Source organism: Lygodium microphyllum, chromosome 22, assembly GCF_053477565.2.
Source record: "Lygodium microphyllum isolate KBCC chromosome 22, Lygodium_microphyllum_v1.1.10, whole genome shotgun sequence".
NCBI classification, from domain to species: Eukaryota; Viridiplantae; Streptophyta; class Polypodiopsida; order Schizaeales; family Lygodiaceae; genus Lygodium; species Lygodium microphyllum.
Genome location: NC_141156.1, coordinates 63,878,593 through 64,022,771, shown reverse-complemented (window position 1 = coordinate 64,022,771; position 144,179 = coordinate 63,878,593). Strand labels below are relative to the sequence as shown.

General features: G+C 42.4%; 1 protein-coding gene and 1 pseudogene across 3 annotated transcripts; both read right to left on the bottom strand.

Annotated features, from left to right (window-relative positions):
* Window positions 1-84,058: 84,058 nt before the first annotated feature.
* Window positions 84,059-140,729, bottom strand: EMB1030 (Alanyl-tRNA synthetase, class IIc). Of its 3 annotated transcripts, none has more exons than XM_087663406.1 (15): window positions 140,605-140,729; window positions 140,321-140,451; window positions 140,035-140,231; window positions 119,473-119,595; window positions 119,157-119,368; window positions 118,760-118,938; window positions 118,573-118,651; window positions 88,954-89,088; window positions 88,702-88,851; window positions 88,387-88,497; window positions 86,708-87,631; window positions 86,267-86,539; window positions 85,961-86,170; window positions 85,611-85,765; window positions 84,059-85,446 (listed from the first exon to the last, which is right to left on the bottom strand). In XM_087663406.1, exons 3-15 carry the CDS (start codon window positions 140,216-140,218, stop codon window positions 85,113-85,115), a joined length of 3,069 nt encoding a protein of 1,022 aa, XP_087519532.1. In that variant the 5' UTR covers window positions 140,219-140,231; window positions 140,321-140,451; window positions 140,605-140,729; the 3' UTR covers window positions 84,059-85,112. The 3 variants fall into 3 exon arrangements, with proteins under 3 accessions (XP_087519532.1, XP_087519530.1, XP_087519531.1); XM_087663404.1 differs by having other exon boundaries at window positions 140,333-140,451; XM_087663405.1 differs by having other exon boundaries at window positions 140,333-140,451; window positions 140,582-140,685.
* LOC148017232 (uncharacterized) lies at window positions 103,357-110,280 on the bottom strand (annotated as a pseudogene).
* Window positions 140,730-144,179: the final 3,450 nt, after the last annotated feature.

The following is a 144,179-nucleotide window of genomic DNA, read 5'->3' as shown; positions in this document are numbered from 1 at the left end:
TACTTTGCCTTAGTAGTAGATAAGGTTGTGCATTTTTGCACCCTAGACATTCAAGAAACAACAACTCTAGTAAAAGTGAAGGCATATCCAGAGGTGGACTTTCTATCATGTGCATATTCTACATAGTTGAAGTTAGCGTAACTCATAACTGTAGCACCCTAGCTACTATAGAAAATGTATATATCTGCAGTGCCTTTTAGGTGCCTCATGATGCCCTTTACACATCCCAATGGATGTTGTGATGCTTGGAACATGTCTTGAGGTGCTCTTTGGATTGGATTGAGCTTGTTTAGCTCAATTTTAAGTAGGGTTCATTGTTGTATACATTATGGGTAGCAAGCTATTAATAGTAAGATTTATGCATTTGAAGTCTACATGCTCTATAGGTATACCACTTGAATGTATTGGTACTTAGCATCAATATCTAGACCCGTTTATGCTTATGACATGTGGTAGCACTTGGATCTACACTACATTTGATGTACCTAGGCTTTAATCAATTGCTTTGAGGTTACTCACATACAAGTATTGAAGACATATTGGATTACATTGCTCTCAGATGTCTTCTTGATGCACTTGGCCTTCCCCAATATTATGTCCTTGATGTATTGAGCTTGGCTTGCTCACTTGATACTTGGGATATGATTTAATAGATGTGCTTTGGATATGCAGTTGATCTTGGTTTACTTAGACAGTGTGACTCTTGACTTATGTATATGCTCTTGGATGCAGTTACATTTACTAGTGGGATGATTTAATTTTACATGCTTTGGACATTGGCACTTACCTCTGCCAACAATATGCCAGTGATGTATAGATGCTTGTTGGTTATCTATTGAGCCTCATTACTCTTTGATCAGTCACTTGTAGATTTGAGTGATCTCTACACTTGAGCTTGAGATATCTCACATATATTATGTTTATGCCTATGGGATGTATTGGTTGTCGACTCCCTTAAGTTTATGACAGACTTTAGTACTAGTTGTATATCTATTCACTACTAGTTGCTATTACATATCCCTATTGTTACCCAGATGTTCCTATCAGTGGGAGTTTGGTATTTCCAAATTATTTTCCCACAATGGTCTTGATCATACTACTGCATTTATTACAAGAGTGCTATATTTATAGTTTTCTTCATTATCTTGGAGAGCATACATTTTACTTTGGCAATGTAAATTTGGATTTTGTAATGGTGTATTGTCATTATGGTTGGTTCTTCGAATGATAGTGCTATATTTAATATTGATAAACTTGATGGGACAAATTTAGCCTATTGGAAGATGCGAATATTACATATATTGGTACAAAAGCATCAGATTAAGCCATTGAAAACCAAGATTGTCAAGCTCAAAGGCATAGATCAAGATGATTGGAATCAGCTAGATGAGCTTTGTAAATCCACCCTTATATTGTCATTGTCCAAACAAGTTTATTTTAATGTTATGGTATCTAAGGATAATGTCTAACAGTTATGGGAAAAGATATGCAATCTTTATTATATAAGAAAAGTCACGTGTCAAAAATGTATTAGTTGAAATAACTTTGCATGAAGGAAGGAACTTCTATATTTGCTCACTTGAATGAGTTTAATTTGATTTTAGCCTATTGACTTCATAAGGCATTGAGTTCAAAGATAACCTACCTCCCTTGTTCTTGCTTGTTACACTTCCCAAGTCATGGGATACTTTCTGTATAGCCATGTGTGTCAATACTCCTAAAGATGGCTTGCAACTCTAGGATCATGTAAGCACAAAGAGAAAGGCAAGGGCAAAGTCAAAGAAAAGTCTAATGATCGCAACATTGTCCCTAGTAAGTCCAATGTAAAGATTAAAGAGAAATGTAGTGCAAATAATGAGTACATTTTAGTAGCTTCCTGTCTTGATGCTTTTTAGCTGACTAATGCTTTGTCCACATATTCTTAGTGTTGGCTACTTGATTCAAAGGGCTTCCTTTCATGTTATCCTGCGCATAGGGATTGGTTTTAGTCCTATCGTAGCATAACAATTTTCTGTGACTAGGAAATGACTTGGCATTGGATATTATTGGAATTGGGGATATAAAGCTATAGTTTCCCTTAAGCGACTCTTTTACTCTGCATTATGCACATCCATGTACTAGTGTTGGCTACTTGATTCAAGCGGCTTCTTTTCATGTTATCCTCCTACATAAGGATTGGTTTTAGTCCTATCGTAGCACATCAATTTTTGTGTGACTAGGAAAGGACCATTGGATATTATTGGAATTGGGAATGTAAGGCTACAGTTTCCCTTAAGTGGCTCTTTTACTCTGCAAAATGTACATCATGTACTGACTTTGACCAAAATCCTTCTATCTGCTAGACAATTGGATGATATAGGCTAGTATGCATCTTTTGATGATTTTGCATGGAAGATTACCCATGGGAATCATGTCTTTGATTTGAGGTGCCAAGGCTAGCAACCTCTATCCTTTATTTGTATCTGGGTCTCTTGACCATGTTTTGGCTATGGCCCAACATACCACATGTATCTTCATGGCATCGTTGCCTTAGGCACATGTCCTTTTAAAAGGAGTGAAAATTCTTACTTGTTTGTAGAATATTTTTCCTCTTGATTACAAATGTTTTGATTCTTGTGACCATTTTTTTATGGCAAGCAAACATGTGGTTCTCATAAGAAGTTTGGCATTATGCATATAAATGAGCCTGTAGCTCTTGTGCATTCTAATGTATGTGGTCCCATGCCTTGTGGGTGGCATGAAGAAGTACTTTGTTACATTCATTGATAATTATTCACATAATTGAATGCCTTATCTACCTTTTAGAGTTAGCTTTCTCTTGTTGAGAACCAATTCAGGTATGGGTTGAAATGCCTAAGGTCTAAAAATGGGGGTGTGTATGCTTCTAAAGCATTTGAGTAGCTTTGTGATGAGATGGGTATTAAGTGTCACTTGACTGCATTGTACATCCCACCCTAGAATGGATTACTGAGTGTATGAACATGACCATTCAAGAAAAAGTCAAAAGTATTCTTGGTTAGAAAGACTTACCGTAACATTTTTGGGCTAAGGTAGTTACAACTACATTTGATAAATAGATCCTAGTGCACTACTCTTGGCTGTCAAGTTATAGAGGAGGAATGGTCTACAAAACCTCTATCATATGCTCATTTGTATTTTTTGCTATGTTCCCAAGGACAAGTGAAACAAGTTGGATCTAAAGTCTATCAAATACATATTTCTTAGATATGGTGATGTAGGTAAGATGGGCTATCGCCTTTGGGATCTACAAGCTTGGAAGATTATCCACATCCACGATGTTGTTTTCCATGAAGAGAAGATACACAAGTAGCATGAGTAGGTGATTGAGATATGCAGGGTGATATTTTAAGAGGAACCTTCTACTATATTACAACTAGCTAGATAGCCTGTAGAGATGATGTTTCGATGGCCCATAATCACGATGTTGGATAGGATGCATAGGCTCCATAGCTTGTTTTGAGATGGTCTACTAGAGATAAATGTCCCCCTTCTTGATTTGATATCTCCATGGACTATGTTATAGTAATAGATTATTCTGGTGAGCCCCTTACTTGTGTGAGAAGACCATGCACAGAGGTGATAGTCACTCTTGGGAGAGGGCCATATAGTCTCATTTTAACGTGCATTGATAATGCAAGTGGGTGTATAAGCTGAAGAGTATCCCTAGATAACCCAAGCAAACATATGAGGCTAGATTGCTTGCTAAGGGTTTTAAGCAAGAGTATAATATTGACTTTAATGAAGGTTTTTTTGATGTAGTCAAGATGATTTCTCTATACTTGGCATTGGCCTTGGTTGTGCAATTATATTTGGACCTTTATCATATGGATGCTAAGACATCTTTTTTATATGGGGACTTGCATAATGAGATTTATTTGCAACAGCCTAAGGGCTTTGTAAAGAAAGGAAGGGAACACCTAGTGTGCAAATTGAAGAAGAGTCTTTATGGACTTAGTGGACATGGGGAGTGGTACCACATGTTCGATATTTTATGCATTCACAGGGGTATTCCCATAGTGATATGGATCTATGTCTATACACAAAGAAGGCTCATGATGATGGTTCCATTATCTTGATGCTTTATCTTAATGATATACTTATAGCTAGGAGTACTCATATTGAACTAAATTCTTTAAAGACTAAGTTCAAGAAGAGCTTTGAGATGAAGGATATGGGATATGCCTCACACATACTTAGTGTGTGCTTTATACATAATTGCTCCAAGGGACTTCTCTACTTATCCTAGAAGGAGTACATACGCAAAGTACTTGCCTAGTTTCATATGCATGATGATAATCCTATTGACTATACTATAAATTCTCATGTGAAGGTTAGTTAAGTCGATTATCCACAGTCCTATCCACAGTCCAACAATGAGAGGGCCAAGATGGCCAAGGCTTCATGTGTATCCATAGTGGGCAATTTGATCATGATAACTACTCGACTTGACATAGCATTTGTAGTGGGGGTTGTGGCATATCATATGGTTATACTGCAAAGTGATATTGAGAAGCCATGAAGGGTATCATGAGATATCTAAAAGGCACAACAGATATGTGCATTTACTATGGTGGCCAGGATGATACAAGAATCATGGGTTACATTGACTCAAATTATGCAAGTCATGTAAACAATAGAAAGTCCACCTCTGGTATGTCTCTATCTATGCTAGAGGTGCTATCTCTTGGATTTCTAGGATGCAAAAATGCATGGCCTTATCTATTACTAAGGTTGAGTACATTGCAGCCTCCATTAAGGCTTGCAAAGGAGGCCTATGGTTAAGCAGTTTGGTTACAAATCTTGGTTTGCCTATGACCCCCACACTGCATTTGGATTCTATGAGTGTTATTTAGTTGGCCAAGAACCCAATATTTCATGCAAAGAAAAAGCACATTGAGGTGTGCTATCACTTCCTCAGGGAAAAAATAGAGGAGGACAAGTCTGTTGAGCTTTTGTCAAGAACTCGACTAATACAATAATCCTATAGATCTACTCACTGGAAGTCTCTCAGCAGAATGTTTTGTCATCCTTAGGAAGATGATGGGCATAGGATGAGATGATGTCTATCCCTCATCCTGTTGTACTTTATGTACATTTGTACTTTTTCTCTTTCTCTTTCACTCCTCACTCAAGGCACACTAAGTGGGAGATTTTTGGGGGTAAATATACATGTGCCTTAACTGCTCAAGAGGGTGGTTGACAAAGAGTTCTACAGTTTTCTGGACAGGTTCTTTGGATACAATCAGGTGCAAGTGCATCATAATGATAGGCATAAGACTGCTTTCGCTACTTTCCTACATAGTCATGCCTTTTGGGTTGACTAACATGCTAGCTACTTTCCAGTGACTTATGTGCACTATATTCAAAGGCATACTTAGGAAGAAGTTAGAGGTCTTCGTAGATGACGTGTGTGTTCACTCTACTTGGACGGAACACTTAGATAAACTCCGAGCGGTCTTTGAATAGTGTTGACTATATCATCTCTCTTTGAACCCTTTGAAGTGCCAGTTTTGGGTAAAGCTGATAATAGGTCAACTCTACAAGTTGGGGCAAGACAAATTGCTGCACAGATGCGTGCGTGAGCACGAAATGCATAACACACTCATAGAGGCACACGGTGGAATCGCAGGAGGACACTTCAGTGGAGATACGATGGCCTGTAAGGTGCTGCAGTCCCAGCTCTAGTGGCCTACTCTTTTTCAAGATGTAGCACAATTTGTAAAGCATTGTGATGAGTGCCAACGGACTAAGGTCCCTATTCGTAAGGATCACATGGAGCTAACCCCAATCATTGCACGACAATCCTTTGAGAAATGGGAGATTGACTTCATCAGACCCATTAGTCTTGCAGCATAGTATTTACAAGCCAAGTATATCATTGTCGCCACTGATTATCTAATGAAATGGGCAAAAGCACTAGCTACGAGAAAAAATGATGCAAGGACCACTGCCAAGTTCTTATGGGAGCAAGTGATCTCACGATTTGGCTGCCCCATTGAACTTGTTAGTGACCAAGACACACACTTCATCAACAAAGTGATAGCTCCATTGAACTTGTTAGTGACCAAGACACACACTTCATCAACAAAGTGATAGCTCATCTCCTATCCCATTGAACTTGTTAGTGACCAAGACACACACTTCATCAATAAAGTGATAGCTCATCTCCTATCCACCTTCCTAATCATTTATAAAAAATCTTTGCCTTATTACCCTGAGGCAAACGGCCAAGCTGAATCCACAAATGAAATCTTGGTGAATGTCTTGACCAAGGTAGTCTCTGCTTCGCGTAGTGACTAGGATAACAAGCTAATGGTAGCCTTGTGGGCCTACTGCACGGCTTATAAAATGACTGTGGGTCAAACTCCCTTTAGGTTGACCTATGGAAATGAGGCACTTATACCCTTATATTTCTTAGTTTCTAGCTTGCAGATAGCCCTTTGTACGAGTAGCCACCATCATTGACATGGAGGACGCCAAGACCCACGGACCGCTTATTGCTTCAAGTGTTTCATGCAAGCTCTAATGGCTATCTCTCACCTAGTTGACGCACCATCGATCCTATGAGTGTAGTGAGCTTACCTTGAAGCCGATACAAGTTGCCTCCTCTCTCGCACACCCCGGTAGCTCCACGATCCTAGATGCGAGCTCAAGCATCCTCAAGCCTCCTCCATCTCCAAGCTCCATCCTCCATAGCCGCGCGCGCAAGAAGAGAAGAAAAGAGAAGAGAAGGAGAGAGGAGATGGAGAGCTTCACCCTCTTGATCCCTCACTCTCACACACTCACTCCCTCACTCCCTCACTCCCTCACACTCTCATACTCCCTCTCTCAAGAGCACACACAAGCAAGAAGAGAAGAAGAAGAGAGCTCTTGTTGGCCACACACCCAAGAATGAGCTCTCATTCACTTTTTGAACTTTATATATACAAACCCTAAAATCCCATGGGCACCCATCTCTTTTTTACATGACCGGCCCTTGTGGCAAGGTCTTTTTTCCATTTCCCTCTTCTAGCTTTATGCCTCTAGCCTACACCCGTCCGGTATTTTACAATTGGCACAGGAGGGAGCCTGACACTCTTTTACAAGAGTTTTCCAAGTTTTTTGAGGCGCCCTTCATTTAAAATTGCGCTTTTTGCCATGGCTTAGCTTTGGAGGTCGCCTGCGTATCTTTGCTCTTTTTCCATGCTTTTTCTGATTTTTCCTTCCTTTTTCCACCATCTCGACTTGGGGTTAACATTACCCCCTCCTAGACGGGTGCCAATCACATGGCACTTTTGTGTTGCTGTAGATTGGCAGGAAATTGGCCAAGTGGTGCAATGGTGAGGCCACTTGGAGACTTAGGTGCTTGTGGAAGCTGTGAAATTTTTTTATCGGAGGAGCCAAATGGGTATTGCGTGGTTGACGGGGCCTTTGAAGTCGATGGTTTGTTGCTTTTTGTGATGTTTGAAAGGAGAAGGTGCGGTGCTATTCCTAAGGGGAGTGCTTACCTCATTGTGTTAGTACATTGTGCTCGTGCTAGTGGAATGGGGAGGTGAGTCTAACCGCGAGCCTGGGTGATGTCCCACACTTGAGGACCCCATTTGTGCTAAGGGAGGTGCAGTGCAAGTGGCTTAGGGTAATAGGTGTAACCACAGGCCTAACCAGAGGCGAGTGTTACCTCCCTAGGTATGTCCTGCCCTTGATGTGCCCTAAGCGTGAAGTGGGTGAGCAAAAGGGCTAGGGGGTTGGGAGTGGAGCCGGCCGACCGAAGCCACCGGGCACGCCTAACTTGAGAACCCCTAGGTGCAGTGATCGTGCTTTATGTGGTGATAAGTGCTTTTGCAAGTGGGCTATGTTGTCCAGTCAGTGGAGAGTGTTTTTCATGCTGTCCTTTTCTCCGCTTTTACTTCTCCTTAAAAAAAAAAGGTTACAGTAGTGGAATGACAGCCAGGGCCTAGTTCTCTTCATTTGAATGAGGAGGGGAAGGGGGTCGGATGGATTTGCTCAAAAATTGGTAGCTTTGCATGTATCCTTTCAGATTCATGCGGACGTGGAGAGAGGTGGTGGAGAGGAAAGGGTGATTGCACCTAGTAAACTGGCTGTCATTCATGTCTTCTAGGAGGGCTAGGCAAAAGGAGGGGAGTATGCTAGCTCTCATCATTAGGCGTGCCATAGCGCAGCTATCAATAGCATTGGGGTCAAAAAAGAGGGGGGGCAAGCCATTCTCTTATGGTGTCGGATCTTGCTTGAGTAATAGCTTAAGAAGCCTAAGGTAATTACATGTAGTTATAAAGGCGGGATCTGGACAGGAGGAGAAGTCTGCGAGAAAGCGCGTCATGGAGTCACTTAGGCTTTCTAAATAAAAAAGGAGGGCATGCTCGAAGGAGGTGGCTTTTGAGTTGTAGATGATGGGTAAGTGATGCCAACCGTGGAGGGTAGTAACAAAATCCACGCCTACCCTGCGAGGATACGCCATGAATGTGGGGTCGTTCCTCTCGTAGGGTAGGGTGTTGCAAAATGCCATCCAGGCGAGCATGTTAATATCGCATACTCGTCTTGTCCAGAGAGGTTGGCAGTTGTAGCCCCTTACAGTGTGTGGTACCTCGAACACCTTGTCTTGCCAAAACTCTGATTTCTCTGTACCCTATAGAGTGGGGGACTTTGCCCTGTCTTCTATCCATTTTTGGCCCAGTCGGCTACCAGCTGCGATCACCTCCTCCATTACCTTAATTGGCAGGACCCTTCTTAGGATGTTAGGCATGAGAAAACTGAAAGTAAAAGGGTCCTTTTCGTTTTCCTGCTGTTTCCAAATTACCAGCTCCGCGTGGAATTGCGTTGGGAGGTCATCGGGGCATGGTGGGAGGGATGCGGATGGCCGCATGACTGGTTTGGCTTGCAACTACCTTCTGGTTTCTTCCACTAATTTTCTCCGTCGCTCCTTGAGCGTGGTTTGTCTGTCCGAGGGCGGGTCGAGTTGTTGCTGTTCCTGATCTTGCGGCGAGGGGGGTTGTGGGATTATTTCTTCGCTGGTTCTTCTTATGACAAATTCAATGCCAGTGTCCTCCCCCTGTCGGTCGTCTAGCTATGCTTCTTCAAAGCCGAGTGTATCCATCTCTTGGGGGGTTAGGCCGGCCAATAGCAGGTACTTTCGTTGTTCTTCTAAGCCCAGCCTAACCTCCGCAAGTTGGGGTGGCATCTGTAGCCCCGCATGCAGGGCTCTATGTGCGATGCTCAGTTTCTTTTGCACCACCTCCAACGACTCCTTTCCCTCCGGCCGCGTTGTGTCTAGTAATATGCTGATGAAGGCGTGTTGCTGGGTAGTGAAGGCTATCTGGGTGGCGTCCGCTTTGCTTTCTACCAAGATTTTTTCTTTTTCCACCAAAGCGAGGCGCCGCGCCAGTGCCTTCACCCGTATCTCGTTTTGTGTGGCCCATTCCTCGGCCCTTTTGTTCATTCCTTCCATGCTCTCCCCCTGCTTTTGTGCTAGGGTTACGAGCTTTTGCTCCTGGGATCTGAGTTCTTTGCTCATATTCTCGTGCTCTTTTCTTTCGAGACGTAGTTGATCGATCTCTTTTCGCTATTGCTCCCTCTCTTGTCTTCTCTCCTCTTCTTTGGCATTTAGTTCCTCCATCATTTGCTTAATGGTGGCGGTTTTTGCCTCTAGTTTTCCATGTTGCATCAGGAGGAGCTTGTATTCCCATTGCATTTGCACAAGTTCTTGATTTTCGTCCTCAAGCCGTTGTTTGTAGCTTTCTTCCATGTCTTCTTTTGCTTTCGATTCTTGCTTGAGGTCAAATATTTGACGTTGTTGCATGGCTATGATGCGGGTTTTCTCCAGTTGCAAGGCGGCCACTGACTCTTTCTTTGCCACCAACTTAGCCACCGCCATTCTCTTTTTCTCCTTCGCCCTCTCCAATTGGGACAGCAGCTCGGCGACATATTCATTGTAACTCGCTGGTGGCGTCATTGTTGCGTGGGTGGGGGTGGTTGAGGCCTCCACACGCAGACGCTTCTGTTCCTGCCTCGATTCTGCATCCGCGGCTGGCCTTTTTGACCCCGTGGTCATGGTTTCTGTGCACTTCCCTTGGGCCATTTCTTTACTGATGAAGTATTGCATCCAGACCACAAAGTTGGAAACTTCCATGCTGGTGGGGATGCTAGGGGTGAGCATAGTGGGTTGAGTGGAGGGTGCCATGAGGGTGGGGATAGGATGGAGGGGTGCTTTGCCTTTTCCTTCCAGGACTGCGGGCGGTGCGGCTTCTGGTGCCTGCACGCTAGAGCTAGCCCCTTCTTCCCTCCTTCCCTCAACTGGTTCCAGGCTCCTGGATCATCCACCCTGCATTGTTGCTCAATGGACTGGCACGTGGCCTCAGCCAAGTCCTCCTCTTCCTTTCTTCTTAATTCCTCTTCTTCCTCTGCAGCTCTTCTTTGCCTTTCTTTTTCAGCCTTTTTGTATTCTTCCTCTAGTTTCTCTTTTTCTTCTTGCTCCTTTCTTCTTCTCCTTTTAGCCTCCTCCTTTGACGCCTTTTTAGCCCGCTTGAGTTGTTTGTTGTTTCTTCTTCTTCCTGCGTCCTCTTCCTCTCTCTCTCCTCGGCCTCCCTGAGGGATTGTCTTTTTACTTTTTTCAAATCTTCCTTCTCCTTCCTACGGCCTTCATCCGGTTTCTTTTTCTTCTGCGCTGCCTTCTTTGGTTTCCTTGACCTGCTTTTTGCTTGATTGCTCTTCTTGCCCCTATCCTTCCTTATCGGCCTCAGTCCTGTTGCTGGATCTCTCCTGGTACTGATGAGGGGGTGACCTGTCAAGCGTCCAGGTCTAAATAGCCGAGAAACGGGGCAAAAGAGGGCACCATGCAGCCGACTGGCTGCTGCAGGTCGGACTGCCACATGGTAGTCCGACTGTGCAGTCTGACTGCATGCAATCCGACTGCACCAGGCCACCTGTTGCCCTGTGCTGATCTGATCTCTAACATGTGGACCTTGGCCTTTTCATTTTTATACATACACTTTGTTGCATGGTTGGCTATATATTTCTCACCACATTTGAAACACAAGTATTTTTCCTTCCTTTCTTTGTATAGGTTCATGAGACTAGACTTTGGATAACCATTGATTGAAATATTTTCAAACTTGTCGTCCCCTTGTTTATATTCCATTCTTGGACTATTTGCTATCGGAAAATTACCTTGAGGCCTTGATTCTTGAAGCATTAAATGATGGATAAGTTGCTACTCTAGATCCCCCACTTGGTACATGATTGGTGCTATAAACATTGCCAACATGTCCCTATTTTAAGACATTCCTTGGCTGTCCAAAAGTAGGTTGAAATGTAGATTCTCTTTTATACTTTCTTCCTTACCGTTCCGTAAGCTCAATGGCCTTGCAGGGTATGAGCCACCACATTCTCTAGTACCATCACACTGATTCGGTGCATCAATGCGTTGTAGCACTGGCGGGAAATGAGTGTGTGTATCAGTTTTGCCTGCAATCTGGTTTCTACATTAGGGATATCTTGGATGCTGATGCGGTCGTTTGTCAGCACGTCCTCCTTTCTCATCCCTAGCATGGCATACACATCTCTCTTCTGCTTCTTTTCCATTTTCGGTTCTAGTCCCAGTGCCTTTTCCACCAAGGCAGGGGTTAAGTGAACCAACACTTGCTTGGCATTCTATCCCCTTCCTATTGTGACGGTGTCACATTCGTTGTCGGGGTCGTAAGACCTGAGAAATTCCACGCAGCTTGTGTGGTCAGGTTCTTGTGCAAATCTTTCCAGGTACTTGGTGAAGTTGCAGTTTTCAATGACTCTCCTAGCCACCTCTTCCTTGGCCACTAATCCTTCTATATTATGAATAGTTCGGAATTTTAGTTGGTTGTAGGCGCGGCTCTCCAGGGTGATGCTGTACTGCGCTCTCTCCTCTTCCGTGAATGGAAGCCGGTCGACACAGTCTTGTTGCGACATTTTGCGTTCCTGTCATAAACCGAAATTTTCATTAGTGCTTTCCACATGGTAATTTGCTGATTGCTGAAAAAGAGAAACTCTATGCTTTTTGAATGAATTCATTAAGAACCACTATAGATTTTCCTTTTCAGCCTTTGACTTTTTGCCCTTTACTTCAAAGTTTCCATGCCCTTTTTCTTACCCCATCTGTTTTTCATAATATATGTTTATGTGTTTCATTAATTTTGATTTGATTGGCCTGATTTGATTCACCTCATCCCCTCCCCTTCCAGCTTGAGAAGAATGCTTCCTAGCATTTAGGGTTAGAAGGGCAAGGGCATTTGACATGGTGGCGTAGGAGTTACTTGTGAAGGAGCCAATCATAGAACTGGGGGTTGTATTCTAAGTGAGCTTTGTGGTCCAGATCAGAGGGTTGAATCCCCACTTGCGTGATGTATGTGAGAACATCTGTTAGGAAGTCACCAGAGTTGACATGGCTAGCAATGTGTAACTCTTCCTCAGTCAACAAGCGGTCAAGGTAGGGGTGTCCTTTGATGCGTTCTTCCATGGGGCGGCCCCGAAGAGTGGTTAACACTCTATACGAGGTTGGTGCGACATATGTGGGGTCGTATTCTGCTGTTTTGATAGCGTGGCGCTGCTCAGCTTTGGTCATTATGCGGCACCCTTTGACTTCCCATTGCAGCCTAATAGTGTACCAATGCCTCAAGAAATGGGAGTGAGTATCAGTGAGCTTTGATAACACTGTGATTTCTTGATCAGTGATAGCAGAAGCGGTTCGCTGATTGTATGACGTGATGAGGCGCTGTTTCATGGCTTGGTCCTTGGAGATCTCGCTGTTGAGCAATTCAACAGCAGAGCGAGAAGCATTTGCGAATGCGACTTCAAAGGTCTCCTAGGAGCATGGCATGGCTTGAATTTCAGTTGCAAAGGGTTTCTCCAATAGTCCTAAGTCCAAGCGGTTGTAGCTTAGTGCTAGTGATATGAAGGTGGTGTCTAGTCATTTAATGCATTCCACCACGTCATCCCGAGTGTCCTCAGCGAGAGGTCAGTGGCCAGCGCTAAAAAGGATTTGTGTTCATAGGAGGGCACTAGAGCCGGTGACAATGAAGAGTTTCGGTTGGGAGTGTGCTTGAGTCCACAATTGGGCTGCTGGGATTATGGGTGGATTAGGAGCAGCCATGATGGATGGACTGCTGCATTCAGGGTGGATTTGGGGAGTCAGGTCGACTTGGTCGGGTGATAACTCATGTGATGGAGTTTGTTGTTTGGGCTGATAGGCTTGTGTGACTTTCTTGGGTTTAGGCGTGGATGAGTCGGATGGCCGTGGTTTTGGAGAGCACTGTGGTGAATGGTTTGGAGGTTTTATGGGACTTGGGTTGATCAAGCTTGAGGGCGGCGTATGAGTAGTGCCTTTGGCCATGTAGGGCTTAGGGATCCACAGCCAGGTGTTGCCCACGTAGTAGCCTTGCCCATGCAAGAGGTTTTTAGGGACCCATCTTTGCTTGAGCATGCGGCGCTTGCTGTGACTGCATCCTGGCCGCCTAGATTTAGGGTTTTTGGTTTTATGAGGATAGGAGCGTCGATTCCTAGGTGGCAGTTGCGGCTGCTTACGCTGCCATTGAAATCTAGGTTGTTGGGCCTTAGGTTTTGCTGTTGTGGACTGTGATTCATGAAATCTGGGAGATGGCAGTCGCGCACTACCCCCCTCCTTTGAGTTGGTTACAGATATTTCTACCAGTGGCGTTGTGGATAGTGATGAGGTTGCGTAGCCCTTGCTGAAGGCTGTGACAATGCGAACGTTGCCTATTGGGAGATGGATGCACTGCGACTCATAATCAACATTGAAGTGAGTCTGCTTTTTGAAAGTTTGCCCCAACAGCGACTCCGTGATTGCATTTTTAGCATTTGGAAACATGTAAAAAATCATTGGGACAGTCTCAGACTCGACAGAAACGGCGGCTCTACATTTGTCGAGAAGTGCGTAGGAATGGGCCCCATATGGGCTTAATTTTGCATTAGTGGGTTGAAGCGGTGGTCTGCCAAGTTGAGTCCAATGATCATGAGTTAAGACATTGAAATCTGCTCCCTCGTCGATCAAAGCATTGAAAGCGCATGTTTGTTTTGCAGTGACTGTGATATGGAGGTATGCGGGCTCTATGGCTTCCTCATCCTCATCATCAATATCTGTGATTGTGGCCACTCAAATCTTGATAGGCGATTCTAACATCGGGGGCTCATGCAAAGGATGGGTGGGAGGGTAGTACTTCTTGACACGACTGCCATTGAAGAAGCCTATGCCCTCATCATCTAAGGTCTCGAGCTCAACATTGCCTGTGCGGTTGATCGCACGAACTTTGAAAGGTCTAAGACCTCTAAATTTCATTTTCTACTTATGCCCCTTAACTGAGTAGAGGAGCACTACGTCGACCATCTAGGGTTGGCCTAATAGGATATCGTAGTCCAGTCCCTTCATGACTAGAAAGTCCATAGAGAATTGGACACCTGCGATCTTCACGGGCCAATTCTTAAGCACCCCGAATGTCCTGACTCTCATACCGTTTGCTAATGTGACATTAAACCTAGCAATTTCGACAGGCGGGTTTCCCCAAGTTTGAAGCACCGCGTGGCTAAGCACACTAACCCCAACTCCCATGTCCACGATGCCCTTTCTTGTTGTATCGCCTAGGGCTAGAACTGGTAAGATCGCATGCATCTCGGAACCTTCCTAGAAGGCATTGACGTGTAAGGATTTAGGCATAGAGTGCAGCATCAAACATGTATTTGTGTCTCTGCATCATGGTCCTGAGGGTCTGCCGTGACCTGCTCTCTTGACCCTTCAACCCACTGCTTAAGATCTTGCAATAGGGTGGGATGCTGCTTAAGCAGATCTCCCAGGCTAAGTGTTACAGGGGTAGTCACCAACGTGGTCAGGAGATCATTGGGTGCTCATCTGTCTCCTAACCTGGATCGTCCTGACCAATGGTCATGATTGATCTGTGACCCTATAGCATCAAGGCTTAGCCCTAGCGGCACTGCTTGTGGTGCAGTTGCTTCCCCCGACCGTGGTTGAGGAGGTGAGGTTGGCGTGCTTATGCTGGAGAGGTCATCGATTTTGTCCTCTATGATGGGCTCAGCGACTTTTAGATGCTCTTGAGCCTCCTTCACCCATTCCTTCACTTTTTCTATGGCCTCTAAGTGTCGCTTTGGATGCGGGTATTCCCCTACCTGAGCTCTTTCCTTTTCGACCATATTAGGGACTGAAGTCTCTGCCTCTGCATCAGAGACCTTGTTTCCAGCAGGCAGAGTTGTAGCACTCTCTGTTTTTAGTGCGATTTTAGCTTCCGACCTCTTCTTCTTCCGCCTGTGACTTTTCTTCCCTATCGAAGCTGCGTCAAGGTTGCTAGGTCCTGGCAGTGATATGCCGGCCTGCTTTGTCTAGGCACAGGTCATGACCCGTAATGGAATAGGTGTCGCCTCCCCATCGAGGTTCTTGACTCCAAACAACCCCAATGGGACAGATGGTACGTTGGCTGAGCTAGAAGACGGCTTTCGCTTTGGGCAATTGACAAAGAGATGAGTGATTCCGCACTCAGCACACCTTTGGTCAGCCTTGTCTTTGTTTTGCTGCTCCCTTTTAGGGCAGCGTGATGAGACATGACCTGGGTGACCACAAGTCCAACATGTGATTGGATCCTGCATTTGCCCTCCTAGGCCTCTACCTCGTCCTCTTCCTAACGCCATCACCGGCACGGGGTGATAATCCATGAGGACAACATTGCTCTCATCATCATGCGAGACGTAAGGGCATATGTAAGTTTCTTCCTCATTTGGTTTTTCCACGTAGTGGACTGGAGCATCACTCGGTGGATGGGTCACGTAAGGACCAGGTGGTCTGGATATGCAAGTAGGGTTTATGTCCATCCTAGGAACAGCTGGCTTAATGTCGTTAGGCATAGGGAGGGCCAATGGGGTTCCCCTTCCAAAGAATGGCTGTGGCCTGTTCACTAGGTAAGGTTGGCCATAGGGTTGCGAGTATGGAAATCTTCTTGGTAATCTACAATGCGGGACGTCATGACCGAACCTACCGCAGTTAGCACAAGGTCTTGACCTATGGTCTTGACCTACGGTCTTGACCTACGATCTTGACACTCGGCTGGCAAGTGGTTTCCGCGAGAGTACACGCATTGGACGTGTGGGCGCGTTGGTCATCTCAACATGTCTTGCAACCTGGCTAACTCCATCTTTACATCAGCTAATGTCTCGGTGGCCTTCCCCTTATCTTGGGATGATGGGGCTGATCGCTCACTAGAGGCTGATGCTCTCTTTGAGCTTCGCGAGTTGGTCTCTTCTAGGTTGGAGCTCGTTGAGCTCCGCTCCTTCAGCTGATCATCGACTTTGATGGCTTCCTCAAACACTCTAGCTAGCGCATCTCGCTGCAAGCTCGAATTGCCTGCCAAAGCCTTATATAACTCCTCGTCTCGAATTCCACTGATGAATATAGTCAAAACTGCTCTTTCAGTCGGTCGCTCGCCCATAGGGATTCTATTGAAGAGACTCCTCACGTGGGTTACGTAGTCGCGAATGTCCTCCTTCTCTTTCTGCTTGACGTTGATCAAGCGTACTAGCAGATTGTCGGAGTATCCAGGCTTGGAAAATCTCTTAATGAAGAGATCCTTGAGGCCACTGAAGTTGGCTCGTTCTGCGGCATCTAGGCTTGTATACCAAGTCCTTCCCTTGTCACCTAAGCAGAGCCCGAACAGTTGAGAGCATTGAGTTAAGTTGTTGAGGCGGTTGGCTTTGTAGACTTGCTCAAACTGCTCTGCAAAGCTATATGGATCGTCGTGGGGTTGGTATTTGTCGAGTTGCTTGGCAACGATAGGGATTTTAGATTGGCTCTTTGAGCCTTGGTTCGCTCCTACTGCGAGCAATGATGTCGCTAGTGCCGCAGCACTTTGCTCTGCTACCGTGTTATCTAGCAGCTGCTTCATGAGAAGCTCACTCAACATCAAGTCTCCTTCTAGGCTCTTGTGATCTGTTCGGTTTCTTCCTGCTAACTTCAGCACTCGCTATAATTCACGCAACTTCGTGCTTTGCCTTTGGCTCCTAGCCTGCTGGTCCCTATTGTATTCCACTATGCTTTGCAAAGCCTTGCAGGCTAGTTTCCTCTGTTTTTCTAGGTCTACGATGATAGCATCTGCCGTCCTGCCGTGGTGCTCGTACCGAGCGTGTGCATCATAGCTACTGACCAGCTCTGCTGAATAGCCTCCAGGAAGACGTTTAAGTCGAGTTCCTCATTAGACCTATGGTCTGAGCCTTCTTCTGCTATAGTCATGTTATCGTGCTCCACCAAGCTGTCGATCAGGTTGAGTAGATTTGTCAAATCCACGTGGTTGACGCCACCTGCTTAGTCCTACTTCGTGCGTTGATGGTTTGTCTACGCCTTGGGTCCTCTCTTACTGGTGGGTTCTTTGATTGGTTTATCTGAGTGAGTTTCTTCAGTTATTGAATACAATCCTCAATTTATGGTCACTCAGTGTGCGTGTCGCTCCTCGTGCACTTGTGCTCAATCAGGCTTTCAATTTCTTTAAGTGCATTCAAGTGTGGAAATTCAAGGTGAGTGCAGCAAAGAATCTTGAAGCATCTTATGCACTCTCACTTTGTTTCGGACCTGATAGGCTTGTCAGTCAATTTTCTGGCTGCCATGATAGGGTTCGAGGTCTTTCTAGTGTGTTGCCTTGTTTGTTCTTGGCCAATTGGGTTTTAACTGCTCAGCGCTTTGCGTCTAGGTCTCTGGGTCTCGCTGCTGCCTACTTCAAGCTGCCAAGCGGCTGTTCCCTACGATTTCGTCTATTCCATGTGCCAGAATCAAGTTTTGAGCGTCAGAAGGACTTTCGATAGTTTGCGTTGCTGAGCTCCAGTCGGGTTAGGTCAAATTTCTGAGAATTTGATAAAAATTTTCACTCGGCCCAGCTGGTTCGAATTGTAGGGTTCGAGTGGGTCAGTTGCATGGGCCGAGGTACATGGGACGAGGGCCAAATTCATGACTCGGACAAGGTAGATTCAGATAGGCCGAATGGTCAATTCGTACGAGGTCACTCAGACAAGCTGAGGCACTTGGGCCAAGGGCCAAATATGACATGTGGCCGAGGGCCGAATTGGTTGATGGTCCAAATGGTCGACTCGGATGGGCTGAGTAGGTTTGGGCCGAGGGCCGATTGGGGTTTCGGGCTGAGTGGGCCAAGCAAAAGAGGGACGAGGGCCGATTCTGGGACTCAGCCCAAAAGCGGCCGCTCGGACGGGCCGAATATGGCGTGAGACAATAACGAGATGTCGATCTTGCTCGATTCGTGCGATTTACCCAATCTAGCAAGCATGAACCTCCAGATCCTATCTACGGGGATAGGGGAAGGGATTCATATACTTGAATAGAGCAGTAGGCTCGTCGATGGCGAGATCGGAGCGAATCGTGTGATGGCTCTCTCTCTCTCTCTCTCTCTCACTGAAATGGTCACAAATGAGCTCTCCCTTGGCCTCTTGGCTCTTATGCCCCTTCCTGGGTATGGTGTTGATGCCTCAATCACTCACTTGCTGATCTTAGGCATTACAAACGAGCCTTTTACCATTTTTTGCACGATTTTTGCCCTGTTTTGCCTTGCTTTGCAACAGTAAACCCTACCCTTCTCCGGTGCGATTTCCTAATCCTGTTTTGCCCTGCTTTGCAACAGTAAACCCTACCCTTCTCCGGTGCGATTTCCTAATCCTAACCTATGCTAAATGCAACAAGAATCGAAAGCAAAAAACTGAAATAATTTCTCCATGTTTCCCAATCATCAAACAAACAAAATGTCCCAAAATACTTACTTGTTTTGAAGATAAAAAACACCAAAACTTCCTACCTATCTCAAGCTCCCTTTCGGGGATGAATCCCTTACTTCGATGCGCTCGATATGAGGCGTGCAAGTGCTCAAGCTTGAATCTGTTGGTGCTGGAAATGGAAAAAAAATGTGGAAGCTTTCGCTCAATTGCCAAGACCTACGGACCACTTATTGCTTCAAGCATTTCAAGCGAGCTCTAATGGCTATCTCTCACCTAGCCGACGCACCAAGATGGCCAAGGTTTCATGTGTATTCATACTGGGTAGTTTGATCATGATAACTACTCGACTTGACATAGCATTTGTAGTGGGGGTTGTGGCATATCATATGGTTATACCGCAAAGTGATATTGAGAAGCCGTGAAGGGTATCATGAGATATCTAAAAGGCACAACAGATATGTGCATTTACTATGGTGGCCAAGATGATACAAGAATCATGGGTTACAGTGACTCAAATTATGCAAGTCATGTAAACAATAGAAAGTCCACCTCTGGTATGTCTTTACCTATGCTAGAGGTGCTATCTCTTGGATTTCTAGGATGCAAAAATGCATGGCCTTATCTATTACTAAGGTTGAGTATATTGCAGCCTCCATTAAGGCTTGCAAAGGAGGCCTATGGTTAAGCAGTTTGGTTACAAGTCTTGGTATGCTTATGATCCCCACACTACATTTGGATTCTATGAGTGTTATTTAGTTGGCCAAGAACCCAATATTTCATGCAAAGAAAAAGCACATTGAGTTGTGCTATCACTTTCTCAGGGAAGAAATAGAGGAGGACAAGTCTGTTGAGCTTTTGTCAAGAACTCGACTAATACAATAATCCTATAGATCTACTCACTGAAAGTCTCTCAGCAGAATGTTTTGTCATCCTTAGGAAGATGATGGGCATAGGATGAGATGATGTCTATCCCTCATCCTGTTGTACTTTATGTACATTTGTACTTTTTCTCTTTCTCTTTCACTCCTCACTCAAGGCACACTAAGTGGGAGGTTTTTGGGGGTAAATATACATGTGCCTTAACTGCTCAAGAGGGTGGTTGACAAAGAGTTCTACAGTTTTCTGGACAGCTTCTCTGGATACAATCAGGTGCAAGTGCATCCTAATGATAGGCATAAGACTGCTTTCGCTACTTTCCTACATAGTCATGCCTTTTGGGTTGACTAACATGCTAGCTACTTTCCAGTTACTTATGTGCACTATATTCAAAGGCATACTTAGGAAGGAGTTAGAGGTCTTCGTAGATGACATGTGTGTTCACTCTACTTGGATGGAACACTTAGACAAACTCCAAGCGGTCTTTGAATGGTGTTGACTATATCATCTCTCTTTGAACCCTTTGAAGTGCCAGTTTTGGGTAAAGCATAGATGCATCTTAGGGCATGTAGTGTTGAAGAACGACATTGCCGCATACTTCTCGAAGGTCAGGGTCATTGTTGATCTTCCACCCCCAACTGATTACAAGGGCGTTCAGTGGTTCTTAGGCCATACATGGTATTATCGGTGGTTTGTGTTGAACTACACATTGATTGCTAGACCTCTATACAAGATATTCATCATATTCGAATGGGTCAAGGAATGCCAACACACATATGAGGAATTGAAAAAGGCTCTGACCATGACACCAATTCTACGAGCCCCAGATTAGACACTCACGTTCCATGTGCACATTGACACTTTGGAATTTACCATAGGAGTTGTTTTGTGCTAGCTTGGTGAACACAACCTAGATTACCCACCAGTGAGCTTTGCTAGCAAACAACTTATTGAGACAAAAATCAATTACTCAACAACAGAGAGAGATGGTTTGGCCATGGTATTTGCTGTAAAGAAATTTTGGCATTATCTTTTGGCTACGCCTTTTATCTTCTTTGTTGACCATCAAGCCTTGTTATATCTCGTTAATAAATCTTGGGCTATAGGACATATCGCTTGATGGCTACTTCTACTTTTGGATTTTGACTTCCCTGTGGTGGTATGTAAAGGGAAGTAGCACTACGTGGTTGACCATATGTCTTGCATCCCCACAGGAGAATCCGTTGGGGGCAAGGCATTGTAAACGAATTGCTAGACGCACACCTGTTCAGCTTGTCTCAACGAAAGGGAATTGTTTAGAGCTGGCATGATGCCATATTGGGGAGATGAGATAGTTCAAGTGCTTGAGCACGGACTACCTGAATGACCAATAGAAAAGGCTCAACTTGGGCAGCTCATCCTAAAGATCCAACCTTATCAGCTGATAGTAGGTCAACTCTATAAGTTGGGGGCAAGACAAATTGCTACACAGATGCGTGCGTGAGCATGAAATGTATAATACACTCATAGAGGCACACGGTGGAATCGCAGGAGGACACTTCAGTGGAGATACGATGGCGTGCAAGGTACTGCAGTCCTAGCTCTAGTGGCATACTCTTTTTCAAGATGTAGCACAATTTGTAAAGCATTGTGATGAGTGCCAACGGATTAAGGTCCCTATTCATAAGGATCACATGGAGCTAACCCCAACCGTTGCATGGCAACCCTTTGAGAAATGGGGGATTGACTTCATCAGACCCATTAGTCCTGCAGCATAGTATTTACAAGCCAATTATATCATTGTCACCACAGATTATCTAATGAAATGGGCAAAAACACTAGCTACGAGAAAAAATGATGCAAGGACCACTGCCAAGTTCTTATGGGAGCAAGTGATCTCACGATTCGGCTGTCCCATTGAACTTGTTAGTGACCAAGACACACACTTCATCAACAAAGTGATAGCTCCATTGAACTTGTTAGTGACCAAGACACACACTTCATCAACAAAGTGATAGCTCATCTCCTATCCACCTTCCTAATCATTTATAAAAAATCTTTGCCTTATTACCCTGAGGCAAACGGCCAAGCTGAATCTACAAATGAAATCTTGGTGAATGTCTTGACCAAGGTAGTCTTTGCTTCGCGTAGTGACTAGGATAACAAGCTAATGGTAGCCTTGTGGGCCTACTGTACGGCTTATAAACTATGGGTCAGACTCCCTTTAGGTTGACCTATGGAAATGAGGCACTTATACCCTTATATTTCTTAGTTTCTAGCTTGCAGATAGCCCTTTGTATGAGTAGCCACCATCATTGACATGGATGATGCCAAGACCCACGGACCGCTTATTGCTTCAAGCGTTTCATGCAAGCTCTAATGGCTATCTCTCACCTAGTTGATGCACCATCGATCCTATGAGTGTAGTGAGCTTACCTTGAAGCTGATACAAGTTGCCTCCTCTCTCGCACACCCCGGTAGCTCCACGATCCTAGATGCGAGCTCAAGCATCCTCAAGCCTCCTCCATCTCCAAGCTCCATCCTCCATAGCCGCGCGCGCGAGAAGAGAAGAAAAGAGAAGAGAAGGAGAGAGGAGATGGAGAGCTTCACCCTCTTGATCCCTCACTCTCACACACTCACTCCCTCACACTCTCCCACTCCCTCTCTCAAGAGCACACACAAGCAAGAAGATGAGGAGAAGAGAAGAAGAAGAGAGCTCTTGTTGGCCACACACCTAAGAATGAGCTCTCATTTACTTTTTGAACTTTATATATACAAACCCTAAAATCCCATGGGCACCCATCCATTTTTTATATGCCCGGCCCTTGTGGCAAGGTCTTTTTTCCATTTCCCTCTTCTAGCTTTATGCCTCTAGCCTACACCCGTCTGGTATTTTACAATTGGCACAGGAGGGAGCTTGGCACTCTTTTACAAGAGTTTTCCAAGTTTTTTAAGGTGCCCTTCATTTAAAATTGCGCTTTTTGCCCCGGCTTAGCTTTGGAGGTCGCCTGCGTGTCTTTGCTCTTTTTCCATGTTTTTTTTTCTTTTTCCTTCCTTTTTCCACCATCTCGACTTGGGGTTAACATTGCCCCCTCCTAGACGGGTGCCAGTCCCATGGCACTTCTGTGTTGTTGTAGATTGGCAAGCAATTGGCCAAGTGGTGCAATGGTGAGGGCGACTTGGAGACTTAGGTGCTTGTGGAAGCTGTGAAATTTTTTTGTCGGAGGAGCCAAATGGGTATTGCGTGGTTGACGGGGCCTCTGAAGTTGGTGGTTTGTTGCCTTTTGTGACATTTGAAAGGAGAAGGTGCGGTGCTGTTCCTAAGGGGAGTGCTTACCTCATTGTGTTAGTGCATTGTGCTCATGCTAGTGGAATGGGGAGGTGAGTCTAACCGCAGGCGAGCATGGGTGATGTCCCACACTTGAGGACCCCATTTGTGCCAAGGGAGGTGCGGTGCAAGTAGCTTAGGGTGACAGGTCTAACCATAGGCAAGTGTTACCTCCCTAGGTATGTCATGCCCATGATGTGCCCTAAGCGTGAAGTGGGGGAGCAAAAGGGCTAGGGGTTTGGGAGTGGAGCCGGCCGACCGAAGCCACCGGGCATGCCTAACTTGAGAACCCCTAGGTGCAGTGATCGTGCTTTATGTGGTGGTAAGTGCTTTTGCAAGTGGGCTATGTTGTCCAGTCAACAGTGGAGAGTGTTTTTCATGCTGTTCTTTTCTCCGCTTTTACTTCTCCTTTAAAAAAAAAAGGTTACAGTAGTGGAATGACAGCCAGGGCCTAATTCTTTTCATCTGAATGAGGAGGGGAAGGGGGTCGGATGGATTTGCTCAAAAATTGGTAGCTTTACATGTATCCTTTCAGATTCATGTGGACGTGGAGAGAGGCGGTGGAGAGAAAAGGGTGATTGCACCTAGTAAACTGGCTATCATTCATGTCTTCTAGGAGGGCTAGGCAAAAGGAGGGGAGTATGTTAGCTCTCATCATTAGGCGTGCCATAGCATAGCTATCAATAGCATTGGGGTCAAAAAAGAGGGGGGGCAAGCCATTCTCTTGTGGTGTTGGATCTTGCTTGAGTAATAGCTTAAGAAGCCTAAGGTAATACATGTAGTTATAAAGGCGGGATCTAGATAGGAGGAGAAGTCTGCGAGAAAGCACGTCATGGAGTCACTTAGGCTTTCTAAATAAAAAAGGAGGGCATGCTCGAAGGAGGTGGCATTGGAGTTGTAGATGATGGGGAAGTCATGCCGGCCGTGGAGGGTAGAAAACAAAATCCGTGCCTACCCTACGAGGATATGCCATGAATGTGGGGTTGTTCCTCTCGTAGGGTAGGGTGTTGCAAAACGCCATCCAGGCAAGCATGTTAATATCGCATACTCGCCTTGTCCAGAGAGGTTGGCAGTTGTAGCCCCTTACAGTGTGTGGTACCTCGAACACCTTGTCTTGCCAAAACTCTGATTCCTCTGTGCCCCATAGAGTGGGGGTCTTTGCCCTGTCTTCTAGCCATTTTTGTCCTAGCCGGCTACCAGCTGGGATCACCTCCTCCATTACCTTAATTGGCAGGACCCTTCTTAGGATGTTAGGCATGAGGAAATTGAAAGTAAAAGGGTCCTTTTCGTTTTTCTGTTGTTCCCAAATTACCAGCTCCACGTGGAATTGCGTTGGGAGGTCATTGTGGCATGGTGGGAGGGATGCGGATGGTTGCACGACTGGTTTGGCTTGCAACTGCCTTCTGGTTTCTTCCACTAATTTTCTCCGTCGCTCCTTGAGCATGGTTTGTCTGTCCAAGGGCGGGTCGAGTTGTTGCTGTTCCTGATCTTGCGGCGAGGGGGGTTGTGGGATTATTTCTTCGCTGGTTCTTCTTATGACAAATTCAATGTCAGTGTCCTTCTCCTACTGGTCATCTAGCTGCACTCCTCCAAAGCCGAGTGCATCCGCCTCCTAAGGGGTTAGGTCGGCCAATAGCAGGTACTTTTGTTGTTCTTCTAAGCCCAGCCTTAGCTTCGCAAGTTGGAGTGGCATCTGTAGCCCCGCATGCAGGGCTCTGCGTGCAATGCTCAGTTTCTTCTACACCATCTCCAACTACTCCTTTCCCTCTGGCCGCATTGTGTTCAGTAATGTGTTGAGAAAGCGTGTTGCTGGGTAGTGAAGGCTATCTGGGCGGCATCCGCTTTGCTTTCTGCCAAGATTTTTTCTTTTTCCACCAAAGTGAGGCGCCGCACCAGTGCCTTCACCCGTTTCTTGTTCTGTGTGGCCCATTGCTCGGCCCTTTTGTTCATTCCTTCCATGCTCTCCCCCTGCTTTTGTGCTAGGGTTACGAGCTTCTGCTCCTGGGATCTGAGTTCTTTGCTCATATTCTCGTGCTCTTTTCTTTCGAGGCGTAGTTGATCGATCTCTTTTCGCTGTTGCTCCCTCTCTTATCTTCTCTCCTCTTCTTTGCCGTTTAGTTCCTCCATCATTTGCTCAATGGTGGCGGTTTTTGCCTCCAGTTTTCCATGTTGCATCAGGAGGAGCTTGTATTCCTGCTGCATTTGCACAAGTTCTTGATTTTTGTCCTCAAGCCGTTGTTTGTAGCTTTCTTCCATGTCTTCTTTTGCTTTCGATTCTTGCTTGAGGTCAAATATTTGACGTTGTTGCATGGCTATGATGCGGGTTTTCTCCAGTTGGAAGGTGGCCACTGACTCTTTCTCTACCACCAACTCAGCCACCGCCATTCTCTTTTCCTCCTTCGCCCTCTCCAATTGGGAGAGCAGCTCGGCGACGTATTCATCGTAACTCGCTGATGGTGTCATTGTAGCGTGGGTGGGGGTGGTTGAGGCCTCCACACGCAGACGCTTCTGGTCCTACCTCGATTCTGCATCCGCGGCTGGCCTTTTTGGCCCCGTGGTCATGGTTTTTGTGCACTTCCCTTGGGCCATTTCTTTATTGATGAAGTATTGCATCTAGGCCACAAAGTTGGAAACTTCCATGCTGGTGGGGATGCTAGGGATAAGCATAGTGGGTCCAGTGGAGGGTGCCATGAGGGTGGGGATAGGATGGAGGGGTGCTTTGCCTTTGCCTTCCAGGACTGCGGGGGCGGCGCGGCTTCTGGTGCCTGCACGCTAGAGCTAGGCCCTTCTTCCCTCAGCTGGTTCCAGGCTCCTGGATCATCCGCACTGCATTGTTGCTCAATGGACCAGCACGTGGCCTCAGCCAAGTCCTCCTTTTCCTTTCTTCTTAATTCCTCTTCTTCCTTTGCAGCTCTTCTTTGCCTTTCTTTTTCGGCCTTTTTGTATTCTTCCTCTAGTTTCTCTTTTTCTTCCTGCTCCTCTCTTCTTCTCCTTTCAGCCTTCTTCTTTGACGCCTTTTTAGCCCGCTTGACTTGTTTGTTGTTTCTTCTTCTTCCTGCTTTCTCTTCCTCTCTCTCCTCGGCCTCCCTGAGGAATTGTCTTTTTACTATTTTCAAATCTTCCTTCTCCTTCCTACGGCCTTCATCCGGTTTCTTTTTCTTTTGTGCTACCTTCTTTGGTTTCCTTGACCTGCTTTTTGCTTGGTTGCTCTTCTTGCCCATGTCCTTCCTTATCGGCCTGAGTCCTATCGCTGGACCTCTCCTGGTAGTACTGACGAGGGGGTAACCTGTCAGGCGTTTCCCCTTCCCCCTCTTCTGCATCCTGCATCTCTTTCATGGCCTCCTAGTTGAGCGCTGTTAAGATGCTTCCATAGGCAATGAACGAGGCCTTGGAGGAGGCCTTCTTTCTTTCTGTGGCCTTAGACATTGGAGACTCTCCTCCTGCAGGCATGCTTCCTCAAGCCAACGCTTTAGCCGCCTGGTCGATGGTTTTGCGCACATAGCCGTTCCAATCGACTTCATGCAGGGTATGAGCCACCACATTCTCCAGTACTAGCACACTGATTCGGTGCATCAATGCATTGTAGCGCTGGCTGGAAAAGAGCGCGTGTATTTTGCCTGCAATCTGGTTTCTGCATCGGGGATATCTTGGATGCTGATGCGGTTGTTTGTCAGCACATCCTCCTTTCTCATCCCCAACATGGCGTACACATCTCTCTTTTGCTTCTTTTTCATTTTCGATTCTAGTCCCAGCACCTTTTCCACCAAGGCGGGAGTTAAGCGAACCAACACTTGCTTGGCATTCTATCCCTTCCTATTGTGACAGTGCTGCATTCATTGTCGAGGTCATAAGACCTAAGAAATTCCATGCAGCTTGTGTGGTCAGGTTCTTGTGCAAATATTTCCAGGTACTTGGTAAAGTTGCAGTTTTCAACGACTCTCCTGGCCACCTCTTCCTTGGCCACTAATCCTTCTATATTATGAATAGTTTGGAATTTTAGTTGGTTGTAGGCGCGGCTCTCCAGGGTGATGCTATACTGTGCTCTCTCCTCTTCCGTGAATGGAAGCCGGTGGACACAGTCTTGTTGCGACATTTTTCGTTCATGTCATAAACCAAAATTTTCATTAGTGCTTTCCACATGGTAATTTGCTGATTGCTGAAAAAGAGAAACTCTATGCTTTTTGAATGAATTCATTAAGAACCACTGTAGATTTTCCTTTTCAGCCTTTGGCTTTTTGCCCTTTACTTCAAAGTTTCCATGCCCTTTTTCCTACCCCATCCGTTTTTCATAATATATATTTATGTGTTTCACTAATTTTGATTTGATTGGCCTAATTTGATTCATCTCATCCCCTCCCCTTTCAGCTTGAGAAGAATCCTTCCTAGGATTTAGGGTCAAAAGGGCAAGGGCATTTGGCATGGTGCCGTAGGAGTTACTTGTGAAGGAGCCAATCATAGAACTGGGGATTGTATTCTAAGTGAGCTTCGCAGTCCAAATCAGAGGGTTGAATCCCCACTTGCGTGATGCATGTGAGAACATCTGTTAGGAAGTCACCAGAGTTGACATGGCTAGCAATGTGTAACTCTTCCTCAGTCAACAAGCGGTCGAGGTAGGGGTGTCCTTTGATGCGTTCTTCCATGGGTCAGCCCCGAAGAGTGGTTAACACTCTACACCAGGTTGGTGCGACATATGTGGGGTCATATTCCACTGTTTTGATAGCGTGGCGCTGCTCAGCATTGGTCATTATGCGGCACCCTTCGACTTCCCATTACAACCTAATAGTGTACCAATGCCTCAAGAAATGGGAGTCAGTATCAGCAAGCTTTGATAACACTGTGATTTCTTGATCAGTGATAGCAGAAGTGGTTTGGTGATCGTATGACACGATGAGGCGCTGTTTAATGGCTTGGTCCTTAGAGATCTTGCTGTTGAGAAATTCAGAAGCGGAGCGAGAAGCGTTTGCGAATGCGAATTCAAAGGTCTCCCAAGAGCATGGCATGGCTTGAACTTCAGTTGCAAAGGGTTCCTCCAATAGTCCTAAGTCCAAGCGATCGTAGCTTAGTGCTAGCGATATGAAGGTGGTGTCTAGTCGTTTAATGCATTCCACCACATCATCCCCAGTGTCCTCAGCAAGGTCGATGGCCAGCGCTAAAAAAGATTTGCATTCATAGGAGGGCATAAGGCCGACAGGTGGTCGAGGTTTGCTAGAACTAGAGCGGGTGACAATGAAGAGTTTCGGTTGGGAGTGTGCTTGAGTCTGCAGTTGGGCTACTGGGATTATGGGTGGATTAGGAGCAGCCATGATGGACGGAGTGCTACATTCAGGGTGGATTTGGGGAGTCGGGTCGACTTGGTCGGGTGATGACTCATGTGACGGAGTCTGTTGTTTGGGCCGATAGGCTTGTGTGACTTTCTTGGGTTTAGACATGGATGAGTCGGATGGCTGTGGTTTTGGAGAGCACTATGGTGAATGGTTTGGAGGGTTTATGGAACTTGGGTTGATCAAGCTTGAGGGCGGCGTATGAGTAGTGCCTTTGGCCGTGTAGGCCTTAGGGATCCACAGCCAGGTGTTGCCCACATAGTAGCCTTGCCCATGCAAGAGGGTTTTAGGGACCCATCTTTGCTTGAGCATGCGACGCTTGTTGTGACTGCGTCTTGGCCGCCTAGATTTAGGGTTTTTGGTTTTATGAGGATAGGAGCGTCGATTCCTAGGCGGCAGTTGCGGCTGCTTACGCTGCCATTGAAATCTAGGCTGTTGGGCCTTAGGTTTTGCTGTTGTGGGCTGTGATTCATGAATTCTAGGAGGTGGCGGTCGCGCGCTACCCCCCTCCTTGGAGTTGGTTACAGATATTTCTACCGATGGCATTGTGGATAGTGATGAGGTCGCGGAGCCCTTGCTGAAGGCTGTGACAATGCGAACGTTGCCTATTGCGAGGTGGATGCACTACGACTCATAATCAACATTGAAGTGAGTCTGCTTTTTGAAAGTTCACCCCAACAGCGACTCCGTGCTTGCGTTTTTAGCATTTGGAAACATGTAAAAAATCATTGGGACAGTCTCAGACTCGATAGAAACGACGGCTCTGCATTTGCCGAGAAGTGCGTAGGAATGGGCCCCATATGGGCTTAATTTCGCATTAGTGGGTTGAAGTGGTGGTCTGCCAAGTTGAGTCCAATGATCCTGAGTTAAGACATTGAAGTCTGCTTCGTTGTCGATCAAAGCATTGAAAGCGCATGTTTGTTTTGCAGTGATTGTGATATGGAGGTATGCGGGCTCTATGGCTTCCTCATCCTCATCATCAATATCTGTGATTGTGGCCACTCGTATCTTGATAGGCAGTTCTAACATCGGGGGCTCATGCAAAGGATGGGTGGGAGGGTAGTACTTCTTGACACGACTGCCACCATTGAAGAAGCCTATGCCCTCACTGTCTAAGGTCTCGAGCTCGACATTGCCTGTGTGGCTGATCGCACGAACTTTGAAAGGTCCAAGATCTCTAAATTTCATTTTCTGCTTATGCCCTTAACTGAGTAGAGGAGCACTAAGTCTCCCTGTTCAAAGTCGCGCTGCTTGACATGCTTGTCAAACCAACTCTTACGTCGGGCCTTCTCACATATAAGTGCATGGGTGGCTAGAAGGCGAGTCTCTGAGAGGCGCTTTAGTTTGACCAAGCATTGTGTCCATGCCTCCTTCCCTTCCCATCGTTCTTGAAGTGCTATTCTTAGGCTAGGAATGAAGAATTCTGATGGTAGAACTGCTTCAGTTCCATAGGTCAGCCCGAAGGGGGTTCGACTACTACAGCCGTTTTATAAGCTGTGCGGTAAGCCCACAGAGCTGCCAACCATCAGCTTGTTGTCCCAGTCGCTGCGTGAGGCTGAGACCACCTTGGTCTGAACATTGATAAGAATCTTATTCGTGGATTCTTTTTGACTGTTTGCCTGAGGGTAGTATGGCGAGGATTTGTGATGGATGATGAGAAAGTGGACAGGAGATGCGCTATCACTTCCTTGATGAAGTGCGTGCCTTGGTCATTGACCAGTTCGATGGGGCAGCCGAATAGGGAGATTACCTGCCCCCATAAGAACTTGGTAGTCGTCCTAGCATCATTTTTTCGTGTCACTCTTGCCTCTGCCCATTTCGTGAGGTAGTCCGTGGTCACAATGATGTACTTGGCCTGTGAATACTAGGCCGCAAGACTGATGGGTCCTATGCTGATCTTTGCGAATCGGGACTTTTGTCCGTTGGCACTCATCATAATGCTTGACAAATTGCGCATCATGGAAAAGCGTGGGCCACAATAGTTGAGATTGTAATACTTTTCGTGCTGTTGTGTCTCTGCTAAAGTGCCCTCCAGCAATGCCGATGTGCGCCTTTGAGAGCACACCGTGCATCTCACGTTCGCATACGCATCTACGCAGCAATCCGTCTTGCCCCAGCCTATAGAGTTGGCATGCGATTAGCTGATAGGGCTGGATCTTAAGGATTAATTGCCTAAGTCGGGCTTTTTCTAAGGGTCGATTAGGCAGTCCATGTTCAAGCACTTGGACTATGTCATCCGCCCAATATGGCATTAGATTAGCCTTGAATAAATCTCTCTCGTTGGACAGGTTAAAGAGACGGGCGTCATGTAATTCGTCAACAATGCCTTGTCCAACGGCTTCTCCCATGGGAATGCGTGACATATGGTCAGCCATGTAGTACTGTTTTCCTTTTCGTACAACCACGAAGAAGTCGAATTCCAAGAGCAGAAGGAGCCACTGAGCTATGCATCCTGTAGCGCAAGGTTTGTTTACTAGATAGAGCAGGGCTTGATGGTCTACAAAAAAGGTAAAAGGTGTGGCCAATAGATAGTGCCGGAATTTCTTCACAGTAAATACCATGGCTAATCCTTCTCTTTCTATCGTCGAGTAGTTCATTTGCATCTCGGTGAGTTGTCTACTAGCAAAGCTCACTGGATAGTCTAAGTTGTGTTCACCAGGTTGGCACAACACTACCCCCATGGCAAACTTAGAAGCATCAATATGCACGTGGAAAGTAACGGTCCAATCTCGGGCTCGTAGAATTGGTGCTGTGGTTAGAGCCTTTTTCAACTCTTCATATGCTCGTTGGCATGCCTCGGTCCATTCGAACACGATCAATAGCTTGTACAAAGGTTTGGCGATCAATGCATAGTTCAGTACAAACCGCCGATAGTACCCCGTAGTATGGCCTAGGAAGCATTGAACTCCCTTGTAGTTGATTGGGGGTGGAAGGTCAACAATAACCCTGACTTTCGAAAAGTCAGTGGCAATACCATTCTACGACACCACGTGCCCTAAGATGCATCCATGCTTTACACAAAACTGGCACTTTAAGGGGTTCAAGGAGAGACAATATAAGCGACACCGCTCGTAGACCGCGCGGAGTTTGTCTAAGTGTCTGATCCAGGTCGAGTGAACATAGAGGTCATCGACAAAGACTTCCAACTCCTTGCGAAGCATGTCTTTAAAGATGGTGCACATGAGGCGTTGGAAGGTGGCAGGGGCATTAGTCAACCCGAAGGGCATGACTATGTAAGCAAAGATGCCCCACTCAGTGGCGAAGGAAGTCTTGTGCCTGTCCGCAGGATGCACTTGCACCTGGTTGTACCCTGAGAAGCCGTCCAGAAAACTATAGGCTTCCATGCCTGCCACTCTCTCAAGCATATGCTCGGTGTACGGAAATGGATAGTTGTCTCTCTTAGTAGGAGCGTTCAACTTCTTGTAATTGATGCACACTCGGATTTTTCCATTCTTCTTCATCACGATGACTATGGGTGATACCCAGTTTGTGTGTTCAATCTCGTAAATGAATCTTGCTCTCATCAGCTTATCAATCTCCTCTTTGACAGCATGAGCGTATTTTGGATTCATAGGGCACGATTGCTGCTTGATTGGCATTGCGTTTGGTGTCATGGGTATATTGTGAGTCATGACACTCGGATCTACCCCCTTAAGCTCTTCTAAGGACCAGGCGAGCAGTCTATGTACTCTCGCAAGAGAGCAACAAGACTCGTTTCTTCTTCCTCAGTCAAGTCATCGGCAATGAAGAATGGTCGGGGTGTTTCCCCTTCCTGGGCTAGGTTCATCTCCTTGACCTTGGCTGGTCCCTCAATTGGTTCGCTCATTTGCCCTTGACACTTGGCACCTAACAGAACTACTACCCTATCCCCTTTTTTGAATTCCGTAAATCGTTTAGGGAGGTTTTGCGGTTTTCGCTGTTCTTCCGTTTGTGTATCCCTGGGTTGTTTTGCCTTTTTTTGCCTTAATCGTCTGTGCCTCAGGTGAACGGGTAGGTCCCCCTTGGTGCGTCTGGCTGTGGGCGGCCTAGGGATTTCTGGATCACTATCTGAACTAATCTCCAACTTAGAGTTGAACTCCCCTGTCGCTAAAAGAGGTGGTCTCCCCTGGTGAGTGCAGTTCGGACGGCGACTCTGTCCTAAGCACTGATGTTGTTCCTGGATGGGCTAGGCCTGCTTGCTCAAGATCTATGGCCCCTACATGTTCCAACCAGGCACGATCACATTCCATGCGCATGACTCCTCGCTCTATCCTGAAGATACTCTTTTTCTACGGCTTGGAGTCTACTCGTATTTGCTCTATTTCTTGCCCTTCAGTGTCGTACTCCACGGTGTCTACCTCACCCTCACTTTCATCCACTGAAGGATTGGCAGTCTTCGTATTCGTCGTTAGAGTCCTCTTTGTCAGACTGCTTGTCGTCTCCTAGGGCTTGGTATATCTCTTGTCATTGGTCAGGAACTAGGGCCTAGTTATACATGAGGTTTAAGTCATGCACTCAGGTCCATTGCCACTTGGATTAATCTAAGAGATCCTGGAGTGGTTTGAAGTTTGTAGCTCGATTGCCAGCTAGCTTGTCCGTTAAGTATTCCAGTATCTCCTGGAGTTCCCTTTTGTTGGTTGGGACTTGGAAGTTGATAGGTTTAGGTTTCCCACGAAGGGTTCCTGCCATCATGCAAACTGGTGCGGAGGGTGTGTCGTTAGACTTCCCGATTATTTTGATGGCTTGCTCATACGCCTCGTGATCAGAGAACGACAAGTCGATTGTAGCGAGAATGTGCATCCAATCCCGCTCGTCCTCCGAGCATGGGATATACTTGGTCAAGGGCCCATAGGACTTCTTGACCTGGGCGTTACCCTTGAGCATAGCAGAGATGGCATCTATGTCGACTGGTGAGGTCTTCCAAGTGTCCATCTCTATTCTCATGGCATCCATTCTATTGCTAAGGAAGATCAAGCCGTTACCCCAATCTTCGATGACTCTAGTGTTGCACATCCAGGGTCGGCCTAATAGGATATCGTAGTCCACTCCCTTCATGACTATAAAGTCCATAGAGAATTGGACACCTGCGATCTTCACTGGCCAATTCTTAAGCACCCCGAATGGCTTGACTCTCATACCATTTGCTAATGTGACATTAAACCTAGCAATTTCGACAGGCGGGTTTTCCCAAGTCTGAAGTACTGCGTGGCTAAGCACACTAACCCGAGCTCCTGTGTCCACGATTCCCTTTCTCGATGTATCACCTAGGGCTAGAACCGATAAGACCGTATGCATCTCGGAACCTTCCTAGAAGGCATTGACGTGTAAGGATTTAGGCATAGAGTGCATCGTCAAACACAGTATTTGTGTCTTTGCATCATGGTCCTGAGGGTCTGCCGTGACCTGCTCTCTTGACCCTTCAACCCACTGCTTAAGATCTTGCCATAGGGTGGGATGCTACCTAAGCAGATCTCCCAGGCTAAGTATTACAGGGGTAGTCACCAACGTGGTTAGGAGATCATTGGGTGCTCATCCTTCTCCTAACCTGGATCGTCTTGACCAATGGTCATGACTGATCTACGGCCCTATAGCATCAAGGCTTAGCCCTAGCGGCACTACTTGTGGTGCAGTTGCTTCCCCCGACCGTGGTTGCGGAGGTGAGGTTGGCGTGCTTATGCTGGAGAGGTCATCGATTTTGTCCTCTATGATGGGCTGAACGCCTTTTAGATGCTCTTGAGCCTCCTTCATCCATTCCTTCCCTTTTTCTATGGCCTCTAATTGTCGCTTCGGATGCGGGTATTCCCCTAGCTTAGCACTTCCCTTTTCAGCCGTATTAGGGGGGGCTGAAGTCTCTGCCTCTACGTCAGAGACCTTCTTTCCAGCAGGCAGAGTTGTAGCACTCTCCGTTTTAGTGCGATTTTAGCTTCCGACCTCTTCTTCTTCTGCCTGCGACTTTTCTTTCCTATCGAATCTGCGTCAAGGTTGCTAGGTCCTGGCAGTGATATGCCAGCCTGCTTTGTCTGGGCACCGGTCATGACCCGTAATGGAATAGGTGTCGCCTCCCCATCGAGGTTCTCGACTCCAAATAGCCCCAATGGGACAGATGGTACGTTGGCTGAGCTAGAAGATAGCTTTTTCTTTGGGCAATCAACGAAGAGATGAGTGATTCCGCACTCAGCACACCTTTGGTCAGCCTTGTCTCTGTTTTGCTGCTCCCTTTCAGGGCAGCGTGATGAGACATGACCTGGGTGACCACAAGTCCAATAGGTGATTGGATCCTGCGTTTGCCCTCCTAGGCCTCTACCTCGTCCTCTTCCTAACGCCATCACCGGCATGGGGCGATAATCCATGAGGACAGCGTTGCCCTCATCGTCATGTGAGACGTAAGGGCATATGTAAGTTTCTTCCTCATTTGGTTCTTCTACGTAGTAGACTGGAGCATCACTCGGTGGATGGGTCACGTAAGGACCAGGTGGTCTGGATATGCAAGTAGGGTTTATGTCCATCCTAGGAACAACTGGCTTAATGTCGTTAGGCATAGGGAGGGCCAATGGGGTTCCCCTTCCAAAGAATGGCTGTGGCCTGTTCGCTAGGTAAGGCTGGCTGTAGGGTTGCGAGTACGGAAGTCTTCTTGGTAATCTACAATGCCGGACGTCATGACCGAACCTACCGCAGTTAGGACAAGGTCTTGACCTAGGGTCTTGACACTCGGATGGCAAGTGGTTTCCGCCACAGTACACGCATTGGACGTGTGGGCGCGTTGGTCGTCTCAACATATCTTGCAACCTGGCTAACTCCATCTTTACATCAGCTAATGTCTCAGTGGCCTTCCCCTTATCTTGGGATGATGGGACTGATCGCTCACTAGAGGCTGATGCTCTCTTTGAGCTTCGCGAGTTGGTCTCTTCTAGGTTGGAGCTCGTTGAGCTCCGCTCCTTCAGCTGATCATCGACTCTGATGGCTTCCTCAAACACTCTAGCTAGCGCGTCTCGCTGCAAGCTCGAATTGCCTGCCAAAGCCTTATATAACTCCTCGTCTCGAATTCCACTGATGAATATAGTCGAAACTTCTCTTTCAGTCGGTCGCTCGCCCATAGGGATTCTATTGAAGAGACTCCTCACGTGGGTTACGTAGTCGCGAATGTCCTCCTTCTCTTTCTGCTTGACGTTGATCAAGCGTACTAGCAGATTGTCGGAGTATCCAGGCTTGGAAAATCTCTTAATGAAGAGATCCTTGAGGCCACTGAAGTTGGCTCGTTCTGCGGCATCTAGGCTTGTATACCAAGTCCTTCCCTTGTCACCTAAGCAGAGCCCGAACAGTTGAGAGCATTGAGTTAAGTTGTTGAGGCGGTTGGCTTTGCAGACTTGCTCAAACTGCTCTGCAAAGCTGTATGGATCGTCGTGGGGTTGGTATTTGTCGAGTTGCTTGGCAACGATAGGGATTTTAGACTGGCTCTTTGAGCCTTGGTTCGCTCCTAATCCTGCGAGCAACGATGTCGCTAGGGCCGCAGCACTTTGCTCTGCTACTGTGTTATCTAGCAGCTGCTTCATGAGAAGCTCACTCAACGTCAAGTCTCCTTCTAGGGCTCTCTTGTGATCTGTTCGGTTTCTTCCTGCTAACTTCAGCACTCGCTGTACCTCACGCAACTTCGTGCTTTGCCTTTGGCTCCCAGCCTGCTGGTCCCTATTGTATTCGACTATGCTTTGCAAAGCCTTGCAGGCTAGTTTCCTCTCTTTTTCTAGGTCTGCGATGATAGCGTCTGCCGTCTTGCGCTGCGGTGCTCGTACCAGGCGTGTGCATCGTAGGTGCTGACCAGCTCTGCTGAATAGCCTCCGAGAAGACGTTTAAGTCGAGTTCCTCATTAGAACTATGGTCTGAGCCTTCTTCTGCCATAGTCGTGTTATCGTGCTCCACCAAGCTGTCGATCAGGTTGAGTAGATTTGTCAAATCCACGTGGTTGACATCACCTTCTTGGTCCTACTTCGCGCATTGATGGTTTGTCTACGTCTTGGGTCCTCTCTTACTGGTGGGTTCCTTGATTGGTTTATCTGAGTGAGTTCCTTCAGTTATTATTGAATACAATCCTCAATTTATGGTCACTTAGTGTGCGTGTCGCTCCTCATGCACTTGTGCTCAATCAGGCTTTCAATTTCTTTAAGTGCATTCAAGTGCGAAAATTCAAGGTGAGTGCAGCAAACAATCTCGAAGCGTCTTATGCACTCTCACTCTATTTCGGACTTGATAGGCTTGTTGGTCAATTTTCTGGCCGCCATGACAGGGTTCAGGGTCTTTCTAGTGTGTTGCCTCGTTTGTTTTTGGCCAATTGGGCTTTAACTGCTCAGCGCTTTGCGTCTAGGTCTCTGGGTCTCGGTGCTGCCTACTTCAAGCTGCCAAGCGGTTGCTCCCTACGATTTCGTCTATTCCATGTGCCAGAATCAAGTTCTGAGCGTGAGAAGGACTTTCGACAGTTTGCCCTGCTGAGCTCCAGCCGGACCAGGTCAAATTTCTGAGAATTTGATAAAAATTTTCACTCGGCCCAGCTGTTCGAATTGTAGGGTCCGAGTGGGTCACTTGCACGGTCCGAGGTACATGGGCCGAGGGCCAAATTCATGACTCGAACAGGGTAGACTCAGAGGGCCGAATGGTCAATTTGGACGAGGTCACTCGGACGGGCTGAGGCACTTGGGCCGAGGGCCGAATATGACACGTGGCCGAGGGCTGAATTGGTTGATGGTCCGAATGGTCGACTCGGATGGACCGAGGCCGATTAGGGTTTCGGGCCGAGTGGGCCGAGCGAAAGAGGGCCGAGGGTCGATTCTGGGACTCGGCCTAGAAGCGGCCGCTCGGACGGGCCGAACATGGTGTGACGACAACAACAAGATGTTGATCTTGCTCAATTCATGCAATTTACCCAATCATAGCAAGCATAAACCTCCAGATCCTATCTACGGGGATAGGGGAAGGGATTCATATACTTGAATAGAGCAATAGGCTTGCGTTGATGGCGAGATCGGAGCGAATCGTGCGATGGCTCTCTCTCTCTCTCTCTCTCTCTCTCTCGCTGAAATGGTCACAAATGAGCTCTCCCTTGGCCTCTTGGCTCTTATGCCCCTTCCAGGGTATGGTGTTGATGCCCCCAATCATCACTTGCTGATCTTAGGCATCACAAGCGAGCCTTTTACCATTTTTTGCACGATTTTTGCCCTGTTTTGCCCTGCTTTGCAACAGTAAACCCTACCCTTCTCCGGTGGGATTTCCTAATCCTAACCTATGCTAAATGCAACAAGAATCGAAAGCAAAAAATTGAAATAATTTCTCCATGTTTCCCAATCATCAAACAAACAAAATATCCCAAAATACTTACTTGTTTTGAAGATCAAAAACACCCAAACTTCCTACCTATCTCAAGCTCCCTTTCGGGGATGAATCCCTTACTTCGATGCGTTCGATATGAGGTGCGCAAGTGCTCAAGCTTGAATCCGTTGGTGCTGGCAATGGAACCAAAATGTGGGAGCTTTCACTCAACCACCAAGACCTATGGACCGCTTATTTCTTCAAACATTTCAAGTGAGCTCTAATGGCTATCTCTCACCTAGCCGACGCGCCGTCGATCCTATGAGTGTAGTGAGCTTACCTTGATGCCGATACGAGTTGCCTCCTCTCTCACACACCCCGGTAGCTCCACGATCCTAGATGCGAGCTCAAGCATCCTCAAGCCTCCTCCATCTCCAAGCTCCATCCTCCATAGCCGTGTGTGTGAGAAGGGAAGAGAAGGAGAGAGGAGAAGATGTAGAGCTTCATCCTCTTGATCCCTCACTCTCACACACTCACTCCCTCACACTCTCACACTCCCTCTCTCAAGAGCACACACAAGCAAGAAGATGAGGAGAAGAGAAGAAGAAGAGAGCTCTTGTTGGCCACACACCCAAGAATGAGCTCTCATTCACTTTTTGAACTTTATACATACAAACCCTAAAATCCCATGGGCACCCATTCGTTTTTTACATGACCGGCCCTTGTGGCAAGGTCTTTTTTCCATTTTCCTCTTCTAGCCTTATACCTCTAGCCTACACCCGTCTGGTATTTTACAATTGGCACAAGAGGGAGCCTGGCGCTCTTTTACAAGAGTTTTCCAAGTTTTTTGAGGTGCCCTTCATTTAAAATTGCGCTTTTTGCCCCGGCTTAGCTTTGGAGGTCGCCTGCGTGTCTTTGCTCTTTTTCCATGTTTTTTCTGCTTTTTCCTTCCTTTTTCCGCCATCTCGACTTGGGGTTAACAATGAGGATATTGTAGAACCAGCCTACCTAAGTATAATGGTCACTACCAGCACACATGCACTCTCAATGCATTGATCAATGAGGGTGTTGACTTTAATATCTTAACTCATGATCATTGGACCTGAATTGGCAAACTGCAATTACATCCCACTAACACTAAACTCAGCCTATATGGGGGCTGATTATACATACTCTTAGGAAAGTGAAAGGCTGCAATTTCTATCAAGTCTGAAAGCATGTTGATAATCTTCAATGTGTTTTCCAACACTAAAGATGCAGGCATGGAGTCAGTGTTAGGATGAACCTTTAAGAAGCAAGCTCGTTGTAATGTCGATTATGAGTTGCAACATATCCACCTAGCCATGGGCAACGTCCGCATAGTTATAGCTTTCAGCAAGGGCTGTGTGGCTCCTTCCAAGTCTACAAAGCCATTGATGGAGAAACTTGCCACCAAGTCTAAGGAGGGGAGTGGTGCTTCATCACAACCCACCAAGCCTCAAGACTAGCAAATCATTGAAGTCAAAGCGAAAGCCCATGAGTCAAAGCTTCAATGAATGCCTAAATGACAACAACCGCTACCTAGGGGTAGACACCCACAACCCCACAAGGCTAAGAACCCCACCTCGCCCCCTAAGAGGCCAAGACACAACTACAAACATTGACCCACAGTCAAGTCGCGTTGGGTCCCCAAGACCTTATTGGAAGCGCAAGGGTACTATGCGTGTAACACCTGGATTTGGCTACCTAAAACCAAAACAACCAAAGGCCCTACTCAAATGCCACCCTCAAGCTTGACCACACAAAAAATCAAGCCAAAGGCACTCATGACCCCAAGAAACTCAGGCTACTAGATCCATAGAAAATCCAAGGTCTAAGCCTGTAAAATTCAAAACAATCTATAGGCCAAAACCACAGCCTGCTACTAACAACCTGTCTCAACCTTTGCCTACTAGTCCCCCTCAGGCCTCGGAAGCACCCTTAGCCATTATCATAGCCCAACCTATTGAACAAGAGGCCAAGCCACAACCTGAGAAGCACCTCAAGTCACAACAATTAGCTGTTGAACTCTCTAGTTTAGTTAAACTCCAACCACCTGCTGGCTGGCCTTAGACCCTCTTACGAGCGACCATCAATTCTTACCTTGGCTATGGCCTTAGCCGAAAATAAGAGGGAAGACTTGGTTTCTTGCCTACGACACTTATATGTTGCTTTCATGACCTTGAATAAAAGCTACGATCGACTAGACTTAGGTCTCTTGGAGGAACCTATAGCAAAAACGGATGTACAAAACACTCCCTTGCTCCTGGGAAGAGTCAAAATTTGTATTCGTTAAGGCTTTTGAAGTAGCTGAGGAGTTAATTTCAATTGAGATATCCAGGGAACATGCAATCAAATAGCATCTCATTATGTCGTATAACAAGAACACGGTCATGACCACAGACCAAGAAATCAAGAAGTTGAAATAGCTTGTTGACAACGACTCCTCTTTCTTGTGGAAATGGTACGCTCTTTGATTGTAATGGGAGCTAAAGAGATGCCAAATAATGACCGACACTGAGCAGTGGCATGTAATCAAGGCATCGGAATACGACCCAACCTATGTAGCTCCAACTTCCTATAGGGTGTTGACTACCATCCGTAATCGACCCCTGGAAGAACACATTAAGGGACATCCTTATTTAGATCGCATCCTCACCGAGGAGGAGCTACACATTGCCATCCAGCTGAGTGGACTCCGACAACTTCTTGCTTGATGTCCTAACTTACATTATGCATGTAGGCATGTACATCTATGCTAATTTAGAATATAACTCAAATTTCTACTCTTGGCTCATGCAAAAGTAAAACACTAAGACTATGTGCTAAAGGCCCTTCATCCTCTAACCCTTTAATCCTTGGAAGGATTCTTCTCATTTCAAAAGGGGGAGGGGGCAAGGTGACTCAAAATCAAATCAAACACCTGAGGAAACAATAAAAGGAAAAACACATCTTAAAAGCCTCAATCCACATCTAAGAATAGAAAAGGAAGGAAAACATTAAATAGCGATTGAGGAAAATGTCACAAACTTTGAAATAAAGCTTGGAAGGAAATTCTATTTCTATACTAAAAACATTTCAATTCAGAAAGCATGAAGTTTTTTCTTCCGGCAAGTGACTATTTTGAAAAGCACTAAATGACAAACCATGGCTTATGACAGAAGCTGAAGATGTCGCAGCAAAACCGAGCCCATTTCTTTCCCTTCAAGAAGAGGAAAGAGCAAAGTACGGTCTCTCCCTAGAAAATCGGGTGTACAACTAGCTCAAATTCAAGAGCATTCACAACATTGAAGAGGTGGCGGCCAGTGAGGAGGCTGTCAGGAGAATTGTAGACCAGTGCAACCTTGCCAAGTATATCGAAAAGTTCAGACAAGAGCCTTGACCACACTAAGTGTGTGGAATTCTTGAGGACATATAACCCCGACAAGGAGTGTGGACAGTAACCGTGGAAAGAATAGAAGGAATTAGGCAGGTGCAGATCCCACTCAGTAAGGCCTTGGTGGAGAAGACACTGGGATTGGAACCAAAAGTGGAAAATAGGCAGATGAAAAAGAGACGTTTATGCCATGTTGAGGATGAGAAAGAGAGCATCTTGATGAACGATGGCATAAGCATCTAGGACATCCCCAGTACGAAAGTCAAATTGCATGCCAAGGTGATCCACTCCCTCTTCTCCAGCCAAAGGTACAACTCGCTCATGCACAGGATCAACGTGCTCGTGTTGGAGAGCATTGCGGCTCACTCGCTGGATGAGGTGGATTGGAATGGCTATGTGTGGAAGACCATAGATCAATTCGCTAAAGCACTAGCCCTTGGAAGTAGACCGATGGTTGGAGAGTCCCCAGTGTTGAAAGGAGACCGAAAAGTGGAGAGTCCCCAACGTCAAAAGGAGACCGACAGGTGGAGAGTCCCCAGCGTTGAAAGGAATCGAGAGGAAGAAGCCTTCAGCCAAAGCCTCGTTTATTGGGTATGGAGAAACCTTGACCACCCTCATCTAAGAGGAGATAAAAGAGGCACAGGATGGAGAAGAGGAAGTGGATGAAACACCTGATAGGTCATTGCTTCATCATACCAAAGGACAATCGAGTGAGAGGATGGTTAGCTAAGAGAAGGGAGAGCAAGAAGCTCAATCTAGCAAAAGGAGAGTGAAGACACCTAAGAAGAGGACAACATAGAAAAAGTAGGAGGAAGAAAGGAAGAAAAAGGAGGAAGCGGACATGTAGAAAGTCAAAAAAGAGTCAAAAAGAGCCGAGGAAGAGAGGAGGAGAAAGGTCACTGAACAAGAGGAGGAGTTGAGGAAGAAGGAAGAAGAAGACATTGAACCGGCCAAATGCAGGTCAATGGAGAAACAAGGTAGCGAACAAGGCAAGATTGACACCTTGAGCCCAAGAAGAGAGGAGGGCCAGGGTTCAAGCACTCAGGTACTTAAAGGCACACCAACCACAGCGCAAGAGGGCAAGGGAAAAGCCCCTGTCCACCCCATTTCACCCCTCATGGTGCCTACCCTCGCGACAACAACGCCCACCCAAAGCACCCCGACCACGGTTGATGCCACTAACCTTATGGCCTGGGCACAATATTTTGTTAACAAGGAACTAGCTTAGGCAAAGAGCATGGAAACCTCGACTGTAGGGCAAAAAAGACTGGCAGTAGTAGCAGATGCCGAGTCAAGGTAGGACCCTAAGCGGCAAAAGGTGGGAGCCTCCACAACTCATTTCTTTCGTGTGTGGCAACAAGAGACTCTTCTTCTTTTCTTTTTCTCTTCTCTTGCTTGCTTGTGTGTGCTTGAGAGAGGGAGTGTGAGAGTGTAAGGGAGAGAGTGTGTGAAGGTGAGGGATCAAGAAGGTGAAGCTCTCCACCATCTCCTCTATTCTTCTTCTCTTCTCTTCTCTTCTCTTGTCTCATGTGCAGCTATGGAGGATGGAGCTTGGAGGTGCAGGCTTGAGGATGTTTGAGCTTGCATCAAGAATCATGGAGCTATCGGTGTGCTTGAGGGAGGAGGCAACTCATTCGGGCATTGAGGTAAGCTTACTACACCCCGGTAGGATCAACGGTGCATCGGCTAGGTGAGAGATAGCCATAGGTGCTTGCTTAAAACGCTTGAACGAATAAGCACTCTGTGGGTCTTACCGGTTAAGCGTGAGCTCCCTATCTGACCTAAAGTTAGAGTTGACCAAGCTACAAGAGATGCTACAAAGGCCAGTGCGACTCTATGTGTACTGTGTGCATTATGATGGAAATCATCTTCCAGTTGAATGCCTCGACCCTAGATCATGGCCTTGAGCTAACTGTGATAGGTTTGGACATGACACATCGCACTATTGATTGCCAAGAAGGCTCCCATATCCACAACCCTATACTCAACCCTACTATCTAGGGAATAAGTAGCCCAACTTTGGAAGAGGAGCTCCATTAGCTCTACTAGCACCAATGACTCGAAGTTAGCTGCCCCTAGGAACCCTACAAAAATCCCAAGGCCACCTGGACCCATAGTGACCCATCCATCGAGCAATGCTCTGATACACTTTGTAGAGGAGTCACTGGAGAATGAAACATATGTGAATCCTCATGTCTCCTATGACAAGGAGAGTAATCCTATATTGATGAACTTTAGACCATCACCAGTATTGCTTATGGCTTCAGGCAAGGGAAGAGGTAGAGGTCTAAGAGGGGGCCAAACAAGAGCCACTAGCATGTTGGACTTGTAGATATCCAAGGGACATTTCATCTTATTGCCCTGAAAAGGAGCAAGTAAACAGGGAAAAGGCCGACCTAAGACATCCAGATTGTAGAGTTGTGCATTTATACGTTGATTGCCCTAGACAGAAACCCTCCACTAGTACAACAATTATACCATCAATTCCACTTGGACTCTTTAGTGCTGTAACACCTAATGATGAAGCCACACCAATCCCACTCAATGCCATGATTTGAGCTCAAACAAAGAGGCGTGGTATCTCATTATCTGAACCTAGCAAATTAGATGCAACATTTGAGGGAAAGAGAGCCAAAGAAGGAGAAGGAAGAGAGCAAACGCCAAGATAATACTTAAAACGCATAGTGGCACCACACTAACCAAAGGGAAATAGGTTACGAATATAGAGGCGGAAACATTTGCTCCTAAGAAATGAAAATGGACTTAAAGGATGCCAAAGGGTATTCCTTTTGGGGGCTCCCTTTAGGGGCCCCTTTAAAAAAATGAATTTGAGGGGAGGGGAGGTGTTTTTTTAGCGTGAGCACGGAGAGAAGGCACCATTTTCTCAACGCTTGATGGAGATGGGTTATGGGGGCTGTAAGCAACCCCCCCAACTTATTACATGCCTGATCTACACTTGATCTTCGCTCCCCATCGCCGGTCTCCGCTCCTTAAATGGCTAACCGGTTGTGGAGATCAGATTTCAGTCTTTCTCTCTCCTCCCTCTCTCTCCTGCAAGGGGCAGTTCTTGCGTGTGAAGAAGAATGAAGCCCGGTTAGTGAAGGGAAGTGCCTATTGGGGATAAAGGTGCCTCCGCCTAGCCGCTCATGTATTACTACACTGACAGTACCTGCGCTTGCACACTACAGGTGGTGGGTGCCCGTCATCATCGCTTTATTCTTTATTCTTTTAGTGAAAATTGAATAAAGGGAAGGCCGATCACACATTGTGATTGTTGGAGTTCCCACATTATGAGTCTCTCTCTCTCTCTCTCTCTCTCTCTCTTTCTTGCTCTTGCTCTCCCGTGCAAGCTTCGATCCTTCTCACCTTTTAACTGGTATCAGAGCTTGGTCTGTGACTCCTTCAACATTCATTCAAATCCCTACACCATTGGTTCTCACTCTTGGTAGCCATATTCGACTCCTTTGAGCTTCGATCACTCCCTAGCTTCGTGCACCTACCCGACCCATTTGGGCACCCTCAAGGCATTCCTTCAGAGGTATTGAAGCATTCTTTTTAGTGTTTATTTCAATTTGCACGGCAGAATAGGAAGGGACAGCCATAGCTCCAACCATTGGAGCTCCCCCATTTCATATCTTGGCTCCTACTTGATTAGGCTTGACAAGGCTTTGTGTAGGTCTTCTTTAGGCCCTACTTGAGCCCCCCTTTCACCCCATTATTTCCACATGGACCAGCAGCATACCCAGTAACATCAACCCTATTTGCACCAACTTAAAAACTTGCAAAAATTCATTTTTTTACTTCAGCCCTCCCTTGGCACTCATTTTGGCAGCTTGAAAACACTTCATTTAGCACTTGTGAGAACACCCCCTTGATGCTCGGTATTGGTGGTTTATCATTGGTATTGATTTGTGTACTGATTTACCTCAGTCCAGGACTGTTTCCCACAATCCACAGGCAACCACAAACAATGTTGCATTAGCACTTTATGTTTATGCTTGGATAGCATTGACATTTGATGCCCAGTTGTCCTGATGAATGGTCCCCGAATGTTAGGGGAATGTATGCCTATTGATTGGCCATCATTTGGAGCTAATTTAGTGGCTGGAAATACCCAATTTTAGTCCAGGGTTGAAGCTTATTTAGTCACTTTATGCTTTGCCTATTGGTCATGGGTGCTTCCCGGGTGTTTCATATGACTATTGGGATGCAAATGAAGGTTGGAAAATGCTTTGGATGGTTTCGGAATGTATTTTGAGCCTTGTTTGAGATCCATAATGGTTGGCATTTACTTGACATTGGTCTACACTAGCATGTTTTGTGATAGAGGTTATACCTATGGTCTATCTATGACATGTTGGTACATGTTTGATGCTTATGTTATCTACACATGCTAGTTACATTGCTTAGAATTGAATGCTACTAGAGCTTTGTTTGGGCTTGACTTTGGATATTTTGGAGCTTATTTTGGCTCGTCAGAGATTGATTGGGATTGTCTTCATGACATTGGATGCTATCATTGGATACTTTACCGCTCATATGATCTGGATGTCTTACTAATGTATGATTTTGGATACTCCATCATTGGTGCTCTTACATGTTTTGTTTGAGCTTATTTTCTTGACACTTACGGCCTTTGTGCCAATGGGAGCGTCTTTGTACGCTTAACAGACATTGAGCAGTGTGGGTTGTTATGCATATTGAGCTTTTGGATCTTTGAGACCGGGATCTCCTCATGGATGATGTATGGTTGATATACCTTGGTTTGTGTAGATGTACTTGGGATGATTCTTCGGCTTAGTATTCACTGAGAAAACACCAATTTGTGTCAGGTTTTGGCAATGGTATGTACATTTTGCCCTGTTGATTGGGGGATATATCGACTTTACTGACAGATTTTGTCTCACATGCTTGGGTGTTGGCTCATGTCAGCTTGACTATTACATGCTTGTTTATGCCCTTTTGATGTCGGTTTTGCATTGACAATTAGTGATTGACTTTGAATATTGGGTTTTGCCTACTGTCAACTCTCATTGTACACTACTGTCATAAATTACAACAAGCATATATCTCCAGATTGCCATGTATTTTTCATGCTGAATCATCCTGGTTTGATGCACTTTTGATGGTACTTGGTGGGCAACATCATTAAATACTCATTTCTCACCATTTTGCCTTGGTTTTGGTGGTTCTTTGGTCATTTTCTGTAGTTTACAACAAGCAGTTTTGAATTGTCAGCACTATTTCAACCTGCAGTATAGCATCTTCTTCCATTGACAGTGCTATCTTCAACATTACTAAGCTTGATGGCACGAATTATGCCTATTGGAAGAGCCAAGTTTGGCAGGTATTGGTACAGAATTCATAGATAAAGCCACTAAGGTTGAGTGGAGAGCAACCTGAAACTATGACTAATGACAAATCGATGGAGCTTGATGAGTTATGCAAGTCCAGCCTCATCTTGTCTCTCATAGAACAAGTGCATTACAATGTGGTTGAGGAAGCACAGAGTGCTTGGTAGCTTTGGGATAAGATCAAGGACCTCTATGATAAGCAAAGTCCTGCAGGTCAAATGTATTGGCTGAAACAACTTATGGATATTCGCATGAAAGAGAATGTGACCATGTCAGCCACTGAGCCAGTTTCATGCTATTTTTAAGAACTTGGTTTCGCAGGGCATTGATTTCAAAGAGGATGTCACTCTGTTTTTCTTGCTTGGAAATCTTAATGAGTCTTGGAATGTATTCTGCACTGCCTTCTATGCTTCTGACATTACTCTGAAGCTATTTGATGTTGAGAGCTCTCTTTTGTAGGAAGAGATAAACCGTAAGAATTTGGATGCCTCTCATGTGTCTCATGCTTTGAAAGTTAGAGGCTGACATGATGGAAATGCAAAGAATGATCATGGTAATGGCTGTGGGCAGGATTCACAGAAATCTTGATCCAAGTCGCGTGGCGCTAAGTCACACAATAAGTCTCATGGGAGAAATGCCAATCTGATTTGTCATCATTGTGGGAAGAAAGGCCATAGTGTCATGAATTGTGTAGTGAAAGGCACAAAGACAAGGGGAAAGAGAAAGTGCAGGAAAAGTCTTTTGATTATAGCATAGTACCTGCTAAATCAAGTGTTAAAATTGAAGAGATCAATGTTATGCAACCTAAGGATAGTGATGGGGATTACATCATTGCACCAGCTTCATCTAGTGCTTCACAGATGACAAAGATACACTCTATGTATGCACAATATTGGCTCTTAGACTCATGTGCGTCCTTTCATGTGACATCTTGCTGAGAGTGGTTCCATTCATATTGCTTTGTTTCAGGTTCTGTGCACTTGGGTGATGACAGGTCTCTTGAGATTATTGATATTGGTGATGTTAGGCTGTTTTTTTCTTCTGGCAGCAATTTTGTTATGCACGATGTATGTCATTGTACCTACATTGATACGCAATCTCATGTCCGCTAGATAGCTTGATGACACAGGATATCATACTCTGCATGGAAGATTTCTCGTGGTAGACTTGTGCTTGCAAGAGGTGCCAAGGCTTGCAGCATCTAACCCTTAGTTGTTTCTGGATCTACAGTTGATCATGCTTTGTATGCAGGGTCTTTACCTCATGTATCTCTTTGGCATGCACGTTTGGGGCACATGTCTATTAAGGGAATGAAAATGCTTTTTGGTTTGCATTACTTACTGCCCCTTGACTATTCTCATTTTGATTCTTGTGATCATTGTCTTTATGGCAGACAGACGGTCTATGCATAAGAATTCTAGTATGTCACGCATGAGTGAGCCCTTGGCTTTGGTTCATTTTGATGTATGTGGGCCCATGCCTGTCAATCTATGGGTGATGTGAAGTATTTTGTTACTTTCATATATGATTTTTCCCATAAAGTATGGGCTTATCCCATAAAGCAGAAGTCCGATGTATTGGCAGTTTTTCAAAGATGGCTTGGTTTAGCAGAAAACCAATCTGGGCATAGGCTGAAATACCTTAGGATAGATAATGGGGGTGAGTATGTCTCACATGTGTTTGAGCAATTATGTGATGAGAGGGGTATTAAGCGTTAGTTGACCGCCCCCTACACCCCTCCCCAAAATGATAGGACTAAGCGAAAACAAGAGTGAATGCCTTTTGGGAGGACATGGAAATGCACACAGTCTTACCTATTGGTGCATTAGGTGGATGCCACATGGAAAGGAATTGTGGATATAGGAGCAGGAGTTAGTGTGCTTAGCCATTCAGTTGTACAAGCATAGTTTAATGTTATGCTAGCAAATTGAACAGACCATTCAAAGTGCTAAAAGATTGGCCTCTGAAAATAGCAAGAGTCCAATTCAAGGTCAACTTCATAGTTATGAAGGGATTGGACTACATTATTCTGTTAGTAGGAAGGCCATGGATGAGAAATGCTTGAGTGATAGAGGATTAGGGTAATGGTCTAATATTCTTGGGCAATAGAATAAAAGCTATTCAACTAGAGATGGATACTTGGAAAACCTCACCAAAATTGACATTGATGCTATCTTTGTGATGCTAAAGGGTGACTCACAAGGAAAGCATGAACATGGACCCTTAACTAGTATATCCCTTGCCCAAAGGATGAGTGTGATTGGATGCATGTATTAGCAATCACCATTGACTTGTTATTCTCAGATGATGAGGATGACTATAGGCAACAAGCTATAGAAGTAGCTGGTAAACCCAACAAAGTCACAGCTTCTAAGTTACCCAAGAATGATACCACACCATCACTGCCTCTCTGCATGATGGCCAAGAGTTTCCTATTACCTACCATGTGCCAACTAATAAACTTGAGCTCCATGGAATTCTTAAGTACTTGATGAGAGAGCTAGTTGGTAACTCAGGTACAAACTTTAAACATCTTAAGGATCTCATGGTGGAGAACCGGAGTGACAATGGACTAAGATACATGACCTGAATCTATTGTACAAATGGACCCTCATTGCACTGAGAAAAGTCTTACAAATGGAACCTAGGGGAACAATGAACAGTTTGAGTACAAGAACTCGAAATATGATGACTATTATTCCAATGGTGAGGAAAGTGAGGAACAAGCTGAAACCATAGAATATGACACAAAGGGACAAGTGATTGTGCAGATAAGACTAGACTCCAAACCCCAAAAGGCCTGTGCTTTTAGAGTGGAAAGAGGAGTTATCAAGGTCAATTGTGATTGTTCCTGGTTAGAGCAACTGGATGTGGTGGACTATGAGCAAGCTGGATCAAGCGCTACACCACTGCTTAGAGTAGAAATAGTCTCGAAGCTATGACCACCAAGGGAAACTTAGTCGCCATAGTCTTAGCCCAAAGTCCTTGAGTAGAACTAGCATTAAATAGCATACACAGTGTATTTTCATTCATCATCCTATTCATACATTTTGCAACACCATTTTGAGTCAGATAACTAGGTTTAGTAAGTTTCCTTTTTATCCCATGTGTTTCACAGAAATTTCTAAACTCGTGAGACATCTTCTCCACCATTATCAATTTTGAGACAATTCTCTTGCCAAATTGATTTTCTATAAGTGCCAAAAAAATTTGAATATAAAACAAAGACTCATCTTTTCTACCCATAGTGGAAGCCCACACTTTCCTAGTTGCATAATCAATAAATGAGATGAAATAGGATGCCTCCCCTACAAACTTTGTAGGCACGGCTCCACATATATAACTGTGCATTAAGTTAAACAGGTTACTTCTTTTTCTATTTAAGTTTTTCTTATGTGGTAAATGTAAATGCTTTTCATATATACAATGCTCACAAATAGAAAGATTAGAAAAATTAAGAGAATGCAAGTAAACCAAATGAGATAGCATTTCCATTCCTTTTTTGGACATATATCCCAACCACGATGCTAGAAGATACATTTGGCTAGTTGCAGTAATAATTACATGATTTTTGACAAAAGATGCATGAAGGTAGGTGATTAGTAGATATCAAGATCTTAGTAAACTTGGATACATTATCTATATTTTGAAGATTAAAGGTAGGTAGATTTTGAAAGGCAAACTACACATCACCTGCACCAACTATATCACATACATAGTCATTATCAAGATACACTGATCCATACCTAATGTTATCATGTCAAAAGAACCACTCCTTATGAGGGGTAATATGAAAAGATGCACCATAATCAAGTATCTCATCTGAAGCCAATTTTCGATCTATTGCAACTAGCATATATGCAATAGTAAGGGTAAAAGTAAATAATGCTTCACTATAATCATTATGTATAGTCATTGCATTTATTTATTGTGGGAGCTTTCGCTCAACCGCCAAGACCCTCGGACCGCTTATTGTTTCAAGCATTCCAAGCCGAGCACTAATGGCTACCTCTCACATAGCCGACACGCCATCCATATCTACGGGTGTAGTGAGCTTACCTTGATGCCGTTCGAGTTACCTCCTCTCCCGCACACTCTGGTAGCTCCATGATCCAAGTGCAAGCTTCAAGTAAGCTCCATCCTCAAGCTCCACACTCCAAGCTCCATTGCCGCGAGCAAGGCAAGAGAAGAGAAGAGAAGAGAAGAAGAGAGGAGAAGATGGAGAGCTTCTCCTCCTCGGTCCTCACCTCACACACTCACTCCCTCACACTCTCACACTCCCTCTCTCAAGCACAAGCTCAAGCAAGCAAGAACAAGAAGAACAAGAAGAAGAAGAAGAAGAAGAAGAGAGCTACTTTTGGCCACACACAAGAATGAGCTTCTCATTCACTTTTCAACTTTATATACAAAACCCTAAATCCCTTTTGGGCGGTCATCCCCTTTTCCCCTTTTTACATGGCCGGCCATAGCCTAGGCCCTTTTTCCCATTGTCCTTCTATCTTCCTAGCTTCCTTTTCACCGCCCATCTACATTCACAAATTGCACAGGTGAGAGCCCGGCGCTCCTTGAATTAAACCATGATGCGCTTGCGCTCTTTTACAAAAGTTTTGACTTGCGCTTTTCCTTGTGCGCCTTTCTCCCTTATTTAGGACTCTTCTCCTTGTGCATCTTTGTTTTCCGTTTCTCTTTGCCTTGGCCTTTTTCTTTGCCTTCTGCTTTCTCTTTTCCGGATTTTCCACCTTCGTTCGTTTGAGAGTTAGCATTACCCCCTCCTAGACGAGTGCCAGTCCCATGGCACTCACCGTCATAGGTAGCAAGCGTTTAGCATGCACCGAAGACGTGGGTGACAAGGACGCCTGTGGTTTCCGTGGAGGAGTGTTGGTGGTAGTGTGGCAGAAGGTTCTGGGGGACTTGTTGGTGGCCAAGGTGGCTGGTGGAAGGTTGTTGGAGTTGGCGGTAGGGCTATTTTGTGTTGGGGATTGCATTGATGGCCAGCACAAGTGTTGGTTTGTTGGGGATTATTCACATGATGATCCTTTGTGGGCTTGTCGGATGGTAAGGGATAAGCATTCAGAGTTGGGTGTTGATGAAGATCGAACGACACTTTTGTTGGAGTCTTCAACACCTGCAATTTGAAAACCTCTCGTGTGGTCTCTCCCTAAGGGGTAGTGCTAGTCTTCTTATCGTGCACAAGACATATTTGATTAGTTTGGGAGACAGGTCGAACTCTAAGCAAGCTGAGAGTATTGTCCTACACTTGAAGACCCAAACTGTGTATATACTTTGGTGCAGATATGAGGTGAGTACTCGTGCATACTTAGATATTACGTAGTTAGAAGACCATGGGCTAGTTTCTCGTAACAATGTGTGGATGAAGCAAAGTTGTCCATATTGAGAATAAGTACACGTGAATGTATATGAGACATCTTTTGCATTGTGACTACACGATGTAGCATAATTGAATACAAGGACACCGCACTTTCAGTAGCTGGAAACTATTGGACTTGCTTGATGAGTATGGTGGGCTTTTCATGGCCAATCGTGCGGTACTTATCACCACTGATTGCAATGGTACTAAGGCCTCTGAGTGCAAAAGAAAATTGTGCAAGTGGGTCAGGGTGACAGGTCTAACACTAGGCGAGACAAGCTCCCCAGGTATGTCCTGCCCTTGATGTGCCCTGAACAATTGTGGGTGATTGTAAGGGGCTAGGGGACTAGGGACGAAGCTGATCAACCAAGGTCACCAGACGTACCTAATTTGAGGACCCCTAGGTGCTGTGCTGTGATCGTGGGTGCTTCTTATCTTTCCATTCATTTCTTTTTCTTTTCTTTTCTTCTTTTCTTTCTTTTTTTTTTGATTTGCATGAGTACAACCATTACAATATGTTGAGGCTATCAGCCTTTCAATGTGTTGGAAAATGTCAAGCTTCGAAGGCTCAGAAAATGGATAGTACAATGATGATCATGCCCTAGCCTCGTTGTTAGAGAAGCAGTTGGCGAAAGGGGGAGATACACTTGAGATATTGCAACTCTCCTTGCGGCACATGCGATGTGGGTACAATTGAGGTAACGACTGCCGTGAGCCAACTATAGAGCTTGACCCAGAAAGGGGGCGTGGCCCAGGAATGTGTTTTGGGCCATGCAATGTGGGCGGTTGGCAAGGGTGCTTTCGGCAGCGTGGCTTTGCCGTGGCTCGTCGTGGGGTTGTTGGTGTTGCGGTGATTAGGCATTGAACATTTCGCACAAGGACCTGTATTATCCTGCATCCACTTGTCGCTTCATGAGAGTACATGCATTGTGTATGCCGCAACTATAATAAACCAGTGCAATGCAAGGAGACATCACTTATCGAAAATCTATGGTGTTGACTTAGATATTTATCACCTGCGCTTGATTAGCTTTTTCTTTTGCTAAAGACATGAAATATATTAAACGCAGATATGAAAAGTTCGTACAATTCGGGAACATGTCAACACTTAACAAGTCGGGAACACTTAACCATTTAAAAACAAAAAGTTATGGCCAGTTATCATTTGTTAAGCCCTTTATCCATCATGGGCTACTCGATTTGTACGAGGCGGGGCGAGTCTAGGTGGCCGGGTGATTGGGGCTCTGTTGATGTGGGGCTCCCGTGGGGGTGAGCAGGGAACATGTCGGCCGGGACATGAATGGTGTAATCCCGGCCCGCTACCGTCTCCAAAATGTCTTTAAATAATTCATTAAATTCTTCTCTTTCCCGAGCTGCCCTTTCTGCCTTTGAGCATCTGGGGCTCGAGTGGGAGCTGGGAGTTCGTACCACTAGTGCTGCCACCTGTTGTGCGTTTCGAGTCTCGACTTTCATGACTCGAGGATTCTTCGGCCTTCGCCCTGGGCAGTGTCGCTTAGGGCCTCGCTTCTTGGCATACCTTTTGATGGTGGGCACATAGCGCTCCGGTGGAGGGGCGCGTGCCACATGCTCCCGCCTTCTGCGAAGAGCGTCTTTGCATGCTAGATCTCCATGATTCTCCATGCATTCCGCTGCAAAAGGAAACCTGCAAGATGCAATCCAAGGGTTAGACCTTGATACAGGATACAACTATTTGCATGGAAGGGATTTTAGTGTGGTTTATGAAGCGCATATGACAAGAAGGGGAGGGGTGAGGCATGCGGTGTTTGTTGTAGAGGAATGGCCCCCATGCTGATGTTCGTGTTGCCCCGAGTCATTAGCGGATATTAGTTTATGCTAAGTCACGTGGACTGGTTGTCATGGAGTGGGATAGGGCACATCCTCGGAAGGGTAGAACCAAACGGGAAGAAGGTGTATAGAAAGGGACTGCACCCTGTCTACAACATCAGTGTTGTTGGTCAAGGCCTCCTATGGCGGTAATGTGGGTTGCATGCCCTTCACTTGGGGGTGGGAATGATCACACAACTTTTAAATGTGTGATGAGAAGAGGACTTGAGGAGCTTAGCCTGTCATACCCAACTCTTCTGCCTGTGCTTGACTATCATTTTTTGTGTGTGTTGATATTGTTTATACAAGGTGACACAAGAATCAGTGTTTATTTATATACATATTCATGAATCCATGTCACTTCACGATGATAAGAACCAAGTGTAGAACTCAGGGTTGTACCAGAGCGTGGCACACACATCTAGTATTCGTGGCAGCTAACTTAATACTGATAGATATTTTGCCACGTCGAGTAGCATGGAACCTTGACCGAGTCTACTGGCAATATGTAACTCCTCCTCAGTGAGAACCTTATCAATCAAAGGGCCCTGTAGCCTAGTCCCAGCTAAGTCCGTACCCCGAATGTCAGTGAGCACCCGAAGGGAAGTTGGTGCCACGTAGGTTGGGTCTCTTTGAGACCGCCATTTGGCCAATCGCTCTTCTGAGACCGTCATGATCTGAGCCCCTAGTTCAGCCATTACAACGCGGTTTTCGCACCAACGCTGCTCAAATTGACTCTGGCCTGCTGACAATCGCTTTAGTAGCTCTATGTCTACGAGATTTGGTCGGCAGAGCACTTCATTGAACGTGACGGTTAAGCGCAGTTCTTCAGCCTCCTCGTCAGGGATGAGTTGCATGCGTTTATGCAGGAGCCTGTCGTAGTGCCCGTTAATATGTTCTTGTTCTTCCCATGTTAGATGAAAGGTCAAGTAATCTCCGAGCTGTTCTTTGGGGATTGTGCCCATGTCCGTAAGGACATAGACACGTGCAACCACTTTGAGCTTAGCATCCAACTCAGTTAAGCATTCTGTGACACTTCTATGTTCAACGAGGGCTTGCTCGTTTGCTATCTCATGCAAAGTTCTAAGAGTTTCCTTAGGTTTTAGCATGGCTAGGGGCTCAGGCCTAGATGAGCAAGATTGGTCAACGCTAGGATTTCTTATGCTCTTGGGGTTCTCACGTTTCTCCTGAGGTTTTGCTGCTATTTCATCATGGTTCTTCTCGAATGTGACTGGTATAGATTTGTCACCCTGTTGTGACAGCATTGTATCCACTCTTGATTGATCAATGTGAGTTCTACTGTCAGTGGATAGAGTGTTGCAAGCAACTGTTGATGGCAACTGTTGCTTTGGTTTGTCAGAGCACACAGATGTGTCTGAGGTTTCACCGCTATTAGGAGAGGCATCAGTGGGTTCATTGGTGGATGGACTTGATGCTTTATTCATCAGCTCTCCAACGCCCTTCGTCTCAATGTTCTTGGGGTCCACAACCACCTGCAACTGTTGTTGTTTTCTCTGCTTTCTCCTCTTTTTCTTGGTCAATGAAGGTGCCTCTCTCAACGACTTAGGACCCTGGACTAGGTCAACCGTTGATGTGCTTGGTTGGGCCTCAGCATTCTCTCTCTCTAGTGTGTCCTTATGGGACATAGTCGTGGCATGCTGAATAACCTTGCCAGCTTGAGCGGTTCGATGCGTGACCTCCCTGACCATAGCTTTGAGAGGTTTCTCCTCAAGCCTAGGCTTTAGGTACTTTGAAAGTGCTGGAGTTGTCGAGGGATTTGGTTGCAACACCTCCTCCACATGTAAACTACTAAGGACACGTTCCACAAGGGGAGTTGTCACGGCCAAGGGCTGACTGCTGTGATTTCTGATTGGAAGTAGTAGCAGCTAGTTTAGTGGGCTGGCCACCCTTGGTGGATTGCGGTGTCAAGTCCCTAGGGCGATCGGAAGTGGCTGTGTTTTTTGTTGCCCTTTGAGCACTCATCTGTGTAGATCGAGCATGAGTTGATCTAGTCACATTAGGTTACTCATGCATATCCTTGGGTCGAGAGCTACAGATGGTGTCATGTCCCACCTCTTGGACATTTGGAAGCTTAGATGGGGATAGAGATTGGAATTGAGCAGTTTCCCTTGGCAACCGCTGTTGTGCTTCCTGTGTCCGTTTGGAAAAAGAGGATGTAGGAGATCTAGGACTCTCAGGTGGACTTGGCACTCGCTGAATGATTTGCTTGAGGCTATTAGACGATTGTGCCATTTGCTTTGTTGAGCGATCAGCCTTGCCTTGAGCAATGTTGTGCCTACGATGCTTGTTCTCCCCTTGGGAAATCAAAGGCTCCTTGGGCACTAACGATTTTTGTGCATGCTCAATGGCTACGTATGACATCTGTCTATTTAGTATGCTAGGCTGGGGCTCTTTCCTTCGAACAATCATGTCTGGTTCCTTGCCTTGAGACCTAGAGTTTCTCTTAGATTTCCTCATGTGCCATGCTTCTGATGCACTCTGGCCTTCAGCTGATAGAGGCGGTTTAGCAGGGGGTTTTGGTACCCAAATCCATTGGTTGCCTACATAATACCCTTGAGCACGAAGCAACGTTTTGGATATCCATCGCGGCGTTGTGCTAGCTCTCCATCGATGCCTTCGCCTATAAGGCTTGGGCTTCTTTCGTGGTCTTCTACGATTTTTGTGAGTCCAAACCCTGTCCTTGGCCTTGTCTCTTGACCTTCTTGTTTCCGGCATGGCCTCACTCACTGGTTCTCATTGTTCGACCTGTGCTTGTATCAACTCCTCCAACAAGTCCTTGCTCTCGTTTGTAGGCTTGACTGTCATGTCATCACCTTCCTTGCCTTTCCCTTGAGGTTCGATGAGGTCACCCTTGCTAAAGGTGGTGACTATCCTCACACCCAGTAGTGTCAGGTGTATCCTCTGTGCTACATAGTCAGCCTCACACTTGGTCGCCCTTTTGAAGGGTCTTCCTAGGAGGGTTTCTTTCCTGCAGCTAGCACTTTTTGGAGGAACATGAAATAGGATAGGCAAGCTTTCCGTTTCAATTGTCGCAAGGATTTTGCACTTCCCTATGAGTGCTTGTGGGTGTCCCCCATAAGGGCTAAGAGTTGCACTAGTCGGTGTGAGCTCTGGTTGGCCTAGCAGGGTCCATGATTCATAGGTCAAGATGTTAAAATCTGCTCCTTCATCAATTAGAGCATCGATAGTATGCTCTCTTTTCGCGGTGAGTTTGACCCTAAGATAACCAGGTGGTACTATGTCTTCATCTTCTGGGTCTTGGCTTGTAAATTTAAGCCTTCTGACCGATGCCCTTGAGTTCTCGACTGCACGACTAGATGTGGATTCTCCACTGCTGTCTTGGATCATCAGTGCAGTGCTATTCAAGGTACATCTCTCATCAAGAGTGTCATGTCTAGTCATCTTCGCATTTGTAGCTTGCTGAAGTTGCATTTTGCTCTGACTAGACACGGTTTGAACACATGGTCTTTGTGTTCTCGTGGTGTGGCCTTTTTGCCCTTGATGGCTAGATTGGCCCATTGATGTTCTAGGGTCTCTGTTTCTCTCTGTTTGGGTATGGGCTTTTGGTTGCTCTATTGCAAATGAGACTCCATGCTGGTGTAGAGCCATTACTTCACTAGGGTCCAATTTGGAAGGCCTGTCACGGCGCGCGTTTTCTCTCCAACCGGGGGAGGTGCGGAGGGGGCAGAGCCCCCTCTGCGGGGGTCCAGGGGGGGGCAAACCCCCCCGGCCCACAGGGCCGTTACGGTAGATGCCATATGCAATTTGGAGGACCATTTATAGCCAAATTTTGAACTAAGTGCTCTAAATTCTAGCCTAGTGAGGATCTGTGATGTGCCTTTAGCTCTACATAGCCTTTGGGGTCAATTTCGGGGTTTAGATGAGTCAGAATTTCTGTTCTGGATACCTGTCCGATTTTGACACTTTTTTGTCCGATTCTAAGATGTTCGATTTTCAAGAGTCCGATTATCAGAATCGGACGTCTGATTTTGGGCTGGTCCGATCGGCCTAGTGCTCCGAGTTTGGTCACGTCCAATTCTGGGAGTCGGATCAAAAAATGGTCTAATTTTCAAAGTGGTTTGATTCTGGGAATCGGATCGGACAGGGTGGTCCGATTCTGGCAGGTCCGATTCTGAGCTGGTCCAATTCTGGGACTCGGATGGCCTGGTCCGATTATGGATTGGTCCGAGTGTCCGAGTGTCCGAGTCGGATAGGTTGGTCTGAGCGTCTGATTCTCAAAATCGGACGGGTTGGTCTGAGTGGTCCAAGTGTCCGAGTCGGACGGGTTGGTCTGAATCAGTGGTCCGAGTGCCACGTGGCACGTCCCATCGGGCTAGTCCGATTCTGGGAATCGGACCAGACTGGTCCGACTCACTCTCAGTCGGGCAGTCCGATTCTGGAAATCGGACGGGTCCGACTCCAAAACTCGGGTGGTCCGATTCTGAGAATCGGACCACTGCGAGTTGGTCCGACTGCATCGGCAGCGGGCGCTATTCCCGCGCGTTTGACCCCTCCTCACTGTCTGCTGCACACAATCACCACAGACTTTCTAGATCTGATTAGGGCACTTGTTGGAAAACACCAGACTCACCTGGAGCAGCACGAATCGTCGCCTAGAAATTGGGGTAGCGCTTCCTCATCCTGTGAACCAGAAGTTTTCTCTCTCTCTCTCTCTGACAAGGCAAACCAAGGAACTGAGGTCTGTCCTGGCCTCCCAGGCCTCTTAAGGTCCTTTCCCAGCACTGCAGAACCTTACAGCTAGTTCCCTATAACTGTCTCACCCAGAAACTTGAATCTGGTCCCCTGTTTCCCTGTTTTAGCCTATTATACAGCAACAGAAAACCCTACTGTTTGCTTGTTTTTTCTTCTTTTTCTTTGTTTTTTCCTACCCTAATGCACCCAATTCATAAAGTAAATACCTACACTACTTCATTCCACAACATAAATCTCAAGAAAGCAACAAACCTACTTGCCAAGGAGATCGAATACCATCTTCAACCCCCTCGCTTCCTACCTATCTACCTCAAGCACCGGTTCGGGGGAAACCCCTTACTTTGATGCTCGATTCGAAGCGCGCAAGCGCTCAAGGCTTGAATCCATTTGTCCCGGCAACGGAACCAAAATGTGGGAGCTTTCGCTCAACCGCCAAGACCCTCGGACCGCTTATTATTTCAAGTGTTCCAAGCTGAGCACTAATGGCTACCTCTCACATAGCCGATGCGCCATCCATATCTACGGGTGTAGTGAGCTTACCTTGATGCCGTTCGAGTTACCTCCTCTCCCGCGCACTCCGGTAGCTCCACGATCCAAGTGCAAGCTTCAAGCAAGCTCCATCCTCAAGCTCCACGCTCCAAGCTCCATTGCCGCGAGCAAGGCAAGAGAAGAGAAGAGAAGAGAAGAAGAGAGGAGAAGATGGAGAGCTTCTCCTCCTCGGTCCCTCACCCTCACACTCTCACACTCCCTCTCTCAAGCACAAGCTCAAGCAAGCAAGAACAAGAAGAAGAAGAAGAAGAAGAAGAAGAGAGCTACTTTTGGCCACACACAAGAATGAGCTTCTCATTCACTTTTCAACTTTATATACAAAACCCTAAATCCCTTTTGGGCGGTCATCCCCTTTTCCCCTTTTTACATGGCCGGCCATAGCCTAGGCCCTTTTTTCCATTGTCCTTCTATCTTCCTAGCTTCCTTTTCACCGCCCATCTACATTTACAAATTGCACGGGTGAGAGCCCGGTGCTCCTTGAATTAAACCATGATGCGCTTGCGCTCTTTTACAAAAGTTTTGACTTGCACTTTTCCTTGTGCGCCTTTCTCCCTTATTTAGGACTCTTCTCCTTGTGCGTCTTTGTCTTCTGTTTCTCTTTGCCTTGGCCTTTTTCTTTGTCTTCTGCTTTAGCTTTTCCGGATTTTCCACCTTCGTTCGTTTGAGGGTTAACATTTATTCAATCATTACCTTTCCTTTACCTTCTTTCATGTCTACATCCTTATCCTCTTTCTCTTATCCTTTTTCTCTGTCTTCCATTTATAATAGTCCTTCTTGATATGACATATTTTATGACAATGGAAGCATTCAATTTTTGCTTGGACCTCAAGCCAATTTTTTATATATTGCAACTATGCAATAGGAAGAGTAGAAGTAAATATCACTTTACTACCATCATTATGCTTAGTCAATGTATTTATTTCTTCAAACTTTTACCTTTTCTTTACCTTCTTTCCTATTAGCATCCTTATCCTCATTATCTTTTTTCTATTTCTTCCATTTGTAACAATCCTTCTTAACATGACACATTTTACAACAATGAAAGCATTCAATGTTTTGTTCGAACCTAGATTTATTGCACCCACATCTTGATTCTTGCCTTTATACTATTTTTTACCTCTTTCTTCTTGAGTTACAAATTCCTAACCATTTCTACCTTGGTCCATGGATTTCTTATGTATCTCTCTAGCCAATAAACTACCCATAGATATCATTAAGATTCAACTCACCATTTGGAACTGAATTACTAATGGTTGTTTTAAAGTATCCCATGATGCAAGAGCAAGGAGTGTGACAAAAAGATTGCCATATTCAAACTTCAACTTTTGGATTTCCATGTGATTGAATATGAGGTTCAACTCATTGAGGTGGGAGCTAATAGTAGAGCCATTCTTCATCTGCAACTCAAATGACTTTTTCATGAGATACACCTTGTTGGAGGTAGTTTCTTTCTCATGTCACATAGCCTCTTCCATAAGTCATACGTAGTGGTCTCATTCACAATTGTAAAATAAATAGATTCTACCAAATGCAACCTAATAATGGATTTAGCCAATGTATAAAGCTTTGCCTAATCATCTTAAGACACGTCTCTACTGGTTTTCAAAACTATACCTCTTATGGGCCTCAACTGCTTCATTTAAATGAGGGCATCTTGGATTTACTTCTTCCACAAATTGAAGTTAGTACCATCAAACTTCCTAATTTTATATAGCTTCCTATCCATTGTAGATCATGAAGCCATGTGTGCAAAATAACATCTAATTTTCAAGGGATGGCAACTAGAAAAGCAAGAAATTGTACCATGCAATTAGCAAAGTTTCTACAATACTTACTCAATATAACCATAACTAAGAGAAGAAAGAAAGTGAACCATTGCTGAAAAATAATGCATATATTACTATCCAAATGCTGTGAAAATCCCTACGTATAGTCAAACATAATATTACAATATCATTGCTTTCTCATAGATATAGCAATATAACAACACATAACTATTCAGAAGTACATCAAAAGACCGATCTCCCTAAAACCACTATAATACATCAAAGAATAGTATTCTTGCTCATTCACAAGTAAATATGCATGTATAGTATGTTAATATATGTATCTCAAGAATTGTTATAGCATATACATCAAAGTCTCTACTCTAGTAATACTTTATGCATATAATAGCAGCCAACAACAAACTCTAAAATTGTGAAATCTGTAATTTGTAACATATGTCAAATAGCTAGCAACTTGAAACTACTTGTTTCTACTAGCTTGTCATAAATTACTAATGCTTGATAACCTATATGCAATGTCTCTTATAGTTGATACTATAAGCTTTGACTTGTTTTGTAGTTTTCTAAATAAGCTACATAGGATTGTCAAAAAAGATAAAACAGGCAATGTGTACCTTGCAATGTAAAAGGGGAGTCCAAAACAACTTTATATTGAAAGACTAAGTAGACTAACCCTTTATGGTCTCTTCTAAGAAATTGTCAACCCCTTCATACACATCCAATCTTGTGCAAAACGGAGACCATGAAGATTTTTATTAATGATAGTGGTTGGAGACTCCCTCTCGCTTTGATATCAATTGTTAGAGCTACAAGAAGAATGGAGATTATATATATATATATATATATATATATATATATGAGAGAGAGAATAATAATAATAATAATAATAATAATAATAATAATGAAGATTGCACACATGCACGTGCACCCCCCCCCCCACACACATAGAGAGGACTATATTTGTGGTGCCTCCAATATCTCTCTTGTGAACAACACCTTATTGTTTTATCACTCAAGAATAAAGAATGAGTGCGTACACATGCAGTTAGGGTTAGTGAGTAATATGGGCAATAGGCAACATTGGCCTCTACCCCAACAATCTAGAGAACTAGGTTTTTCCTTCAGTAATGTGCCTAATGGGATAGTTATATTTGTTGAGGAGACGATTGTAATGATGGCTAGATCTATTTCCTAGGGTGAAACCACTTGCACCTCTTCATTTTATAGTTCTACCTTTGAAATGATATTCTCACTAGTTCCTCTTGATTCAATTGAATCGAGATAGGCCTCCCAAGGGTATTTAAGCTTATTGGGATTGACAATTCTACAATACTTGTCATATCTAATTCACTCATACCTACTATCGCCTCTTGGTCTTGAAGCTCCACTTGTGGTTCATTGATTCAATCTTTGACTTTATCAATCACTTTTCACTAATGATTTGGGTCAAGAAATTCACCCACTTTAGTAGTTGATGCCTTTTTGGTCTTTGGTGTTGTAATAGCACTTTCAACACTTGAAATGGCTACAACACTAGGTTGCGTGGTAGCACCATCTCTTTACCAAGCAACTTCCATTGTAGCATGCTTCTTCTTTTTCTTTGATCTTTTTTCTTCAATCTCCAAGACTTAAGCTACATATCAACTAGGGATACTAATGGCTTTTTAAAAGCTTATTAGTATTTGGTCCTAAGTTTTATGCCTAGTTTTGTTAGCATTAGTCTTGTAACAAAAAAAACACTTTTCTCACAATTTGAACCCTCTACAGTAAGTATAAGACCCCCCTTTATGAGGAGAATCCATGTGTGAGTCCAAACATTGGTTGGGTTTTGACTTGTATGCCAGATGAGGTCTATGTGACCAAATGGCAAAAAAGGTGACCTTTGTGGATTTACCCTTTAGGTTAGATAGAGTAGTTATGTTGGCAGCAACTCAAGACACAATGCATTGAGTTGTGAGGTGTGGGAGTATTTAGGTAGAGTAGTTGCAACACCCCCAACCCAATGATAAAGGGAATATTCCTTCAAATATTCCCTAGTTGACTAGGGAAGGTTCATAATATAATCGAAGAGGCTAACCAACCCCTACCTTCCTGGGCTATAAAAGGAAGACCCCTCCAAAGCTATCATTAATCTGTCTTACACCCAATTAGAGTTTTTCTAGCTAGCCTTAAGCTTTTCACCTATCATCTTTCTAGATCTCCATATAAGCTTCATAGTGGAAGCACATGGGTGGATAGAGCCATCTTTGTATCACTTTGTTAAGAATTGAAAGTTACTATTCTTCTCATATTTGTTGTGTATTCTCTACTCCTTGCTCAAATTCTATCCACTATGCTGTGTAATTTTTTACAAAGATGGCCTATAAAGTGGTAATGATTGGAGCATCCACTCACATATCTCCACCATTCAAGCTCAATATGTCCTTTTTCAAAGGATCGTATGTATCCAAATAATGTCAAGGAAATCTAGAAGAAATGAGAAAAAAGCCATTTGACACTTCGAATGCTTGAATAACTATTTGTTAGCTATCTTAGTATACTCCAAGAGATATGGATGCAACAAAGGAAAAGCTAGAAAAAAAGCTTTGGATTCAGCCTTAATGCTCTTTATATATGCAGCCTCTCTTGATGCCTATCTTGTGTGGCTCCTTCAAGAAGTTGAAAATTATCTTAAGAATCAAGTGAAGTATTGAATTAGTGGACTTAGGCTACAATTCAAAGCTAATTGTGGGAATTGGATGGAGAGTCACTCTCACCTTGTTTCTTTCAATCTTTGAAATACAAGAAGTGGATAAAATTTTTCACTGGTGATTCAAGATGAGAGGGGTACTATGGCCACTAATGATTTCTCTATGGTTGGAGTTTCATTTGAGCATTTTTGTTCTATTAGAGGAGAGGTTCTTGCTTTTGCTTCACAATATAATGGTGTATTTAGAGATTTTTTGTCTCCCTATTCAAAAATGGCTCCCAATGAAGTAAGATGTTTAATTGGTAGGCCCTTCTAACTAGAGAATCTTGTATAGCAAGTTGCATGTGGTATTTTATGTTGCATAGCTCTTTGAGGACCGAGTGATGTGCCTAGTATCTCAGTTTCATTCCATGGGATTAGAGGGATTCAAATCTTCTTTGCTCGTGATGAGTCATCTCCTTTGAAAGTAATAAGGAGAGGGGCAAGTTAATGCCTAAAAATAATCAAGAGAGGTCACTATCAAGTAGTAGAGGCCCCCTCACGACAAAGAGAGGTTGTGGACTACTTGGTGGTGACCCTCAAAAAAGTGGCCTAGTGGTGATTAGGAGGCCTAGACTATTTGATGGTAAAGGCCCCTTTGTGGCACAAGTAAGGGTCACCACCAAGTAAATGGGTTCCCCTTGTGACAAAGGGAGACCTCAAACAGCCTAGTGGTGACCCTTAGAAGGAAATAACTATAGAAGGTAATAGGAGGAGGCACCACTAACTGATATAGGCTCCCTTGTCACACAACGAGTCCCACATAGAGCCTAGACCTATTGGTGGCCCATAAAGAACACCCTAGAGAAACTTGCATGTAGGGTTTTGGGTACACATGAGATGCCATGTCTAGGAGGTGCATGCCAAAGAGAGAAGTAAAAGAAACCTAACAAGAGAAATGATTTCATTACCTTGTGTAAAATTATAATTTTAAAGTATTATCTCTACCATTGAACTAAGATCCAACCCTTACTTTGAAGATGTTCTTCCCTCTAAGATATCATTGCTTAAGCCTCGGTCAATAATCTCCTTTCTTCTCTATCTTTTTTGGCCATCCATTCCCTTTGACAACCATGGAAAGTACAATGATCAGTGGTACCCCTCAATGGCCTATACCAAGGCATGCCACAATTTTCCTATGCTTAGATTAATGAAGTTAGTCCCTTCCGTTAGCTTCTAATATTGATGCATAGTTTTTGTTAGGTTGGACATCTCATGCGATAGCTTGTTGGCCACCTCTACATATAGCAATTTAAAAACCTTAAGATTGAGCCAAACCTTTGAGAATTAGGTGATGTTGTGATCATTACAGAATGAGTGTTAGTGTTTAGACCTCTAAGCCTCCATATTCAAGGTGATTCATCACTGATCATTAGATCCCTAAGAATATGACCACATAATGTTAGAGACAATGGTGGTCAAAGAGTTCATGAAAAGAGTGATGCTTTGAGCTAGTCTAGAGTGTGCGTGTGTGCATGGTGCGCATGCACACACACACACACACACACAGAGTTCAATGTTTGGATATAAATCATGATGGATGCTCATGAGGAAATGTTAACTAATGCACACATATGTTTACTGTGGCCTTGAGAATGTTTAGATACAAAAATGTTTTTGTTGTAATGTGGTGAATTTATTATATTGATGCAAGTAAATAGAAATGCATATAACTATTTATTGCAATGGTTGACGGGCCAAGACTTCACATAGGGAAATATTTAGATAACAAAACGTTAATAATGTGATTTAATTGTACTAAGGAAGTAAGTAATAAAGTATCACAAAAGGCATAAGCTTTATACGTTATCTTAAAGACAAGTGCAACTTTCCTAAAGATAGATTCTTTGTTGCTCATGTACAAAAAATTTGGCAAGAAAATGTATCATATAGGGTGGCATTAAAAATAGGGCAATTGATTTGAGGGATACCTAGGGTGATAAGTTTGGAGATACATGGAGCAATAGGTTTTGAGACACATAGGGGGATTGGTCTGGAAAAGATATTAAGTAGCGAAAGGACTAAGTAGGAAGAATAGCAAAACACAGGGTGTCGAAATTCTAGTAGACAAGTTCTTCTTCTTCTTCTCTTGCATACGTCTTTAGCATGGTGTCACAAAGGCCTACAAATTCAATGGTCTCAAATTCAAAATTCAAAGTTGTAAGAGTAGTGGTGGGAATTTGCAAGGTTAATCAATATGTCTCACCTTGTTGATTTGTACTTGCTTAATGCCCCAACTTGTTTCTCCAACTAACCTCATTTGGTATGGCTTGGATTATTTCAAGTTTCCTTGATGTTTTGATTGCCTTGAGGATGGCAAATCAACCTCGGGTGTGGTGTGGGTCTACGTAGTTGTTATAGAAGGCTCATCTCTTGAGGGGAGGTTTTTAGTTCATCCTAGCTATCTCATGCATTTACCAAAGATGGTGATGTAGCCATCTTGTGCTCAAGTGCTACAACTACAATTGTTGAACTTGAAAAGGGGATTAATAATCACATTTTATGTATGGCCCTTCATGATGAAAGGAAGAGCCTCGTAGTTTCCATGAGGCCTAGATTCTTGTTTATCAATAAAATCTTCAAGTAGACTCTCAAATCCTAGGGTCTTGAGACATCTTTCTAACTTTGCTAAAAAGAAATTTAGATGTGTTTTGTCTAGATGTATCTTGGTAAATATTGAGTAAGTGAATGAGAGGGACTCTCGAGCAAGAAGGGCCCTCTAAGGTGGGGAGAGGCCTCTTATTGCTCGATGGTGGCCCTCATATGGGGCAACCCTTGATAAGGTTCACTATTGCCAAGCAAGAAGGGACCTTTTAGGTGGAGAGAGGCCTCTTATCTCTCAGTGGTGACCATCATGTGGGGTAGCCCTTTTTGAGGGCTAGTGTTGAGCGAGAAGTTCCCTCTGAGGTGAAGAGAGGCCTCTTATTGTTAAGTGGTAACCCTCATGTAGCATAACTACCAAGGAGGGTCATTTCCCAGTGATAAGGGCCCTCTAAAGTGGGGAGAGGCCTCTTATCACTTGGTGGTGACCATCATACAAGACAACTCTTGATGAGGTTCATTGTCACAAGTGAGAAGGGTTCCTTCAAGGTGCAAAGAGGACTCTTATTGCTTGGTTGGTGACCCTCATGCTTTGCTAGATGGACTTGGAGAACTTTATACAATGACATTTGAATGTTGTAATTCTCTTGCAAGAACATCAAATAAAATGAAGGCTTCACTAGAGCTAGAGGATGATTAGGTGAAAGAGACACCATCTAATAAACTTTTATGTTTCTCTATGATGCCCATGCTGATGGTAGGGCTCTTCACTATTCTGCCATTTTTAACACACCTTTCCCCATGAGAGGATTCTTCACTCCTATAGGATTATTTTGGTTGAGCTCATGGAGGAGCATTCAAGGAGTGTTTCTAGTAGTGCAATCAACATTCAAGGTGAGCAATGTATTCACGTAAATGAGTTTGCATCCAATAAAGTAATAGAGAGAAAGAATGTTGCTCACTTCATCAAAGTCATGGACAACTACCCGATGCATTCAAAGAAGCATTGTTTATTCAAATCTTCATTTGCATTTTGTGTTATGTGCATCTCCTTATAGAATACTTCAAGGCATCATAGGTGATGTGTGTTGAAGGTAGTGGCCAACCCATCATTTCGAATAGAGATGATGAAGAGTTAGAAGATATAATACTATTTAATCCCAAATAAGAGAGAGTAGAGGCTCCTTTGTAGATTTTCAAGACAACCTTGGCTAGTGTCCTTGATGATCTCAAGACTATACATGAGGTTGATGCTTGTAAAAGGAAGAAATCATACCTTGCCTTCCTTCACCACGTCAGATAAGGTAGGCGACATGTTGTTGATGCCTAAAAGAACTTGCTAGACATCCGTGAAGACTATTGTCTTACTAGCTTGGCCCAGTCTAGTGAGGCTAACTCCAGGTGAGTGGTAGAGGATAAAGTACATCTCCATCTCCTAGGGGCAATTGCCATTTCAAGAGGATAGGAGAGGGGCAATTTCAATTTGAAGAGGAAAGGATTGCAATTACTCAATGATTTTATTTTTCCAACATGACCATTTTGAGACATTAGCACCATTACAAGATTGCATAGGTAAAATCCCTTTGTGGACGAGGTGAGGAACCGAACAACATGCGCCCTTATGGGAAAATGTAATTTTTGCGAGAAAAAAAAAGGAGGGCTCCTATAGAATCACTACAATTGTGCTAGCAGCAATCATATAGCTACCATTGTAAAAAGAGGATGAAGGTGATGAAGATGATGAAAGGCTAGAAAAGAATATGAGGCTCTTTTCTTTGGTCCCATGAAGGCATGGAAATAAAGCTTTGATATCTTTGATCCTTTAGTAAATGGTTTTGCCATCCTTAACATTTGTATGAGGGCTTCCCCTTGGCCAACAAATACATTTTATTTTCCTTAATCTAATAGATTGAGGCCCTTTTCATGCTTGTAAAACTTTCCATTTTCACATGAACTTGTTGTATGCTTCTTGTCTCCTTTGTCTTGATCTTTATAAAGTGAGTTTTTTTTTTTAATTTTTTCACATAGGCTTTGTTATTTCTGACCATTGAGAAAGGAAACTATTTTGGTTGTTGTTTTGAAACATATTTAGAAGAGCCATTAAGAAGTCAATGGTTTCCTTGAAACCCATGTTTTTCCTTCTATATACCTTGTTTGTAGCCATTGTAAAAATATCTACTTTGCACAAGAGTTAACAATCCCTCTTTCTTTTTTGAGTTACTATTCATATCAATTTTGCCAAAGATGATGTTTTACATGACGTGGTTGTACCTTTAAGCTTTAGCTTGCATTGAATTTGTCTATAAAACATTGAAAGGCCTTCAATAAACTATTTGCTTTGACTCTTCCACCTCCATGTCTTGAATGTCTAAATTATTTTGTTCTTTCTTGACAATGTGACTTCTCCATGCCTTGAGTTGATGGGATAGGTAAACTTCCATAATTGTTTGATGAAACATGAGGCATGATTGTATAAATTATGCTACATAGTTAATCAACAAAGAAAGTTCATATTGAAAATCTTGTTTGAGTTAGACAATAAAGACACATAAGAATGCAACCTTCTTACTTTATAACGAGTGAAGTTTTCATTATCCTAGGCTAATGTCATTATCTTTTTGAAAAGTGTTTCCCAAACTTAGGCTTTTCTATTCCAAGCTTGTCCATTATCAGCATGATCCTTAGCTACATTATACAAGAAAGCCACCTTTTCTAAAGTTTACCTTGCCAAGTTTTCCATGAAAGCCCAAGAACCTTCTAGTCTTCACTCACCCATAGATGGTTTTTTAGGGACACAATTTCCATGCTTGGATTTCTGAGGATCTAGTGCAATGACAACATTTACCTCTATGCAAACCAATTGAAGATAAAACTTGCTCGAGCTTCATCATAGTATCTTTTCTAGCTAACAATGGCTTCAACTTCCAAGCAAAGCCTATATAAGGATGAACAAGCTTTCCAATTATTCTGCAAAGTACAAAGGAATATCTGAAACTAGCTTAAAGTATGGGTCTTTGACATACCTTAAGCGATTTATTTCAATTTCTTGGGTCTAACTCTATAAAGTAGGATACATCAATAGAGGTAGGGAGTTAGCTCACTTTGACACATTGTAGGTGCATTTGAGTATCTTCAAATCTCCAACTATGTGCCATTCTATCTTGTAGTTTTCAAATCCCTCAAAAAAGAGCTCTTCTCCTACTTGGTAGCTCTTAATCAAATCAAATATTAAAGTTTGATGGAAAAACTAATATAATATGTTAAAATCCTTTGTATTTACTTTTCAAAGGCTCCCAACCACCAGATATTGCGTTTAGATTGAACACTAAATGGCATTAAATAACTACATGGATTTTATGAAAGTGCTCTATTCATCAAGGTAATAAAGACTTTTTCTAATTTTGTACACTTCAAAACCTCACTTTCATCAAGCATAATCACAAATTTGTCTAGTCCTTGTGCATCTTCCAAAGATAAATTATAGAATTTTATGATCAAACATTGCAAGGTAGGTAAGTCAAGAAAAATGTTGTTAGATTCATTACCACAAGTGGCCTTGGAGGTAAGCAATTGTGTATTCGACCTTGTTTTGTATTTGATTGTATAAGGTGGAAATTTTCTGTATATGCATATGGATTAATATTGATACTATCCAGAGTCTTTTGTACTAACTCAATATGTAAAGAGTGATACTTAACGAAGAAATTCAAGCATTATCTCTTTTCTTTTTTTAATTTCTTCCTCTCAAGAGTATCCTTTAGGGATATGGAATGCAAAAGGTGATAATAAAATTGAGATTCCTTTGAAGAAGAAGAGACCTAAACAAGATCAATATCACAAATCAAATACAATTGTAAACAAGGTCATATTCAACATTTCTCAAGTAAATGGTTGTACCTTGCTACTTGGATTCTTTTAGTGCTGCCATCGCCTTCTCATTTGGAATTCGTAATGTTCTTGAGAGTTCTTTACTAGTTTCAAATGCCTAAAACAATATGTTTCACTAGCATAATTTGATATATTTATCCAATGAATCGATCTTATGTTGACAATCCTATAGTTTCTCCAACAACTAGTCTATATGCTTTACTAATAAGTGATTCTCCAATCTAGGAATATCCTTCTCTGTAACAACAAGATCAAGTGTATAAGACATAAAAATCCAATATAACCATCACCCATAAACCTCATCAATGAGGAGCTATTATAGAAAGGAGGTATCCTATTTTTTATGGTATCTTTGGGATATAACCTTCCATCCAACCAAAGATCAAGATTCGTATTTCCTTTAAATCAGAGCACGTGTTTCATGGACTCTAAAATAGTGTTTGATTATTTTTTCCTAAATAGTTGATACTCTCTCTCTAGCTCAATGTGAAGATGATAAAGATATCATTTAGTTACAGTAAAAATATCATTACATGATTGATCCAGAGACAAGGATGTGATCTAAAGATTCGTATGGGAAACTATGCGAACTCAAAATAAAAGAAGAATTAAGAAGAAACTAGCAAGAAGGAAGAGAATGAAAAAAATAATGAAAATGGAGGTAATTAATTGTTGAAAAAATTTGAAATTGAGTATTCACTTCCACTTTTATAAAAAGAAGGTAGGATGTTTATTGGGGCAATCGTTGTTGCTTTTATAAATGCCTAGATTCTAGGTTTGATGTAAGTTATGAGAATGTTACAACAATATCTTTTTGATTATTTTACATATGTTTATATATCAAAAAGGAAATTTTTGAAAAATCAAAAAATGATTTTTTTTCTCAAATATTTTCTGTTGGTGGATCTCTTGTAGGGCTTTTTCGAGACCTCAAAACTCCCCTAATGTCAAATATTATGTATATTTACAGGCTTCAATGTCACTATGCTTTAGAAATAGGAGTGGGACATCACGAAGTTCAAAGTTAAGATGGAGAGGAACAATGTTTACAACTTAATATGGCTCTCAATGTTATTGTGAAAAAATTATTCTAGCCTACACTATCTATGCCTAGATTTTTTGGAGGTCTTCCAAGAAGGCCATTAATAAGTTGAACACTTTGTGCAAGAGCTATGTGTGGAGTGAGAACTCCAATATCTTCAAAATTCCCAAAGTTTCTTGGGGCAAATCTACCTTCACCAAAGATGGAGGAGGTTTAGGGATCACCAATATCAATTGAGCTAGTAAATAGATCGGTGGCGAAGTGGATCCTCAAAGCTTTTTCATACCGCTTTGAAGCTTGGTGCCATTTTAATATAAAATCAAGCTAAGAATTTTACTTTTATAGGGACCCAAGGACTGAAAGGGCTTTCAAATTGATTGTGTTGCCTTCTCCCAAAATGAATATGATTGCCTTAATTCGTCTCAATTGGTAAAATATATTTGGTCTTCTTGGTTTAAATTTAAGCCCAAAATGCTCATCTCTACAAAGCCTAACTTATTTACCTATGTATCCATAAAAGTAGCATTTGGGTTGGCATCACTCAATTACTAGCTAGACCTTTGGGACTTCCAAAACAAAAAGTGGATCCTTGATAATGTCCTAAAGCTGACTTTTGTGTTGTCCCCTCAGCAAATCAACTATTTAGGATCTTAAATAACTCTTTGGGCCTAGACCTAGTTCCACCCCCTTGCCATCGAACCTCTTTAGTGTCATTGATTTCAATTGGTAGAGTTAGCAAACCTATTACCTACACCCCGTTTCTCAACCCTAGCTCTAAGGATATTTTTCCTATCCTTTATAAGAGGTAGAATATGTGATGGTCCAAATATTAATGGAGTTATAGGCTCTAAAGGGTCTTTTCACTTGTTATTCCACCCAAGATGACCTTCTTGCTTTGGCTCACCCTTCACAAGGGCATGGACAAATGAAAGAGCCCAAAAGATAGGAGTGAGTGATGGTTTCTGTCCTAGATGTACATTGAAAATATTCCTCACCTATTTATTGGCTTTTAGGATAATAAGGTAGCCCTAAATATAAATAATAAACTTGTTTGTTAGTATCACCCCTACACTATCACTTCAAAACAACTATTACTTAGGGAAGCTTTTGGCACCCCTTCTCTTGTTTGGAATTAGCTAGGAGGTAGTTATCTTTGGAGTGTCTAGTTAGACAAAAATCATGTGGATTTCAATAGTAAAATATCTAATGTTGGTGCCAAAATTATTTGGAAATTCTAGACTCAAGTTGCAAGAGATGATGCCAAGTTTGTGAGGGTTGTTGATAAGGCCAAGAAGCAAAGAACCCAGATAATGTGCCATATATCTTAAACATTGATGAAGAAATTATGAAATACCTCTTGGAAATGAAGAAACAACTACTAGAAGAAGTAGAAATTTTACAATGCTCATCCCTTCTCCCTCCAATTTCTAGAATTATCTATTGGTCTGGATATATGCTACAACTTGTCTTGAAAGACTTTGTTAACTCAATAAATGATTTTGTTTCCCTTTGCCATATAAATAATTTTTTAAATGCCTTGAGCCAATAATCCCTTTAAGTAAAATGATTTTATTTTTTCTTAATATATGAGTCTTCTCTCTTTGAAATTTTTAAATAATGGCTATACGCATGTGCAATCTTGATATTTGCTAACTAGGAAAGAAATGTTCCAAGACATGTGCACTTATCATATCTTTTGGAAGGAATGGGAAAAGAAACTAGAAGATTTACTTTTTGTCAAATATGGATAGCCTTTGAGCATCATTGACTTGGAAGGGTTGTGCTTTCTATCCACTTGACATGTGATGAATGAATGTCCAGTATATAACACCTCCATTATTTTAGATCAAACACCCTCATTGGAGAACCCGTCTTGCAAAAGAGCTTCCTATTGTGGCCTTGCCCTCAATCTACCATGATGACCTCATGAAGCAAATATATGTTTGATGGCACTTTGAGCTTGAGTTTCTTTATGTGGAAAATTTATTCCACAATAAAAGATCTTACTAAATCTATTGGTTTTCACTAACAAATGCATTGTAAATAAACAGTGGGAGTGAGAGGTGTAGTAACCAAAAGTACACACACACACAATGAAGACTTGAGCACATAGAGAAGTATGGCTAAAATCTTATTCTTCTTCTTCCACCCAAAAGAACTTAGTCTACAACATGGTAAAATACTAATATGAAAGTACTAGAACATATGTATATGTGGTCATTAAGTATGAACCCACTAAGGATAGATAAGGTTACACAATCAATGTGCCATAACCAAGAGTAGACTATGTGGATGTAGTCTAGTTGTAGAACCACTGGCATATCGTCCATGTCAATCACCTAAAACACCACTGGCATGTAGTGGATGCCAACTCATGTGGAGATTGACATCTCAACACTCCCCCTTGAGCTTAGTTTAATCTCATGTACTCCAACCAAATTCATGAAGTGATCAAGCTTCTTAGCTCCCAAGGCCTCGGTGAAAATATCTATAACCTGATCCTATTTATTAACATAAACCAAGTCAATATCACCTACTTAAACCCCCCGCTTGAATGAAATGGTGATGGATCTCTCTCAAATGAACCTACTCTTGAATGAAATGGTAATGGATCTCTCTCAAATGAACCCGCTCTTGAATAAAATGGTAATGGACCTCTATGTGTTTGGTCTGTGCATGATATACTAGATTCTTGGATAGCTAAATGCTACTAAGGTTATCACACTAGATAATAACTTTCTTGTCCACCTATAGCCCTAAATCAGCAAGTAGCCCTTTGTATAGCAAAGCTACCTTGCATGCTACAACTATAGCATCCCTCTACTCTGCCTCAATACTAGTAGATAGTGCAAGTGTAGGTTGTATCTTGCTACTCCAAGTAATAGCACCACTCCCAAAGGAAAACATAAACCCATTGTTAGATCTCCTATTTGAAATACTACCAACCCAATTTGTATATATGTAACCATGCAAGTTTTATGGTATGCTTATTGCATAGAATAAGGCATAGTCACATAGTGCAATATGCATAGCACTATATCCAAATGTGACTTCCATGGAAGTTGCATGAACTAACTCTTTAAACCAATTGTGTAATTTAGATATGGCCTAGTGATTGTCAAATAAATAAGACTACCCACAATCTTTCTATACAATAGCATCACCCTCATATGCATTAAGCTTAGCATTGATACTCGAAGGTATCAAGATTGGCTTATAATTAGCTATACTGTACTTTTAGAGCATATCCAAAGCATATTGTCTCTATGACAACAATATATCCTCTAGAATCTTGATTGTCTCTATATCAAGCAAATAGTACAACTCTCCCAAACCCTTAATCTCAAACTCAACCTTAAGAAGATTCTCCACATGGTCAATCTTTGTCTCACTGTCACCTCATGATAATCAAGTAATCTACACATATAGTAATGATCACAATGCCCACATCACTCTCACATATACAAAGTGAGCAATCATCATATGGTCTACATCAAAAGTCTCCTCATAGTCAATACCATGAGTCTATACATACCCTTTAGAACTAACCTTACCTTATAGCATTCAACTAATCCATCAAACTTATGCTTCACTTTGTAAACCCATTTGAAGCCAACAACATTTTTGTCTTTTGATAAAGGCACACAATCCCATTGATCATTTGCCTTAAGCGCAATCATTTTTTCATCCATAGCATTAGCTAAATCCTCTTTATCCATTGCATCCTCAAAACTAGTGGGCTCTACGTCCTACACAAGCTTAGGCATGTATGCATAGTGATGAGCTATATAGTTATCATATGCCAAACATTGCATGGGCTTTCTTGCTCTAGTTAACCTATGTGGACTTAGATCACTACATGGTGCCATAGCATCCCTCTTGTGCCTTTTTCACACTAGGTGAATTAATAGATGGAATCCAAAACTCTTCATCCAGTCTTTTATCAAAACCATCCGAATCCACATCAACATGAGAGAAACTTGACGATACATCAATTATAAAAAGTGAATCCCCGATCGTCTCCTTGCCTTTCCTTCACACTTGTGATGTACTTACTGAGTGACATGTGATCATAATCTACCACTCCAAGGTCTATTAATAGACCCATGACTAAGAGACTCTTGTGGTCTACTCAATCTATGTAAACTATTGACCTATTTTCTACATAGCTGCACTCTTATACACATTGGCCCCAACTATATCTTGCACACTGCTATACTAGTTGCTCATTTCATCAAAGATAAGATCTGTGCTAACTCTCAAGTCATGTGTAATAGGGTTATAATATCTGTATCCCTTCTACTCAAGAGAATATTTCACAAATATACAAGTTTTTTATTTGGAATCTAATTTACTACATAATTCAAATATACATATAAGTAATATGGTCAAATAATTTTAGATGGAAAATTTTGGCTTTTTACACTTATCCAAAGGCAAGTCTCTTTTAGACATCGATGCTCAAGCCACCTCCGCAATATGCCTATCTTTTCGCTTAGTAACTCCATTTTGTTGTAGAGTGTACCTACATATAAACTATCTCTAAATGCCCTTTTTTTGTAAAAAATAAAAAATCTCATAGGACAAGTACCCTTCCGCTCCATTTGACCTTAGGTATTTAATAGTAACCCTCTCTCCTTCTCAATCAAAGCTTTAAATATTCAAAGTTAGTGAACACCTCACTTTTCTCATGCATAAAATAAACCCATATTTTTTCAGTATGATCATAAATGAAAGAGACATGATACTTGCAACCACTCATAGTTGCAATCTTTGTAGGAAACCCCCCCCCCCCCCCCCCCCCTTAAGATCAAAATGTATCAACTCAAGTAGCTTCTTGTATACATGCTTTTCATGTGAAAATGCATGCTTTGTCTACTTTTCAAATTGACATGCTACATATACCTTATGCATCCCATCAACTCTAAACTTTGGTGATCTATCTATGATCTATTTTGAATGCATATTTTTTAGACACTATGCATTTACATGACCAATCTACTTTTGCCAAATAATATCAACCACAATACCTCAACCTTGTACAAATATAGTAGTATCCATTTCACACCGACCTATATATCAAAGGTAAACAATCTGCTAGCGCGCTTACCTTTTGCAATCAACGTGCAACTTTTTATAGGGTCCTCTACATAGTAACCATCAAATGTGAATTGAACCTGCAATCCATGTTCCACCATTTGATCAACAAATACCAAGTTCTTAATTACATTTATACATGTATCATATCAACCAAGTAATTTGTTTTACCATCTTGTATACTCAAGGGAACATTTTCAATGTGAGTAATGGGATGGGTTGTATCATCCCCTCTCTTCACATAGCCTAGAGACTCTAAACTATGCATCACTCTAAACAACTATCCACAAGAAGTCATGTGGTTAGAGGCACATGAGTCTACATACCATACATCATTCTTAGATAAATTATCAAAAATCATAGTATTCATAAAATGATGCATGACAAAGAACTACTAACTTCTATCATCATTGTTTTTTTTTGTGGAAGCCTAATTACCTTGCTACTTTTTCCCATTTCTAATTTTAACCTTCTTTTTCCCTTGCTACTTTTTCCCATTTCTAATTTTAACCTTCTTTTGAAACAATTTACTAAAAATATAGCCTTTCTCACCACAATGCCTATTATCACCATAATTATTTTGTTGTTAGTTAAAACCTGCAACTTGCCCTCTTTGTCTCCCCCTTCCTCAAGATTGCCCTCCCCTATTTTGTTGTGTACTATAACTTTGACCCCCACGACCACCACCTTAACCTTAGCCACAATCTCTATCTCCACTAGTAGAGTAAAATACATGTTCAAACTTGTAGAGTATAACTTTGACCACGACCACCACCTTAACCTTAGCCACAATCTCTATCTCCACTAGTAGAGTAAAATACATGTTCAAACTTGCTCTTACTTTGAGAAAAAAAAGAATCCAAGCCAAGGCTCTTCTCCTCAAGTATTAGCATAGAAATCAAATCTACAAAGCGAAGATAATCATCCTTGGTATTCATATAGATGACCTAAAACTCTTATACTCATCTCCAAGTCCATTTAAACTACTACACTAATAGATCCAAGAGCTTCCATAATACTCTTAATCTTTAATTCATAGTCATTGATGGATATGTTTCCTCTTTTAACTTGATTTATCTTTAACTTGAGCTACAGCTTTCTTGCCTTTGAGGTTACCTCAAACCAACCTTGCCAGGTTCTTCCATGCAATAACATCGATTTCACATTCCTACAAATAGCCCACCATACTATCTATGACACTCATAGATTGCCAATACATTACTTTACTTTGTGGCTACTCCCAATCCTTCTTACTCTTTATTTTTTCTCTAGTAGCATTCTGCTAAGGGACTTTGGGTGCTACAACCATGTCTCCTTTAATGTAATTCCAAATTCCTTTGCCCTTTAAGAAATTTTCCATTCTAGACTTCCATCTAGGATAATTATTATTATCAAGATTCTAATTGACAATCTATTTAATATTGTTAGACATTTTGACAAGAGAAGCAACTTTACAAAACATGTAATCTACAACCAAAACCATACCAGCACGTGCACTATAACCAAGCACGCTGTCTTTTTTACTGATTGCACAATAATAACTATAATTAGCAATCTGTATGCAATTTTCCTCTATGTTTGCAATATGGCAAACACCTTAAATCTTATAAATCTAAAATATATAACCTCTATACCTATAAACGATAACCACAGTAATTCACAATATACCCAAAAACTACTTTTGGCCAACTTGCATGACCAAGACAAAGGCCAAAACAAGCAACTTGTAGGACCTTAATGGAGATCAAAAACTACATTTCATGCTTATTAAGTTTCACTCCAATCATAGATTGTGGCTCTACCAGCCTTTGAAGCGTCCTGCAGCTATACTCCAATGCAAATCAAACAAGATGGAAGAGCTTCTTACCCATTACTTGCATGCTTATTTTCATGCTTTTGATTAAGCTTTGTGTAGCCATGGAACTGCTCTAATACCATCTAAACAAACAAGAGGAGAGAGAGGTGAAGCAACCAAGAGCACATATACACAATGGTGACTTGAGCTAAAATCTTTTTCTTCTTTCTTCTTCTTCCACCCAAAAGAAATTAGTCTACAACATGATAAAAGACTGATATGAAAGTATAGAGCATATGCATATGCTCTCACTAAGTGTGAACATGTTAAGGATAGATGAGGTGGCCTAATCAATGTGTCGTAACCAAGAGTGGACGATGTAGTCAAGCTATAGAATCACTCGCATATCGTCCATGTCAGTCACCTAATGCACCAATGAGTAATGTCGTGCCACATCACCAAGGCATGAAGTGGATACCGGATCATCTAGAGCTCAGCATCTCAACTTGCATGGCTTGATAGATACTAAGAAACTGGCCCCCTATCCTATAGTGACGCCTACATGGCATCCATGTATAACCACTTTTTCCAAACCCATGGGACCAATAATGCTTCATCTAATATGGCTACTATATGTGATTGACCTGAAAGAATGAAACATCCTACTTGGTTTATTTGTTGTATATTGTACTATTATAAATGTGAACATTACAAGTGATCATTTTCTTTGTGCACTTTTGTATTGGGCTTGATGCAGACCCCACTTTGGGATGTGACTTGGAATCAATATTCATATTTACTTATAAGCTCAAGATTAAGGGCATGAAACACTAATCCTTGTAAATTTGCATGGTCACATTTTAGATAGCATCCTTACTAGATGTTGCTTTTATAAAGAATGTATAATTCCTTGTTGCTATGCTTAATAAGTATTGTTGTGCCTTCAAACATGCCCAAAACAAAAAGAAAACAATTGTTAAACCATCTCATTTGATGGAAAAGTAAACCACATTAATGAACACTATTCCACTTATTAGATACAAAGATGGTTCAAGCCTTATTTGAGATCATATTAAAATTTTATGAGACTTTACTAATGTTGTTGGATGCTAGAATATAACATTTGAAGAAAAGTTCAAGAGAGCATTACTTTAAATATAAGATTTTCTAGTACACTCAATAGAGTTGTTTCTACTGACTAAAAGGCTTGATAGGCCACAAAAATAGCTTTTCCCTTGGTCGATTTTTCAACTAGTAGCTTGTTCCCAAGAAGAGCTTCTCTAGTATTGAAGAGCATTTTAATTTTCTATAAAAGGTCTAAATAGTCAAATAGCTCTTCTCCTGCAAGATTTGTGCTTAATAAGCTGCAAATATGTAAATGAGCATTCCAAAGTATAGTTGGTAGTTTCACTAACACAAGCCAACAATTCAAAAGAAGTATACTTGGTAACATGTGATGGAGCATGAAGTTGTTGAATTCTTGTTAAATATTGTGAGCATAGTAAATAATCATATCAATGATGTATCCAATAATCTCCCCGACAATCATCAAATATATGAGTTTTTCTCAACTATTTTTACATCACATGACTTAACTTGTTACAATGCTTCCTCGCATAGAGCCTAGAAAACATCAATTTGAGGATATGAAAAAGGAAAGCTTACAAAAAAAGTTGCTTTTTCGTATGATTAAACTACTCTTTCATCCACATCCTTTTGATCTTCACATATGGCTTTAATCCACATCCTTTAGAACCTCATAGATGGCTTGAAAGCTAGAAATAAGGTGCCCCAATACAATGGTCTAGGTAGCCATACACACGTAGTTCTAGTTGGGCCCAAACGAGTGCAATCGAATAGCTCGATTCTTTTTAAGAATTTTCATAAGTCTATCTTGGTGCATGCACTAGTACAAAAGAAATTGCTCATTTGGTTTTAGTTAATTTCATCCACTTACTATTGAGGCATATATCTAAAACATGTTATACTCCGCTTTGAATAGAATATGCGAGACCCTTTAGATAGTTATTTCAAATAATGTGTAATTGTATTAAAGAGACCATAATATAATTACATCACTTCGAGGGTAGTTTGTTAGCAATGTAAATTTCATGGGTTTTGGAATATTTATTAGGTTTGTTATTAGACACCTTTAGGGCCACAGTTGGGTAATCCATTTAGTGCTAGCTCATTTATCTTAGGTCCCATACTAAAGCCTATATATGCTCCACTATTTTTGCATTGGATCACATTCAATTGGAGAGGGGGCAACTTGAGATACTACTCATCAACACACATGCAATTCACTTATGTTATTTGTACTATACATTCCATGTATGGTTGTTATGTGTTTCCTTGCCCATTCATTTATCATTTGAGTTCTTATGTTTCTATCTCACATTGTTTATTCTTCTCAGTGTTCAACAAGTGTGATTTTTCTACTTATGTTGCTCATTCTCACATGGTATTACATGACCTGACTTGTTGGTTCACTATCTTCAAGTCTCAAAGTGTCGTAATTTATTACTCTCAAGCTTGTTGCATAGTGCGCAACATATTTCTTAGCTAAGTGACCTTTTGTCACTACTTGATTTACTTCAATCAATGTTTTCTACCATCAAAGCTAACTTGATTTACTTTAATCAATATTTTCTACCATCAAATCTATCTCACCTTGTATTTGCTATGCCTATTATAAGTGAATTGTCATACACCCTCTTTCTACAACTGGGCGATTTATTTTCCCTACTCATATGACACTAAAAATTTGCATTTGACTATTGTTGGTGTCATGGGGGTTGGTCATTTGCCACTAAGGCTAATCAACCAGTTGCCATATTATTTCACCTCTGAAAGATCTTGTGTTTGCTAGTTGATTGGTTTAAATTGAGGTAAATTTGTGTTTTTGTTGATCTAATTATATTCACATGTGTTTTTGCTGATTTGATGGAGTTTTAAATTGTACATTTTGTGTTCTCAATTATAGAGGGTCTAATATGTTAATTGTTGAGATTCCTTACTACTCTAACCTCTCTAATGCTTCCATATTTGTGCTTTTCTACTCCTTGTATCTGCATGTGTGTGTGTATAGACTATGATAGAACTATTGGACACCTAGGATGATACTATCAATTGTGCTAACTTAGGTATGGAAGTTACGTGCAAATGTAACACTCGTAACTTCCTTCTAGACTTAGCTTCTATTGAAACTCATTCTATAAACAGATAATACATTTTTTGTCTTGCAATATGGTGCAATATCAAGCCTTCTCTTTTTCAAAGGCTTTTGGCATTTTACAAACTATGATTGGACTGTTGGAACTTCTTAAATCATATTTAGCTTGGTTGATCATGAGTATACCAAAAGTAGCTCTTACTCTCTCTATTCTTCATGATCAACTTGCATATCACCAATTTCTCGTTTCGACTTTTCTATCTCGTTGACTTGAGATTTCTTCACCATTATTTGACCTTGATCTTTTGAGACTTTCTTTTCCATCTTGGAGGATGTTTGGTCTTCATTTTGCAACTATAAATTCTTCATCTTCTCCAGATTCACTCCACCTCAAGTGCTTCTTAAGACTTCTTCAAAGGAGCGTGGTTTCCTGCATGCTTCATCAAATTACTCTTGATGGGTGAGTTCTAATGGCTTTGATGGTCCCATCTCTACCATCTAAATGAGATGGTGTCAAACTTCTTCTATGGTGATCACTCAATCAAGGGTGGTGACTAATGCAAGAGAATCATTGTGTTCTTTAGTGGCATGGATAACACCTATTCAATTAATGGAAAAATGCCCACTACACTGACTCTTGACCCTGTGAATTGACTCATATGGCAATTCCATGTTAAGAGGGAAGTCAAATTCTCCTATGGCTAGGCAGGCTAGACTAGTGCCTAATGCGTTGGTGATCAAGTACTAACAAATCCCATTTATGCCTTTCTCCCTAAAGCATGCAATCCATCAAGTCCAATTAGGGACATCTTCTAATGACCCACCAAAAGGCTACCTCTCTAAGTGATTGCTCATCTCATATTTCAACATATAAGGATGATAGATTTCAAACATTCAAAACCCAACTATCCCCCTCATTTTTTCTAGATATGCATGTTGAAATCTAGCATTATTCAAGGTTTGAATGAACTCATGTACACACCCACATCCACCTTTCAAAGCCAATATGTTCTCCACCAAAAAAAAAAAAAAGAATCATTATTTTTACATCATGTGTTGCTCATCAACCATTGGTTTTTATTGGCTTGTTTTGTGTTTTGATGGTTACAATCCATTGACGTGGCTTATTTCGGATGTTAAGTAAATTTGCAAAATTTGCTCTAGGCTTACCAAGTAAAGATGGATAAAAAATAAAGACATAGGAAGAGTAAAAGAAGTCTAAGTGTTGATGGCGAAGGTCATCATGCAAGGCTTTCTTCTTGACAAGGAGCCATGGAAAATGCTACTTCTGTGAAGATTGGATATCATTGCTCCTACTCTTGGAGGACCATGACAACTAATACACAATGGATATTTTAGCACATTGAAGTTATAGGGCTTGGAAAAAGTTCCGAGGTTAGATTGCTGCATTTATTATATAGGCATGGAGATCAATTTCCTTAGGGCTTCATCGAATTGACCTAGCCACTATTGAAGAGAAGTGGAGGTAGCCATTTCTCTTCAACCAACTACTCAAGACAAAGAGAGGCGACACCATTAGAGAGAGGCCCCTCTTACTTTGGGAGAGATTCTCTTTATATGTAGCTTTTACATTGGGGGAGTGTTTTGCCTTTCTTGAGGTGCCTACACATACACAAAGACAAGGCATCAAGGGAGCTAGAGCCATAATGGAGAGTACTAAGGAGGTGGGACTTCTTGAGTGGAGGACTTGTATAGAGACTATGAATGCATGGATTAAATGCTTCACTAGGAGAGAGATCCTTCTTGCAATGATAGCTACTAGTGAGGAGTGTGTTTTCTTTCTCAATAGATTGTGACAACACTTGGTATTTAGACCCACACCCTTACACTTGCATGATAGATGGATGGAGATATTCAACATAGAGAAGAAGACCGCTATAGAGACATCAATGGGACCTTGGGGAGTGGATATGGAGACCCATTTGCAACAATGCCTTAGGATGTGCCCTTCTTCAAGTATACAAGGAGATTATAGATGAGCAAGATTAGAGTGATGCTAGTAGCAACAACCATCCAACATTGGACTACCCAAAATATATCATAGTCTTTTCTTGTAAACTTCTGAAGGAGATTGGAGGACAGCTTTAGACCAAGAAAGAGTTCTCTTTCTTTTTTTACTAGCACATTAGAATTTAGTAATGGATACATGGCTTGGCTATGACAAAGGCCCTAATCCTTACCCTAGATGTGGGGAACATGAGAAGACACAAACACTACATATGGGATTACTTAAGGGTTCACAAGGTCTAGAGAAGAGACCTTAGGATGGCATGTCATGGCACTTCAAACTCTAATTGCTACACGAGGTATGGTTGCTTGGGTCACAACCATGATTAGCATGCCCATGGGGATGTACAATGACCTCATGTCTACCTTGTTTTAGCTTGTGAGTGATTAAAATGCCAAATTTTTCAGCACTATCATAGATGGAAGCCCATAGCTTGCATTATTGCTTGATATACATGGACAAGCAAACATAGCCAACCTATTGATTTTTCACACATGTACCACAAAGACCTCTCCAAGATTTGAAGACATTGTGCATACTCTCCATGGAAGATGGGAGACGAACAACACAATTCAAAGATTGTGAGGAGGAGATTCTTTTCTCAATACATGGGATTTTGGCACCTTTTTCCTTTTCCAAATCCACATGGTCTTGCATTATAGACCTTTGATTAGGTATTTATTCCAGCTCCATAATAGAATTTCCCCTTGTTGCACATTTTTTGATATGGAAGTCCCTCACAAGGTTGCTTCGTAATTTGCATTTTGTCTACAAACAATAGTTTCAAAAAAAAGCTTTGTAGGAGTTTTTGTGCAGGGAGTATCATGTCCTTGATCCTTATTTGAGCTGATTACAATTGTTCAATCCCTTGGATGTCTCTCATGAATTAGAATTATTTCTGTTATTGGAATCTCCCATGCAAAAAAAATATGAAATCAGCACAATCATTGAATGCCTTGAAATGTCTCTCTTGACTTAGAATGAATTCCATTATTGGAATCTCCTAAACAAACCAATATGAAACTGGTCGCATCTCAACAAAACAAAGCTAAGGTAAGGTAAGGACGAAACTGCATTATAGGATTTTAACATCTCTAACCAACCTTACTACTTAGGCATCGACTCTAGCAAAAGAAAAATGCCTACATGATTACTCTAACATCCAACCAAACCACTGCGCCATGCTCATTAGCTTGTGTTTATTCCAAAATTAATCCAATTTCAAGCTGACGACTTCTCTAAATGCCATCACATGCTTGAATGTAGTCAAAATTAATCCTTGAATGTAGCTCAGGCTGCTTTTAAGCTTGGTGAGAGATTTGAATCAATGCATTAATTGAGGAGACCAATGAAATTGAGGAATAGGTTTTGTTGTAGAACTGTCAGAAGGGACTTACAAGGGCCAGATCAAGTAAATTGAGCATCATGTACATTAGAATGGAAATGGGTAGCAATTGGTATATCTACAATATGCATGCTACATTAGGCTCCCTGTTATAAAGAAGCACGTGCACAGAGTGCATCCCCAACCTACTAGCACTCCATTAGATCTTCCCTGCCATGCTGTTGCCAGGTATTGAAGGTTTGAAATGGTCAGAAAACAGAACTTCCATTGCTTTTGCCTTCACACATCAAAATCACTGCTGCATATATTCTGATTTAAGTCCATGCATCTAAGGGCATCATGATGCCTGCAAAGGGAACTTCCCATTGCTTCATTCCATATAGGAAGAACCAATATTTGCTCCTTTATGAGAGATTTCACACTGACAGAGATATGAAACAAAGCTATTTGAAGCGCTAACAGGAGATCCACTACCATCCTGATCTCCTTTGATCTGGTTGATACAAGTCTCCCCATCTTCGTTTGTTTTCCAGCAAGTGAAATGTTTGTTGACCCTGATGAACCCACATGAACCTGTTAGCAGCATTATTTCCCTCCCATTCTCTGACATTTTTACAACTGTATCCATCAAGGCCATCTGGAAGCATCTTGTGTCTGGAGAGAAGAATAATGGCGTCACAGGTGGACACTACATTGAGAAAGCTCCGTCAGCTTCTTGAAGTGTATAGATGCACTTTAACAACCTCCAATTTCACACACCTATGCCATTTCTACTGTCTCATGCCTTGTGGTGAACACAAGAAAGGCTCAGAACAGCACATTTCCCTTACGTCTGGGTGAATCTATGCTGGAACTTCATCGCTATATTGGCCATAAAGGATTACGCTATACCACTAGCTCTCTTTAGCAAGGGCATGCTCCAGATCTTGCTTGGCTTTTTCCAATGCATTGTTCAGTTTCTCAGGTAGCTTCCCACCAGCTTGTGCAAAATTGGGTCTTCCACCACCACCACCACCACATAATCGTGCAATGGTACCAATAAATTTCCCAGCATGCAAGCCATGTTGAACAACTTCTGAACCAAATACTGCTACTAAACTAACTTTATCATCACCAACACACGAGCCAAGGACAACAGCTGCTTTTTCTCCTAGCTTATCACTTATGTGCTCCGCAGCAATTTTTAATGCCTCAGCATCAGCCACATCCAGAGAGACAGTCAGTAATCTGTGAAAGAATCCAAATCAGAAATCCCTAGCACTAATAATCTATCTTGACTTCTTAAAACATTTTAGGTCTCTGTTCACATGCCTTATGTAGGCATTAAATAAATGCCTTTAAAAACTGTATATTTTAAATCACCTTGGTGGCATACTCTCGACTCAACTCACCTAAACTGAGATGGCCCCACAAACATGGCTGAGCTAGCCAGCTCCTCAGCCTTCATTGTGGCATTTTTCGCTTGTAATTCAGCTGCTTCATTCCTGGCTGATTTCATCTCATCAAGCAAGGTGGACACCCTTGTCGGCAGGTCCTCTGCTTTCACCTGCCAGACAGATAATTTTTAACCAGCATCTGAAACCATAGTCAAGAATGACAGATCAACCAGAGCTGTAAGATTGAACAGGGGTGAACTAAGGCAGACATGAACAGTTTAAGAATCTAAATGCACATCACATATCACTACATTTTGTGTCAAAATTATATTCCTATAAGACTCTGCTATGCAGGAGCTTGATACCTTAAGTACAGATGTAAGTTGCTTCACCACAGCATCTCTGGCAATAGCATATTCAACAAAAGCAGGCCCTGCTACTGCTTCAATGCGCCTGATCCCAGATGCAATACCCTGTTCAGAAATTATCTTGAAGCCCTGGATTTCAGAGGTGTTCCTAACATGGGTCCCCCCACAAAGCTCGAGAGAAATACCAGGCACCTCAACAACCCTAACCTGTAGGCCCAAAGTAAGACATAAGTATCAGATCACTTGTGTTGTAGAATATTCAGAATAACCATGCTGTGACATATCATTCACATGTTCACACACCTTTTCTCCATATTTCTCACCAAACATGGCAATAGCCCCAGCCTTTTTGGCTTCTGTCAGATCCATAACTTTTGTGTCTAAAGGAACTGCCATACTTACCCAATCATTGACATAGGTTTCAATTCTAGTGATTTCATCATCTGTCACAGATCTGGAAAGATTAAAATCAAATCGCATTCTGTCGAAAGCAACTAGAGATCCTGCCTGTGAGGTATCACTGCCAAGAATTTTCTTTAATGCTGATTGCAAGAGGTGAGTTGCAGTATGGTGAGCCTGCAAAACAAGGGGTGTTAGATGTGTTAAATTCAAAACAAAATTGATTTTGTTGCTCTAAATGACAAACAATTTAGCCCAGTATCTCAAAATATCAAGCTTGATGCTTTACACTGTCTACATACAAGAAATGGAAACAAGCTCCTGCAACTAAGAATATGGGGGTACCTGTGCACGCCGTCTTAGACCCATATCAACCTTCGCATTGACAGGTGCTCCAATATATACCTTACCCTTTCGAACAATACCCTTGTGTGCAAACAAGCCACCACCAACCTTCTGCACATCCATGACATCAACTGCACCAGCTATTTCATTAGCATCAGTCTCTTTAATAAAAATGACTCCATGGTCACCGATTTGACCACCTGATTCTGCATAAAATGGTGTTTTGGCTAAAATAATTTCAACTTCATCTCCTTCCAAAGCTTCAGACACAGGTGATCCTTTCGAAATAAGTGCCATTATAGAGGTTGATGTTTGAAGATCAGAATAGCCTAGAAATTCGGTTTGAGGAACAGTGGTGGACAAATCAGCTAAAGCACCACCTGCAGACAGCTTCACAGCATTGCGAGCAGCCTGAGACTGTCTTCTTTGGATTTCCATTTCTACTTCAAACCCTTTCATATCTATCAAACAACCACGCTCTGCAGCAACCTCTTCTGTAATTTCTACAGGAAACCCATATGTATCATACAACACAAATACATCTTTCCCTAAAAGCATTGGTCTGTCATCTTTTTCCTGAACTTTTGTTAATGCTTCTTCTAGAACCTGGTCCAAGAGCTTTTCACCCCTCTCCAATGTTTGAACAAACCGTAACTCTTCCCTGTGCAGTTCCTCAAAGATTCTGGTAGCATTTTCTTTCACATCTGGATCAACTTTCCCGCTCATTCCTACAACTACTTCGGCAACAACAGGCAGAAAGGCTCCTTCAGGATTCCCCTGCCCATCACCCTTGATTCCAAGAAGGCGTCCCATGCGAACAACTCTTCTGATAAGTCGCCGTACAATATAACCTCTACCAATGTTAGATGGAGTCACTCCATCTGAGAGAAGATACACAACTGCACGAGTATGATCTCCTATCACCTGCGACACGTTAAGAGACTTAAGCACATCAAAATAAACAGTGTGTACTGTAAGAATTACCTGGGTTTATTTGTAAACTATCCATCTTCTGGGATGTAACTATGAATCCTCTTATTTTCCCAGTAATCTTCACACCCTTCAGAATGATGTTCACTATAGTGTATGACTTACCTGAGTTTGAAATAAGAAAGAAGAAGACCTTTGGAATAGGGGTAAAGGAACCTGACCACTTACGAAAGGGATAGGGTACAGGGAATGTGCACAGTGGGTCCACTACTCTCAAAAGTGAAGTTTATAACTTACGTCTCATTAGTTCACATCTTGAATTTCTTTCAAGTTTTCGAGCAGCGTGGTTGAGTATTCTCAAAAGTGAAGTTTATAACTTGTCTCAATAGTTTATGTCTTGAACTGCTTTCGAGTTTTATTCAAACATATTTGAAACATATAGACAAGCCTTTTTGACACAAAGTAATAACAAGTAGATGCCTGGTTCCTCATTTCAACTTTTAGTCTCTTGCCTTGGTCAAGAAACCAGCATGTTACTCCTATGGTTTAGGTTTGTGATAATGATCTATGACCATATGTACAAAAGTTTGGGTGTGGTGAAGTGCTCCTCGGCCCATTTTCTGGTTTCAGGCAGAGACCTACAGACTGAACATTGAGAAACATTTTCATGGTAGTTTCTGAATTTGATCAGAACCTTCACACAAGATATTGCATTAAACAAGAATTGAAGCCAGTGGCAAACACTAAACCTTCAAAGATGTTTTGGTTTTGTCTGTTGCACTATCATAGCTTATACCCGCCAAATCAGCTGCCCGTTCCATGATTGGATATATAAGATCTGTCTCATAGTTGTTGGGAACCTGCATGCAAAGTCTCAGTTGAGAACATACATTTTCATTTGCATATCAGACTCTTGTATGAACAAGCAGCCAACTGTACTGGCAAAGAGAGAAAACTATATGCTAATGCAAACTTCCTATTTCCAACTGCAGTTAAATGCTAGAGTTTTAATTTCCTCCTCCAGAAGAAGTCAATTGAAAACAATGCGTGAAGACAATGTCGACCTTCTGAAGAATCTGAGCCAAGCGCTCAAGACCTAATCCTGTATCAATATTCTTATTTTTCAACGGTTCCAAGCTTCCATCCTCCTTTCTGTTGTATTGCATGAAGACAAGGTTGTAGAACTCTATAAACCTTGTACCATCCTCCAAATCCTGAAAAAAACAAAACAAAACAAAACAACAAAAAAAAAACAGTAGTTTAGACCAGGCTACATATATGTTGTACAGATGTGAAATAGAGTAATGAAATTCTACCGCATTGGTAACCCCTTTCTCAGGTTGGAAGTCGTAATAGATCTCTGAGCAAGGTCCACATGGACCTGTGGAACCACTAGACCAGAAGTTATCTTTCTCACCCATGCGCTTGATCCTCTCCTCTTTGACACCAACCTGCAATAGCAGAAAAACTACATTGGAGGTTAGGTGCTTGATGAATGAGTATTTCATGAACAAAATAAATGCACACAAGTAGATAAGAAATTATTGCATATGGCTATCCAGAAATGCCACTTGCAAAACAGCTGCTAAAAAAACAGGAGACCTCAGAAATTGTTGTCTTCAAACTGTTATCTTGCTATTTGACAACTATGATTTCAACCTTTCAGCTAATATGACCCTAAGAATGTCACAAGTCGTAGTTTCACTTTAAAATACAACAGTATAGCAAAGACTTCCTTAAGCTCTGCAGTCTGTTTCTGATGTTTATGGATATTCTTTGAATAATTTAAGAAATACAACAAATAATTTATACCAAATAGAAGAAAGAATTGATAATAATTTATTAAAATTTATTAAGTACGAAATGAATATCTGATCATGTATCGAGATCTGTCCCCTATGCGTAAATTGATCCCAGAAATGTTGTTTTCAAGCCCGCTTACGTGGGTTGTTTTGATAAACCAAAGGAATAATTTTATTCACACCGTGTTAAGAAAGATGCAGGTGGGCTCCTGCTGGCCATTGAGCCCACCCTCCACAGTGGATGTAGAGAGCAATCCCCAACCTTGCTTAGACACTCCAAGTCTGCAACCCCACAACCACTAAAATCATCTCCATAGGCCCCACGGTGTGGCATCATTGCTGATGATCAATCATCACACTGGTTGCAAAGAGCTTGTAGTTTCTACAGAAGCCATTCTGCATGCAAAAGCTTATTGGGTGCGGCGCTAGTGCAATTGAAGTCGTCCTTATGTACTACCTTGTCCTTCTTTCTCCTCCTCGCACTAGGGAGCAGAATGTTGATTGGCTGACCAATGTTGCCATTGCATCACCTATTCCTTTTATCGTAGATGATTGCAGACTCCATGCCCCACTACAGCACAGCTACAGTCTACTTGCGATAAGCTTTTATGGAAATGTCTGCTAGTTGTCCACAAACATGATTCCTGGACAAGAAATGGGTACATACCACGAATTTAGTAAACTACATGAAGCACATGTCCACATCCTTGCTTATTCCTGCTTGTTGCATACTACAACTTGTACTTAATCAAAAGAGAGTATCAGAGCACAGTTGATCTCATCTTAGCCAAGACTCATATTCCTCTCATGTGGATAAGAATTCCATGACCAAGAGCAGCACTGTCCTAGATACTCTTCTGTACTATAATGAAGTGTTTGAATCACAAATTTCTTGGACTTTTCTTTTTGCTATTTCTATCAACATTGAACTTCAGTCCAAACACGTACCTCTAATGCACCACAAGCTGGTCCCAACGGTATCTGCTGCTGCCACACACCTACTGCTAGAATGTTCATGCACTACCATGATTTCCACAGTAGGAGTGAAGCCCACTGTTACATCCTTGGACATTTGGATGGGCGCTAGCAGCATTGGTCACAGTGGTCATGAAGTGACTTAGTGCAAACGCACTAAGGACACAAGAGTCCTATTTATAGGACTCAAGGCCCTATTTTGCACATTCATTGTGCGATCACCACTCTTGGACTCTTGGCCCATTGGCCAACATGTTCTTACATGAGGATGATGTGAGCTAGTGGTATGGGACACCAACCCTTAGGATGTAGTCATGACCTAGAGTATTGCTAGCTCCCATGCCTAGGGTTGAGCCTGATTAACTCTATAGCCAGGATGTGAGTCTGATGCTCAGTCTCTTTTATATGTGGTTATTGCTTGTGTCATGTCTCATGTGCATGTTGGATCCTTGGGGGATGTTTCACCCACTCAAAAAGAAGGATGAGGGGGATAAAAAGGTGTTAAAAGAAAAGGGTGAGACATGAGATGCAAGAACCTCGATGCTCATAGACCCGTGAGAACGCTAAGCTAGATCTCCTGACCAAATTGCATGCCCTTGAACTCACACCAAGATTGATGATTTGTCCAAATTGAAACCACATATTAAACACCTTACATGGCAACATCTTGGGAGTTTATCAACATTGTTGATCTTCTATGCCATGTGGTTATGGAATAGACTATGCTCTTTTGCAAGAACCGCCACTTCCCTTCCTGTCACATGAACCTAGACCACCAACTCTTCATATAGAACCACCACAATGTATAGTTGTCTTATGATATTTAAATTTTTTCTATCAAAATAAGATGATGATTATTTTATTTCACGGATTTTAATTATCATACTCTATTTGTCACATCATAGTGACTTGTTTCACATATATGCATGTAACACCGGTCGCATTGTGTAGGCAAATAGCAAGGAACTAATGTGTTTTGTGTTTCTTATGAGCAAACTATTAGTAGCCAAAGTAATGCACATGCAATGGTTTTGTATTTAGCAATGGAGCACCTTTGGTATGCGAGTTATTGTTTTAGGTGCCATTGGTACACGATTTATTATTCACTAGTGTGCTTATTATTTGTATACATAGGATAATCCATTAATATTGTAACCTTTATATTATAGCCTTATGGCAACACAATTATTGTAAGATGTGTTTGCAGCCATGATACAAATGTGGCTGCAATGGACTAAAATTATCGAAAATGACCATAAAAAGACAATAAATGTTAGAACTCCATGACATCCCACTGACTTAGTGGTAGAGCTCACAAAAAGAGATGACGTTGAACATGTGTTGCTAACAACCCCTCTCACATAATGGATGGGATATTGAACACACTAAATCTGGAGCAAATACTTAGGAACGCTATCTCACCCACCATGATCTAAGTAATCATTGGCAAGTATGCCTAAATTCACAAGTAGAGAAGTGGTGCTCAAGAAGACATGATTGCAAGTACTCAATCTCTAATGTCAACATGGCATAAAGAAGCTCCCAAATTCACAATCTTGGCAAATAGACCTATATTCACAAGTAGATAAGTGGGGCTCCAAAAGCCATGATTGCAAGTACTCAATTTCTAAAAAGAAGCTCCCAAAGAAACCATTGAAAGTCGTCACAACAAAAACCTACATCCGGTACCCCTTCTTCAAGAGGAGTAATCTTTATATAACAATGATGAATAAGTCGGCTCGTGCGTATATCTCAATGTTGTTGCCTCGTCGTTTGACATTAACAATTTCCATCCTAGATAAAGTCAAGAAGACACAATCCTTGGATCTCTTATAAGAATCTAGAGGTCACATAGGAACTCATATTGTATCATCAAAATGCAATGAACCGTCTCCCAAAAGCATCCATTAAATGTCTCCTCATGGGCCTCCTCCGAATAATCTAGAGATTACATAGGAACTCATATTGTGTCATCAAAATGCAATGGATTGTCTCCCAAGAGCATCCAGTAAATGCCTCCGAATGGTTCAATACCTAAAGAAGATGAAGAAACCCTTTCAGAATAATCACATCACTATAATAATATCCCCTCGCTCCAATTAATGATGAAGATTATGATACATGCACTAGGTAAATGACAAAAAAAGGGAGGTAGAAGAGTAGATGAAGGACCAAGTGAAACCTGTGAGAGTGCACAATGGAAAAAAAAACATGAACACAGAGAGAGAAGGAAAGAGAGATTTATATGAATATAGAAAATAGAAGGAAAAAACTGTACTGATCTGAAAATGGAATTCTAAATACATGGACTGATCAATCCCTACATGTAGCCCGGAGCATCAATGAGGGTACCACATCAAGCGGATGATAAAGAATGTACTGGATGGTGGAGAAAGTGCTAGACTTGCAAAGAGTGAATGCAGCCAAGTTTGGACAAGGCTGCTATAAATAATAGAGTAGGCCCAAATTTCCTTTCCAAGCACACAAAAGCGTCAAGGCCGATCTATATAAATTTCCTCTCGTAAGATGTGATTGAAGGTGGTCTACAAGAGCCAAGATAACCCAACTACTAGATATGCAAGCCATCGGAGCAAAGGTCCTTAGTAATCCAAGTCTACCCTTTGTGCAAAATGCTTGGAAACAAGCTTGGTTTTGTGCTTGTCCAAGGTGCCATCGGCCAAATATTATGTCTTATAGACCCACTTCACATCAATCACTTTCCAAAGTCTCATTATGCTCGCTGGACTACAGCTCATTTTGTATAGCACGGCACCAAATATCCTGTGCCAAAGCTTCTTCAATGGTAGTAGACTCTCTATCCTTTAAGATCCATGACCTAAGGGCATGATTATAACTGGCCTTTGGAAGCCCAAAGGACAATAAACCACATTTTAGCAAACACTTAATTCAGCATAACAGTAAATTCAGCAAGAAAACTCCGCACACAACTGGAGTTCGAGTGCTCACGCACCACACATTAACATTTATTGGCCCCAAAGCTTGGCACCCCTTTCGGTATTTCTTTACATTACTGACATATGCTCGAAATTGATTACAAATGGCTATATTTCAGCGATTTCTCATGACATAACTAATCCACGGGTACACAATGGCCTTGACACCTTCACTACTAGCCTCCAACCGGCTGTAGAGTGTTCAAAATTACGAAAGAACACTTCAACGCCTGCCAAATCCTAAAAATGACAGCAAGCATTTGAATCCAATTTCGCGGAGCATTTGCTAAGATAACTCTCCTGCATAGTCCCCATGCAATCCCACGACGTTCCTCTCACAAACAAAAAGGTTTCTCCCGATGAAACTATGAGAATGTCGCTTTCTTCGTGACAAAATTTCCCAGAAAGTACACTAGGCTTCAGATCTCGAAGAATAAGAAAGAATCTCAGTCCATAGTGCTGTCATAACCTGTTCTTCTAATATTTAGCTCAAAAACAGCAACATACCTTGTAGTATATGGAGTTACAAGGCTGTCCAATGAAATCCCCATACCAAAAGGAGAAAAATTGGCTGCTCTCCACACTCCATCTATGATATAAGCTCATTTCATGGCTGAAATCTGTAGTTTTCTACAACTAGAAAGAGAAGAGTAGCTTTCTCCAAACTTAGGTTGCTCCAAATGAGAGAGAAGCACCTCCAAATAGTCAAGATAAGCTTTCTAGATGAGTAACCAACTGCTCCTTAATCATATCAAGGTTTTTATTAAGGGCTAATTGATTGTTGGGATATAAAGGCCCGGTAACCTCCGTGTATAGTACACGCACATTGCACATGTGAACGCACCCTTTACGTGCCCCAAGTATAAATACATTTTATTCTTTGTGTACCAACACATTGTTGGTACACTCTTATCGTCTCGTACTTCCACTTTGCTCACTCTCTCTCAAGCCGTCACATTCACTCATTCACTCTTGCTCGAGCTGCATCCTTATCATTTCCAACAACTAGTATCAGAGCTGTAGGTTCTGTGCACGCTTCCCAAAGTCTTACTAGTCGAACACGACTAGCAGGCAGGCGACTGAGCATTCGTGTCGTGGACCAGCAGGCAACTTTCTGCAAGCAGACGATAGGCAGGCGACCTTCAATGCGCAGGCGACAAGCAACGACCTCTACGAGTAGCAAGAGACACAAGGCGCAAGAACCTAGCAGGAGTCGCGACGACTTGCAGGGCGCACGCGGGCGCGATGGCAGTGATAGCGTGGGCTGAAGCGTGCTGGGCAATGACAGGCGACTAGCGAGCACATGGGCGACACGCGGACGACGACGTCACGCAACAGGCTGGCATTGCCACGCGACCCGCCTGATGGATTAACAAACTCCTTTCCCCCTTTTTTTTAAACCAAAAATTTGTTTTTCCTTAAATCCCTTTATCCTCTTTCTTGACGGAGTTTACGTGTGGAAGCACAGTTTCAAAATCTGTGCAAATCTGGCCAAAGAATTTGGGGCAATTTCAGATTTGATCCCATCTAGGTCTGACACTATATTCCGAGTCAGAAATTGCAAACATTGTGAGAGGTGACCCAAATTAATTTGGGGATTTTGCCAAATTTGCGGATTTTCGCTCTTCTGGGCAAAATTTCCTAACATTGGATCCCAAAAATTTGGGACTTTTCATGTATTGGCAAAGTTTTGCTCAGCAAGGTCAGATTGGCTGACATTTATGCAATTTTGGACTTGAAATTTTGGGGATTTACGCAAAATTTAGTAAATTTCTGCATTTTTGCCCATTTGTTGGCTGATTAATGTACAAATAGCAAAGATTTACTTCTGGTTGATAAACAACACCAATGCATCTTGCTGGTTCAGCTTGTGCTTTTGCAGATTAGTGCATTTACTATTGTGTTCATGATAAAATGGCTACAACTTCTTCCAGTTCAGACATCAAGAGTTTGATGGAGATCAAACGCTTTGATGGTCATGGCTTTGACCTTTGGAAAGACCGTATGCAGGGCATTTTGTTCCTAAAGGATTGTGAGGATGCTTTGCAGAAAGATAAACCCCACTAATGTCTGATGCAAATTGGGCCAGAGTAAATAAAAAGACTGTGGCTTACATAAAGATGAGTGTCACTAATGACATTCTGACAAACATTAAGGGTTTAGACACAGGTTATGCAATTTGGGAGAAACTGAAAACTACTTATGAGATCACCACACCTGTTAATCAGTTGCATTTAATGCCCAAGTTGGTGAATATGTGATTCGATGAGTCGTCAAAGCCTACAGCTGAGCACTTGAGTGCATTTACAGGGATTCTAAATCAGGTCAAAGATGCAAACTTGGGCTTTGATGATAAGTTGAGGGTGATCTTTTTTATCATGACACTATCAAACTCATACGAAACCTTGGTGGTTTCACTCAACAATAACCCCAATCTCTCATATGATGGGGTGAGGGGTTCTATCTTGAATGAAGAAATTAGACGTATGTCTAGTGGAGAAAGCAGCAACTCAGTTTATAATGTAAGAGGCAAGGTTGAAAAGAAAAATGCAAATGCAGGGTAGAGAAACAGGAGCAAGAGCAAAGGAAAGGATAAGAGTGACATTACTTGCTATCACTGTGGTTGGAAGGGCCACAAGAAACCTGATTGTAGATATTATAAGAAGGAACAAGAGAGAAAGAAGAATGCAGGAGATAAAAAGAAGAAGGAAGAAAAGACACATGCATCGGAGACAACCAAAGGCAAAGAGAAGGCCAATGTGGCCTCTAGCGTGGTCATAGAAGAGTTTTTAGATAAAGAGACTGATGTATTATGTGCAGTTAATTATGATGCCCTTGTATGTCACATGCAGGATATGCAGATTACCAAGGCTGATGTGATTGATGCACTCTTGTCAATTGATGATGGTGTCACTCAGACTTAGATTGTAGACTCTCGTGCCTCTTTCCATGTAACTCCTTGCTTGGAGTGTTTTGCTATGTTCAATGCAGGCAGTTATGGAAAGGTGTACCTTAGAAATAACCATGCTTGCAGCATTGATGGGATTGGCACCGTACACTTGTCTTTAGACAATGGTCAAGAGCTTGTGTTGAAAGATGTTAGATATGTGCCTGGCATTAAAAAGAGTTTACTATCTGTTGGTCAGCTTGCCTTGCATGGCTACACCACATTGTTTGGTGGTGGTTTGTGGAAAGTAAAAAAGGGTTCCATGCTGATTGCAAAAGGAACCAAGAAAGGCATATTGTATTGTTTGCACTGTAAAGCCTTGGATGGCAAGTTTCTTGCAGTTGCTGAAATTTGCAGCTACTTGGAGTTATGGTATAAGAGATTAGGCCATATGAGCCAAAAAGGACTTGGTGTCCTTACCTCTCTGAAGAGGGTTGATGGAAAAGGCTCTAAACTTGATTTTTGCAATGAGTCAGTTTGGAAAGCAAATAAAAAATTCATTTTACTCTAGTGTCTCTTGGACTTAGTGCATTCTGATGTATGTAGTATGCCCGTGAAATCATTGGATGGTGCTACATATTTTGTCTCCTTTATTGATGATTGTTCCAAGAAGATTTGGGTGTACTTGATGAAAAAGAAAAGTGAAGTGTTTGCTGTTTTTAAAACTTTTCGTGCATTTGTGACCACTCAGACAGGTAGAAAGCTGAAATGCTTGAGAACTGATAATGGGGGTGAGTTCACATCGACTGAATTCAAGTCATTTTGTGACTTACATGGTATTAAGAGGGAGCTTACAGCCCCTTACAGCCCTTCTTCAAATGGGGTGGTTAAAAGATATAACAGGACTTTATGTGAAAGAGTGCGGTGCATGCTGTCCACTACTAATCTCCCTCATGCATTTTGGGGAGAGGCACTCAAAACTGCGGTTAACATTTGCAACCGCTCTCCCAACAAGTCCTTAAATAATGGCATCCCTGAGGAGGTTTGGTCTAGCAAATCATCCTCAAATGACCATTTACACGTATTTGGCTGTGATGCTTTTGTGCATGTTAGGAATGAGCTGAGGAATAAACTTGACCCAAAATCCACCAAAGGCATTTTCATGGGCTATGGTGATGAGGGTGAATTTGGCTACAGAGTGTGGTTACCTCAGTCCAAGAAAATTATTCGCAGCTGTAATGTTGTGTTCAATGAGGCAAAATTGCTGAAAGCCACTTTAGCCTCTAATGAAAATCTGAAAAAAGTGAAATTTCAGAGTTTGCAGCCACCCATTACTTCAGAAAATGAGCCTCAAGGTGCTATACCACAGGCTGAAACTGATGATCAGCCGGTTATTTTTGAGCCTGATGATGATGGACAGCAAATAGGAGCACAAGGAGGTCATAGACAGCAAGATAGGCTTGCTGATTATGAAAATACAGGTGCTGGAAATGAAAATGAAGATGCTGTACAGCATGAACAGCATGCTGAATATGGTTTACAGCAACAAATGAATGCTGAAAATAATATACCTCCAGATAGAGACCCAATTCTTGAAAATGTTGATCATTGGGTACGCAGGTCTACACGCATAAGAAGGCAACCACATAGGTTTGACCCCTCCTTGCATTATGTGATGCTTATAGATGAGGATGAGCCTCTTACATACAAAGAGGCCAAGTCATGTGAGTTCAGCAGTAAGTGGGAGCTAGCTATGCAGAAAGAGATTAAATCTCTATATGCAAATGATACTTGGGATCTTGTGTCATTGCCAAAGGAAAGGAAGCCACTTCCAAACAAATGGGTGTACAAAATCAAGACAGTTGATGGGAAACCCAAGTACAAGGCAATGCTAGTTGCCAAAGGTTATGCACAAAAGGAAGGAATTGACTTCCAAGAGGTCTTCTCACCTGTTGTGAAGATGACCACTTTACGTGTGCTTTTTGCTCTTACTGCTGTTTTGGATTTAGAGTTGTATCAAATGGATATAAAAACAGCTTTCTTGCATGGTGACATTGATTAGAAAATCTACATGAAACAGCCCGAGGGCTTTGTAGTTCCTGGAAAAGAGCAGATGATGTGTAAGCTAAAACGCAGCCTGATGGGCTGAAGCAAGCACAACGGCAGTGGTACAAAAAGTTTGATACTTTTATGCTATCTCATGAGTTTACAGGCAGCCATGCAGATCATTGCTTGTACATGAAAAAGGATACAGATGGCAGCCCCATCATACTTGTTTTGTATGTGGATGATATGTTACTAGCTGGGAAAAGAAAGACTAGCTTGGCTCTCAAAAATCAGCTGAAATCAGCTTTCTCCATGAAAGATTTGGGGATTGCAGAGCATATTTTGGGCATGAGGATTCGTAGAGATAGAATGCAGAAATTGTTGTTTTTATCTCAAGAAAAGTACATTGAAAGGTACTGGACAGATTTAACATGGCTGAAGCTAAGCCTTTTGGGGTACCCTTACCTCCGTATCTCAAGCTTAGCAAAGCCAACAACACGAGAGATGACGTGGAAGGAAATGCTATGAAGGGAGTTCCTTATGCATCAGCTTGTGGCTCTCTTATGTATACTATGGTTGCTACTCGTCCAGACATTGCTCATGCAGTGGGAGTTGTTAGCAGGTTTATGTCAAATCCTGGCAAAGCACATTGGGAGGCTGCCAAGTGTATTCTTCGATACCTTAAGGGTACTCAAAGAAAAAGTATTTGCAATGGGCAGGGTGCAATTAGTTTGCAGTGTTATTGTGATATTGGCATGGCAGGTGACTTGGACACTCGTAGGTCCTCTAGCGGGTATGTCTTTACAGTTGCTGATGGGGCTGTTTCTTGGTGTTCCAGGTTGCAAAACATTGTTGCATTGAGTACCACTGAAGCTGAATACATATCAGTTACAGAAACTTCTAAGGAAGCTATATGGTTGAGCAGACTTACAGATGATCTCGGCATGTCTATGGATACTGCAGTTTTGGGATGTGATAGCCAGAGTGCTGTGTATCGGGCTAAGAATGCCATGTATCATTCACGCACAAAGCATATAGATGTGTGATATCACTTCATCACCTAGAAGATGGTCAAATCACATTGACCAAGATTAAAACACAAGATAACCCTGCAGATGTTCTCACTAAAAGTCTAAGCAAAGCTCAGCACGAGCATTGCATTCGACTAGTGGAAGTTGGTTAGCTAGAGGTTCATATCGGACCTTTAAATGGGAGGTTGTTGGGATACAAAGGCCCGGTAATCTCCGTGTATAGTACACGCACATTGTACATGTGAACGCACCCTTTACGTGCCCCGAGTATAAATACGTTTTATTCTTTATGTACCAACACATTGTTGGTACACTCTTATCGTCTCGTACTTCCACTCTACTCACACTCTCTAAAGCCGTCACACTCACTCGTTCACTCCGGCTCAAGCTGTGTCCCCGAGCTACGTCCCTATCGCTTCCAACAAGTTGTTGGGATATAAAGGCCCGGTAACCTCCGTGTATAGTACACGCACATTGTACATGTGAACACACCCTTTACGTGCCTCAAGTATAAATACATTTTATTCTTTGTGTACCAACACATTGTTGGTACACTCTTATCGTCTCATACTTCCACTCTACTCACACTCTCTCAAGCCATCACACTCACTCGTTCACTCCTGCTCGAGCTGTGTCCCTATCGCTTCTAACATTGATGACTTAGTCATTAATCATAAGTGAACTACTCATTGGGTGAAACTTTAGCTCACGGCCCGCTTAACAACTTAAGTACCCTAACTAAGCTGCTTAGTGGGTGAAATTTTCAATGTAACTCGATTCTAAGGTGCAAACTTTCAATTTAATAAAAGTTTCACATTGCATCTTATTCCTTTTCCCATAGCCATGTACCACATGGCTCGCACACTTGTCCACCGCATGTCCAAGTACCAAATCCATCACTACCAATACAATGGTCACCATGCAAAGAGCTAGGGATATTAAAATTAAAGTTCATTTTAATCAAAAATCTGTGAAGTTTAATTAAATCATTAAATTTATTTCTCATTCTAGTGGCATACCCCTCTCTTGAAACCATAGCAACTAAGAAATGCGTTTCTTTAAATTCGAAACTTACGAAACGTTTCTTCAAGTATGAAACGTTTCTAAGAGTAAAAAACATAGGGTTTTTTATAATTTTTTATTTTTCGGGTGAGTTAGAACCCAAAATATGATTTTTTTTTTTTACAAAAACTATTGGGCAGTGTTGAAATGATGATGATGATCTGTAATGACTCATGAGGGCTCAACATTTTGGATGAGAAACTGATTTTTTTGTGATTTTGTTTAGTTATTGGACTTTGTCGATCTAGTATCTATTCTTGTCTTGAGATTTGAATATTATATGACTTTAGCCTCATTTATGAGTTATTTATGATATATTACCATTCATTCTCGATTTTGACATTTTATCAATTGTTTTAAAATGAAAATCATGATGTTGCAACTTGACTCAATCCATATTATAGATAGACTATTTACATATTAATTTCAATTTTCTTTGTATGATATGTATGAATCGTAATGTTTAAGTTCTAAACCGTAGTATAGCTTGTTCAAAGACTAACTTTGACATAAGTGACAAGTCAATAATGGATCATGAATATGTAACATATAATGTATTATTCTTAATTGATCCTTATCACTCAAGATGAATTAGTCATTCTTTGTTTAAAGAGAGTTCCATAGAGGTTTAGAACCTCTTTCCCCAGTCAAAACTATTAAAAATCCCTATATAAAAAAACCCGTGTTTCTTATTTTACCCCCTCTTGAAAGAAACTTATGAAACATGTTTTTGACGTTTCACTTCTAAACGTTTCTGGCTGCTATGCTTGAAACATTGCAAGCAATCCCAATTACACACAATTAAGATCCAACATGACATACTAAATTGCCAATACACTGAAAAGCATCAAGGTAAAGTTGTAACAAATGAGGTGATTCTATGAAATCATTCTGCTCCATCCATTTTGCATGAAGAGGTGCATAGTTCGGAAACTTCACCAAATAGCAACGAGAGACTTTAGCCTTGACCTTCCTTTCCTTATGTGCCAATATCTACTCAAGAACCAAGATTTCATGGAGTTCCTTAACCTATGGCTCCATCTCATCACTAATATCATCAGATACGTCACCATGAAAAGGCCTAAGAAGACTCACATGAAAAGTATCATGAATCTTCCAATGATCAAGTAGCTTCAATCTATAAGTCACCTCATTGATCCTTTGCAATACTTGGAAAGGCCCATAAAATCTCATGCTGAGTTACGAAAAAGACACTCTTTACCCTTCATTTTTCCTTAACTTGGCCTTTTTCAAAGCGTAACAAGACCCAATCACCCTCTACAAATGCCAAAGCTCTGCAATGACAATCAATTGCTTTATTTTGTTTTGCTCGAGTCTTTTGGAGAGCCATCTTTACTTTAGCACAAGCTTCATCCAAACTCTCGATATAATTGTTAACCTCAAAGATCTTATCTTTTGTATACGAAATGGGTAAGACTTCCTTTCTCTCTTCCACAATCTCAAGCGGTGCCTTTCCAATGGAACTATGCACTATGTTGTTATAAGCATATTTCACAAGAGTCGAAATTTGTTCCCATTTCATTTTATGCTCACATACATAGCATTTCAAAAGGTCTAAAACAGCAGCATTTGCTTCTTTATAGACTGCCCAACCGTTTGTGGATGAAAAGAAAATTGAAACTTTAGGGTGGTACCCATATTTTCAAAAATACCTCTCCAAATGAGACTCGTCATGCGAGGATACGTGTCATTCACAATAGACTGTGGCATGCCATGATATTTGAAGATGTTCTACATGAATAATCTTGCAATGTGATCCGCAATTGTCTTTTTTCTCACCAGAATGAAATGAGCATGTTTGCTAAACTTGCAAATACTGGTCCACATGCCATCTGAAACCAGCCTTCAAGGACTTGCTCTAATGGAACCCCAGCTGGTCAAATGCTGCCCCAAATTCACAATAGATGGGCTGGCATCTGAAATCCTGACAATTCTATGAATTTCCGATGCTGATTTCAGTGTACAATGCCTTTGACTTATGGCACGGGTCCCAAGGTGGCTGCTAAACCCTAATTACTGCTGTAATTTAGGGTTTACAGCAGTAAACTCTCTGCTGTCCCCCAAATTTGGCTGTACTCTGCTACCCATAGCTGAGAATTGCTGAGAATACTTGAGCATAGACTGGAGGAGATGAGAGAATGCTGAAGAAAGAGAGAAAATCAGCTGAAATGTATCTTCTATTTCGTAGCTCTGATGGCACCAACAGCTTCAAAAGGGGGGTAAAACACCAGCTCAGCTGGCGAGCCTTCCTCTCCTACCGTCGCCTCTCTTGAGGCGGAAGAGAAAACCTGCTGCCCCCTATCCTGTCGAGGCGCGATTAGTCGTCATCGCCTCTCAGAGCAAAATCTGATCACCTCTCCCTCCACCAAGCTCCGAATGGCTGCCATTCAGCTTCCACCACCCTCCAACAGCCTTTTCCCTAGTTGCATGGGAAAGTTTTGCCAAGTGGCAGCCTTCCTAATGCATTTTCAGCCATTAAATTAATTTTTCAGAATTAATTAATTTTGAAAATTAATTTCAACCCTTTTGACCCTGCACAAAATTAAAAATGCCCATCTGGAATGAAATTGGCTAGTCCATTTGCAACTTGGAGTGGTTCCCAACCTCCGTTGACCCTTAGACTAGCATTAATTAATTAATTAATGCTAGTCCCTAGTGTCACCACTAACACTTAATGGCCAAACAATTGTCCTAGGGTCCAACCTAGCACCAACTAACCACCAAAACCCAGTTGGCATAACTTAGCACAACTTTTGCCTTTAACATCCACTGCATCCTCGGGGTCCTTGGCCCGTTCCCATGAAATAACTGCCATGTGCATCACATGTGCTAAACAACCGTGCACATTTGATTAGTAACTTAATCAAATGTTACTAGCAAGATTAAAGCATCTCAAAATTTCATGTCCCCGTGACACACCTCCCCCTTGAAAACCTTGCAATCATCCTCGATTGCACTGCATTGGGCCAAAGCAAAAGTATATTGCATTGAAATTTCAATTTGGCATGACAGTCACCACAACATTGGCCACTGTTGTCAAACCGTTGCATATGCGCAAAACTTATTGAAAATTTCCAGCCAGCAAAACATAATAGAAAACTGAAAAACAGTCCAAAACTGTTGCTAGAAACCATTGGATGCATGCATAACTCATGTTTCTCAACTGTTCTGACTTCAAAACCACAGTAAAGCATATTCTCAGCATACACCATGGCTGAAACTTTCAATGACATTCGTTTACATGCGGCTGTCCATGGAATCAACTGTAAACCATTAAAAGTTGAGCATGACCTGATCATAAACTGATCATGGACTAATATGAGAACTGATCACAAATGGCTGCAAATGTGACTCCAAACTAATCACAAGCTGATGGAAAAAAAACTGATCAAAAACTAATGCAAAAACTGATCCCAAAGTGATCATAAATGGTTCTCAAACTGATCAAAAACTGAGCTGAAACTAATCAAAAATTGATCTCAAAACTGAGGCAAAAACTCATGCCAAACTCGTCCAAAAACTCATGCATAAGTATAGTCTCAGAGCCGCAGTGACAACCATACTCATATACATGTATTTCACAGTGATAAGTACACCGAGTAGTGACCTCATGGTGGCAAACATACTATCAGCACAGTACCTTGGATGCATGCTGAATACATCCGAGATCCACTACATACGAGAGCTGTCCAAAACCGGTGGAGTGGAAGTGCTACCTCTCCCTTGAGCATCAGGCAATGCTCCGGACCCCCGCTATGCTGAACCTGAGTAAGCCCGATCCAAAGTCAGCTCTAACTGAAAGGCATCGAGATAAAGTTGCAACAATTGAGGATGATCTGCCAAGTCATCCTCTTCCATCCATTTTGCATCCATTGGTGAATAATTTTGAAACTTCACCAAATATCTTCTGGAAACTTTACCTCTGACCTTCCTTTCCTTATATGCCAAAATCTACTCGGGTACCAAAATCTCATCTAGTTCCTCAACCTCTGGCTGAATTTTAGCAAATACATCTTCTGGCACATCACCACGAAAAGATCTCAACAAACTGACATGAAAGGCATTGTGTATCCGCCAATGTGGAGGTAATTTCAACCAATATGCAACATCGCTCACCTTTTCCAACACTTAAAAGGGCCCATAGTATCGCATGCTTAGCTTCCGATACAACCTCTCTCTTCCTTTCATCTTTTTCAGCATTGCCTTTTTGAAACGCAGCAATACATAATCGCCCTCTGCAAACTGCAAAGCATGTCTATGGCGATCAGCTGCCCGCTTTTGCTTGTCCTGTGACCTCTGAAGTGCATACTTTATATTTGCATAGGCTGCATCCAAGCTTTCCACAAAGCGATCAGCCTCAAAGATCTTATCCTTAGTGTGCAAAATAGGTGGAACCTTCTTGCCACCCTCAACCACCTCAAATGGAGCCTTGCCAGTGGAACTATGCACCGTATTATTGTATGCAAACTCAACCAATGGCAAATACTGCTCCCACTCTGTCTTGTGGTCTGAAACATAGCACCTCAAAAGATCCAACACTGTGGAATTTGCTTCCTCAGACTGACCATCTGTCTGCGGATGGAAGGATGATGAAAAATTTCAGCGTGGTACCCATACTTTCAAACAACCCCTTCCAGAATAGACTAGTCATCCGAGGGTCTCGATCACTGATGATCGACTCGAGCATACCATGATACTTGAAAATGTGCTGCATAAATAATCGTGCCATATGATCAGCCTTTATCTTTTTCCTTACCGGAATGAAATGGGCTTGTTTGCTAAACCTGCAAATAATAGTCCATATTCCATCATTTCCTGTAGGTGTTCTAGGAAGCTCAAAGATAAAGTCCATAGCAATGCTCTGCCAAGGCCTATCTAGAATCGGCAAGGGCTGCAACAAGCCCGGAATCTTTTGCCTATCATGCTTTACCTTCTGACATATGATGCATACTCTAACAAACTACTCTACATCATGCCTCAAAGCTGGCCAATAAAAGAAATGCTCCATTGCCTTGACTGTGGCATCAATACCTCTGTGTCCTACATAGGGAGGAGCATGACTTTCAATGATCACTCTAAGCCTCAACTGCTTTGTGACACACAATCGTCCATGCATCAACAAAAATCCATCTCTTAGCATAAAATGCTCATGCCTTTAGCCATTGCAAAGATGATCATAAACATTAGCAAAGTCCGAATCAGCAGCATATTGCTCTTTCATGGCATCCAACTCAGTGTGATAAACCATAGTGATGGCTGAAATTTGTGGCTTACATAACAGTGCATCAGCCACAACATTCTTTTTACCATCAATGTGTACAATCCGAAAATGAAACATAGCGAGAAAATTTGCCCATCTCATATGCTTCTCTGACAACTTTGTTCACGTCAGAAAGTACCTCAAAGTCTAATGGTCTGTCTATACTGTAAAATCAGCCCCCAACAAATAATGTTTCCACGTAGACAGTCCATGAATTACAGCCAAGAGCTCTTTCTCATAAACCTGTAAATTCCTCTCTGCACCGTAGAGAATTCGGCTCTCATAAGCCACAACTCGGCCATCTTGCATAAGGACAGTCCCAATGCTATTACCACATGCATCACACTGAACCACAAATGACTTCCTTAGATCAGGCAACACAAGCACAGGATCTGAAGTCATCTTTTTCTTCAACTTTCCAAATGCTGAAATTTCCACTGCTGTCCATCTAAATGGCACATCTTTCTTTTGCAAAGCATGCAATGGAGATGCAATTTCAGCAAACTCGCGTACATGCTTCCTATAGTAAGAACATAAACCCAAGAAGCTGCAGATCTCATGAACATTCTTCAAAGCTGGCCATGAACGTATTGCTTCAACCTTAGCAGGGTCCATATGAATACCATCAGCCGATACAATATGTCCCAAGAAGTGGATTTCATGCAAAAAGAATTCACTCTTCTTGTCATTGATAACCAGCCTATGCTTACGTAGCTCATTGAAAACAATGTCCAAGTGCTTTCTATGCTCCGTCTCATTCTTTGAATAGACAATCATGTCACCAAAGAAAGTACCCACAAATGCTCTATGTGGCCGAAAGATGCGATCCATCATCCGATTAAAAGTGGCAAGAGCATTCATAAGTCCAAAAGGCATGACAAGAAATTCACATAACCCAAAAGATGTCCTAAAAGCTGTCTTAGGCACATCCTCCGATCTAATGCGTATTTGATGATACCCACTTTTCAAATCTATACGGCTACATATTGCTGCCCCCTGCAATCTATCCATAACATCATCGATCCGAGGGATCGGAAAGCGGTTCTTTATCGTGATCTTGTTCAAAGCACAATAGTCAATGCACATATGCCATGAACCATCCTTTTTCTGTACCAAAAGCACTGGAGAACAGAAAGGAGATGAGCTGGGCTGAATCAGCCCTTTTTCTAACAGCTCATTTACCTGACTCATAATCTCCTCCTGTTGGGCTGCATTGACTCTATAGGGTGGTTTATTAGGAGGGCTACTTCCAAGGATAAGGTCTATGCCATGATCTTCGGGTCTTTCAGGTGGTAGCTGCCCTGAAAGTGACTGAGAAAAACAATCAACATACATTTTCAGAAATGACATGCGATGCTTCTCTAATTTAGACATATTCCCAACATTCTCACTATCATCCTTATCCTTAGCAAAAACTAAATACGCTGAAAGATGATTTTTCATTACTTTAGAAATAGCAGTTGCAGATACAACAACGACAGATTCCCCTTTCAACTTTACATCAAGTGTGAGTGTCTTTCCCTTATGTTGAATAGTGATCTCTTTTGCATATGAATCAATCACTGCATGCATACGGTGGCACCATGGCATACCAAGCAACGCATCACAACCCTCAAGTGGAGCAATGTAAAACTCTTCGCTATCCACATATCCCTGTATGTGCAACTGAAGCATTCCAATGAGTGATGTGATACGTTCTCCATGACCCTTACATGCCATTCCAACTTTCCCCATGGCTCCCATCTCATCCTCTTTGATGCCTAGACGAGTTGCTATGTCAGTAGAGATGAAGTTGGCTCGTGCACCATTATCAAAGAAGATCAATGCATGCCGATCCCTAATTTTGCCCCATGCTTTGCACAACTCACTAGCATCATCATTGGGCTGATCACTAACAACATCGGGCACAAATCCCACTGATGTTTTGGGCCTTTTACCCTTAGGATCTCCTTGATTTTCTAATTTTGCAGCTTGCTGCCTATTGGGACAGTTCTTTGCAATATGACCCTCCTGTTCACAAATAAAGCATTTATTTACAGCCATCAATTCCCTACGTTGTGCCAATGTTTTCGAGCCCTTTCTTCGTTGTTTTGGCCTCTTTTCAGGCTGGTTTTCAAATATGCCCCTTTTCTCAGCCTTAAACAACTTTTTATTCGGCTTCTCCCCACTCTCTTGGAAGCCCCCCCGAATCCTTTCCATGCAGCAAAGCATCGGCTGTAGCAGCAATCTCTATGAGCTGAGACATGCTAGACACGGTGGATTTTATGCAAAAATCCCTGATTCCTTTGGGCAGCCCACATGCATATTTTTCCACTTGCTCATGAAGGGGTGCAGCATGATAAGAAGTAACGGGCAGCAATGCATCCCAAAACATCTTATTGTAGTGCTCTGAATTCTTGCATTCCTTAGCATCACGCTTGTTCCAAGCTGTCATGATGTCCACCTCAAAGGTACTAGTCAACCCATTCGATCCAAACATTTGCTTGAATTGTACCCATATTGACGGTGCTCTACCTTGCATCAAGAGCGTGGACCACCACTGCAATGCATTCCCCTTCAAGAAAGTGGCTGCCTTTCGAATCTTAGAGGATTCGCTGAAGTTTGCCCCTGAATAGGCTGCATCAAACTGCTGAATGAAGGTCAAAGCTTTCAGCCTATCTTGTGCACCACTGAAGGACTCAAACTTCACTGCTTTTCCACCCTCATCATAGTCTTTTGCTTCCCCTTTGGAAGTCAAGTTGTCATACACTGGCTGCTGCAAAAAGGGTGCATTTGCTGTATTTACATCATGACCAAGCCCAAATGAAGCATTTGGATGACCAACAATCATTCCTTGAGCCCCATAAGCATTCAGGGGTGCAGATGCATTGCCAAACATTCCACTTTGTGCCCCAGGCATCAAGCCAATGCTACCATACATAGGGTTTTGCACATTTCCAGCCATACCTGAAAACAATGGGCCTTGCACACCATGCATTGGCTGCTGCATACCATAGGGATTTGTGCCATGCATTCCCGTATGCGGCCCTTGGCCAACCATTGCATGAAAAATCGTGCTACCACCAAAGTATCCTGGCTGCCCCATCATAGCATGCATACCCGGCTGTCCAAAATCCATTGGATTGGCACTTCCATAATGGCCTTGCATTTGCATTCCTTGCCCCATAGGTACCAACTGTTTAGCTTCATTGGCCTTTTTAGGAGCTTCAAGTGAAGGATTTGGCACTACCTTCGGTGCACCTTGCTGTCCTGAAGGTGTAGAAGTTGACTTCTTCTTCTTGCCCTTGTTATCCTTCTTCGGAGCATTCAAAAATCGGGTGAACTGAGGATCCTTTGCCAATTCAGCAAACAGATTTGCTACTGTCCTCATCCGATTCTTGAACTGGTCATCAAATTCCTCTTCACTTTGCTAGTCATCTACCTCATGACAGCTTGAAGGCCCTACATCTTGCCCAACAACAACATTTTCAGCTTGTTGTCCATCATGAGAGCCTTGTCCAAGATTAGGCATTGCATTTCTTTCATTGCGATGAGAATGTCCATACTGAGAGGCATCATTACTGCTTGATTCCATCTCACTATATGAAGACATGTTGCTGTTCTTTATCAGCTGAGCACAAAAATCAGCACTAGCACAAAGCTTTGGCTTACAATTAGGTGCCTCAGGCTCACCAAATCAAGAGATTGAGTGATTATCCCGGCAATGGAACCATGAAACCAGCCTTCCTTCTCGAATAGGGTGGCTTAACCTGATTAAGCACTTAATTACATCAATTAGCAAATGAACATAAACTGAAATGCTCACTTTACCTTCATAAGCTTGGATAGTGGACACCCTGTTGGCCCCAAAACTTGATTAACCTGATTAAGCACTTAATTACAGTAATTAGCAAATGAACATAAACTAAAATGCTCACTTTACCTTCATAAGCTTGGACAGTGGACACCTTGTTGGCCCCAAAACTGGCGCCCCTTTCGGTATTTCTTTAATTTCAATTGCTGATGGATAAATTACAAGCCAAGATTTCACAATCTCCTTGGCTGATTCAAAAGCCCCTTGCTGTTCCAATAATCACCAAAGCATTCGGGCAAATTGCCCCTTGATTTTCACCCAAGACTTGCTCTAATGGAACCCCAACTGGTCAAATGCTACCCCGAATTCACAATAGATGGGCTGGCATCTGAAATCCTCACAATTCCACGAATTTCCAGTCCTGATTTCAGTGTACAATGCCTTTGACTAATGGCACTGGTCCCAAGGTGGCTGCTAAACCCTAATTACTGCTGTAATTTAGGGTTTACAGCAGTAAACTCTCTGCTGTCCCCCAAATTTGGCTGTACTCTGCTACCCATAGCTGAGAATTGCTGAGAATACTTGAGCATAGACTGGAGGAGATGAGAGAATGCTGAAGAAAGAGAGAAAATCAGCTGAAATGTATCTTTTGATTCGTAGCTCTGATGGCACCAACAGCTTCAAAAGGGGGGTAAAACACCAACTCAGCTGGCAAGCCTTCCTCTCCTACCGCCGCCTCTCTTGAGGCGGAAGAGAAAACCTGCTGCCCCCTGTCCTGTCACGGCGCGCGATTAGTCGTCGTCGCCTCTCAAAGCCAAATCTGATCACCTCCTCTCCCTCCACCAAGCTCCGAATAGCTACCATTCAGCTTCCACCACCCTCCAACAGCCTTCTCCCTAGTTGCATGGGAAAGTTTTGCCAAGTGGCAGCCTTCCTAATGCAATTTCAGCCATTAAGTTAATTTTTCAGAATTATTAATTCTGAAAATTAATTTCAGCCCTTTTGACCCTGCCCAAAATTAAACATGCCCATTTGGAATGAAATTGGCTAGGCCATTTGCAACTTGGAGTGGTTCCCAACCACTGTTGACCCTTAGACTAGCATTAATTAATTAATTAATGCTAGTCCCTAGTGTCACCACTGACACTTAATGGCCAAACAATTGTCCTAGGGTCCAACCCAGCACCAACTGACCACCAAAACCCAGTTGGCATAACTTAACACAACTTTTGCCTTTACATCCATTGCATCCTCAGGGTCCTTGGCCCGTTCCCGTGAAATAACTGCCATGTGCATCACATGTGCTAAACAACCGTGCACATTTGATTAGTAACTTAATCAAATGTTACTAGCAAGATTAAAGCATCTCAAAATTTCACGTCCCCGTGACACCATCATTTCCTATAGGTGTTCTAGGAACATCAAAGATAAAATCCATGGCTATGTTGTTCCATGGTCTATCACTAATAGCAAGGGTTGCAACAAACCCGGTACCTTCTATTGGTCAAACTTGACCTTTTAACATACAATGCAAATGCGCACAAAGTGATCTACATCACCTCTCAAAGCTAGCCAATAAAAAGAAAGTCTCAACTATCAAAAGACAATGTATTAGTGAGACAGTAGGGTTTGAGGGGAAGAATATGGAGTAAACTCGGTAAACACTGAGAAGAGAAAAGAAGAGAGAAGAAACTCTGATGAATGGAATGATGAAGATCTCAATCATGGAGTAAATGTGATACAAGGGAACAAGGGTGCTATAGCACAAGGAAGATAATGAAGACAACCACAAACCACAAACTGCAATGTCGTCCTAAAGGGGTGTGAGGGCGGTGGAGAGGCTGGAGAGAGGAGGTGATGGACCACATGAATCAGTCGTAAAATGAATGAGAGAGTGGTCCATAAATAGGCATTAACAATCTAGGGTGGCGCCCCTTTTTGGCGCTACAAACCCTAAACGCAAAATGCAGAAATGCAAAAATGCAAAAATGCAAATTGCGAGTGAAGGGTAAAGGGTTGCTCAACACCCCCTCTCATGCCCTAAAAGGGAAACAAGAGAAGAGTGAGGTGGAGATGGAATGCTACATGTGGAAGAATGCTCATGCAGCAGGTGCCACTTAGACAGTGTCCCTCATGGGAAAATTGTTCACTTGCCCAAGCGCCTTGATACAAAGATGATGCATATGAGGAATGTCGGACTTTGGATGGTGCCGAGAACCATAAGGATATGCCCGTACTCGATCTCAAGAGGTGGCTCCATGTTGACCAAGGGACGAAGAATATCCACCCTGTAATCAAAGAATACCATCTGAAAGGAGACCTTTGAAGATAGTCAGAAGACTGGATGGGCTGTAGAACCCAAAACGCAACCTCAGGAAAGAAGACACTAGCTTCGTGACTCCATGCTGGAAGGAATACGAAGGCCTAGTCACCAAGTCGTTGCTAAAGATCCAAGGGCCCCGATCTAGGTAGATCCTCTAGATCCTAGGTATGAGTAGAGGAAATGACTACTCAAAGAAGAGCCACTCCTTGAAAGTGAAAGGTGGTGGTGTGAAGAACTTCATGGCACATAGGGTCCCTCTCTGAATTGGAAGGAGTAGAAGTAGGAGCCCCCTCTAAAGCTGAATAACTGAAAGCCCCCTTTGAGGGCGAAGTAAGAAAATCCCCCTCTGAATCCCAATCTGAGAGAGAAAGGGAATCCAACCACTCATGGCTCATGGATTGCAAAGCATCTAATGACAAAAAAAGTGCAGCTGATCGTGCCGAAGAAGGTATCTGGGGCTCGAAAGAAGAAGCCGAAAAGCACCCAAAAGTGGCCTCTCGAACCTAAGTGGAAGAGGGAACAATGTACCCGGAAGTGGATAGGGGAAACCTCCGCGCAATGGGGTAGTCTCCAAGAGGACTTATCGCCTTGTAAGATCTTAGAGTCTCGGTGTACTTGAAAGGACTTAGTGCGTGTCGGTTGCGGCTTATTGCCTTGAGCATAATACTCTAATAGCCGATGCAAAACGATCTCTATGGCTCAGAAAGGAGAGGTGGCACAAGGAGTGCCTGGTGGAAGACACATATATTCCAGAGAAGTAGGAAGCAAAGGTCGATATCGACAATCATCGGTGGAATGAATGTTCTTGCCGCAGTAGGAACACCCAATAGACTGGTCATCTGGTGGTAAAGAAGCCATGGGTACCAATGTGCCTTGCTGAAGAAGGAAGAGGTGGAAGAGGTCAGCCACAAACCACTAACCGCAATGTCTGCCTCAAGGGATGTGAGGGCAATGTGAAGCACGAACCACAATGTCCACCGCAAGGGGTGGGAGGGCAATGGAAGGGCTAGAAGTAAGCTACTAGCTGTCGCCTAGTTGAAACGCAGGTTGAGAAGACAGGTGGAGGTACTAACAGTGGCAAGGAAAGCTAAATGTAACAGGGGGTAGATGTTGGAATGCCGTCAGGTGCAATAGAAGAGTTGCCAGCACTAAATGCAACAAAGGGAAGGTGGAGGTAGCAGCAGCCGCCTTGAATGCAGGCTAGAAAATAGCAAACGCAGGAGGGAGCAACCGCCAGTTAGGGTGTTGATGCAGCAGAAGAAGAAGAGAAGTGGATGTCAAACCCACCACCGGTCTTTGCCTTCACTGGAGTGGAGGATCTTTGCCACTGTTTGAGCAAATCTAGCTCTGATACCATGTCAAAAGACAACGTACCAACGAGACAATAGGGTTTGCGGGGAGGAACACGGAGTGAACTCGGTAAACACTGAGAAGAAAAGAGAAGAGAGAAGAAAATCTGATGAATGAAATCATGAGGATTTGAATCATAGAGTGAATGTGATACAAGGGAACAAGGGTACCGTAACACAAGGAAGGTGATGAAGACAACCACGAACCACGAACCGCAATGTCCTCTTGAAGGGGTGTGAGGGTGGTGGAGAGGCTGGAGAGAAGAGGTGACAGACTAAATGAATCAGCCGTACGGAATGAATGAGAGAGTGGCCTATAAATAGGCACAGTCAGTCTAGGGTGGCACCCCTTTTTGGGGCTACAAACCCTAAACGCAAAAAAGCAAATTGTGGATGAAGGGTGAAGGGTTGTTCAACATCAACTACGTTTACTGTAGTTTCAATGCCACGATGCCCCACATACGAAGATGCATGACTTTCAACCATAACCTTGACCCTTAATAGCTTTGTAACACATAATCAACCATGCATCATAAGAAAGCCCTCTCTAAGAATATAATGCTCATGGTGCTAACCATCTCATAACATATCATAGACCCTAGCAAAGTCTTCATCCTTTGGATACTATGTCTTCATCTCATCTAACTCATGATTATATATCCTATAAACACTGTTAAAACCTATGGTTCCCTAGACAATGCATTGGCCACAACATTCTTTTTACCCTCCACATGCACTATCTGAAAGTGAGACATGGATAAAAAGTTAGCCCATCACATATGCTTCTCACAAAACTTAGTTTGAGTGAGAGAATATCGCAAAGTTTGATGATCTGTTTGTACAACAAAAGTAGCCCCTAGCAGATAGTGTTTCCAAGTGAAAAGAGCATGAATTACAGCAAGCAACTCTTTCTCATAAGCCTCCATATTTTTCTCAACACCCTATAAAATTCTACTCTCATATGCCACAACATGGCAATCTTGCATTAGAACCACACCAATGATGTTCCCACACATATCACATTGAACAACGAAAGCTTTTCGGAGATCTAGCAAGATCAACACTGAACCTAAAGTAAGCTTTTCTTTCAACTTATTGAATGCTGCAATTTCCTTATCAGCCCATGTAAATGAAACTCCCTTCTTCTACAATACACAAAGAGGTGAAGCAATTTCAGAAAAGTAGTGTATGAACCTTCTATAGTACGAACACAGCCCCAAAAAGCTGCATACATCATGCAAGGTTGTCAAATGAGGCCAGCTATGTATTGCTTCCACTTTTGCACGATTCATTCTAACACCATCTTTTGAGACAATATGCCCTAAGAAGTAAATCTCTAACATGAACAATTCACTCTTGTTTGCATTAATAACCAACTTCTATTTTCTAAGATCCTTAAACAAAATAGTCAAATGCATCCATGCTCTTTCACATTCTTTGAAAAGACTATGATGTCATGAAAGAATCTGCTGATGAAAGACCTATATGTTTGAAATTTTCAATCCATCATGCAATTAAACGTCGCAATTTCATTTGTAAGCCCAAATAGCATAACTGACAACTCATATAATCCAAAAGTCGTCCTAAAAGCTGTCTTAAACTTAGCATAAACCATGGTTGAACTATCAATAGCATCCAATAACACTGTTGTCCATAAAAACCAGCTGAATCTCACTAGTAATTGATGATTGTCCACTAAAAACCAGCAAGTGATAATCTTTGAAGATCATAATCTAATGCAAATGTACAATTTCAAAGCTATAGTGAAAACCATGTGAAACCAACCTTCCTTCTGTGGAGAGGTGGTAATAACCTTATTATAACTTAATTACAACAAGCAATAATTAATGAAATGCTGAAACACAAACATTTACCGATCTATCTTGGATATTGGATACCCTATTGGCCCCAGAACTAGTGCCTCTTTTAGTATTTCTTTATCTTTAATTGCAATCAAAGTCGAATGCAGTGGGATTCCTTCAATCCCCTTCGCAATCCAAAAGCCCCTTGCTGTCCAGCAAATCTTCAAATTCATTCGCTCGAGCAATTGGCCTTCATCGACTCCTTGGGAAATGAAAATGAAATTTGCCCCAAATTCGAATGTTGGCTGGTCCCTAACTTGAATCTTACTGAGAATTAATTCTCAGCCTTGAAAATTCAAGTCTTAAGGCTTCAGTCTCTTGGCACCTTCCCAAGGTTGTTGTCAAACCTGGGTTTACACCAGCAAAGAAAAATACAATTTCTCAACCTCTAGGGATTAGAGTGCTGAGATCTTTGGAGCAAGGTTGGGAAATGGCTAGAGAATGAGAGAGAATGATGAATAGAGAGAAAATCTAGACTTCTATCGTGAGAAAATGGAAGAAATCAACTCATGCCCTGGCTAGATAGCCATGAAAGCTGTCTCCATTGATGGAACACACCAAATATGATGTTTGTCTGCCTGAAACAACCCTTAAAACAACTATCACCTCTACAGCTATAGTCTCTTCAAGGCATGTCACCAACTCTTGGAGGGTCTCTTGCTAGTTGGAAATGGCTTGTCAATTGTTGTAGCAAATATGGTAGCCTTCTCTCTATATACCATAACTTTGTCATACCAACCCCGAATATAGTCTTCCAGATACTCAAAATGATTGGAATAGCCTCACATCCTTCCAATGGTACTATGACGAACTCTTCGCTATCCGCATAATTCTAAATGTGTAGGCAAAGTTACCCAATGATGGGATTAACAAGTTCTACATTTCCCTTGCAAGCCATACCAATCTCCCCCCCTAGGACCCATCTCATCCTCTCTAATGCCTAGACAGACAACCATGTTTGTAGAGAGAAAATTCAAACGTAAACAAGATCAAATTTCTGTAGCATCATCATCAACCTGATCTGTCACCACATTAGGGACTGATCCAGTCAAAATTTGGGCTTTTTCCCTTTAGGATCTTCCTTATTTTCAGCTCTTTCAGCACGTCGCCTATTGGGACCATAGGGCCTCTCTTGTTCACATACAAAGCATGTATTCACAACGATTAATCCTTTGCATTGTGCCACAAATTTCCAAATCCTTCTTTGCTGCTTTTGCCTCTTCTCAGCCCTATTTTCAGATCTACCCCTTTTCTCAGCCTTGGAAACTTTCTTGGACAGCTTGTCATCTTCATCCCTAAAGTCTGAATACTTCCCTTCCAACAAAGCATTGGCTGCATATGCCATCTCAATGAGTTGTGACATGCTAGTCACAATGGTATTTATGCAAAAATCCCCAATTTGCTTGGGCATCCCACAACAATACCTCTCAATTTGCTCCGAGGGAGGGACAGCATGATAAAAAGTGGCTAGTAACAATACCTTCCAAAACTTCTTATTGTGTTGCTTAAAATCTTTGCATTGTGATGCATCCAACTTATTCCAAACAACCATAATATCTACTTCAATCATACTTATCAACCAATTAGAAGCAAACAGTCACTTAAATTGTACCCACATTCATGGTGCTATACCTTGCATCAAAGGTGTAGACCACCACTGCAATGCATCCCCTTTCAAATATGCACCTATCTTTCTGATCTTAGAGGACTCGATGAAGTTATCTCCAAAGAAGGCTGCATCAAACTGTTGAATGAAAGTCAATGCTTTCAATCTAACTTGCTCATCATTGAAGGTCTCAAATTTCACCCCTTTACCTCATTATATCCGTTGTTGGTCCCTTTGGTATCAAATTATCATAAATTGATGGCTGTAAAAAGGGCACATTTGCTACATTTGCATTATGACCAGCACCATACAAAGCATTTGCATGACCAGAATTCATTCCTTGAGCCCCGTGCACACCAAGGAGTGCAGATGCATTACCATACATGCCACATTGCGCCCCAAGCATCATGCCAATGTTGCTATACATAGGATTCTGCATTCGACTTGCCATACCTAGATACATTTTGCATTCCAAGCATTGGTTGTTGCATACCATATGGATTCATACCATACATCCCAATATGTGGTCCTTGACCGGCCATTGCATGGAAGATAGTTCCACCACCAAAGAATTCTAGATAACCCATATTAATGCATTCCTTGCTGTCCAAAAACCAATGGATTGGCACTACCAAAGACGGCCTTGCATTCGTTTATCTTGCCCCACTACCATGAGTTGCTTTCTCTTGTCACCAATATTTGGTGCATTCTAAGGCTGCGGTCACTCTTCCTTAGGAGCTTGCTTCCTAGAAACTCTTGAGGATGATATCTTCTTCTTGCCCTTATTGTCCTTCTTCGCGGAGTTTTAAGAAACACGTGAAAGAAGCATTCTTAGCTAATTGGGTAAAGATATCAGCTGCTTGTCCTCAACCAAGACTTAAATTGGTCATGGTATTCTTCATCTCCTTGCTAGTCATTAGCCTTTCATAACTTTGAGGGACCTGCTTCTTGCTCTAAGCCCACATTCTCTCCTTGGATCCCTGTAATGGACTAGACTTGCATGGTCTTGGTACAAACAGTGAAAGCACGGGTAACACCCCACACACACACAAACAAACAATAGCAGCAGCACAGATAAGTGGCTCCAGAAAGAAAGCAATCACTTCCTATTTTGCACAAATTCCTTTAATCCAAGAGGCTCAACAGGATCCTATATGAACAAGCAGCAATGGTAAGCATGTCCGTAGTAGAATAAGCAGACCTAGGAGGGCAACAATTACCAGAAATAAGAAATAGGTATTCTTAGAATCCCCTCTCTGAAACTCATGTGCTCCAGATGCTGCAAACCACTGTGTTTACTCTTCAGATAGTGATAGTTAGCTGTGGCAGCTGCATTTTGCTGCGAAGTCCTGTGCTTGTCTAATCTTGACAGATGGCACAAAGACTTGTGTTTTGGCACAAGCTGCACAGATTATGGCAAAATACAACATAACGTTTTGTTTGAAACAGACCATGGAAATGGACAGCAAGCCATGAGGATTTGGAAAGCCCTCAAATCACACACACACACACAACCCATGATAAAAGCATGAAGTTCCAGCAACAGAAAAGGGAAAGCAAAACTAGCAATGCATAAAAGCATGTTGCATATCTCATCCACACTACATGCAACCACTTGAATCAACTATATAAAATGAGTGTGTAAGATGACACAATATTTGTGTGTGTATACAAAGAGAGGGGACATCCAAAACAAATAAGGAGCAGAAAATAACCTCATCAATAAGACAAAGAATATAATAAAGGCAAAGATTTTAGTTGTATTCACTAGTTGAGACCAGTATCAGAATGACCAAAAGAGATGTCTTCCCCACATAAAGAACAGCGTATGAATGGATCTTCCCTGTAGAAAGGATAGTGCATGCATGGCAGATGTGATTCCCCTCCAAATTTTAGCTGATTGGTACAAGCCCCTTGTTACTAAGCTAAAAGCAGGAAAGAAAATAATACAGCCAAAGGTTTACCTCATCACGCCAAATCACCAAAGCCTCATCATCATCCTCAAAAACACTAACCCATAAGTGTTCAATGGGCAACTTGAATCTGAAATACAGAATTTGTACATATTATAGTGTATGTAAGTCCATTGATTTCTCATTAGTGTTTGAGATACTTCCTGTTGTGACCTTAAGATAAAATCAACGTTCTTACTCCTCTGTTGCCAGTTCCCATGCCCACTTGATCGCATCCTGCTTAAAGTAGTCACCGAAACTGAAATTGCCAAGCATCTCAAAAAAAGTATGATGTCTAGCAGTCCTCCCCACATTTTCAATGTCATTTGTTCTTATACACTTCTGTGAAGTTGTTGCCCGTCGAACTTGAGGAGGGACCTGTTAAACATATTGCAATCAGTTGAATGCACCTGAAAAGGGTAACAGAACAGACTCACAAATAGGACAATTTTAACTTAGCCAGAGAAACTTCACTACTTTGATAAATCAAATGCCTCTTGCTTTGATAAATCAAATGCCTCTTGCATGATAAGCATGTAAGGCTTTTGGAACTTTCGCTCTTGCTGAAACAAAATTTTTTTGTTAAATATACATACCTGACCAAGGAAAATGGGCTTAAACTGAAGCATGCCAGCTATGGTAAGGAGCACTGTGGGATCTTCTGGAACTAGTGAGGAACTAGGTAGAATCTTATGACCTCGAGCTGCATAGAAGTCCAAAAAACGTTGTCGGATGGCATCACCAGTCACCAATGAGTCTGTAAGTCTTTTATTTTCAACTTGCTCTTCCTTTATAGTACCTACAGCAGCTGATTCAAAATAGAAACACTGAAAGCTTGTGAGCACCTTTGATTGGGTCCATAACAACCCTTGGGCAAAATGATTTGTGGTTTATATCAAAAGAGGCCCAAACCTGATGCTTTTCTTATCCACGTTTTTTGACTTTGGTTACTATATTGACAGTATATTTTTGTGGACTTCCTGCAAGAAATTCGGAAGTAAAGCAGGAACGAACTTGCTTTTAAAGAAGTTGAACCTACAAGCAGTATATCAGATCCTATGTCATGTAATTGCAATATCACAAATTAAGAAAAGAATATGATACAATGCTCCTTACAAGAATGAATCAAAGAGAGAACTACAATAGCAAACTCAAATTCTTTGGACTAGGCAGGCTCTGATTTGAAATATATAAGTACTATAGGACCAAAAATGCATATTCGCTATGAATGGCAACAAGAACTAAAAATAGCAAGATTGGTCTACATTAGTTTGTGTTGCAAGCATGCAAATTTACTCTTGGATCTAGGCATGATGTCATTGCATAAGTTGGGCAGGACCATGAAACTTTCAACTAAGGGACAAAAGAGTGGTTTTTAACCCCCAAAACTTGCCTTTAAGATTTTAAGTTTGGGCCAAAGTTTGGACAGCTCATAAATTTTAAAGTTGGGCAGCCAAAAAATGGACCTTTAGGGAGGCTAACAATACTAAAATAAGGGAAATTCATCATAGAATTTTGCACCACTTCAAGGAAAGTAAAAACTGCCATTTTCATATCCCTCTCTCGATTTCAAGCTGCATTCAATCTCAGACAACCATCCTGGGCTGAGATAAGGCTGAAAGAATTCATTCTGGAGCTGAGGAGATCATTCCCTAATTGTGGTGAATTGAGCAGTATCAAGACCTGCAATCTCTTGCACCTAGATCATCAAGACAACATTGGGTGATCCAAGTGGGGCATCAGTTTACTATTGGAGGGGATATGGTTGAGCATGTGAAGAAAACTGCTAGGGTTTGCACTGAGGAAACATAGAGTGTACGACCACAACAGAAACACAAAGAGATAGACACAAACACAAAAAGTAAAACTCAAACCCTAAACTCTAAACTCAAAACCCAAATATAGAAACTCAAACACAAACAGAAGAAGGGAAAGAAGAACACAACTCTGAAATGAATGAATATTGCAAATGAATGTAAAAAGTGTATAAACACTCAAGGGCAAAGCAGTGTGTCGGAGAGTGACGTCCACTGGAGACGGATCCCAAGTATATGACCACCAGTTAGAGTGTAGGATGGAGAGGATGCAGCAAATGCATGTCTCAAGAGGACCTAGAGCACCAAACACAAGCTGGACAGATGACGAAGAGGGTGGGCAGCTGTCGCCTGGTGTGGAGAAGCTATCGACTGATAGAGGAATCTATCGCCTAGGAAGATGACATCAAACGCAAGCTGCGGATGCAGTTGCCAGCTGCCGCCGGGTGTAGAAGAGGTCCAAACGTAGCAGCAAAAGGTCACCTGATGACCTGATGATAAAGATGGGCTGCCAGCTGCCAGGAGTAAACGCAGCAGCAGCAGGTGTGGCAGCAGTGTCTGGGGCTGGACAGCCATGTGTGTGTGACACAGTTCATGCTTTGGCATGCTCGGTTTGGTCATCTCAATTATGAAAACCTTCAGAAGGCCGTTTGTTCGAGGTTTGCTAGATATCGTGGTGAGTCAGTAGCCTTGTGTATCCTGCATCCGTGGGAAGCAAACTTGTGATGTTGTTCCCAGCAAGGCTTCGAGGTGGTCTTTAGCACCCTTGGAGCTTGTTTCCACTGATCTTTGTGGACCGATGAGGACGGAATCCCTTCGAGGGAGTTTGTATTTCATGCTCATTGTAGATAATTACTCCAGGATGACATGGGCCTATTTGTTGAAGCTGGAGTCGGAAGCTTTCTCCAACTTCAAGGATTGGTTGCTCTTTGAGGAGAACCGATCGGGGCGGAAGCTAAAGACCTTATGGTCGGATAAGGGAGGAGAATTTGTTTCTAATGAGTTTGCTCGGTTTTGTGCAAATCATGGCATACACCAGGAGTTTGCCAATACAAACACCCCTCAGGAGAATGGCATTTTGGAGCGGAAGAATCGTAGTGTGATCGCAATGGCTCGTAGTATGATGGAGCATCGTCAAACACCTCAATGTCTATGGGTTGAGGCTGTGGCTACTTCAGTTCACATCCTTAATCGTTCTCCTACTTCCGCTGTTGTTGGTATAACACCTTTTGAGGCGTACTTTGGATCCAAGCCTGATGTTTCTTATTTCAGGGTTTTTGGGTGTGATGCTTATGTTCACATCCCGAAGACACAGCGTGACATTTGAAGCGGCTTCCAAAAGACAAGTGTTTGTGGACATAGCTCACAGTCTCAAGGCTACCGATTGTATAATCCTGTTAAGCGGAATGCCTACATGAGCTGTGGTGTTCGATTCGTGGAGGTTCTAGCCCCAAAGGGGGGTGAGGATCACCTTGTACTTGGAGATCCCGGTGATAGTTGGGCCCCAGCAACTGTTCCTCTCGAGTCTGTGTCTCTTGAGGATTCTTCTTTGGATGAGGAGCCTACTACCCAGCCATCAGATCCACTGATTGGTTCCCCATTGCAGGTGGACCTTCCAAAAACTTCAGGAGATGGAGAGCGCAAGGTGAGATTCAGCCTCCTCGTTGAGCCTATGACATGCTCTGAGATTCAGGGATCGAGGGGGTCCTTGAGGGGAGTTGGAACTGCAAGATGGACCGTAGAGGTCAAGGAGGCACTACGAACATTCTACAGAGCTTGTTTGCTCTAATTATTGTTTGATGTCTTGTGTTATGCTGGATAGAGAGCCTACATCAGTAAAGGAGGCTTTACAGTCTGATCATTGGCAAAAGGTGATGGAAGTTGAGTTGGAGGCTATTGAGCGGAATGACACTTGGTCTCTTGTGCCTCATCCCTCTCATAAGAAGGTGATTGGTACCCATAAGCCCCATTCCCATAAGCCTTCCCGGGTTGCTTTCAAAACCGCGTTTCGGTGGAGGAATTTCCTGCGTACGAGGGAGAAGGCAGATCTTGAGGCTGTTCGGAGAACGCGTAGAAGCAAGAGCAATTCACGGAGTTCAATTCATCAATGATGGCTCCCAAGAAGACGCAAGGCGCACCCACGGGAAGTTCTTCCCCAAACATACACGTGGACATCTCCCCGAGCCCACAACCCCAAGTTTTACGATTTTGATTCCACACAAAAGAAATGCATTGAGCACAATAACTCTCATGAAAAGGAAGCACTTATGCATGTATCTAATTCACCTAGCCTAGTTAAAATGCATTTGGGAAAAATTGCCTACTCAAACGATTTATTAGAATTAATGCATGACATGAAATTGGGTTATTTGCATTTCCAATGTTATGAATGTAAATTACCTATCCATTTTACGAGTTTAGTAGCATGTTGCCTTGTCGTGCATTTCAAAGTGACAAGCCTAAAACGCATATTGCCTAGCATTAAAAGGTTGAAGTTATGAAATGCATCCTTGATTGGCCGTGAAAGAACATGTGTATTTCGCGTTTAGTTAATAATTTCCTTGTTATGTCTCGCAAGGAAAGAGTTGTTAACGTGGTTCTTCAAGACTAAGTACCATAGTGATGGCTCTTTGGACAAGCACAAGGCTCGCCTTGTTGCTAAAGGTTTTGCACAACGCCTAGGTGTTGATTTCCATTATAACTTTTCCCCCACTGCTCGCATGGCGACTATTTGTGTTGTTCTTGCCTTGGCTGGTCATAGGAGATGGCCTACCTTTCAGTTGGATGTAAAGTCGGCCTTCTTGAATGGTGATTTGAAGGAGGAGATCTATGTAGAGCAGTCTCCTGGCTTTGGTTCCTCGGATTGGCAGATTTACAGGTTGAAGAAGGCCTTGTATGGCCTAAAGTAGGCTCCGCGTGCTTGGAACGAGAAGATTGATTCATTTCTCCAGGCCAAGTTGGAATATCGGCGCTCTAGGGCCAATCTGCAACTTTATGTGCACACTTCCGAGGGTGGTCGTGTATTGTTTGTTATGTTTATGACTTGATTGTCACAAGTGATCGCGCCCAGAAGGTCGAAGAGACGAAGGCATCCCTACATTAGAAGTTCAAGATGACAGATTTAGGACCTCTCCATTTCTTTTTGGGCCTCGAGATTTATCAGTCTTAGAGGGGGATTTTCATCTCTCAGTAGAAATATGTACAGGAGCTCTTGGTTACTTTTGAGATGGAGGATTGTCGGTCCATTTCTACTCCTATGGATCCGAACTGGAAGGCCACTTCACACGCCGGTTCTCCTTTGATGGATGCTACCCGCTTCTGTCAGCTAATTGGATCATTGATTTGGCTTCTCAATACGCAGGTTGATCTATGTTTTGTTGTAGATCTCTTAGTTGGGTTCATGAGTGCACCTCAGCAGGTACATTGGTAGGTTGCTCAGAGGAAGCTTCAGTTTTTGAGGGGGACCTCCCACCTCAGGATTTCCTATCCATCAGATACAAGTGATTCTGATCTTGTTCTTGAAGGTTGGAGTGATTTAGATTGGGCTGGCGATGTGGATCACAGGCGATCTACTATAGGTTATTGTTTCACCTTGGGTGCAAGTGCTATATCTTGGAGTAGTAAGAAGCAGCCCACGGTAGCCCTATCTTCGACTGAGATAGAGTATTGGGCTGCTTCTTCTACCACATTTGAGACTGTGTGGCTTCGGCAGTTGTTGGAGGAGCTTGGCTGCCCCCAGACTCGTCCTACTATTTTGCAGTGCGACAATGAGAGTTGCATTGCCTTGGCACGGAATCCCGTATTCCATGCTCGGACGAAGCACATAGAGATCCAGTATCACTTCATTAAGGAGAAACTTCTAGATGCGACCATTGATGTGGAATATTGTAAGACTGAAGACAATCTTGCAGATCTGTTTATGAAGGCAGTTCCCCAAGCTTTACTTCACCAACATTCTAGATCCCTTCGTCTGCTGCCTTGTCCAGGATCTGAGAGGGGGTGTTGAGAGTCATTCCTTGTGCCACATCAGCAATGCCACGTGGCAGCAGTCGGACTGTCCGACTGCAATTTAGATACATCCGACTTGATTTTTTCAGGTATTTTTCAGGCATTATTTTCAGCCTTTATAAGGCTGAGTTTCCAGCAGTCTTGGACATTGTATCTAACAGATTTCAGCCTACTGGTGACGGAGATTGCTCTCAAGGCTGACGGAGATCGAGATCCTCAAGGTGGAGACATACGCAAATAATTTCTCTGCACCCATGTATAATTCTGCATCCTTACACAACATTCTTCACTGCAAATTTTCTGTGTTTCACTGCCTCTTTTTCTCTCTCTCTCCTCTCTCTGTTCACTCTTTGTCATGGTCAATCGTTTCCGCATTGCTTCACTCCAACAACGGCCACATCGTGATGGAAGTAGAGACTTCTCCATAAGTTGGAGCAATCCAACACACTCTCTAAAAAGCACTTATGAGCATCGTAGGCAACAAAAGCTCCATGAAATGTGTTCGAAAAATCTCTCTCTCAATCACAAGGGTACCAACACAATTATAATGAAGTGAAATGAGAAAGAAAAGTACTTGCACATTACCTCGATTAGGAGAGAGGAGTAAATGGAGTGTGAATGCTTACATATAACAAGTGATTATATATATGCATGCAACCAATGCAATGTCAATGTAAACATGTGAACCATGTCTAAACAAACTCCACAATATTAAACGCAAAGACTATCAATGCAAATATGGAAAGGTCAAGGGCAAACGCCAATGAAAAGTATGTTTCCCACATGGAAACATAGGCCAAAATGGTAGTTTTGCACTTATGGCAGATCAAACTAGCATAACCACAATATCAACCCAGCAAACATAGATCAGGTGCAATCAAGGAGTACTTGTGTATTAGATAATGGTAGATAGGGCAATGGCAATATATGTGGAGGCACACCACGCAACAAATGCAATCAATGTTAATCGGCAACAATGTCGAAATGCAGAAAGCAAAGTCCAGCAAAGTCAACATCAGGACACAAATCACAAGGTCAAAATGCAGCCAAGTGGCAACACAAATTGCGCAGTCAATAATGATAGCTGCCATAGGACGTTAATCTAGTGCCATAACATGTGGATGTGAGCAAGAATGATGGCAAGTGACAAGTGAATGCAGGCAATGGAGGCAAGATGATCAACAACAGCGACAAATCAATGCCGTTAAACCCCAACACCAAGGCTTTAGCATAGTAGCATCAAATGTAGTACAACTTGAAGATATGTTTGACACATGGCGACACGCACACTTCAACCAATAAAAGTGCTGATAAAAAAATGCAGATCAAGGCAGTTCACATACCCAATTAGATATGTACAAGTAGTACACAGTAAAATCCAAGATAGCGCATGTTGAAATCTCATTCAATCGAACCAGACGTCCTTCATACAACCTAAACATCTGATACCATGTTAGAAGAGCAAAACACGTAGCGGAATAATGAAAGACACAAGATCAATGAAAGAGACAAATATGCAAGATGTAACGGGAAATAGGAATCCACTATGACAGGAGTACAATGGTTGATGTTGGACTAACAGGCCACAGCTCAGTTGGTTTGGGTTCGAACAAGAGTGTATGAGTATGACTACTGGAGAGAGTGTGTGTAGAATGAAAGTACGAGAAGATAAGAGTGTACCAACAATGTGTTGGTACACAAAGAATAAAACGTATTTATACTTAGGGCACGTAAAGGGTGCGTTCACATGTACAATGTGCATGTACTATATACACGGAGGTTACCGAGCCTTTATATCCCAACAACCTCCCACTTAAAGGTCCGATATGAACCTCTAGCTAACCAACTCCCACTAGTCGAACGCAATGCTTGTGTTGAGCTCTGCTTAAAATTTTGGTAAGAACATCTGCAGGGATATCTTGTGTTTTAATCTTGGTCAATGTGATTTGACCATCTTCCAAAATCTGTTTGATGAAGTGATATCGCACATCTATATGCTTTGTGCGTCAATGATACATGGCATTCTTAGCCCGATACACAGCACTCTGGCTATCACATCCCAAAACTGCAGTATCCATAGACATGCCGAGATCATCTACAAGTCTACTCAACCATATAGCTTCCTTAGAAGTTTCTGTAACTGATATGTATTCAGCTTCAGTGGTACTCAATGCAACAATGTTTTGCAACCTGGAACACCAAGAAACAGCCCCACCAGCAACTGTAAAGACATACCCGCTAGAGGACCTACGAGTGTCCAAGTCACCTGCCATGCAAATATCACAATAACACTGCAAACTAATTGCACCCTGCCCATTGCAAATACTTTTTCTTTGAGTACCCTTAAGGTATCGAAGAATACACTTGGCAGCCTCCCAATGTGCTTTGCCAGGATTTGACATAAACCTACTAACAACTCCCACTTCATGAGCAATGTCTGGACGAGTAGCAACCATAGCATACATAAGAGAGCCACAAGCTGATGCATAAGGAACTCCCTTCATAGCATTTCCTTCCACGTCATCTCTCGTGCTGTTAGCTTTGCTAAGCTTGAGATAAGGAGATAAGAGTACCCCAAAAGGCTTAGCTTCAGCCATGTTAAATCTGTCCAATACCTTACCAATGTACTTTTCTTAAGATAAAAACAGCAATTTCTGCATTCTATCTCTACGAATCCTCATGCCCAAAATATGCTCTGCATTCCCCAAATCTTTCATGGAGAAAGCTGATTTCAGCTGATTTTTGAGAGCATCCAAGCTAGTCTTTCTTTTCCCAGCTAGTAACATATCATCCACATACAAAACAAGTATTATGGGGCTGCCATCTGTATCCTTTTTCATGTACAAGCAATGATATGCATGGCTGCCTGTAAACTCATGAGATAGCATAAAAGTATCAAACTTTTTGTACCACTACCGTGGTGCTTGCTTCAGCCCATACAAGCTGCATTTTAGCTTACACACCATCTGTTCTTTTCCAGGAATTACAAAGCCCTCGAGCTATTTCATGTAGATTTCCTCATCAATGTCACCATGCAAGAAAGCTGTTTTTACATCCATTTGATTCAGCTCTAAATCCAAAACAGCAGTAAGAGCAAAAAGCACACGTAAAGTGGTCATCTTCACAATAGGTGAGAAGACCTCTTGGAAGTCAATTCCTTCATTTTGTGCATAACCTTTGGCAACTAGCCTTGCCTTGTACTTGGGTTTCCCATCAACTGTCTTGACTTTGTATACCCATTTGTTTGGAAGTGGCTTCCTTCCCTTTGGTAATGACACAAGATCCCAAGTATCATTTGCATATAGAGATTTAATCTCTTCCTGCATAGCTAGCTCCCACTTACTGCTAAACTCACATGACTTGGCCTCTTTGTATATAAGAGGCTCACCCTCATCTGTAAGTATCACATAATGCAAGGAGGGGTCAAACCTATGTGGTTGCCTTCTTACGCGTGTAGACCTGTATACCCAATGATCAACATTGTCAAGAATTGGGTCTACATCAGGAGGTATATTATTTTCAGCATTCATTTGCTGCTGTAAACCATTTTCAGCATGCTGTTCATGCTGTACAGCACCTTCATTTTCATTTCCAACACCTGCATTTTCATAATCAGCAAGCCTATCTTGCTGTCCATGACTTCCTTGTACTTCTATTTGCTGTCCATCATCATCTGGCTCAAAAGTAACCGGCTGATCATCAGTTGCAGCCTGTGGTACAGCACCTTGAGGCTCATTTTCTGAAGTTATGGGTGGCTGTAAACTCTGAAATTTCACCTATTTCAAATCTTCATTAGAGGGTAAAGAGCCTTTAAGCAATTTTGCCTCATTAAACACAGCATTACCGCTGCGAATAATTTTCTTGGACTGAGGTAACCACACTCTGTAGCCAAATTCACCCTCGTCACCATAGCCCATGAAAATGCCTTTGGTGGATTTTGGGTCAAGTTTGTTCCTCAGCTCATCCCTAACATGTACAAAAGCATCACAGCCAAATATACGTAAATGGTCATATGAGGCTGATTTGCCAAACCAAACCTCCTCAGGGATGCCATTATTTAAGGACCTATTTGGAGAGCGGTTGCAAATGTGAACCGCGATTTTGAGTGCCTCTCCCCAAAATGCATGAGGGAGATTGGCAATGGACAGCATGCACCGCACTCTTTCACATAAAGTCCTGTTATATCTTTCAGCCACCCCATTTGAAGGACTGTAAGGGGCTATTAGCTCCCTCTTAATACTATGTAAGTCACAAAATGATTTGAATTCAGTCGATGTGAACTCACCCCCATTATCAGTTCTCAAGCATTTCAACTTTCTATCTATCTGAGTGGTCACAAATGCATGAAAAGTTTTAAAAACAGCAAACACTTCACTTTTCTTTTTCAACAAGTACACCCAAATCTTCTTGGAACAATCATCAATAAAGGAGACAAAATATGTAGCACCACCCAATGATTTCACAGACATACTACATACATCAGAATGCACTAAGTCCAAGACATTGGACTTACGAGAGACACCAGAGTAAAATGAATTTTTTATTTGCTTTCCAAACTGTCACTCATTACAAAAATCAAGTTTAGAGCCTTTTCGATCAACCCTCTTCAAAGAGGTAAGAACATCAAGTCCTTTTTGGCTCATATGGCCTAATCTCTTATGCCATAACTCCAAGTGGCTGCAAGTTTCAGCAACTGCAAGAAACTTTCCATTCGAGGCTTTACAATGCAAACAGTACAATGTGCCCTTCTTGATTCCCTTTGTAATCAACATGGAACCCTTTTTTACTTTCCACAAACCACCACCAAACAGTGTGGTGTAGCCATGCAAGTCAAGCTGACCAACAGATAGTAAACTCTTTTTAATGCCAAGCACATATCTGACATCTTTCAACACAAGTTCTTGACCATTGTCTAAAGACAAGTGTACGGTGCCAATCCCATCAATGATGCAAGCATGGTTATTTCCAAGGTATACCTTTCCATAACCGCCTGCATTAAACATAGCAAAACACTCCAAGTAAGGAGTTACATGGAAAGAGGCACCAGAGTCTACAATCCAAGTCTGAGTGACACCATCATCAACTGACAAGAGTGCATCAATCACTTCAGCCTTGGTAATCTACATATCCTGCATGTGATATACAAGGGCATCATAATCAACTGCACATAATACATCAGCCTCTGTATCTAAAAGCTTCTCTATGACCACATTGGAGGCCACATTGGCCTTTTCTTTGCCTTTGGATGTCTCCAATGCATCTGTCTTTTCTTCCTTCTTCTTTTTATCTCCTGCATTCTTCTTTCTCTCTTGTTTCTTCTTGTAGTACCTGCAGTCAAGTTTCTTGTGGCCCTTCCGACCACAATAATAGCAAGTGATGTCACTCTTATTCTTTCCTTTACTCTTGCTCCTGTTTCTCTGCCCTGCATATGCATTTTTCTTTTCAGCCCTACCTCTTATATTATAAGCTGAGTTGCTGCCTTCTCCACTAGACATACGTCTAATTTCTTCATTCAAGATAGAACCCCTCACCCATCATATGAGAGATTGGGGTTATTGCTGAGTGAAACCACCAAGGTTTCCCACGAGTCCGGCAGTGTCATAATCAAAAAGATCGCCCTCAACTTATCATCAAAGTCCAAGTTTGCATCTTTGAGCTGATTTAGAATCCCTGTAAATGCACTCAAGTGCTAAGCTGCAGGCTTTGACTCATCCAGTCCCATATTCACCAACTTGCGCATTAAATACACCTGATTAACAGGTGTGGTGATCTAATAAGTAGTTTTCAGCTTCTCCCATATTGCATAACCTATGACTAAACACTTAATGTCTGTCAGAATGTCATCGGTGACACCCAACTTTATGTAAGCCACAGCCTTTTTATTCACTCTGGCCCAATCTGCATCAGACATTAGTGCAGGTTTATCTTCCTGCAAAGCATCCTCACAATCCTTCACGAACAAAATGCCCTACATATGGTCTTTCCAAAGGTCAAATCCATGACCATCAAATCATTTAATCTCCATCAAACTCTTGATGTCTGAACTGGAAGAAGTTGCAGCCATTTTATCACGAACACAAGAATAAATGCACTAATCTGCGGAAGCACAAGCTGAACCAGCTAAATACCCTGCTGTTTTTCCTCAACCAGAAATAAATCTCTGTTGTTTATACATCAACCAGCCACTCCACGGGCATAAATGCAGAAATTTACCAAATTCTGTGCAAATCCCCAAAATCTCAAGTCCAATATTGCATGAATATCAGTCAATCTGGCCCAACTGAGTAAAGCTTTGCCAATACATGAAAAACCCCAAATTTCTGGGATCCAATGTCAGGAAATTTTACCCAAGAAAGGCAAAATTTCGACAAAATTTGCAAAATTCCCAATTTAATTGAGGTCACCACACGCGATGTCTGCAATTTCTGACTCAAAAGTCACTGACAAGTATGAATGATGCCAAATTTGGGAAAAGCCCCAAATTCTGTGGCCCGATTTGCACAGATTTTGAAACTGTGCCTCTGGTGTGTAAACACCCGCCAAGGCTAATGAGGGGATAAAAGAAATTTGATTTTATTTTTTTTTAAACGATGGGCGGGGGTCCATTGACCCCCGTCGCATCACGTGACCCGTCGCGCGAAGTTGCCTGCACGTCGTGACACCTGCCCGCCGAAACTGCTTGCGAAAGACGCCCCGTCTGACTTGCGCGCCACATCTGACTGACGTCTAAAAAAGGCCCGCCGAAACTGCCTGCGAAAACTGCCTGCCAAAACTGCCTGCGAAAGGCGTCATGTCTGACCTGCGCGCCACGATCTTGAAAATGTGCAAAGTCTTATGAGCTCTGATACCAGTTGTTGGACTGACAGGCCACAGCTCAGCTGGTTTGGGTTCGAACAGGAGCGTATGAGTATGACTGCCGGAGAGAGTGTGTGCAGAGTGAAAGTACAAGAAGATAAGAGTGTACCAACACAAAGAATAAAATGTATTTATACTTAGGGCACGTAAAGGGTGCGTTCACATGTACAATGTACGTATACTATATACACGGAGGTTACCAGGTCTTTATATCCCAACAGTTGAGCGTTGGCTCACACACTCCAGAAGCTCCCTCTCTTCACACCAAGAATCTGCAAGTACAAGTGTGATCATGGGTTGTGGCCATGGCCCACACTCCCTCCTTTTATAGACCAAAATAAAGGAGTTGTAATACCACAAAATAGGTTGGCAAATTACCCAATAAAGCATAAAGAGAGTGCCCATAAATTAGACCATGGGTGCTCGTGAAATTGTGATATGACCACTTCTAACAGCTACAAGTTGTGCTCGGCATCTTAACTCCAAAAGGAAAAGGCACTCCTTCTTAGAGCTTTAAAGGCAAGTAAATAGGCATGATAAATCATTGGAGGGTACCATTACTTCCTTCTTTGCAAGTATTTATTAGGAGGGGATTTTTGAGGATTCCTTAGCTAAGGACAATGGATTTCAAGGACTAGGAGAGGGGGAAAATCTGTCGGTTCTAGGTTGTTCACTTCGCCAAGCTTGACGCTACCAAAACTTTAACATTGGCTTAAAGTAGGAAATGAAAATGATTCAAGTCCCTCTTGATATGTTTGTAGCTCCAAAAGAAAAGGAGCACGGTATTTTGGTCAGGTTAGTCTATCACATAACTAAATGAGCTGTGGGTAGTCAGTGTGTAGGCTGCCGGTGATGTGATGGGGGTGGTCAGCTGCAATGGGATTGGTGTTGAGTCAAATTCAACAAAACATGACAGACAACAGATGTCCAGATTGTTAGGCCTGAGGCATGGAGCAAATTTGTCAATATGCAAGTGGTGAGCGAGCACGGAGTAGATTTTATAAATGTAAGCATGAGTAGGCTGATTTGCTTGGGCTAGACAAGTTGCATGATAGGGTAGGGAATCTTGTGCAAGTGATGTGATTGGAGTTGGCAAGTGATCCAAGGCAGTAGAGTCAATCTCAAAGCTATCATATGGAGATTGGCATCAAACGAAGCAGCCCCACCCAACTATTTTGTAAAGAAATGCTCATCTACATGTAACAACACAATCGTACAACAAAGCACAAGCTGACAAGGAATATGGTTAGGATTAAGGTAATTCAGAGACAATGAATACTGAAGATGAGCAATGAATGAACGAATATAAATGATACAATGCATCCAATACACTATGCAAAGTGAATATTGAGTACTGACCCCTGCACTCCCGTGGGCCGTGTCTCTATTAGAGTTATCGTGTTCCTCCATCGTTTTGGTGTGAACGCTCTCTTATCCACTAGCACTTTTTACCTTCTAGTTGCAAAAAGGGTTCTTCCCCTGTCTGAACACTCATCAATATGGGTTTGGTACTTTAGTACCTTAGGGATTGTACTTTCATCATCATTCTCACATAGTGGATGTGACCTTCCAACAACTCTCCTCTCTTGTTGTTCATTTGTTCACTACAAGTGTACACGTGTCGAGTGTACACGTGTATGTGTGTGCGCACACATGCTGTTGAATCCTAACCTACCAATGGTATCAAAGCCATACCTCTTTTCAACTACCACCACTCAACTCGTGAGGCACTTCTACCACTATCACCACTAAGCCTCATGCTCACTACTCTCTTCTACACCCATTGTTGCTCCATGTTCATCCGACTTAAACAATTTGCTTCAATTCTCCCCCTCAATCCACAAGGTTCCTTCCGCCTTCTTTGTAGGTTCTATGTGTATAGAGTCGATCATTGGACTGATAATGCAAAACCTTTTATTGAGGACATTGGTATCTCCCATGGTTGTATTGTTATCCAGGCTTCATGGTGGAATGTTTTGAATTTGACATGGCCTCTCAAAATTTCATAATCCTTTCTTCTTACTCATTTGATCGGCTCTTGGTAGAAGATCCCCCTCTTTATAGTTTGGCATTCTCCTAATCTTTGAAAGGAGCCTAATTCATTACAAGAGGAAGTGCTAGCCACTTCTAGGTTGTTACATTGGCCTGACAAAAACTTGCAATGAGAGAAATTTATTCAAATGGCTAGGTTAGGGTTGTAGATTTACATTGATGCTATCATTTCGTCTTTATTCTTTTTTTCGCATTCCGACGGTCTAGAGGCTACTTTCAGATTTATCGGGCAAGATCTCATGTGACAATTGTATCTTTTGTATTGTATGTGATGTGACCCTAATCCATCTTTTCATCACCTACCTCATCATGAAACAAATATGAAGCTTTATTTCCTGCGTGTGGACCTTGGTGTTACAAAACCTTGACAAGACTTTGGTAGAACATTAAGAGTAATAGAAATAAGTTGATTATCTAGAACCACTTTATCAACATTTAATAGCTGCTCTCAAAGGTCTTTGATGCTAGTGAGATAACCATTCATATTACCTCTATCCATGCTAATATCTTCTAGTTGCTTACACAATGGTCCATGGAAAAGGCTTGTTCTATTGCCATGGTAGCTTTGTGATTGAGACAGCTTTATTCTTCTTGCAACAAAAGAGACACAAGCTAGTCGAAAGTATGGGTTTACGAGTGACAATATGGTTGCAAGACCTTGATAAGACTATGGTAGAGCATTAAGAGTAATAGAAATAAGTTAATTATATGGGACCGCTTCATCAATATGTAATCACTGCTCTCAAAGGTCTTTGATGCTAGTGAGATAAGCATCCATATTATCTCTGTCTATACTAACCTCTTCCGTTCGTCATTGCGCACTTGATAAGAGGAAGCAAGCTATTCCCATGCTTGCTTGGTTGTCTAGCATGATTTGATGTAGAGAATGATGCCCCTCTTCACTGATAAGGCAATTAAGGCATGTGCTTGGGCATCTTAACCGTCCATTAGACTTGCTCTTGAGTGGGGCCTAGTGTACAAGATGAGGATGGATTAGGATTATGAGGGCAACCTCTCATCAAGGATGCGGAAGGTGGTGGCGGTGTATTATGAGTTGACAACCTTTGCTTGGTGCTGATTACAATATTCTATAGTTTCTTTGTGGCAACTACATGTCACATCATGTAAACCCACAAAGGATAAATGGTGCCTTCGAGCTTATCATCAGCACCAAGCATGCCCAATAAATCATCATTATTATTGGTCATTGAAGGAATTCAGTAAGATAATATGCTAAGTAAATGAAGAGAGAGAATCTGAACCCACACTTCTCCTAGGGTGCTCTGAGGGGTGCATAACCTCTATCCAACTTGGTAGCTACTGTGCCTTGCAAAAAAAATGCAGGTCCAATGAATGTGACCCAAGTATATATAGAATCTAGCATGCTCTGTTGAGCTAAAACATGCTTTTCAGCTAATTAGCATTCTTAAAACAACCCCAAAACACACTTAATTAATGAAAACCCTAAAAAGGGGAGCGGTCTAAGAGAGCTTCAGTGGTCCCTCCAAAACCCTAATTCTTTGAGGCACCCTTCAACATCTATAAATAGACAAGCTGCTCCCATTCAGCCTCATTCCCAAAGTTTCACACCCTTGAGTGTAGACTTCAACCATCTAGAATAAGTTGCAAGTTACCCCGTCTCTGAAAAGGAATAGACAACCTATCTCCAATAAGAATCTGACCATGAGAAGGCCCCAAATGAATAACACCTGCTAAAGAAGGAGTCATGTGCCTAGAGGCACCACCGTCAGCAATCCACTCCCGAGTAAATGGGGCAATCAACGCAGCATTAGAAGCCGGCATAGTCGAATCCTCAACCACCTCCACATGGAGGAAAGAAGCTGATGAGGGAGCAGCCACCGCTCCGAAATCCTTTGAAGATTTGTCTTCCTTCTCCTTCTTTTGGTCCTTGCCCTTCTTCAAAGAGGATTGACCAACCAAAGCTTCAAACTTCGAAGCATTGGTTCCTTTCAGTTGCTCCTCTTGGCCCAAGACCATAGGAACCAACTCTTCCCACCGAAGAGTCTCAAACCGCCCTGAACCAATCAAGGCAAAATAAAAATCACTAAAGCGAGGCGGTAACTATTAAAGGAGAGTTATCGCCATGTCTTTAGAAGTGATCACCTTCCTTGCGTTTTGAACCTGCATCTGAAGCTACCTTAGCTTGTTGATATGCTCCCGCATGGATGATAACTTGTTGACACTCATAGTCCTCATTTGCACTTCCAAAGAAACACGCTTCATGACGGTCATCCGATTATACATCTAATCCAACTCCAGCCATATCTCCCTAGCCACCGTCAAATGCTCTATGTGAGAGATAACAGTTATAGTACATGAGAGAAATAAAAACAAGCGAATGCGTGCATTGAGTTTATCCCAATGTGCCTGAGCATTTACCAACTCCGCCTTCTCACTGGAAGATAGTCTAGACTTGTCTCGCGAAGAAGGACGGTTGATAGCCTCTGTAACAAGCTTCACCAAATAATAGGACTCGAATATAGCAAGCATCATAACCCACCAAATACGGTAGTTCTCACCATCGAGCTTTTGATCTGAAGGAAGAGCCAGTAGGACGGGGGCACCTTCCAGTCCATGATCGCTTGAAACTCTATTTTGGCCTCAGAAGACATCTTTACCTACAATGCCTACACAAAACACAAAAAGCAACCCCCTCTGACTGTGAAAATACAGCCTGCTAGAGCTGGGATTCGCTCGTCTCGTTCCTTCTTCACCCATCGGAGGCAATGAAAAGGTAAAATCTGCACTTGAAGGCCAAAAACACAACCTTCTTCCTTCTCTAACAGCAAAAAACAGTAGCAGCTTTGGCAAATCTTCTCTTTTCTCGCACACCCACGCTCGCCTCAGCCTTGTTCTAATGCACAACCCACCTACCCACACTTGAATGATGAAAAAGCAGCCTTGTGTCGTGTTGAAAACTCCTCTTCAAATAGATCCACCCTAGGTCAGTCCTTCAATGCTCTGATACCATGTCAAAGTGAAGCAATGCGGAAGCAAATGACCATGATAAAGAGTGAACAGAGAGAGAAAGAGAGTGAAACTGAGAAAATCTACAGTGAAGAAAGCTGTATAAGGATGCAGAATTATACACGGGTGCAGAGAAAATATCTGCCTATGTCTCCACCTTGAGGATCTCGATCTCCGTCAGCCTTGAGAGCAATCTCCGTCACCAACAGGCTGAAATCTGTTAGATACAATGTCTAAGACTGCTGGAAACTCAGCCTTATAAAGGCTGAAAATAATGCCTAAAAAATACCTGAAAAAATCAAGTTAGCTGCATTAAATGCAGCCATGTCTGACTGCGGTTGGACAGTCCAACTGCTGCCACGTGGCATTGCTGACGTGGCATAGGGAATGACTCTCAACAGCCGCATGGTGGTCACATGAAGGCGAAGAGACAAAATGGTGTCATATAGTGTCACATATGAAGAGAAGGAAGATACAACAGACGCGTTGCTACTTCATGTGATGGATACCCTAGTCATGCTTGGCGGAGCACAAGACCACGTGCATGTCTACATTATCTTGGTTTGCTCGAGACCTACTGACACCTAGAGTGGACAGTTCTTCTTGGCTTTAGTAATACTCCTAGCCAAAAGGGGTAAGTGCGTGGGTGGAGAGAGAGCATACTAATGCTCTTTTGTTACTGGTGGATTTGGTGTGTGTCATCAAGTTCACATCTTCTCACAATCCAAACCTTAGACTAGTGTGTCTAGCGCCAAGTTCATGCTGGGATGAGTGACCTGATGTGTTTGTATGGTCTCGCATGAGACAACCCGAAGGGCAAGCTGATGCTCTAATGGAGGAATCTTGGTATCACGGTGAGCTATCCAAGGAGCTTGTGTGGCAATAGGAGGTTCACATGGCTAGCTCAACTACTTTGCTTTTAGAAGGGCTTATGGCATTTGGACTTCTTCTTCAAGGTGCTTTCTTAACGAGGCACATCCAGTGTAGTACACGTTGTTGGAGTATCCATAGTGTCAAAAAAAATGATAAAGAGACCAGAGACACAATAGGGTTTGAAGGGAGAAACACTAAGTGTGCACAGCAAACACTGAGAGAGAAGAGAAACTCAAAAACACAAGAAGAACATGATGATGATACACTAAATCATGCTATGAGAAGAAAAGTTAATACAACAAAGTCGAAGCTCAAAAGATAACTGCACTATCCTATCTAAATCAGTCGGCAACACCTGTGGAAATCTGCACAATGAAGGGAGCAAAACGCAATCCTCCAAACAGTGGGCTATCAAAGAAATCACTAGAAGGTGAAAGACAGCAATCAAGGGAGCAAACTACAACCCTCTGATACCATCGAAGACGAAGAGGATGATCACTAGCCATTGAGGGAGTGAACCGCAGTCATCAAACGCCAAGGAGTGAGCCAAGATGCAAAACACAAATGCCTATGCCCAAAATGTTAAAAACGACAACTGTAGAAAGCTTACGTCTGTATAGGAAATGTCACCAAATAGTAGACAATGCCTGATGATGACAAATGCAAACAAAAGTAACCTCTTCTGTGCAAGATGCAAGGTAGATCCAGTCACCAGAAGATAGAGACTAATAACATGTAGACTAATGCCAGGTAGAGGAAACCCTAAATGCAAGCAGACTGTGGCCATTTGGTGGAGAAGAGAACTATGTAGAACAAATCCCAAGTGGGCGATGCTATCAGCAACCTCTAGGAATTGACATCAATCAAAGGGAAGGTGTCTAGGCCATAGTAACATGGAACGGGGAACGGGAATGGAGATGGGGATGGGGGATGGCTAAAAGCAAGGAATGGGGACAGGGGGTGGGACGCGGGAGGGAATGGAATACATAAATAGCATTTGAAAATGTATGCATGTGATGTGGTGGATGGATGTGTGGGCATAGTAATAGGGGATGCCCATTTTGTAGTTTCCCGTCCCAGTCCCATCCCCATGTTAGAGTCCCCCTCTCATGGTATCAAGGGATGGCAATTTATTATTCTTGTCCCCGTGGGCCCGTCCCTAATCCCATCCCTATCCCCAAATCCAGTCCCATGTTACTATGTATGTGGGTAAATGTATACTACCAAAGAACATACAAAAAAACCACCCCCTAAAAGACACCCACTCCCAAAAAAATTAAAAATTTTTAAAAATTAAAAACGTCCCCTGACGTGACAAGGGGACAGCGGCCGGGATGGGGGGGACGACTGTTGGGGACGAGACACGGAACATCCCTGTCCCATTTTGGCGTCCCCATTCGGCCCATCCGTTCGGGACGACGTTTCCACGTTCTAGGGCCTCGAGACGACCCTTCCCTGTTACTATGCTCTAGGTAGCCAAACGCAGGCAAACGTAGATAGTGACACTGCCTAAATAGAGAAAACGCTGATGCCTATGTGTGAATATTGACGCTAGACAGAGGGGAGCTCCAAAACACAAAACCTAATTATGAAATAGGGCACCTGAAGCAGAGAAGAGGAAAGATGAAGGCAACCACGAGCCACGAACCACAATGTCCTCCTGAAGGGGTGTGAGGGCAATGAAAGGGGTTGGTGAGAGAAGGGAAGGGTCTCTAATGATGAAGAAAGAGAGGTGAAGAATGACTAAAGAGTGGTAAGAATGAATGAAGTAACTACCTATTTATATACATAGGATGTCTAGGGTAGCACATCACTATGTCGGCGCCCCCTAACAAGGTGGCCAAAATGTGGACACCAACTCCTTTTGGGACTGTCAGTGCGAAAGCTTTAATGAAATGTGTAAACTGAAGAAGTGGTTTCTCAACATGGTGCGTCTTGGGTATTCTTGTTTATTGCTTGCTCACTTGTACTCTGAGAGAATGTTAGAAGTGATCATATCACAAGTTCACAAGCTCCTATGGCCTAATTTATGAGCACTCTTTTATTATTTATTTGGTAATTGGCCAACCTATTTCATGGTATGACAACTCCTTTATTTTTGTCTATAAAAAGAGGGAGTGTGGCCACAGTCCATGATTACACTTGTACTTACAAATTCTTGGTGTAGAGAGAGGGAGCTTGTGAAGTGTGTGAGCCGGTGCTCAACCATTGTACTCTTGTCATAGTGGATTCCTATTCCCAGTTACATCTTGCATATTTGTCTCTTTCATCAATCTTATGTCTTTCATTATTCCACTATGTGTTTTGCTCTCCTAACAATAACATTTTCATTTCCTACTTTAAGCCTATGTTAAAGCTTTGGTAACTTCAAACCCCAGTTCTTTTTTATGTGAAGTTCTTCAAATGCTTGGATACCTAAGGTACCAAATGAAATGATTGACAAATGAAAGCATGCCTTTCACTATCAGCTAGTGGTGCATCAACCAATCCGTTGTTTTTTGCTAAGGGATCCTCTAAAATCCCACCTAGTACATACTTGCAAATAAGGAACTGATGGTACCCTCTTATTTTTGTTTCGAAGATTCCTCATGCATATTTAATTGCCTCTAAAACTCTAGAAAGGAGTCCCAATATATCACCAAGTCCATTTCAGCAAAAGATATCAATTCACCCAACCTCTAGAGCTTTTGAACAAAACACCTTGAATAGCTGGATTAACGATGCTTAAACAAAGAAGTGTATACATGGGCTAATATGCGAAGCTCAATGAAGGACATAACTCTCTCTTCTTTCCATTTTCAGAGATAAGACACACACTAGAGAGTTCAACTCTTAGCTTATTGTTGAATGAAGAGAGAGAGGGAGGGAAGCTTTCCAGCATTACCTCCGTAATTTGGTCGAGCTCGAAATTGCTTTTGAAGGAAGGAGGCATTGTCCTGCCAACAATTCAGCTGTGATGGCAGTGCATAGAAGTGGTGTGCCTTAGAATTCAGCTTCAAAGTGTGAACCATGTCGGGAACTTTGATCCCGTCCCGGATCAAAAACACAGGAAAGTTGATGCCAACCATGTCAAAAGCTACCCTGAGAATTGGAGAACAAAGGCATAAGCACAGTGTACAAACTGCACTTTAAAGGTCAGTATAATAACCAAGAAAATAAGAGGCATTTACAGATTATCGTACACAGTTGTCTCTGCTGTAACTGCCCTATATCTGGCTGCGGGAACTCATTTGCCTGATGTAGAATAGAATTGAACAGCAAAACCTCGAGAATACCCACAGAAGTGTCTGCATACCAGAATCTGCAAGTGAGAGGTGGAGGTGTCGTGAGTAAATTGCAATCAATCAATCAATCTCTCTCTCTCTCTCTCTCTCTCTCTCACAACTGTTAGATAAACACACACACACACACACACACACACACGCACGCACAGAGAAACAGAGAGAGCTGTAACTGTGATCGAGTAAGGAGCCATCCTCGCTCATGTTCCTCGTATGGGGGGATAAGAAAAGAAGCATGTTTTGGCAATTTTAGTGGTCATAAAAGGTCCATGTTTGTGAAAGTAGTAGTGAATCAATTGAAGTACTATAAGAGAAGCTAGCCTCAAAATATCTATCAATTAACACCGAATAAGATAATCCACTTCTTGTTGAAGCAAATGCTCAAACCATTATTGGTGTGCAACAAACTGTATCAATAGGAATATGGGAGAGAAGTTGATACATGTCTCACGAAAATCCGCATTGGATGCTAACATAGCATCTACTAATGTTCTTCTAAAGTTGTGTTGGCCTTTCCATAGCTAAATCCCCAAAGCCAATGAATACCACCTACTAGTTTAATGTTATTCTCAAATATAGCGAAGCTGTTGATAATACATACTATGGAGGGCATGGTATTCTTCGAAGTGGTATTTGAGAAAAGAGAGAGAGTACAAAGAGCGTTTGCTCAAGGAGTATACTTTTGGGGTCTAGACCTTGTTTGCATTATGCCATGCCAAAAGGTCAAGTTGGGTCGTGACTACATCAAGAAAGAGTGCCTAGGGTGCACGTAAGCATAAGCAATACAACCAAAGACTCTAAAATGCAATATATTGGGCTTTCTACTCCTAAATAGTTCTTTAGGGGTCATATCACAAACTACGCATGTGGAAGTTTTATTCATAATATATACAATGGTACGAGTAGCCTCAAACCAAAAGTACTTTGGCATATTCTTTTCAACCATCGAGGTTCATGTAATTTTTGTAATATATCTATTGTTTCTTTGTGTAACCCCATTTCGCTATAAGGTATACATGTATATAAACTATCATTCTTTAAAGACCTATTTCTATTTCAAAGATTGTAGATCTATCTACATATCTATGGAACATGCTCCCAAGTATTTCCAAAGGACTTGGAAAGCCATTATACATACTTCCTTTATCTAGCCCATTTCAAAACAAGGTCTACATGCTTTAGGACATAAGGGTTGAGAAACATGATACATTTGTTATTAATGTCCATATATCAGAGAGCTTAAATTTAGTCTTACTTGGAGCGAAATTTGTACATATCTAATTCAATTGTGACCTATAGGGCCATTTTTATAAGGAGCTCCCTAACTCAAAAGAAGAGCATGATGAAGCTAAATCATAGTCCAACAACGACAGTTGGTCTAATCTTGCCAAGGGTTCCAAACACATGAAAATTAGCATAGAAAGAAATGATGTTAGCAAAACCAATGGAGAGGGAGGTTAGTCCCCCAAAAGGCATGATGGGTGGAGTGAAACAAAATATGGAAATCCCAATAAGTAACTAGAACAAGGCATCCTTGATTTGGAATTTCTAAAGCAAAACTTCAATACCTAAAGGCATTAATAGGAAGATTAAGTAAGGTAATTTTTGGAAATGTTCAGTTCAAGGTAACTTTGATGTGGTCAATCAAGGAGCTCAAAATGCATTCTCCAAGTGGAAATAGCTTCCCCCATAGATATAACATTTGTTGTCAAGGATGGTGAATCCAAATACACTACCTTAGTCAAGGTGATTTGGAATCCAATGAATCAATTTTGAGCTCAACATGTTTAGATTCTAATTACACAAATTGGCTAGGAAGATGGCACTCTTAACCTAGCGATTTCAATGGGCCAATGCCCCTTATTTCATTGGTTGAAACATTGCACTTTGTCACTTTTATAGATGATACCAAAAGAAAGGTTTGGGCTTATCTTTATTGGATGCATTTGAAAAGTTCTTCATATTTGCAAAGAATCGATTAACCAAGAAGCTTAAATGCTTAAGGATTGATAATGGTGAAGTGTACACTTGGCCTTTATGAACTCTTGTACAAGCTATAGCATCAAGATAAGAATCTTACTCAAAATGGTGTGGGTGAGACAATGAATGGGACCATTTAGGAAAGGGTCCATAGTATACTCTCTAATATTGGTCTTACTAATAGATTTTGGGTTGAGGTTGTAAAGACAACAGTGCATTTGATCAACATGTCTTCTAGTAAGCCATCGGATCATAGAATACTAGAGGAGTTATTGTCTAGCAAGAGACCTAGTTATAGTCCACTTGTGTATTTTAGTTGTGAAGTATTTATGCATATACCTAGGGATAAGTAGAGTAAGGCTCGATCTTAAGTCAAAAAATTGCATTTTTCTTGGCTATGGAGAGTTGAGTGAAACAGGCTATCACTTGTGAGATCCTAAATCAAAGAAGGTAGTATATAGCCATGATATAATCTTTAATGAGGATAAGATGCATAAGTAGTTTATCAAAATGATTAAAAACCGCAAAATGATATTTTAGAGCAACCAAAGACCAAATTTACGACCTATTCCAGATGATACAAGGCTTAGATGGTCTATTAATGCTAAGGTGGGAGTGCGATGGGATGGCGAACAACCGCACATTTTATAGTATAAACATGTGGGATAGTCAAAGGCTTTTGTTGAGACAGTTTTACACAAGTATATGAGGGTTTGTAAACTACAAAATAGATACATTCCATCTCTAGACTATGTCATGGTCATGGACCATGGTGAGCCTTTTTGTTATACTAATGCTATGACTAGGGATGGCAATCATAAGTGGAAGAGAGACACGTGGTTAGAGATGGATTCTTTGGAAAAGAATGCTCATGGGAGTTAGTTTCTGTGAGGGCAAACATACACTACCGTGTAAAGGCTATCTCCATCTGATGCATTGCTTAAGTACAAGGTAAGATTGGTGGCCAAAGGATTTAAATAGGACAAGGGGATTGACTTTGATGAGGTCTTCTCATCAGTGGAGTCAAGATTACCACCCTTTGTATTGTTCTTGATTTGGTTGCTAGAGAGGATATGGAGTTGGTGCACATGGACATTAAGACCGCTTTCTTGCATGGGGACTTGCATGAGATATTTACATGTAGGAGCTTAAGGGGCTATAAAATACCTCAATCTAATATTGGATACAAAAGTTATAGCCAAAATACTAAACTTTTGTCAAGCTGCCATAATTGTCCCCATGGCTTTTGTACTATGCTTTGTACCCACTCAAAATGGATAGAATGGCTTTCAAAGTGAATGCTTGAGTGATATTCTCACTCTCACCTGTGTAACATATACATTCGAGAGGAAGAAAATGGAAGAGGATGTTGATACCTCGTCTCTTGAAAATCTTCAATGTTGCTCAATCTCTCTAAGCATACAATGCCTCTTTCAAGATCCAAAGGCAAGCTATTTTGTTCCAATCCCAACCATTAATGGGTTGCCTAAATCAATTCCAAAATGGCCTATTGTAGCTCCAAATTGAGCATTAGTGACTTAAGCACCCACTTGACTTAGATCTAGATCCCAATGATGAGAATAGTACCTTAATCAATGTGCGAGTAATAAGAATCAATGTCAAATAAGTATCAATAGTACCTCAATGAATGTGTGGGCAGTAAGCATCAATGTTGAATAAGGTCAAATCCTTGACCTTTGCAACAAAGCTTCACTCATCACACTCCTCACTCCGAGCACAAGCTCTCACAAACATTGAATGCTAATCT

Bases quoted from the DNA above. Each gene is read 5' to 3' on its own strand.
- EMB1030 (XM_087663406.1), bottom strand. From the start codon at position 140,218: ATGGTTGGCATCAACTTTCCTGTGTTTTTGATCCGGGACGGGATCAAA. The intron at 118,652-118,759 runs GTAAGAACGTTG...TCTGTATTTCAG, and splicing joins TGGGAACTGGCAACAGAGGA to ATTCAAGTTGCCCATTGAAC. The intron at 89,089-118,572 runs GTAAACCTTTGG...CTGCTATTGCAG, and splicing joins TGGTGATTTGGCGTGATGAG to GTTGGTGTCAAAGAGGAGAG.